The sequence below is a fragment of the Scomber japonicus genome, chromosome 18, assembly GCF_027409825.1.
Source record: "Scomber japonicus isolate fScoJap1 chromosome 18, fScoJap1.pri, whole genome shotgun sequence".
Taxonomy (NCBI): domain Eukaryota; kingdom Metazoa; phylum Chordata; class Actinopteri; order Scombriformes; family Scombridae; genus Scomber; species Scomber japonicus.
The window spans coordinates 23,502,020-23,646,198 of record NC_070595.1 but is presented as its reverse complement, the minus strand read 5'-3'; the positions used below and the strand labels follow the sequence as shown (position 1 = coordinate 23,646,198).

The 144,179-nt window shown below is 41.2% G+C and overlaps 4 protein-coding genes across 5 annotated transcripts; 1 reads left to right on the top strand and 3 right to left on the bottom strand.

Moving 5' to 3' along the window:
• The first annotated feature begins 1,839 nt into the window (after positions 1-1,839).
• Positions 1,840-4,615, top strand: socs3a (suppressor of cytokine signaling 3a). Its single transcript, XM_053338710.1, has 2 exons — positions 1,840-1,984; positions 2,575-4,615. The coding sequence occupies exon 2, from the start codon at positions 2,723-2,725 to the stop codon at positions 3,338-3,340; it is 618 nt and encodes a 205-aa protein (XP_053194685.1). The 5' UTR covers positions 1,840-1,984; positions 2,575-2,722; the 3' UTR covers positions 3,341-4,615.
• A 33,695-nt stretch (positions 4,616-38,310) lies between these two features.
• Positions 38,311-44,720, bottom strand: LOC128379090 (transmembrane protein 235). The gene is made up of 4 exons (XM_053338711.1): positions 44,549-44,720; positions 43,462-43,539; positions 42,747-42,884; positions 38,311-38,555 (listed from the first exon to the last, which is right to left on the bottom strand). Exons 1-4 carry the CDS (start codon positions 44,718-44,720, stop codon positions 38,311-38,313), a joined length of 633 nt encoding a protein of 210 aa, XP_053194686.1.
• Positions 44,721-56,661: 11,941 nt separating this feature from the next.
• Positions 56,662-61,425, bottom strand: fscn2a (fascin actin-bundling protein 2a, retinal). 2 transcript variants are annotated; one of them, XM_053338702.1, is made up of 5 exons: positions 60,603-61,425; positions 57,522-57,678; positions 57,296-57,417; positions 57,020-57,187; positions 56,662-56,867 (listed from the first exon to the last, which is right to left on the bottom strand). In XM_053338702.1, the coding sequence occupies exons 1-5, from the start codon at positions 61,423-61,425 to the stop codon at positions 56,662-56,664; spliced, it is 1,476 nt and encodes a 491-aa protein (XP_053194677.1). The 2 variants fall into 2 exon arrangements, with proteins under 2 accessions (XP_053194677.1, XP_053194676.1); XM_053338701.1 differs by having other exon boundaries at positions 57,020-57,417.
• A 20,000-nt stretch (positions 61,426-81,425) lies between these two features.
• Positions 81,426-142,240, bottom strand: LOC128379081 (BAH and coiled-coil domain-containing protein 1). The gene is made up of 28 exons (XM_053338695.1): positions 142,069-142,240; positions 115,399-115,581; positions 105,592-105,717; positions 103,106-105,409; positions 102,053-102,167; positions 101,737-101,936; positions 101,092-101,250; positions 99,367-99,656; positions 98,722-99,061; positions 96,928-97,878; positions 95,386-95,555; positions 95,077-95,213; positions 94,775-94,888; positions 91,815-91,929; positions 91,297-91,528; positions 90,947-91,141; positions 89,458-89,631; positions 89,040-89,323; positions 88,626-88,706; positions 87,981-88,107; positions 87,762-87,876; positions 87,071-87,146; positions 84,714-84,822; positions 84,462-84,578; positions 84,196-84,357; positions 82,414-83,657; positions 82,001-82,237; positions 81,426-81,864 (listed from the first exon to the last, which is right to left on the bottom strand). The coding sequence occupies exons 1-28, from the start codon at positions 142,238-142,240 to the stop codon at positions 81,655-81,657; spliced, it is 8,739 nt and encodes a 2,912-aa protein (XP_053194670.1). The 3' UTR covers positions 81,426-81,654.
• Positions 142,241-144,179: the final 1,939 nt, after the last annotated feature.

Genomic DNA, 144,179 nt, shown 5'->3' with positions numbered 1-144,179 from the left:
AAAAGCAAGTCAGCATGTTGTAATAATGTGCATAGTGGTTTCCATGGAGATGTGGATTAGAGGTTTGTGTCTTTGCCTGCTTGAGCCAGCATATTTCTCTTTTCCTCCCATTGACTACCATTATAGCCCCTAGGGGGGCCTTTGGATGTTAAGTACATGCCTCACAATGATGACACAATAGATTTGCTGGAAACAAGTGGACAATCATGAGGCTATCCTTGAGATTTTCCTTCCTCCTCTCCTATTGGTGGCTGAATCAGACAACACCTGACTCACCTCTGTGGACACAGCTGGCATTTACCATAACCCATCAGGCCCTGTGGCGTCAATCTGTTACCCACTAGCCCCTCCTTCCAGTCCCCCACCCAGCTAGAGTTACACCAAAACAGGTACTGTGTTTTTAAGAATTTTAACGAGAACTGTTTTGTTTCTGATTTTCAGTGAACAGCAATGTAAAAAAAACACAAAAAACCCTGCCTGGTACTGATGAGTAAAAGGGTGAGCTGGTTAACAGAGGGCAAAGCTTGACATGACACCATAGCCTGAAGTCAATCAACAGTACAATAACCACCTGAGGCTAGAGGTGGTCATAACTGAGTCAGCAGGGAGGGAGGATCGTGGATTGTATGAGTACTCTGTCAGTCACACACATGCTGACAAAGATGAGGCCCAATCATTCTTCCTTTTTCTAAGTCAAAAGCTGATATGATAATTATTAGAAAATGATGATAAAAGTTTTACAGTAAGAGGAAGGTCTAGGGTTACTACCATGGGTGGAGGACCTTAAAACATATACATTATAACAAAATGACAGTTGAATATGAACAATGGACTCTCCAAATGATGTGTTATCAGATCTTAGATAAGGCTAGTACCAAATAGGATAGTGCTATAAAACAGTGTGGGCAATAAATTAAAAGTACTTCCTTTTTACTTTACCAGGAAATTACTTTCCTTCCTGATAGGTTCTTCTGGTTAGATTATTATAAAACATTTGAACTACCATTATCATAAAACCATCACATGTTAAAGTGTATTTACAAAGAGCTCTTACCTATTTTTAACATAGATCTCAGGGTATTACTAAATGTTTGAAACTTTGAAGCAATCCTAAAATATGGTAATGAACCTGTTTAGGAAAAACAGGTATAAATTTTCACAACAATGACAGTGATGACCTGCCCTTAGTTACCAGATGTTGCTATTGGGAAATCTTGTACTGTGTAATAAAGTCCCTTCAAAATCTGGCGCCCTCTATGGGGAACTACTTCTCTGAGCTAGAATTACTCTGAATTTCTCAGAAACCGATTACACAAACTGTCTCAGTTTAGACTGAATCATTACCTCACACTTAGCAAAGCAGAACTGTTATATAAAAAAAGGCATAGTATATCTGATTGTTCTCAAAATGAAAGATAAAAAAATAAACATATATACAAATGGCCACATCTCCACACCTGCAGATTTATTGAGTAAAAAAGCATTTTTGGGTTGGGGATGTTGATAATAGCTTATATTTAATGTGATATATATATACACACACACTACACACTAAGTAACTGGTTACTATAGTAACATAGATCACTTTGAAGGAAGAGTTTGTGAGGAGGTGGGGAGAGGGGGTGGGGGATGGGGGTTGGGGGGACTTCTCATAGCAGGAATCCTAAAAAAAAAAAAAAAAAAAAAAAAAGCTTCCTGTCAATCTACCGAGAGAGAGAGAAGGGAGAATTTACTGGCAAGAGGCGGAGCATCCTCTCACTGAAGCAGGACTCCCCTCCCACCGCTTCATATAACTCAGAGCTCCCCAGAGCGACTCTCACTGCACTACGCACAGAGGAGTGCATACACCCCGAAGTTTATTACCAAAGAACTTTTAGAGTTTTTTTTTCTTTACCAACCTGACAGTCGCTGAACAACTGTGAATATTCATCTACCCAGCGACTTGGATTACATTTAAAAGAGCGACTTTGGAGAAACATTAAAGGTGAGGATTGGTCTGTTTTTCCACATAAAACGTATTACATATTATAGACAGAGTTTATAAATCCATAATTAAACTGTTGGGTTTATGTAATTTAGGTAGTTTGTTTAGTAAAACTGGTCAAGGCAATGTAATGGCAAATGTAATTTGCGCAATCGGGATTACGTTTGTCTTTACTGGAAGTGACCATGGTGCCTCAGTCCCGAGGGCAGATTACACACACACACACACACACACACACACAAAGATTTCCCCGAAAAGTCCAGATCTGAAACTGATCTTATATCGGAGCATTTTAGCTAAAAGTCACAAGTTATGTCCAATAGACGAGAGACATACAAGTATTTTGTTTTTAGATGACAAAAAAGTCATGGCGCTCGGGAGCAATTTCCCTCATCATCTGGGACTGATTAAAGCATGATGTACAGAACTTCCACATCTGGAAAAATAAGCAAAGTTTCCAATAGAGCCACAGGAGTATTACAGTACAGTTCAACCTGAATGAAACAGATCTGGAGTATCAATTAAACTCTGACAAACTGAATATGTCTTGTTTCACACATTAACTCACCTCTTCTATCTTTTCCCTTCAGGTGTTTAATTTCCAGACAGACTGAGAGCTGACCTTGTCGTGCCCTCCCAGTCAACCTCTGAACCTCCGTTTGACCTCACCTCTTCTTCGCTTCTTGTCTGTGTGGTGCCAAGTGCTCCCCAGGCTGCCTAGAGTGCGACCACAGCGCCATGGTAACTCACAGCAAGTTTGACTCCGCAATGAGCAGCAGCCTCTTGGACTCCAACATGCGGCTGCCTCACCGTTACAAGACTTTCACCTCCAAGACGCAGTACCAGATGGTCCTCACCACTCTCCACAAACTCCAGGAGAGTGGCTTCTACTGGGGCCCCATCACCGGAAAGGAAGCCAACGCCATGCTGGCATCTGAGACAACCGGCACTTTCCTCATCCGGGACAGCTCAGACAACCGTCACCTGTTCACCCTCAGTGTCAAGACTGCGTCGGGTACCAAAAATTTGCGTATCCAATGTGATACAGCCTCTTTTTACCTGCAAACAGACCCTAAGAACATTCAATCCGTACCCCACTTTGACTGCATCCTCAAGCTGGTTCATTACTACATGCCTCAGAGCAAAGGGAACACCCGCACTGGGAATATTTACTACATTTATTCTGGAGGAGAGAAAATCCCTCTGGAGCTTCTCAAACCTCTCCCCTGTAATTTGTCCACCTTGCAGCACATGTGCAGGAAGACAGTCAATGGACATTTGGACATTTCAACTAAAAGAGACCAACTTCCTCATCATCTTAAGGAATTCCTCCAGGAATATGACTCTCCTATTTAAGAGGCATTTGGCTGATGCTCTTGAGGGGGCAGAGACTTAAGAGTGCAACAAAGAAACTGGAACGTTTCAGCCACGTACCAGACGAGTGGGAAAGCTGCAATGACAAAGCAGAGTCAAGAGAGTCAAGCCTAAGACTGAGCTTGTCGAAAGGAGCAGTTTTTTTTACTGACAAGAAGTGTGTGGTTCTCACAGAAAAGTAGCCATGAGTCTCTTAAGGTGCACATTTCAGTAAGAGACACTGGATTGAGGACTAATCCACAAAAATGGCCAAAAGAAAGAAAGCACTGTGTAATCTGGTTTTAAAGATAGTTAACTCCACAGTCCTTCTCTGCCTCACTGATGACGTACAACTTACTGAAAACTGAAGTGAGGCTCACAGTCAGCTGTCTACAGTCTGATGACACACAGGTTCCTACTGCTGCTGCTGCTGCTAACCAGTGTACTGTGAGGCTGTTAAGCTCATGCACATCAGCCTCAGAAAATGCATCCATCTATTAAATCTGGACTGGCTTTTCTGAACAGACCAGCTTTTTTTTGCTGACCTTGGATGATAGTCTTGGACGTATTAGATGCATCCATCCAGTATCCTGGGATCTCTCACCAAGTGTACGCTGGAAATTCACAGACAAATGGAAACTTAAGTGGACACTGTTGGCCTTATGGGTGCATATTTGTACCAGCCACAATGAGAAGGGCTGAACTTAAAAAATATATATATATTGACATTTGGTATGGTTTCATCTGATACTTCATTTAGAGGAAGGTTTTTATGCCAAACTTGCCTGAGCTAGACAACAGTTTGTTAGAAAACCAACATGGCTGAATCCTACCGGATTTTACTTGAGAGTACAGTACCACTGCTGAGCTATTAACAAATCCCAAGAGTCAGACTTTTAAATGGCTTCAGTGGTGTAGGAAATATGTACACCAAAATATGTGGTAGTATTTGTGGCACCGACAGGATGGTCACTGCTTACAAATGAATGTATTAAATATGGTATCTATCTTTTCCTAGTAAGGAGAAGAATCATAATGTATCTTATTTTACTGTTTTGTCCTTAAAACGATGTTTACATAAGTGAAGATGAAATGGTAAATCTGTTTTTTGTGCTGTCTTTTATAAAGATGTACTTTTGCCAGACAAACCGCTGGCTGTGGATGCTTGAAGATATTTGAGAAGTTTGACGAAGCAAGCAGACTGATACAACTTTGCACTTATTTATATTCTCAAGAACATTTCAGTAATTTATAATAAAGAGCACTATTTTTCTATGACATGAGATCTCATTGTTTGATTTGTTTTCTGATGAGTGAAAATATTATTTACACATGCAGAGTGAACTAACAGAGTGGGTGGCGCACAGGGAGGTGGAAATTCTTAGTATTTTGACTTTTGGGGTTTTATCCTTACTAATAGTGAAACACAATGCACATCAAATGCACACATCTTTGAATCAAGTCAGGGTTACATCACATGTGGTTCACTCTTTTTTTTTTGTGGGCCATCTCCTGCAAAGCAACATATTTTCTGAGCTGATTACTTGCTCCTCTAACAAAGAAGTCAAGCAGCAACCTTTGACAAAATACCCCGGAACTACAAAATAACATTGTACTCAGCCAGGCTTCTACAGAAGTGCGAGTTGACTCCTTTTTTCTGGTGTGACTCACTGAATTCTCTGTAGGTGTTTAAGTGCCCTAACACGCTCTCACATGCACATACATAATGATGCAGCAGTCTGCTTAAGATGAATGGCTCTTAGAAAGCGTACACATTCTCAGAATTATCTTTGGTCCTGTGAATAAACACACACACACACACACACACACACACACATAAGTAAAATATGTCAACACGTGTAACTTCAGAACACAGGAATTCAAAGACGTGTTGTATTTTCATTTGCACATGGTACAGCTTATCCAGAAATCAAGCAGAATGCGGCCAGCTCTTTGGAACAGCGTGTTCTGAAGTTTAACCACAATGACATGCTATCTGTTCACCTGCTCACTAAGACAACAGCTTCCACAGAAAGCATACTGTATTACAGTTTACATGTGAGTGCAAGCAGACAAAGCCTCTAATCAGGAACCAGCTGTGCTATAAATTATAATAGCTTTCCTCCACAGCACAAATTATTGTTAAGATTATTTTTAGAACAACGCATCCTGTGCTCCATTGAATTCTTTCCTTTGTAAAAGCTGCCTGGTTGTCATCTGTATATGTGAGTGTGTGAGTGCTTTTTTATGTTCTTTTTTAAATTTGGCAAACAGTTCTTTTATCAAGCTTTTTCCAACAGACTATTATTTAATTAGGCTATTTTTCATCATTATGTTGTGTTTGGCATCCTGGAGACCTGAAGCCATCTTTAACAGCTCAAACAAACAAGTTTTGTTTTTGTTTTTTAGCTTGAGTCAAGACTTCTTGTAATGTTATGGGGATTGATACATACATGATTTTGCATTGATGACTAATGTCTGAAGTCTACAACAGAAAATATATTATTTTTGTAAACAGTTTGTTCATTAGAAGTGTAACAAGGAGTGAGTCCCCTCATATAAAGCATGAAGTCTTTCCATATTTGGTGTAATTATGATGCTTTATGGTCATTTCTGTATCTTCTTACTTCATTAAACATTCAGGTCCGGTTTGTGGCAACAGGATGGGTTACCACATCAATCATTTTCTTCATATTGGATTCTAATTAGGTCAAATTGGAAACATATTTACAATTGGTATTTTTTACATATGCACCAATGGGGTCATATTAACACAACACAACAAAACACAAGGCTCTACCAATTCTGTTCTCTACAGTGACTTATCACTGATTACTTTGCCAGGTGCAGTTTCTTTGTTATAACCCATGTGAAAGTACAGATTCTTCATATCTACACTGAACATACACATTCATACTGAGACAGACTACAGCCAGGAATGTTTGCACATTTACCGCAAACTGCTAAAATAATGGATGAACGGGAATCTGCAATAGTCTCCACATCCAACATAATTACGGGAAGGAGCTCCTGTTCTACCTGCCTCCACAGCACTTATCTGTCTTATCTCAGCCAATAGGGTTCAGTGCAGAGGTTTCGTGGAGATAAAGGGTCTCTGAGGTGATTTGTGCTTTGTGAGTGGTCTAGAACAATGTCTCAGTAATGTGTTGATATAGAATTTAAAAATATAATTAAATACACATAAAAAGTCCCTTTTGGCTCAGATAAGGATGCAATACTACTTTGGAAGACTCACCCTGCAGAGTAGGACATATTCCAAAAACAATAACATTTAATTACCCAGAAAAAAAACTATCAGAGGATATGGGAAGTGTATTATTCACTTTTGTGATATGCAGTATGGGGCTGGGAATACTTATGACTTATAATGTTCTGCAGAAATTTTTCAAAACTACTGAGCATGACAAATCAATAAAGTACACATAATGCCAGTTTCGCGGTAAGCCTAAGCTCAGTGTATACACAATACACAAGGGAAAGAAGTGCAAATATATGGGGAAGTACAAGAAAACACATGTATTATTCTACATAATATATTAAAATGATTAGTATTTAATGTGAATGTTCATACAGGTAGATGAGAGAAAGGAGGTTTGTGTGCAAATGTTTGCCTGACCAACAGCTGCCTTCCAGCGGAGGACTATTAAAAGCATACCGGCTTGATTTGTTGCTCGGGAGAAATTCTCTGGTAGTCGGTCACATGATTCTAGAGAACAAGCGCTGAAGAGTCAGAGAAGTGCTTACACAAGCCACAAATCTGTCATCATGATTACACCCCCAACCGCTCGCTGCTCACAGCTACCACCTCAGGTTAAACTGAGGAAGTACCTGTATGTCCTCCAGCTGCATTCAAACGTGTCACAGTTGACATAAAACACAGAACTGTCAGAGGTGGAAGAATAATATTTCACTGATGGTGACCTGGGTGACAAATACTGGTTCTAATTTTTTATTTGAGTTTTTTTTCCCCCCTTACTTTCTTTAAGGACACTTACTTATAAAGCTGTTTATGTTTATTGAACTTTTATACATTGGTGAGCAACACAACCTTTTTTCAGTATTACTTAAAAGTAGTTGATGTATTTTATGCCATTTCATGTGCTATATACAACCTGCAACAGTGTTTCTGTATATCATTACCATTTATTATCATTTTAATCAGCCACATTAAAAATATCCCCTCAATATGAATTCTACATTACTTTTAAATTAATTCTAATAGTACAATGACTGTATAAAAATGAAACCATTTACTTTTTTTTTTGTTTATTAAATTTTCCCTGACTATTTTAGCATGAAGAAGTGCCTATTGTCATGCCGAATTTATGATAAATGCAACTTGCTGATGGGAAAATCCATTAACGTCAGCCTAGGATGTGGGATTTTGTAAACTCAACGTCACAAATGTGTGTGTGTGTGTGTGTTTACGTCAACAAAAAGCAAACACAGCAGAAACTGTCACAAGCTAAAGTGGAACACAGCATAAACATCACATAGAGTACACTCATACCCTACTTTTATATCTTTTTGGTTAAAAATGACTTTGAATGTGGCTTTGTTAAATGTCAGACTTCATTTTTAAAACATATCTGCCAGTGAATTTTCTTGAAATTAGCACCACAAAGTACTGTGTGACCTTACAACTAATAAGAGCTAGTAGAAAATTGGATGTAAGTCTTTTTAGCCAGGGAAAATTTCAAAAATCAATTAATATAATTGAATTGAATAAAATAATTAATTAATAAATGAGTAATTTTTTTTCCCTTAGTCTTTCCAGTAACACTGCTGAGCTAGTCTACTTTTGCCACTATTACATTCATGGAAAATGAGAGAGATGACTGGATGGAACTTTGGTTACGTGTTCATGAGGAGAAAAAGAGAAGTGACATCAGGTAAGTTTGCATAGTAAGATAAGCAATTTATATTCAAAACATTTCCAGCAACATTTTTGTTCTAAATATAAGATCATGACATTTCATGTACGTAGTGTACTTTTTCTTTTTTTTTTCTTCAAAAAAGTACTTCTCCCATGACGTATTGACAAAGGGCATTACATAGCTTAGCTAGTTACAAGTTCCTCACATCACAACCAGTGAATGCAGCTCTCACCAAAAGTCTCACTTGAGTTGGGAAATGCTAGTCATAAACTGTATCAAAGCAACAATTCCAGTATGGTAATCCAAGCAGGACAATACACATGAACTACGACACTGTGGTAAACTGGCTAATGCTAATTGGTTTCTAGCATTAGCATTTGTAGTAAGCTAATGTCTTCCACTCAGTAGCAGAAATGAACTTGTAAATAAGTAGTTTACTGTCCACACTAAGTTAAAACTGCACAGTTTGTTTATTAGAGTGCCACTGAGACTGAAACAGTTTTATATGGTGCTGGTGGTTCTCAGAAGAGGGGGAAGTTTAGAAAGGTTGTTCCCCAGAGAACTGCTACTATAAGTTACACAGTAATTCCTCCAACTTTTTGTAGATGTTAATGATGCCAAAAATGAGGAAGGTTACAGAAGCAAAACCACTTTGAACAGGCCACACAGTGAAATCTAGTGAAATTCAACTACATAGGGCAGTTTGTTGTGATACTTCCAGTCCATATTTTGTAATTTTTTAAACATTTTTACTAAAGATTTTAGCAAAGTCATAAATATTTTGTGTATATCTCGCCCCAACCACAATGATTGTAAAAAATAATCTTATATGTATATGTATTTTTCCAAAACAGTGTTACATGGAGCTTAAAAAACCCCAATACAAAGTAGAAGTAAAAAATCACATGGCACATAAAGAGCAAAGAATACAAAAATACATGTTTATGAAAAATGTTTATTTAATTGAGATTTAAAGAAGGTCACTGAAGTAGCAAGACACATTTTAAAAGGAAAACTATTCCAGAGTTTGAGGGCCCAGACAGCAAATGCATGATCTCTATTAACTTTTAACATATATCAGAGCAACTGGTGTTAGAGTTATGTTGCTAGATCTCATGTTGAGTGCATATGTCTGGGCACAGAAGCTCACAAACCTATGCTAGATCCCGATCATGGAGTACTCAAATTTTGCTCATCTAACATTATGAAAGAAGAACATGAGAAGTTGTTACCATTAAATATTTGTTCAGCAATTTAAAAAGTCACTTTTTAAGGTGGAATAAGTAACTCCAACATATTTTTTTCTAAAAATTACAGCCTCACTGACTCTTGAATGCTTCAGAAAGTTGCAGATCATACTGTACACTACGCTTTGGATAGGGCTCAGGCCTTTACCACACAGTGTGGACTCTATGTGTCTGGTCATTTTGCCTTTTTTACTCCCTTTGAACTCAGCACGTGCGCATACAGTGAGCAGACAGGCCCGTTGGAGCTCTTGTGTGCACAGTGGAGAAACAGCGAAAGCCTGATTCCCGCTCGTCTTTCCAGTCGGTCAGTCTGTTTACAATTCCACAACTGCTGGTTGCTATGGAGTCGTAGTCAATGAGCTCCAGATGCCAGATATCATAGTCAACCAGGGAGAGGCAGTGAGTCACCTTGGCCCGCAAGTCCCACCCTCTCAGACTCTTCTCCAGTCACGCTCCTCCTGTTCCTCCTCCAGGCCTCCAGATTTACTGTTAGCACTCCACTCCCCTGTGTGCTACAACACTCTCTGCCTCTAATAGGCTAATATAAATCTACACTCCTATCTTCACTGTTGTCTTTAAACCTGAGTCCTCTCCTCTCTGCATAAGCTCTTATATTACTGCTCTGCTTTGCTTCAGGATGGGTATTTCCAAGAAATTAGAAAGAACAGATGAGGCAGGAATATGAGAGAATGCTACAAAATTAGACCTTGATTATAAGCCATTACCACTGACATGATTGTGCATGAGTACTTCTGGCTGTTAAACTGTTCTCAAAATGAACTTGGCTATTTTAGTCTTATCACATATTTGACAGATCCCAGATTTCTAGGAAGCAATTCTCACAGAAGACGAAAAACGGTCTTTTGTTTTGATTGAGCAAAGACATTTAAGTTAACAATTGCCATATGGAAACTTGTATTAAAGTTTCTTTCAGTAACAGTGATGAAACACCATGTCATGTTCATAATGAGTGTGGTTCATTTTTTACTTTTCCAAATGTAGAAATTCAGTACTTTTACATGTCACATTACAGTTGATGGAATCGCGTAGAGATACTGTGAGTCATCAAAGTGTTACTCCTACTCTGGGTCCTGTTGTAGTGTGACAATCTGCCTACAGTTTTACTGGAAACCAGCCATACAAGTACCAACAGGCCACCATGAAATATTTACATTTCCTTGGTAATTTGATGCAGGACACCATTTGTCATTGGTTGAGACCTGTCTTGTAGTAAAAATGCTACTTTGAGTCACCCTAGAGCCAGAATTAGGCAATGATGTGAGCTTACAGGTCAGCAGGTGATAGTCAGAACACATTGTAAATGGCGTAAAAACAAACTGGAAAAAGAGTGGTTGTGTGACTAGATAAGATAAAGCATTATGAATCTTTGAGACTTCCCCAGTTTTGCTTTCACTTAATAAAAGTCATGAAGTTACTGAGATATTGTTGGCTTGTCCGTTCAGGTAAATTCCTGATAGTTTTCCTTTCTATTCTTAATTTCCAGAAACCAAATTACAGTTGGAGTTATTGTAATTGTCAAACAGACGAATGTAAACAATGTCAGCTGAAGAGAAATCCCTAACAGTCCTCCTGCATTGCCGGGAAACACCCTCTGAGTCAGTGCAGCAAAAGGCAGGCTGGGGTAGAAGTAGGCTGGTTCAGAGTGAAATGACGTACTTCTGATGGCTGGTTATTTAAGATACTTCAACGCGCTGTGCAAACAGAGCCTTTATTAGTTACAAGATGGGAAAACACATTATTACAAGCTCTATGAAAAATGTAATCAGCAATCAAATAACAGTGAACAGATAGTGTGAGATGGAAAAAATGTGACGAGGTCTTGAAAAAGCTTGTTGCTGTGCAGCACTCTGGTGATACCCTGACTCACTTCCTGATCATCTTATCTGTGTGGGAAACACTTCAAAGAAACATCATTTGTTCGGCGTCTTTGGTTATCATACATTCAAACCAATAAGAAGCAATATACATACTATTTGCTGCAGAGATACTTTTATCTCTGTTGCTGCATGTGTTGGAAAAACCGTTGGGGAAAAATATACTGGCCACTGGAAGTATAAAACCATCATTTTCTTATGAATCATGGATATTTTATTTCAATACATAGTTTGTTCTATAAATAATCTACATATTGGTATGACTGGTTTTGTCTGGTCGTGGAGTATTATATAACCACTTAATTTGTGTTTGTGTGTATGCATGTGTGTGTGCATGCTTTACACCATTGAGTGTCTGATACTTGTTTTAAACAGGGTGTGTCTCTGTCAGATCACATGTATGCTTTGATGCAACTCCTAAATGCGGCACACTTACGCAAATACTCTCCCCATTCATTGTGCGGCACTGATTGTCCTCACCATGGCAACCAAATAATACAGTAATTGTATGTGAACTATGTATTCTATGTTTTATTGTGTGTTCATGCTTCTCACATTAACTATAAATGGGATTTGGCTTTAGTAATAGCACTTCTATGAAGTGACGAACAGCATTATGTGAGCCTGAGATATCATATTAGTAACACAAGTTCCATAAAACACAGCAGTTCTGCATATCAAATGGAGAAACACAGGAACTTTGTTCCTCTTGAGAAATATGGTGTTGCAAGAATAGAAGAAATTATTCCCCAGAAATAATTATTCACTTCCAGTTGTATTCTAGGGAATTAGTAGTATAAGCTAACAACAGATAAACACTTAAATCTTGTGCTGTTAAAAGATAAAGACTCTCCCTACCTACGACTACACCCACAAACCCTGAGGGTAAATGTAACACTCCTACAGCTGTCTGTCTGGCTGTGGTGTGTATCAAACAGAAAGTAACAGCTGGTAAATACACAATCATGCACCGGGTGTGACAACGTAGTTCCTCAGAAATTTCCTTTGAGTTTGACTTTTTATAGATGCTGTCATAGTACGTAAAAGATTAACAGATAAACTTACTGTGGCTCTGTCACCTTCAGTGGATGTTCAATGAAAATCATCAATGTGTGACATGTAGACACAAATGTATTTTTATCATTCCATCAAACAGTCATTTAAACACCATATGCAAGCCACAGTACATTACAGCAATGAGACCAAAATATAATATGTATACTGAAACATAACCAAGCCATAATCAGCAGTATTGTTTTATCATTGTTCTATTTTAAAGGTCAAAAACTCAATTTTCCAGCTGTAGCTATCCTGCTGTTCATCAGCTGACATAAAAAAAACCCTCTAATTTTCCAAGGAACAGGATGTGAGCTGCTCCTTCTGAGTCAAAGCTTCACATAAACTTTACATTTTAATAGATGCTGTGGCAACTCTTGGTCAGCTTCTTATCAGGTGAATTATATTTATTAATTTATCATTCTTCTTTGTAAGTGAAACGTGTGAGTGATTGTTTGATATCTGTTGAAATGATTTGACACTCAACATTATTAGTTTGTATGATGATAATCTAGGACAAAAGGGCTTCCATGATTCAACTTGGCTCTCAGCTGGCAATGTTTCTGACTGTCCAGTGTAGAGGCTGGAAGTTGATATGGGGACACAACGTGAAGGAACACTAGGATTCAGTAATTTAAATGAAAAAAGGTACAAAGCCACATTCTGGATCATGTGTTTATCATAAGCTGGCAGCACGAGCTTTACTGGAAACCCTCTGATCATTTGACACACAGTTGAGCCATTCAATAAATCAAGCCACATTCTTAGTATACAATGACAGCTGTGTGTGTGTGTGTGTGTGTCTGTGTGTGTGTGTGTGTGTCTGTGTCTGTGTGTGTGTCTGTTTCCTGGTGGAAGAGAGAGAGAGAGAGAGAGAGAGAGAGAGAGAGAGAGAGAGAGAGAGAGAGAGAGAGAGAGAGAGAGAGAGAGAGATGATAGAGAGAGAGAGAGAGAGAGAGGGCTTGTCAGTATGTTGGTGTGTGTGTGTGTGTACATGACTTTACATGACAAGTCACATGACTATTTACATTTAAGCGTGCATGACTGCGCATTAGGCTGACACTTTACAATGAGAGAACAAAAACTTGAAACCAGAGATCAGTCAGGTGGAATGAACAGGTCTTTCCTGTAAAGGAGGCCATCAAGTGACCAGAAGTGACCTTGTGTGGCCTCGAGTGCTGTAATGGTGTGTCAGCAGAGTGTAGTCACTTACTGGATCACTGGCAAAGAATAACACGAAAAATACAATGCAATACAATGTTGTAAAGATGTAAAGTTTATACAGTAGAATTTGTATGTGAATGTTCAAGATCAGTGTATTTTGTACTTGTTAGAAATTTCATACAACATATGCCAGTAAGTACTGCATATTAATATCATATTTATACTTCTATGTGACAGACATGTACAGTAAATCTTATGTCACAGCTGGATTCATATAGATTCAATAAGATACAATAAGTTATGAGTTAAGTGATTGTAATGAATTATGTGGTGGCCAACTTCCATCTGATGTGAAGTTGATTTGGACATCCTGAAACACATTTAGAATTCAATTTTCGTGGTTCTCACTGAACAGCTATTTATCTTATGTTATTGGTTACACTAATAACCCTTACTTACATCTCTTTGAGCCTCACTGTTGCTGTCTTTTTTCAGAATTTGAGCGTATTTTTCTGTTATTTTTACACAGTTATGATATATTTTTGTCTAGCTAAAGTCTAGCCAGCTAAAAAAGTATCTAGCTTACTGAAAATTACCCAAAAGTTGTACTTATAAATCAAATATATGTATATAAATGTAATAAATAATAACAAAATACACTACAGTATCTTATCTTAAACATGGTGAAAGTTCCCAAACTTGAGGTAAATATAAAAATTTTTTTTTTTTAAATTAAATCTTTATTGAACATACTTCTTTACAATGTTACCTCTGCTTCCTCATCATGATGACATCTGATTGTCAGGTTGTTTCATGAGCACGATATACTATATCTCAGATGTTTCCATTTCGAGTAAAGAACGAAGAAAAGAAGTGAATTCAACCAATACTTTTTATATATGTAAAGTCTGCCAGTCAGAACAGAATGGGCTAATCAGGCTGGAGGCCTTAACCACTTAACACACGCCCCTGTTTTTTATGCTGTTAGCCTAAACGACATGCCCAAGTTGTGAGCAGCACAGATCCCACATAGTTTGAGACTCAGAGATGTGTCTGGTATCATTGGAAAGGAAACACTCTCAGGATTCTTGTAAAAGTGTCTGTGTGATTCTGTGACTTACTGACAAAGAGTGGCAGAGGTTACAATGATGGGGTTGTTTACTCACCCATAGGGACCTCTCAGCAGGATAGACACAATGAGGCCACAGCCACAAGTCTTGGCTTCATGCAGTCCAAATTTGGAGTCAAAAGACCAAAAGATGAATTTTTCAGAGTTATTTTTCAACAGGTATGTCCATGCGTTTTCCTTAGGTCCTTTTTGGAGACTCCAAATGGACACTTGGTTACCAAAGCTGTATAACCACAATCAAACACCTATAACTTCACATCCCCTTTGCCTACAATCAAAATCTTGGTCTCTAATGAAAGCTGACGCCATATTATTATTATTATTATTAATATTATTATTATTATTATTATTACATATAAACATATTTTTTTGTTTGGCCATATCTATCTATCTATCTATCTATCTATCTATCTGTTTATTTTGGTATAAGTCATATGTTAAGTCGAAGAAGAACCAACCGTGTACCAAAATGCCGAGTGCGTAATGATATATGGTTCAACTCTTTTACACAACTCATTTCACCGAATATTTCCATAGGCTAGAACAGCAGTCAATCAAAGCCATGTTGTCATTGTTGTCGGTCACATGTCCTCATTGGCTTTGGAGACATGCCTAATCCTAAACACCGATTGGCTTGTGTGTGGTGTTGTCAGAAGCAGAAGAGGCTCACGGTCGTAAACATCTAGTCACGTGTACTCTGAGATGGACGCGCAGGTCAGGAAATGACGTAAACGGACCGTATATGGTTTGTTATTTGTGTTATTACATTACGTGTTGGACTAAATACATGGACATATTGAGGAAAGTATTTCGGTTTTATGGAAACGGATTTCATATTTCACAAGAATGGATACTTGGCGAGCTGTACAGAAAGTGCTGAGTCATAAGATGATCGTTGTGGATAAAGGGAAGACTTTGAAGGTATGTAGCATTATAGCTTTTCTTACTTAGCTGAGTGGCTAGCCGAGCTAATCGCTAATACTATTACGGCTGTGAGCAACCATATAAGTCGTGAGTGGTCTTGAATGAATCAGGACAATCTAAGCTTTCCAACGATGTACGGCATGAATATATATGTTTAAGGGTTGGTGTTTAAAACATCCAGAAGATCTTGTGGCTACCTCCTAACATCCGTCCCGTCCCGTAGACGGAACAGCGTGCGTTAAGTGGTTAAAGTGACAGGAGCTTAAATGTTTCAGAGGCTGAGTTGAGGACCTGCAAATTAACTTTTAACTTTAAATGATGCAAAGCTATACCAGTACAACCCCAGAGTATAAACATAAACCTTAACATGTTCATGGTACCCCATTCATTCTTATTTAATCATGGATGTCTGGTTAGACTGTACTGTACTGCAAACAGATGTGCTGACATTGTGATTACTATGTGTGCACTATGTGTCATTCCATGTAAGTGAGTATGTAAATGTAATACAAAATGATAAAGTTTTACTGTGTGATCTTGGATACAAGCTCACAAAAACATGTCTTGTTAGGACATTCAAATAAGACTGTATTTTTAAAGCCAGTGTATCCTGATAGAAGAAAGACTTTGAAGATGTGACATCATCTCCTATCCTGTATTGTGTGAACTTTGAGGTCATACTCCTGGCTGGATCTGATGTATTCTCTGTCGATTGTTTTTTTGCTTGTTTTTTATAAGGAGTGTGGGTGTTAAATTGTGTGTGTACTTCTCTTGACATGTCTTTGTAAAGGCATGTCCTCACTTGTACTTTTTGAACATTTTTATGCAACTCAGGACTTTTACCCAATAGTTAGACTTGTGACCTGCTTTTCTAGGTAATATGTGGGACTGATTATGAGAATGACTCCTGACCATTTTCCTCAGAAAGTCTTACAGAAGAGCACTAATCTTTTTATAACAGTATTACAAGTGATCCCCTGCTTTGGTTAAGTACAGTGCAGTATGTCCTGACAGCAGCAGATAAATCCCCCAGCTTTCAGATCAAAAGAGAAAGACAAACACAAATGTAAAAAGAAGAAGACAGACCCCTGTACTCCCTTTTATGAGAAAAGTCTTGTCAGGACTTGAGAGGTGTCCCAGATAAAAATTCAAGTGGCTACCATGGAGAAGCATGTCACACAAAACTGCACAGCACAGAGAATGCTGCCACTTCCATGGAAACGCAGCACAGCAAGCAGGGAACAATCCGATACTTTACACTGTGTGCTGTGTCCCAGCAGGCCTCATGCAGCCCACACACTGACTCCAAAACACACCACATGCTGACTCTCATAACGCAACAAACCTCAACCTCAAATGTCACTTCCATGAGAATAAAGGCCACTATTACGGGCTCACTGGCCTAAAGAAGACACATAACTTAGTAACATAACGGTTAACTCTCTCTCTGTCTCTCTCTCTCTCTGTCTCTTAGTCTCTCTGTCTCTCTCTCTCTCTCTCTCTGTCTCTCTCTCTCTCTCTCTCTCTCTCTGTCTCTCTCTCTCTGTCTCTCTCTCTCTGTCTCTCTGTCTCTCTCTCTGTCTCTCTGTCTCTCTCTCTCTGTCTCTCTCTCTGTCTCTCTCTCTCTGTCTCTCTGTCTCTCTCTCTCTCTCTCTCTCTCTCTCTCTCTCTCTCTCTCTCTCCCTCTCTCTCTCTCTCTCCCTCTCTCTCTTTCCCCCTCTCACTTCTCTAAATGGGTTTAGTTTCAGGTGTTTTCTGTTGCTATGACAAAGTTTGTTGAGCAATTATAAGCTTTCATCACTAAGTAATTCAAACACTTGATATGAAAAGTTCACACTTGTCTGAGCTGTGTGTAATTAAGTATCACTTAGGCTTCTGTTTGAATTTACTAATACAATGGAAATAGCTATTAACATGGCAATACTCTCTAATAACTTCACATTTTTTAAAGGCTTATTTGGACTTTTATGTAGTTTTTGTTCTAGATTTAAGAAAAGAAAAGTCACTAGCCTCTGTTCCAGCAGCTTTTGTAACTCAATGCAATCTTTCATTCCACATTTCTTCCAGACCCCTCTCCATTTCTTTCATCTGTCCTTCTGGAAAAGTGTGACGTGTGTTCCTGTGTTGTACTTTCCACATTCTATGATAAATTAGCATTGACTACAGCACTTGCCATTTAAAGTGGAAACCTAGGTGATTTGAACAAAGTTATAGTTTTAGGTCCATGAAAAATATATGCTATCATAAATTGGTGTCCATATAATGTCCATACAATCCACCAACACTCTTACATAAAGATCCTAACTTAAAAACTGCTTTAGCATGACTTCTGCATGACCATCTGCGGCCCCTTAGCCACTAGCCCGTGAACTCATCTCTAACAGCTTTTAGATTGGCTGACTTATTTTGAATATTGCAGATGCGAAAACAAGTCTCTTAAAACCTCTATTATTCATCTGTCACAATTTGCTTGTACAATGCCTATATTGTATGCAAGTAGCTTTAATCTAGTGTGAAGCCTGATAAAAGGGTGAAGAAGGGTCGTTTCCAATTATGCTTTACATAGATACTTAATCTAAGATGTTCTGAATGCTGATGCTTGATCTGCTGGTTCAAGTAATTAAGATTCTTGCACAATACAATGACCAGGGTTAATTAAGAATGGCGCTACCATCTACAAACAGCCAATCAGTGGTCCTTACTGTATGTTTCCCTTTTGTAAAGTAGTGCATGATGAGACAGTTAATTTAAATTGGGCAGGGATGCCTTTAAATAACAGCTCAGGAAAGAAAATAATATGCACAAGGTTGTCTCATAACTTCAAACTTTTAGTGGAAGCAAAAGGGCATTCATACAGTACATGATTCACACAATTCCAACATGATCATCAGACCTGGGTGATTGAAGAGTGAGAAAAAAATCATCCACCTTTTGAACTAATTGTAACATACTGAGGGGAATGGCACAGTTTGGCATAAATATGACATTAACTTTGGAATCAGTCCTGCAGGGTGCATGTTCAATATGGAGGTATAATGGTTCAGGGAGTGTTTTTATGCCACAGGCTATGTGATGACCTTTTCGAAATGTTTGAATGTGGTTGAATAATTAAACATTACTGTTGGCTTATCGTCGAATCAGCTCAAAAGCCTGCTCTGGCAGACACTAACATTTCTTGGCCAATGTTTTTCAACTTATCACAGTTTTTGTTTTTCTCCAATAGCCTGTGAGCTTGCCAGATAGCAATCCAAAACAGACCTTACAGCTGAGAGGAAGAGGGATATTTTTCAGCATGACTGTAATAGTGAAACATTAGCATGAATTGCAAGAGCAAGTTTGGACCTTTTGAACATTTCTGTGAAACAATTTTGGGCTCTTATTGAGGTTCCAGGAATTTGGTCTGTTCTGTCTGTTTGCAATAGAAAGTAGGCCTTTTACAGTAATCATAAGAGCAATGTATATTTCTTTTAATTATTAAAGGTCTAGCCCTCGCAGAAAGTGACAGTTTATGAAAGAAAGTAAAAGTTCAGAAGTAAACGCTTGACTCCTTTTGGAACACAGTAATAATCGAGCTGAACCTGACTGACTCACAGCATTGGAAGCTACGACGTCCTGCATGTGGAAAGTTTCAAAAATGTTGCTTGGTAACAAAGAGAGAAAATACAAAGTATGAGTAAAACTTCAGCAATATGGGTTGAATATTTCAAAACTTGCTGAATGCCATGTCAAAGCCTGCGATGGTAAGTAAACAAGCAGTTTAGAAAAATGAGCTCACAGGTCAGTAGAGGACACAATACACGCAGGCAGACCCATTTTCACTGGGCTGACTCATATGTTTAATATATGGAGTTTTGGAGAAGGAAACTTGGATTCAGCACATCTCTCCGTTTTATCACTCTTGGATACTTTTTCAGTGCAAGCATCATTTTCGGCATTCATTACGTGCCATTAGGTAATCATCATAATAGTATAATCATGTTCTTCATTATGCCTCTGATTTGTGTTGTGGAATTAGTGGTTGTTCCAGCTGGTTTACCAGCATGTCACAATAATAAAGCACACAGGCTTCCTTTTTCTTAGACAAACAAAACCACTAACCCTAAACCTAAAACTAAGCTACTTCTATAAAACATCGGCATGGATTGAGTGTGAGGAATACTTAGTTAATAGCTCCCTAAGGACACTATTATCAAAGGTTTCTAATGAGTATACGACTACAATTAACCAAGTGATGAGTTATTACTGTCTGAGGAAGAGAAGGCTTTAGATATTCCATGAACCCTTTGAATGAATAAAGGTAATTATTAGACTCAGTTCCTGCAGGTTGAGTCATAAAGTACACACAGTGACTGTAAACGGGAATGGATCATGTTCCCATCATCCACACACAAACAGACACACACACACACGCACACAGAGAGCGAGAGACATAGTGAGACAGCGAGAGAGATCCTGCCTGGATACATATTATCTCAAAATGTTTCATGTTAGTTCACCTTTTAGACCCAAATGTGAATTTACTGGCAACAATAACAAAATGGTATGGAGTGAAGGGAAGATAGCTCTCGGCTGTAATGAATATCCATGCAGGAAGTGCAACTACAGAACAATTGTAACTAATGTAACAATATTGCAACATTAGTCAAACACAGGAAAAAACATTGCTACATATTTTCAGTATATCCCGGCACAAAGATGCTAATGTACAGTACACTCTTACAAAATGCCTCTAACTAGAAACGCACTTGCCCAATTTACATACCAAAAGGAAGCGCTGAAATAGTTCTGCGTATTAATTATGAAATAGTGAGTGTGACAGATTGCAGACGTACAAACGTTAGAAAAACACTGATGTGATATTTTGCCGACAAGCACGCAACGCAGTGTGTGTGTGTGTGTGTGTGTGGGGAGGGGGGTGGTTAGGGTTAGGGTTAGGGGGGGGGCTAACTGCGCATTTTCTGAACTCTTTGACACCATCTTCACAGAGGGGAAGTGGATCATTTTTCCAGTTGATGTGATAAAAGACAACAAAAACTTTCCACAATGGTCACACAGTGTGTGTGTGGTGTGGCTGTAATTATCTGGAAATGGACAGCTGTGTTATAATGAACCTGCTGTGCATCATTTCCATTCTGATGAAATGAAGTAATTTTGTCAAAGTGGATGGAGTGGTGCTTTCATGAGTTCTTTCTTTGAATTAATATGCAGGTCTGAATGTTTTTCCAAGCAACTGTGGGTCTCTGAGATATTATCTGTCTCACTGTGATCTCACATCATTAAAACGTAGTTCATATATGAATTAATTTAAGGTTTTGTTCTTTCTTTCTGTAGAGCCCATAATCAACCGATTTAAACCAAACTGTAGATTGTTATATAAATGTACAGCAAAAGAAAGGAAAAATGTAATCTCAGTTCACATCATATTTGCTGTAAACTGATATACATGTAGTAGTAACAGATCTACAGATGAGGGCTTGAGTGAGTGGCTGATATATGGAACAGAAAAAGCATTGAAACCTTGCTTGAAGGGTTAGCCGCTATCAAAACAGCTTGTCTGACACACTTGGTATGAATGAGAAAATGACTACCATAGATAGAAGAATGGGAGGAGAAGAGGGAGGCGAGGGGAGTTGTTCTCTTAGTAACAATTCAAGGAATTGATTGTGGCCTCTGAGAAGTGTGACTCATCCTGTGGCTTATCAGGAAACCCTACAGATGTTGGTCACAACCTGTGTGCCTTGAGCAAACACAGCCACATTTTATGCAAAACGTCTCTCTCTCTCTCTCTCTCTCTCTCTCTGTCTCTCTCTCTCTCTCTCTCTCTGTCTCTCTCAAAAAAAATCATTCACATTCTCAAAACCTACATGGTATATATGTGGGCTTGTCAGGCCCTATTTTGTGCCCACACAATGTGTTCTGTGTCTCCCCACAATAGTTTTGCTTTACTCTAAATCTCGTGCAGGATATTGACACATTTGTGATTGGAAGTGGCAACACAAGAGGCACACTTCACATGCCATACAACTCACGTCAGACAAGTTACAATTGCTCAAAAACCTCATCATCCCTACTTCCCATAACAGAGACACATATTGTAGTCAGCCATTACTGGTTGTGCCTTACCGATGAGCAAAACTTAAAAATTTAAAGAATTGCTCAAAAAAAAAAAAAAAAAAAAAAAAAAAAAGTGTTTGGAAAGAACAAATGAATCAGGAGTCATCTCAGCCAATGTCTGAATCATCCATCAGGAATTTGTGTGTTTGTGTGTGTGTGTGTGTGTGTGTGTGTGTGTCTGTGTGTGAAGCTTTAACGTAGTTTCAGTGCTTTTTACATCCTTTTTTAGTCCTAAGTTTGTTGATTTGCTGAGATGAAGCAAACTTTTTTCTTTTAAACAACTGGCTGTTTCTAATAAAACATATTGAAAGGCAGCAACGCTTCCCCTGAGTTTCAATCTCTTTCATGGTGTCTGACATCAGGCAGAAAGAGCAGAAAACCCTCCCCCTCCTCTTACACATAGCACTGATAGGAAGTGACACTGCTGGGACCCCTATGTTTCAACCACAGTGATGATAACACCAGTAACTTACTCCTGCCAGATGATTCGTTTCCTCTAATCTTGGCATCTTTCACCTAAAATGAACCAGTGTCATGTTTAGTCAGATAAAGTTGGAGGGTAGTCCAGTCAGATTGTATGATTTCATTGTTTTGTTGTTGGAGGGGGTGAGACATGAGAATTCACAGTTCCTGTAAGATTTACAAAAAATCACTTTGGTGGTCTTTAGAGGTGTGACATATGTAGGAACTCAGCCCCCTGGAGAGACTTTGACTAATACAGTGGATTTTGTGATAAAACACAGATTATTTCCATGATAGACTAAATCGCTAAGTATAGAGGAACATACAGTGATGTAATGAGAATACAGTCATAATGTTTTACACGTTATTTTTAAGTTGCTTTATTCCTATCTTCACCTTCTTTTAATCTTCTTTTGTGTGATTTTTACTGATGACTTATTTATTCCTGAGGTAAATGACTTATCTGACATACTTCACAGATGATGTCATAATCAATGGAGTTATGTCTGTATGATGCATACAGGGATGATAAATTGTATTTTCTGTTAAATCACACACACTATAGGATGATCAGGGCAAATGAGGCAATGAATGTGATGCACTCACTTCACCGCCGCTGGTTTTTCTATGAAGTATGCTACTTCATCCGGTGTGTATGTGTGAGTGTTTGGAGGGGGAGGCAGAGAACAGACACACACACACACACACACACACACACACACACACACACACACACACACACACACACACAAAAAAAACACGCACAAAGGAGACGGCAAAAGAGAACAAGAGAGAGAGACACATACACACACAGAGATAAACTCACATTTGCACTGTGAATTGTGGGAAGTGAGAGTGAAACACTTGAGGCTTTGGACATCAAAGATGTAAACCTCATATCTTTATGCTAATCTGACTCAGGTGAGCTGCGTCAAAGAGGCCCTCTCCCTGCTTCCTGGAAAAGTCTGTTGCAAAGCTCAAAGTTTTTTTTTCTCAACCCATCAGCTAACCAGAAAGCATAAGCTTCCCATAAACTACAGGCTTGCAACATCACAAAACCACGGCTCTCACGAAGTTATGACATGTAAAAAAAATAAAAAGAGAGAAAAAAAAAGTCTAGTGTAATTCAACTTTTAGATTTATAGCTTAAAGGTATTTTAGGACACTACTTTCCCTGTTCTGGCTTTCCTGGAAATCAAACAGATAGACTTATTTGCTAACCAAATCAACAGGCATCATTTAAATGTCCATTTTTTCCAGTAATTCAGATATGACATAGGGAAATGCCTCATTACACTCCACTGCACATCACATGTAAGCTCCTGTATACAGCATTTCCTGTTATTCATTAGTTTTCATTTTTGAATCTCTCCAACCATATCTAACCTACACTTTTTATCAGTATTTTGTGAATACATAGATAGACATTATTGTCATTCATTTTTGTTATTAATGTCAGAATATACATGTTATTATTTCCTGTCACATTGACTTTTAATCTCTCTCCTAAAGTCCTCTGCTGGTCAGTTCTACCGTCTGGTGGCTGGAGGACAGAGTGGCTGCTTTCTAGCCAGAATGTGTAAAAGGGGAAAACGACATACAAATGTTTAACATATGGGACTCGAGAGTCAACAAGCTGTCATTTTGTCTCTGAAATAAACACGCTGAAATTATACACCTATAAACACCACATTTGGATAGCTGTTGCACATGTGCAGAAGCAACAGGCTATCTCTGTGTCTGTGCTTGTGGTAAAAACGTCTCTTGATTAATATTCAATTTTACAGAAGTAGCTAACTGTCAAGATGTTTCTGAGCAACTGAATTGCTTTTATTTCACCTCAAAGAAGATCCATTTGAATGTGGTGCCTGAATGTTAAGGAATATTGTGGCAGTCTCTGGTTGAAAAACAATACAGTGCTATTCAGATATTGTATATTTGCTCCAGCTCTATATAGCACTCAGATAATTAAACAGATTTGAGTTACCTAAGCAGGAGCAGTAAAGTTAATGTTTATCTTAGATGGCTGATAAGCTCTTTTCCCCAAAAATGATGAGAGTTGCCAACAGGCTTGCTAAATTAGGCAAACAGGGGAATCCAGGAGTGTCTTAAAAACAAACGTAACTGTGGCTCCTGTTTTTTATAATCTCAACAAAGAGATGGCCATTTGTGTGAATTAAATGTGCACCTCATAAGATTTTTCATTACTATGAGTATGAGGTCAGACAGAGGCTGGACAGAATATGCTAAAGCAGCTGCAGCACATTACAAGGTTATCATAAGGAATGAATGTGGTAATTGGTGGTGTACTGCTAATGTGTTGCTAATTTGTTACAGATCGACACCAATTTGTCATTCCATAACAATGCATTTGGCGTCAGATTAATACTTTGCACAATTTTTAATAATAAAATACAGCTGGCAGTAAGTGAACCTAACACAAGTCAGAATTTGCAGTCAGTCCACATCAGTAACTTCCTATTCATGCAACATGTGTGCAATGTGTGCACAGGGTGCAGCTTAAGATGGTTCATCTTCCGTAGAACTTACGGTGAAGTGGTCAGTGATGCTAACTAAATTTTTCTGTTATCTAGAAGCAGCCTCTTATTACTGAGAAGTCACAGCGGTTATCAGTTCCCTTGAAATTCATTTGCTTAAGTTGACAAAGCAATACCTCATAGTGCTTGTGAATTGTAAAGCAATAACACAGGATAAGGAATTGTGATAAGGAACTGCATTAACAGCTTCCTTAACAGGGCAAAATAATAAGGAAATTTAGCTTGCGGAGTGTCATGTGAAAGTTTTACAGCATGTCATAATGTGGCTTCTTTTAGGTACTTTTTCCCTTTCAATTTTTCTGAGGTGTGTGGAATACTTATTTGTTGGAGCAAAGCCCTAAAGGAGAAAACACAAATCATACCTGACAAGAGTCTCAATAACACTGTGTCACATTTACAGTCATCGCAGTCAGTTAGGACAGCAGGAATTGGGACATTCATGGAGATCAGCTTGCTGAAGAAATGGAGGACACAAAAAAAGAAAATGACAGATAAATTGACAGACAAATTGTGTGGTTGTAAGAAAAAGTGCACAAAGAAAAGAAAAGAAAAGAAACAGGTCTAACACATGCACATGAAAAGAGACATGATAATGCTCCCAGCCAACCCTCCAGAGCTCTTTGTGATGTGGAATATGGACCTGTTATTCCACTCTTTACAGGAAAGGCTGACCACACTGTTACCATGACAACCAGGTGACATGGCATGCAGTGCCCTTACTGGCTGAGCAAACAAGCCTAGTGGTAAGGCAGGGGTATGGAGACTGCACCTCCTGACCCTCATCAGAGCAGAGCGGCAGTGACGCCAGCCGAGTCGCCTCTAACGAGCCATTCAGGCATTTGTAGTGAAGAAAAACACAGATGCAATCATGCACATACATCCCAATCCCCCCCCCCCCCCCCCAAAAAAAAAACAAACAAAAAAATCCCAACCACAAAACAAAACAATGAAATGCATGCAAACAAACAGATACATTGGCAGGCAGGACTAGAAGCTTGACACAGCAGTAACAACCTCCAGCTTGAATAAATCAAGTAGAGTTTTCTTTTTCAAACACACTGAAGATCGGTGCCATAGCAAGCCTGCAGAAACAAACCATGAAGTCAGACATGTGGGTTAGTAGACAATAAATCAACTGTGCATTTATCATTCTGATTTCATGGGCTCAACAGTTCTCCCTTAACTGTGATGACTGTAGTACAAATTGTGTTATACCTCACATTATTTTTCCTACTTTCCAAAGCATACCAGATACAGTTTACCATTTTGAAGTTTGCGTTTTACATTTCACTAGCTGTAATCTCTGACTCTGACTTCATCACAGTATGAAAATTGACTTGGGACATAAGTAGAGACTTGCTTGACATAAGTAATCTATCACAGTGAACATCAGCTACTTATTATCATTACATTCCCAAAAGTACTTGAACACACCAGCATGGAATATGTTTCATATCAAAATGTTTTTTCTACAGCATTACACGCAACAGTAATACAAGAATAATACAACTCACTGTGCTAGGAGTGCCATGTCAACCAAGTTTTAAGTCTGGAAGTTGATTTTTAGACCTTGCTCTATTACATTTAGGCAAAAATGAAGTTTAACTGTGTTTTGGGGTGTTTTCACATGTTTTATTCAGTATTTGGGGCATTTTTTGAATTACTGGCTGTTGATACTGTGACCATTTGTCCGGTGCTTGCCTGGTGTCCATTGTGAGAAACTGAAGCTCCTCCGGTCTGAGGTAATGCTATAGTGTATGCAGACAGCCAGCCAGAGTGGATCAGATGACAGCAGGGAGACCAGGGAGAGATACTTCCATTTTTAATCAACTCACTCACACACGTCCTCTCTCTCTCTCTCTCTCTCTCTCTCTCTCTCTCTCTCTCTCTCTCTCTCTTTCGTGTTCACACACACAAACAGTATTTTTTTGCCCAGAGCTGAAAATAGCATTAAAATTTCATCAAACTATGTCAGAGGTCTATAGATCAAACTATTTCATTTTTTCAGGATGTCAGCTCAATCAGAAAGAAGAACTGTGCCTAAGAAACAGTTACTGTTTTCTCAGGTATCATACGTTTCAAAGAGAGTTTTTGCTGCAGAACAGATGAGTCTAGAAAGCTAAGGCTTTACTTAGACTAGATGGTCAAAAAAAAACAACCCAACTCCAAAATAGCAGCACTCAGACTTCTTCTGTAAGTGTTGATTTTTTTAGTAGAGGCTGGTGTAATACTTTGTGGATTACAAATACAGTAATGGTAGGTAGTACATAATTGCACTTTGGCTAATTTTAAAGTTTTAAGTGCTGCATAGAAAGCAACATTTATTGGCACATGTGAGGCCTGTAAAGAGTTATCGCTATCTGCAGCAAATATTAAGAGTAGGTTCGTCTGGATATTAGGCAACCTGTTACACAAAACCACTCAAAGCACTGACAGATTAGGTTGTCGATTCTTTCAGCACATACTCATCTGAGTGCTTCACATGACAAATACTATTTAGGCACGTCAAGGAAATGTTACTGTAAAGGTGATCGATGTCTGACTGCTGTACTCTGAATAGAGATCAAAGGGCAAACATTTTTCCACATTATGTGGGAGGAAGTAACAGAGAATAAAGTGGTGTGTGTGTGTGTATGGTCAGGTTTTGACCTATTTCCTTGAGAAATTGCTTTTTACAGTCTACTATGAGGATGTATGTAGGTGGCTAGCCTCTTGGTAATTTAAGACCCACAGTTCTCACAAACCATGAGTTGTCAGGTTGTGATGTGAAACTGAGCATGAGCATTCTCATTTTACAAACATACAGGACACTTCAAATGTCACACAGGAAAAGATACTCTAATACAATGAGTAGTTCTGCATTCTAAAAACATAGAAACATAGAAGTACAGAAGTATTATAGGCCTAAGCAAAATGTAACTTAAATATCAAAACTGAAAGCACTCATGTAGACCTTCTGTCAGTGTTTTTATATATTAGTAATTGATTATATTAAGTGAACATGTGAGTAGCAGTTAGTTGAATTGAAACTAATTTAATTGACTTTTTATACTGCTGAAAGATTATGCCATAGACAGATACCATATATTTTTGGTGTACACCTCCTATTTAACATTGCAATCCTACAACATCTTCAGGTGATGGACTGTTAAAAAAAAGATCAAACTCAATGGAGGTGAACCAGAGATATCTTTTTATTCCATGCATTCTTCCTTGTTAAAACCAGGTGCCTACATTACCCACAATACCACCAACAGTTTAGTTAGAGAAGCTGCCCCAAGTGACATCATTGAAACAGCCATCAAAGTTTTTTATTGCAACTTTTTTCACATATGCAGTAGTACTAAACAGATTTTGGTGTGTAAAACAGGTAAAGTTACTATAGCTATTAGATACATGTAGTGGAGTAAAACGTAGCTGACAACATTCCCACCTGAAAAGTAGTGGAGTAGAAGAATAAAGTAGCAAAGTGTAGACATCAAGTGAAGTTCCACAATAGGCTATTATTTTTGATGATGTTATCTGAGCTCTCAACACAGAGAGACTTCTTCAGAAAGAAAAGGGCATTTCTTGTGGAGCTTACCTTAAAAGGACATTTCCTCAGCCAGACTTCTGTTTAATTGTACATAGACAGTTTGTATTGTTGCCGCTGCAGTTTACATAACTACTTCATCATTCTGAATTTCAAATGAATCATGGCCACCTGCCTAATAACAACCTAACATGGAATTTTGTCAGTAACATGTGATTGTTCAACTGTTTCCTCTTTCCTAGTAAGTGGACGAGGACTATAGGTTTGGTGTTTGAACTGCAGTATCATAAGATGACCAGTTTCCATCTCATCAGCATGAATTTAAAATGAAGTCCAACAATAAATCATTAACTTTAACATAACACAGGACCTGTGAAAGCATGCATTTGTAACTGAGCTCATTGGGTAGATGGAAGTGCAAGTCACTGAGCAAATGATTGTTAGATATGTTTGTATGGTGTAGTAGAAAAATTACATTTTGAACTTGAACTGTATAACCTAGCCTTGTATAGCCTGAAATGCAAAATCTATCTGTTTGCTTCTCATCCAATGTTGTCTGATGGGGACGAATTAGTTACTTTACCTTGAACATTCAACTGCTCTTACTCAACAAGTGGACAGCTTCTGATAGCAGCCAGTACATGTACACATATCTTGACTCTGCCTCCTTTGTTTCTTTGCTGTGTACAATGCATGTGAATTTTTGAATCATTCATCAGTGTACAATTGCACTCTGTCGTGACCGTACACTGATCCTTTGCAAGTACTTCAGAATTTCACCACAATAGCCTCAGGTAACTTATTACTCCTTACTATAAAAGGTACAGTTGACAAACCACAATGCTGTGATGCACTTGGTTCTTCCTGACACAAAGAAGATTCTCTATTCTTCTGTCTATTTGTGACCCCAATCTCATTTTTGTAATATTTTATTGCTCAGACAAAAAAATCAAGTCAGGCCTGCTCTGTTGAAGAAGTAGTGGGACAAAATGGATGAGAGAATATGAAAGAATAATAAGAACGGAGAGAAAAAATTGGACAGATGTGTGGAAACAGGTCATAAAAAAAAATTAGTACTAATTTTTCTTTACTGTAACACCTAACTGCAGCATATTTGAATCAAGCCTGTAACCACTTCACCTAATCCATATCCAAGCTCCTTTCTATTTTCATTGGAAGATAGTGGAGACAGAGGGAAAGAGGGGGGAGGAGTGCACAGAGCTCGGGTGTGTGTGGAGGGCAGGAAGGTTGGCAGGAACAGCAACAATGAGCTCATGTTGGCCCTTCCCGTCTTGGCTTGACTTGTGCTTCATCTCCCTGGGGCAGTCAGTACAGGCCTTATTGTGAGGTGTTTGGGTGCCTTTGTTGAACCACAGTGGGAGGAACCTTGCCTCGCTAGTAGAGGGCACATGCAGAGTGGATTGAGATGGTAAAGGGGACAAAGTGATCATCCCCCCTGGCACTGTTTGTTTTGGCAGCAGAACCATGTCTATGGGAATGAACACACACATCTCAGCTCAACCACCTGATGGCGCTTGATGCAAACTGGGACCCAGCAGACATGGCAGTTAACAGATGTTAGCTGTGTAAATGGAAACAAGTTCTATCCCTGGAAACACTGCATGATTGTTTGTTTGTTTGCCGTGTAAGTATATGAGTCAGAGCAGCTTTGAAAGAGAGAGATGTTGTTCACCCCCGCAAACAGCAAAATACCATAATGTGGGCCTTTGTTCAGTATCCAGATGAAGAGATCAAAAATGGGTCAAAAAGGCATTCTAAACACTGAACAAAGGAATTTTCCACTTCCAAGACATGGGTGTCAACATCTCCCATATGAAAGCCCCCAGTCAACTTTAACCATCTTACAAACCCCCCCTCCCCTGCAGAAAAAGATCAGGACAAACATGTACCTTTTAAGACAGTATATCCGAGCTCAAAAATGACTATTTCATTGTAGTTGTCAAAAAAAGCAGAGAAAATGACTGCAGTGACATATGAGTGCAAGCCAATAAACACTTGAGTACAAAGAAACCTGAGAAAGTATGAAAGTGTACATGGAGGGATCAGATCACATGCCAGACTTTTTGTCAAAATGCCTGTATCTGTTAGGACAGTTGCCTGACATGACTGTTTCTGGGTGCACATGCAAAACTATTAATTAGTGCATAGAATTTTTATTCACAGATAAGAAGTGTTTGCATGGGTTTTGTAGGAGTAGATTCTCATCAAATTGCAGCCACCATGAGGGCACATGACTTTACGTAACAGAATAGAATAGCAGGGAAACAATGCCAAGGCACACACCCTGCTGGGCCTTACTGGAAACATGGTGCCCTTTGGATTTCCTTAACTCACATGTGTGACCTCATGTCAGCAAGGAGTAATTGTAGGAGTGTAAAGGAGTGACTTGGCACACTGAAAAAATACCTTGTAAATCCTTGTAATAGATCTGTTTACAACACTGTACAGAGTGTACTGGATAATTTGGCCTCATGTGAGCACCTTTCCTGTAAAATTCTCAGTAACTGTAACCACAAATGACATGACATACCTGTCCCTTCAACATGACTGTACTTACAATTAGGGACACAACTAATTTTTTTGTCAATTATTTTTTTGATTAGTTTATTTAGTTTAATTAGTTGCTTGGTCTACAAAATGTCCAAAAATTGTGAAAAATGTCCATCAATGTTTCTCAAAGCCCAAGATGCAACATAAGAAAATATTCAGATGTAAGCAGCTGGAAATAAAAGATTTTGGCATCATGTGATATAAATATTTGCAACCTAATGCAAATGACTGTAATTCTCCTGTTATTAACCAGGAGCAACACCCTGGACATTGAATAAAGCCAAAAATAAGTGTTGCACTCCAGTGTGTGACAGCTTGTTGAAGGGGTTTGGGGTGAAGAACAAACAAAAAAAGAGCTCATTTTGTAGTAAGTGAGGGAATAAGCGCATATGCAGGGTGTAGAGAATGGTAGAATGCTGACACCTGGTGGATTATGGGATTCGACCCAATCAGTCTGAGTGAAAATGAGGGTTGGATCAATTTGATGGTTATTTACATGTGATTCATCTTCATATCCAATCAGACATATACAGCCCCCCCCCCCCCCCCCCCCCAATTTTCAATTTTCAAAGAAGTCAGATCCAGGTAATAAGAATACAAAGCGCCATCTGACTAGAATAATCTTCTTTCTCTGGGACCTATTACCTCTTTCCCCTGCTTCAGAAAATCTTCATTTTCTCATCATAAAACAGCATGATTATGCTTTTCATTTGTGTGTACTTAGACAAACTGCTGATGTAATTGATTTATTTTCATTGTCACTGTATTTATTTTTCTTTTACAACAGCTAAGGGCTGAGTGTGTGGGTTGGAGAGGGTGAGCAGGTTATCTCTGTATTTGCATTTGTGTTTTGTAATGCTGTTTTTGTTTTTATTTCATAATTTTGTAATTGTGTCTATTGGACCCCCTGAAAAATGACATGCTACATCTCAAGGGGCTATCCTTTCAATATGTTCAAATGTGTGACACTCTGGATGATTAATTACTGGCCTACAGGCTCCCTGCATGAATAATGAACTTGTGATAAACCTTGGGTAAGCTCCTGTTTATTACAAAGAAACCGTTAGGGCACAATCTTTACCATTGTGTTAATTGTTAATGTGGTTATTTATGGGCTGTTGCTGCATTTTTAAATACATTTTATTATTAAATATGGTATAGTTATGATTGCTTACTTGCAAAAATGTATTCACTCAGCTTTTGCACTATGTTGAAGTGTTTTGGTGACCCATTTTCAAACAATACTGCAGTATTGGCAGTGTCTGATGGTCCACCACTTTGGTGTAATATGTCTCTCAAAAGAAACAACATCAGCTGTGACAGCAGATCCTCAGACGACTCTAACACAGGTGACCACACATTTTCTTGTTATTCTTGTTAGTACTTTTTTACCATGACAGTGGTCGTTCCCAAACCATAACCACGTAGTTATTGTGTACCATAACAACAGTCCTCTAACCCAAACGATCTTTCCATCAACCAAACTAAATTGACGTTGTCCCTGAACTGAAGCAAAGTATTGTCACATCATAAAACTCATTTGTTCTTTTAAAAAATGATTTGGAACCATAATGAATAAAATAATCTCGATATGGGTGTTTTATCATATAACATTTATATGTTTGTCACTTTTAGAGCAGGGATAAGCGGTGTATTTTGTTGTTGAGTTTGTAGAACTTGTTGGGTTTTACTGTCGGCGATTTCATTGTTTTGGTTCAGTCTCACTGCTCTCGCCTCCTAATGCAGCAGGCAGCACTTTTCAGCAACATAGTGGAGAACATAGTGGAGCATTTAACGGCTAAAGAGCAGATATTTCCCCCAAGAGTTGTTGGTGGTGAGCAAAACAAGTGAATATTGGACATACATATGTCATCGTTGCAGTATGTTTCCACTGCCACCAATGGCCTAAACATATTTTTCTCTATATCAAGTGCAGTTCTTATCTGTGTTATGAGTCTTGTCTTCAATATGGGGGCTACGTGAGTGTTCTTTTTAGATTGGCTTTGTGCTTCATTGTCTATTACAGTATATTGTAGATTGCAATAGGCTGAGGTTTCATTGCAGAGTGCAAGACTGCAGTCCACTCACTGCTGTTTATTTCAAGGGTTTTTAAGAATGTTTCACATTGTACATGGAGATGGTCCTGGCCTTCTAGATTTAGATAACAAAACACTCTAATACTCTATTTTCATCTTTGTGTATAAGCTTAAGCATGAAATGTTAGAAGGATTCAGGTGGTGTCTTGAATCAAATTATAGGCCATGTGTATCATGGTTTATTGGATTACTGTGTCTCTGGAAGGCATGATGCCATTACAAGTACTGCAGTCACCCAGCATGATGCAGTGCTTTAAGGTAGCAGACGATATGAAGGCTCCTTCTCAGTGACAATTTACCTCATGCCCTCTTTGCATTATTTGTCAGCTTCATTTAACCTCATTAGCCTCACGTGGATTATGGGTGCTGGCCATTTGGTAGTGTTGTGAAGGAAGCTGCAATGTGGAGATAAGAATGCATTTGGCTTCGGCAGGAACAATTTGTCTTTGTCCACTGGAAGCAGAAGAAGGATGACAAAGGTGGAGGAAAAATAAAGCCATTTGTGTGGCGCACTCTCTGCCTTCTCTACTTTCCATCCCATTGGGTCGTGGCCGATAGTATTGTGCAGCTGTCTTAACAGGAAGAGGCACTATTGTATTCAGAAAGGTTACTACAGTATGTGATCCATCATACCATTCATTATATCATTTCGTTCCACTTTTGTTTTGATAGTCCTGTCTTAAATCTGACTTTTCTAATATTTTGTCACATTGAATTATGTAGAGAGAATTGTGCTATTTCTTTTTGCAAACCACCAGAGCACCCAGGGAGGCTTTCCAGTTCTCTGCCTCCTCAGCTGAAAGGATTTTGGAAGTTATAAAAAATGTGGTGTTGTGCTGCTTTTGTCAGCTGTTTTCAAAGATTTTGGTTCCAAGTCACGTCTTCGTCTGTAAAGCACAAGTCAATATGCATGTCTCTCACGTATTTAAATGATGACCATTATAATGATGCTGCATTTAAATGTTTTCCTTTCAAATCTGTTACTCATTTTAATGAATTTAAATACAAATTAAAAACACGTATTCATGCAGTGGCACACTTGATACCTTCAGATACTCCAAACCTTTCTTGCAAAACATTATATGGTTAGTTTACAATACTATATAACTACAGTATATGACAGTTAAACACAAATTAGTTGGACGCCTGCCTGGTTTGTGGTCTGTTGTCTTGTGATTGTGAGTGTAAAAGTTTAAGTGTAATTATAAAACACAGTTTCTATTAACTTTTGGTATAATATACAGTTGGAAAATCAAGGTCTGCCTGATGTTACATACATCTCATATATGTTTATGATGTCAGGATTTAAAAGGGTAAAGCTGATCACGTTGAGTCAAGAATCAAGTCCAAGTCTCCAACCTCAAGTCCACAGCTCTGACTACCAGTCTATGCGTTTTACCTTTTGTGACCTTTTCTCTTGTGTTTGTGTATTTGTGTGACAGTGTCTTGCATGATTTATGAGTTCATCTTTGTTTGAACTATTTCTTCTGTTTCATCATTTACCTTAACAGACTATATGAAGATGTGATCCATTGCATCTTCAATTTTATTCAATGATCCCATTACTACTGGTGCTCACTGAGCAAGAGACAGTTCTAATTAACTTTTCAAGTGGTTTCTAGGTAAGGGAAAACATATCTTATTCACGTTCCTCTAGGGATTGAGTCCCTCCTTGGTTTATGAGACCACTCAATCCTGAAACCATCAGTTGCACAAGCCCCTGAATTGCGGCACTAGAATAAAGCAATGTGATTTGGTGAAGTGTAGGGAAACAGGTAAAGGATTTAAGTAGCTACCACAACAGGGACAAAAGATGGTCTAAATAGGAGTGCAAAGATGAATATGATGGAGAATTAGTCATCTGTATTTTAGTAACTCTGCTGAACCCTTGAAGGTAATCTGAGAAATACAATAGAATTGGCCACATTTATCACTCTGTCTTCATTTCCATATAATAATATATTATATAAAACACATTTGAGGGACATAGATTCCTAAATCAATGAGCTTTAAGATCTAAAGGCTGTATAATAGTTATCCTTTAGTTGCCGCTTCAGGACTGTTATTTTTCTATATTTTATTACTCTCAGTAATACATGCTCTATATCGAAGAGGAGTCTTATGTTAGGATTACACATTCAAAGACAGTATTTCCTTGCACTTCTTCGCTGAACTCTGAGTGCCACTAACAGTTGTAGCTGAATATGTTATTTTATTGGAAATGAAGACATACTCACGGCAGTATAATGAGCTGACATTAATGTGCAACCACAGGTGTGATATTCTCTATTGAAAGTGTTGATAGAATGTGTTAATATGAGTTCAAAATCCTCATAATAGTTGGTTAAGCCATGAAGTAAAATGTATTGATTCAATCCTTGTAGTTTCCCCATTGTGAATGCCAAGTAAATGATAAATAACTGAACCTCTTTCAATCTTCTGGTCTTGAAAAAACGCTTTCATTGGACTCCATACTCCATCAAATGGCTCTCCACAAGGGCAAAATCTTTCTCAGCAATGTGGAAATGTGTCTTACATTCATTGAGAACGATTGCCACCCTTAGTTGTGATACGTGCGCTTTTCTGTATAGTTTGAATGATTGACTTATTCAGTCATGAAAGAAAGCAATGACCTGATTGACACTTGGGGCACAACACACTTGTTTGATACAGTAAATCATTCAATAAAGCTGTTTAGTTCATGCTTTATGCCTAACATCCACATTTTCACCATGAAAACATGTAATAGGTTATATTATGTCAAACCCCCTGATGGCTGCAGATGTCTTCTGGAACAACAGTCATTGATTTTTGTAGAGCAGAACAAAAACAAGCTACACCTAAAATGTGTAAAATAAGCTATCACACTAGGAGCCTAAAATGTTTTAGTAAAGACAACTGAGAGGCCATCTCAGTAAAAAAAGAGGTCTGACTCATACGTGTATTGATCAATTACATGTTCATGGACAAATTTTGATCAGGAAAGTATTTCTGTTAAAAATAGGTAGTATTTCTTCAGTAAATTCTTGAAGGGCCTAGAGGTTGTCCGAATCAAAATTATTGCACTCTGTCAGAGACAAGGGCACAACCCAAAGAATAATGGCTTAGCATCAACTTTGGTGTTCATCTGCCAGACCGGATTGAATTATTATGTTCCATAAAAGTTTAATGGGATTTCAGCAGGCCTAATATATAAAGGAAGGCTGCAGGAGTGAGCCTCTGTGCTTTGGTTCTTTCTTTATAGCTTTTTCCTCTCTGTACCATCTAAGACAGGCACACTGGGAAGGAGGCTGCCAAACAAACAGCTGAGTGGACACAATGTTTCAGGGTTTTGATTTTGATTCACTAGCTGACGCACCTTAAATCATGTTACAAATCAAATTTAGGCAAACATAAGCACACCCTTTAATGCTTTAGCGTATATCTCTGCCATGAGACTGCCGTAGCAGACATTTTGCACTGCTTCTCCTGTTACAGTGTCGAGCAGTGTGATTTAGTAGTGGGTTTAGAGCAGGTCCACATTTTAAGGTCAATAATCCCACTAGGGCACTATTAGTCGATGGTTTATTTCACTTTTAGGCCTGGAACACACAACCTCTTTATCAATTAATTTCACAAAAAATACAAAATAGGAAATGTAGTCAGGTTAATTTGAGTCAGATGCAATTGGTAGTTTATCAATATAATTCTGATTCTAAGAAGCATGAGCTGAATTGAGATTTTTCACACTGCTCATGCATCACAATGAAAGACATCTGAAAAAGTGCATTCAGAGTCAGGATGTATCAGGTTAACCTTTCTTTCAAGATTAGCTTTAAAATTATGGCAAAAACATCACACAAATAAACAGTGCATGAGTGAGAATATTATCATTATGTTTTATGTGATATTGTCTCACAACAAAAAAGTTTAGCAGACATTTTGTGCGATGTGATTACAGTGCACCACTGACATCTGAAAGCATTTGATGAATGTGGCCTTTTTCTGTTCCCATTACAGAAGGCTTTGACACTACAACTGGATTGGATCTTGGCTTTTCTATCACAGTAAGCAATACAAACTTGAGCTGTTCAGTTAAAGCATATATAAGAAAGGTTTGTTACAATTGTGAAAAGAGAACCACACAGTAACTTTTACAGCATTGCAAAGTGCTAAATGTTGTATTCTCACAGTGCCTTATTTACTTTGAATATGCTGAGAAGTCTAATCCCTAGCAATGGACAGCACAGACACACAATATTTTACAATATCTAGTCATTAAAAATTACTATGCAGCAAACAACACACATGCTGTACTGCTGAAAACAGCTCGCAGGTCCCAAAGAGTGTGCTCATCTTCAGCCCTGTTTCCATGATTAATGCATTCACCAGCAGGAATGAAGCTTGCAAGCAGGAGGTACAGCACTAACTTTTTAAAAGTGTCTCTAAAAGTCACAACACCCAGCAGCCATCACTGTCTTAATGACACAACAAAGTGCTAACTGCTTTTTAAATGCTGTGAAATGCAAATGAAGCAACAATGCAGCAGTTGTTCTGGACTGGTGCTTTGCTGAATCAGCAATGTTTTTGCTTGAATGAAATCCCCTAAACCACTGTATTTAAATTCAGTATAATATATGGGTACAGAAGAGGGACAGATGCCCTCCTCAAGTCTGAAAGCCTGATAGACCATGCATCACAAAGTAAATGATGACATGCAACTAAACTGTTTTTTCACGTTCATACTATAGACAATGAATCTGCATTTGGGTCATGGGTTGAAGCTACTATCTGTAAATTACAAACATGTTTCAAGACACATCTCACAGCAAGCCTATCACTGAATAAAGTGAGAGTCTTGCATAATGTTGTACACACAAAGAATACACACACATTGAAAGGAAACACAGAAACTCTCTGCAGTAATAACACTGAATGGTTAGCCTTTTTTCTGTTTGCAATGGCCACATTTATCACATCATTGTGGATGAAAAGTAGTAAGCTTAACAACAATGAAGAAACAGATGTTCAAATTGCCACTTATTCAGCATCTGTGTCTAGATCATGCAGTTCTATCTGACGCCCTTTCCTGGGCTCCATAGGTAATACTCTCCTCCAATCACATGCATGCAGTAGTGCACTGAAATTTGAGGGCTTCGCCTATGCTTATTGAACTAGGGTTACAATATTGTAACCTTTGAGCTGCTCTATTGTGTCACAATAATCTTCTGAAGTATTTTTTTTTTTTTGGAGTAACAAAAATAAATTAATTAATAAATGGCAACAGAAATAAAATATCATCCAACCAATGGAATTTTAGTTTCACTTGAGCATCTGAATATGTCGAACTATAAGATGGCGATGGTTACGCCAGAGTCATAATGTCCCTTCATCTGAGTGATTCTGGCAGCTAGCATGAGCAGAAGGCCAGTGGCCACTTCCAGACTGTAGGAGATCCAGGCTGTGGCTAAGGACCAGCCGAATGACACGTCCACGTAGGCGAGGTTCTCTGGGTCCACAACCCGTCGGAACTCCTCCATGGCCTGATTTGAGTATCTTATGTAGATGCTGACCCCCGCCAGGGTGAAAACACCTGTTGATGCACAGAAACAGACAAAAGACACTGTTGGAAAACAAAACATTTCGGATTTTGACACATTGCACTGTACCTGTATCCAAAGAAATGCATCCATCTTGAGAAGTTGAAATCAATTATTTTCTGCATGAGGATGCTCAGCTTCCAAATCCTCCACCATAATCATCACGATATATTACACTTAATCTATTTCAACAATGAAGTCATTCAGATAATAAAGCATTAATTAGCAAATATTCTTTTTTCCAACACAATTATCTTCACATAATTCATGGATGCTATGATATAATATAAACTTAAGCCTGTTAGCCCATTAACATTAAGCAATTAGTATAATCCTTGAGCATTAAGGATTTATAGCACCTTTGGGAAAACATTTTTCTTATTCATATGCAAATTATTTTAACAATCTGCTTTTACATTCAGTCAGAACCTGTGGTATAAGTATGAAGTTACAAGATAATTGTTTTTGATCTCTTGTGTTCCCAAACAGACAGATAAAAGGTTTTCATAACAATTATCGTGGAAGTGGGCTGCTAAGAATAGCCCATCAATCCCAAAAGTCCTTAAAAACTGAGTAGTCCCCACTGAACGTACAATTCAGACTGACCTTTAGCATGGCACCGTGGAAGACAAAATCACCTCTGCCATACTGCTGCAATTAGCCTCTCTTGATTACTGATCACTTCAAATCACAACGGTGGGCTTGCCTCTCTGTGGGTTTGTCTCTCAAAATCTATTAAGTAGGGTACTTACTGTGAATACCAGAGTAAGTAGAAAGAAACACAAGAAAGAAAGAACGAAGTGGTTGGCAAGGGAAAATGTCAATAATGATAAAAGTGGCTCAGCAGTTCTGGAGACCTTTGGTAAGGAAGTTTCTTTGTATAGCAAGAGTTAAGAGAATGTGAATTGAAAATAAGCTAAGAGAGAATAAGATAGAATAAGGAGTTATGGTGCAATGCAAGAAATTAATCAAAAGTCTCACATTTGATTTAATAAAATGGGGAGTTGTTGCAGATATTTGGTGCTTAAAAACTGAATGCTGCCTCTTCATGTTTAGTTTTAGTGGACAGAGAGCAATCCTGTCCCATATGACTTGAGAGGCCTGGGTGGTTCATAATGTAGCAGCAGATCAGAAATGTATTTTGGCCCTAAACCATTCAGTGTTTTTTTTAAATCAATTCTTTGCCATGCAGAAAGTCAGTGTAAAGATCTGAGAACTAGAGTGATATGATATATGATTTGTTTTATCAAGAAAGATTCGAGAAACATTGTTCTAAAGCATTCTGAAAGACCAATGCATGGACAAGTTTTTCTAAATCCTGCCGTGATGCAAGTCCTTTAATTCTTGTAGGATTCTTTAATTCTAGGAAGATAGTAGGCTGACGGTGTTATTGTGTTAAATTGGCTGTTGAAATTTATATCTGAGTCCAGACTACACCAAGATTTTTAACTTTTGCTTGGCTCCAAAACCAATTACTCCTGTTTTGTCTTTGTTTAATTGGCACATCCAATTGTTGATGTGTTATATGCACTTATTCAGTGCTTGTATTGAACCACTGGCCCCTTGATGAAATGGTTATGTAAATGTGTGTGTTGTCTGCATAATTATGGTAAAATGTTTAATTGTTGAGACCCCTGAATGGAGCCTTGGGGAACTCTGCATGTCATTCTTATCTGTGTAATTACCTGTAGTCACATGATAGCCCCTGTCCTTTAAGTAGGATTCAGACCAGTTTAGTACTGTGCAAGAAAGTCTCACTGAGTTTTCCAATCAGTCTAATAATATGTTGTGGCTGAGCCTGTCAAATGCAGCACTGAGATCCACTGAATTCTACCACTGTCTTTGTTTATGTGTATGTCATTGCAGACCTTAACAAGATCAATCTCAGTACTGCGGTGTGGTTGAAATCCTGACAGGTTTGATATGGGCCTGTATTTGTTCTCATTAGTGAGGTGTCCAGATTGTTCTTTTCTAAGAGTGGCTTAATGACAGCAGTTTTCCACCTGTGTGCAGAAACCTGAGAGAAGAGATGTGTTGACAATTTGTAAAAGATCTAAGGCCATGCAATTTGAAACATTTTTGAAAAAAGCCTGGTAGAATCAAGGCAGCAGGAGGATGATTTCAGATGTTGTGTAATGTATAGTTAATTGGATAAAATGGTGTTTTTGATGATGATGTCAGAGAAGAAGGATTGCCTTACATTGCCTTTCTCAATTCCAAATTATAAATGCAGTCTCTTCATAGATGTAATAATGAACCTGGGGATTTGTTTGTTAGGGTAGGGAGCCAGTAAATCATTCACTTATAGACTTTAAATGGTAACTGTAATCTGATGATGGAAATACCTTCACTGATTTAAAAGCCCTCATGTACACACGATTGCTTTGCGCACAGGTGTCAATTGCTGATGATTAGTGCTTCCATATGGGCAACATTTCACTTTTAGCTCTAGTCGACATCCATTTTATATGTGTAGTCTCCCGTGGTGCATACAGTATGTATTGTATAGTTCCCTCTCACTTTACATTGGGTACTAGCTGTTTCTGCACTTATACTACACCAACAATTTGCTAAAAATCGATTATGCTCACTCATAAAAGCAATTACAATTTTAACATTTTAGTAGCTTATTAAAACAACTAGCTATGCAATCATGAGGAAGTAATATATTGTAGATGACACAGAAAGATGGAAATGGAGGTTTTTCCCCCCTTTAGAATCTATCCAAAGAGACAGATTCACCAATACTGTGAGATGTGATGTGAAGGTTCAGATTGGATTGCATTTTTAAGGCCAACAAAATCAACATAAGCTTCTATTTGGACATATTTATCATACTACAATATCAAACTCAGAAATAGGCTTTGCTGAAATCCATTACCCCTTTTCTGTTTGCCTTATATTAGAGGCTTTTTTGAAAGTAGAGGAGCTCAGTGCTTGCAGACCTTTTGATGATGTACAGATGTGGACAGGGCATTTGGTGCAAAGCATGAAATTAGCTGTCTCTTCTGCATGACATGGGAGGCTGTGCCTGTCAGCAGTGATTGCGAAGTATATAATAAGACCTTTTGCCTCTCTTACAAATTCACCTTCATCCATAGTCTAGATTAAAACAGTCATTCCCTTGCACTTCAGACCTAATCAAATAGCCAGCATATCAACTATTATCACTGCGTCCAGCAAACCCAGGATTTCTACTCAATGACTCTCCAGTACATAATCAATAAAAAAAGGAATTAAATTGTGTTGATACTTCCAGTGACACGATTGAAACATAAAATGACACAAAGAGCTGCTGATGACTCCTCGGGGAGGCTAAAACAAGTTCCAATCAAGGACAAGCTCCTCTGAAGTCACTGCATCATGATCAGTAATCACATGCTATGATCAATTCTGTTGATTATGTTCATACAGAGAATTTGTGGCCGCTTGGTGTTTATGTGCATGTCCAGGCTCATCAAAGACCAACCCAAATGCATTTCTTTTTTGAAATGGAAATTTAAAATAAAAAAACCTTCAGAAATCTCTAGTGCCGGTATAAACTATTTTTATTTACACTATTCAACAGTGTGGTACTATTTGGAAAACACTGCCAAAAGTAAGATTTACAATGTGGGCGTCCTTGTCAGACCATCATTTTATTTCAATATCGTAAGTCAATCATGTCGTGTCTATTCATAAAAACAGATAAAAGGAGTGAATAAAGAGACAGAAGTGCTGCTCAGTACCCTCACACTCAGTACCCTCACACTCAGTACCCTCACACTCACACCATTAAATTCCTCATCTTCACACACTGCTACAGATTTCAAATGAATTTTCTCTCACAGATATTGAATATGTATCTGTATAATAACTGACTTTTCCAGTCAACTGTAAGATATAATATTTACACTACAATAATCACAGTTTTAATTGGCGATCATTGTGCTCCACTGCTAATGTCTGAGAATGAGGCTCTAGCAGTTGCCTTAAGAAAGAATGTGAGTGTGAGGAGTTAAATGGGATTTTCAAGGTTAGCACACACACACACACAAATATGTATGTGTACCATGTGCTGCCCACACACTGCATCTTACACACCGACATAACCAAAACAAGGTATTTCCCCCAGACCGGCTCATCAAGTGCATGTTATTCTTACAATCTGATACAAAAACAATACAATTTATGTGTGGACCTACTGCAGAAGAGAAAGTAGGATGCCGTTCCAGCCAGTAAGTTGGGACTGCGGGCCAATGAGCTAACAAGTCCAAAGATCCAACCAAACACCAGCAGGATCAGGTTAAGAGGCAACACGATGACCACCACTTTGTGCAAGCCTGAAAACACACATAATCCAAAATGTATACACATATAAACACAAAATGAGCTTTGAGATTTTAACAGACTGTACTGCACATTTTAGAGCCTTAACTACTAAATCAGCTGGATTTTACATGACTGCTGTGCAACCAATTGCAAAGATAGCTGAGATTTTTAGATTGAATTCTACCATCCAGGGAACTGTTGGTTTTCATTTTCATGTCAGTAGGGTACGGAAATCAAGAGTGAGAGATCAGAGTCTTGAGACTTCTTACTTGAGATAGCATCTGTCACAGTGGACACTTTATTTCATTGTCTAACTTGCAAACAGGGACTGTTTTTGAAAACTCCAATGTCCAATCTTTGCAATGTCAGAACATCTCCTTTTTAATTCAAATGAACAAACACACACTATCTTTTGCAAAATTTCAATCTTTGGATCTGGATTCGATTTTCTGACAACACCCTAGAGCTTGTAAATGTGATGTTTTTTGGCAGCCAACTACACCTCACTTCAGTTATTATCATAAAGAAACCCTGACATGCCAATTTATTTATCAACTTCTGTGGCAGCTGATAAACAAACCCACTCACCAAGAAGGTGCCTCTCTGCCTCTGACAGGCTGGACATATTTGCTGTAAAAGAAGGGATGACTGAACTCCTGTTTGCTCCTGAAAATGTCAAAAGAAAAGGTCACACATGAAACAATGTGTGCATAGGGCAGTAAGACCAAACATTGTGACTTTTTTGTCCTAGAGCTGCACAAATAATTATTAGTAGAGTTAGAGATAGAAAAACATGCACATGTCATTTAATGAAATCAATAAAACAGATCTCTGTAGGACACCTGCTCATGACACATATTTTCTCAGTCCTGTATGTGTGACACTTCTGCACCATCAGCACCAAATTGGACACTTGGACCTGTACCTCAAACTGAGTAGCCAACAAGCAGATTATATTGGAGCTGTGTTGACAAATATCCTTTAGAATGAATGGGCAGCTCCCTGCAGCTCCCTGCTACAGGATGGTATCAGCTATAGAGCTATCACTCACAAAGAGAAAAGAAACAATAAGTTTGGGATTTATGTTTGCACATTTGTGCAGCCTGTTTATTCCCTGAAGAAAATGTGAATTTTAAATAATCTGATAATCTGAGTCTTTTTTTCTTAAATACTTTCTCCAAGCTAAAAGCAATAGCTTTTTGGTCTACATTAGTGTCACACAACTGAGATTCACTACAAGCTGTTTTTGCACATATAGTGGAGTGATGAGTAATAATTCAAGGCTCATATAGGCTTAGCTATGGACTGCTGACATCATGGTAACATAAGGGACTGCCATGATCCATCAACAATGTATTAGCAATGATAGATTTCATCATCATCACATGTAATCCGATGTGGATCGATTTTTTGTAATTTCTGTCAATAGTACCGATTTTATTTGCACAAGTAACTGACTCAGGAAATGCAAACATTAAAGTTAATTACAAATAATAGACTGAACAATTAATCTAAACATTGTTGATGCCACATGAAAATAGCTGCTCAAAATGATAAAAATTATTTCACATATTTGAAAAAAGGGTGCGCAGCCGATTTTATCATAGTTCAGCATTATTAAAAAGCCTTTAATATATTACAGCTTGTGCCATCTAGATAACCAAACGCGACATACCTTCAATAATTCTCCAAAGTCCAGAATGTGAACTCAGGTCGTCTGGACCTGTGTAGTTGGGCTTATTCACATCGATGATGTACCAATAATCAGTCCCAATTGCCACAGCGAGGAGGCTAAAACTGAGCAAACCTGTAAACCCCGCAGTGAGAACTACAAGTCCGTACCTCATTATGTGCAGTCAACACGCAAAGCGCAGTTACTATAGCCTACTATTTTCTACACTTAATTGTTTTCTGTTTCTACGATGTGATCTGCGACGCTCCAATGTGTGCTATGCGTAAAAGCTCTCCAGCTGGATCCTTTCCTGTAAAGTGCTGGTTCTCCATGGCTACCACATCCTTAAATGTAGTTTAAGATGGAAAATAGGGGGAAAACACACAAAAAACCCCAAAACACATTCTATGAATTATCTCCAGTTTAATCCAAAGAGAAAATAAATAAAAACAAGAGAAGAGAGATGCGTCCTCCTCTTTTCGAGGTCATTACACACTGACAGATGTCAGCAGTTGTCGCGCTCCTGGATTGATTGGTTGTCAAGCTGTGGAAATAAAACGGTGCACTTCCGGTTCTAGATTTCAAATTTAAACACATTTGGTTGTGAGATGCTGAACATTTATTATTATTTTACAAAAACGACCACACATCCGGAAATTGTCTAATATTATAATCTAACAATGGCTCGACTTTACATTTTTACCGTAACTCAATTATGTTTTGAACAGCAACACAGTGACCATAGATCGATTACTTACATAAATAACGCCACCCTTTTGTGTTGAGAAAAGGCTAAAGTGCAAAAGTAAACTAAATCAATAGGTCTATAGATTAAAAAAGCAGAGTGCCTGTGATTGATATATTATTTACATTCATGAGCCCTCTGGTCAAATCATACACAAAATAATTGCAGGTAGACTATAGGAAGACAAAGTATTGAGATACTTTACTTGAGTATAAGGAAAAGTACTGTCGTCTAAAAATACTCAATTACAAGTCAAAGTCATGAATTGAAAATGCTCCTTAAGTAAAAGTAAATAAGTAGCACTTTATCAAATATAAAGGTAGTGGCTTCGCAGGCTGTGTTATATTATGATTATGAAGATTACTTTGGAAATGTAGTAAATGTAGAAAAGTAATATAACTAATTACATTTGATTATTACATGTTGATTACTTTTCTTAATTTTGAATGAATGCTCTCGACTGTTAACCATTTTCACATTTTAAGACCTGATAGTGTTAACCTTTTAGCAGTTACTATTTCTGTACGAAGTGGTGTTTGCAGACATCCCAACCTGCAAAAACTAATTTAAGGGAGTTTCGTTCCGGGGGGGGGGGGGGGGGGGGGGTGAGTTACACTTGGTGTCGGTCCGGGGGAGGGGTGCGATCGGTGTCGGTTAAATAAGCAGCAACACAGAGCTAAAGGACGCTTTGCTCTCACGCTCTCACACACGCTGCATTTATAGTCACACAAATACACACACGCGCAGATACTCTTTAGTGTGCACTCTACTCAGTCTACTCCAGATTCCAAGAGATTTTGTGTCTCATTTTGCAGGCGTCAGGGAGCCACTATCAATATGCGGGAGATGGGATGTTTGTGTTTGTATTTCCAACACAGGAACTTATTCTTCCGCGCCTCCAACATGTTGCTGAGTCTGAATGAATGGCACATGACCAGAGACAGCGTCAGGATCTAACTTGCGGCTTTGAAAGGAGGAGGTTGATATGAAGAAACTATTAAATCCGAGCTTTTTCAAATGTAACTAAAATTGTAATCATGGAAATTTCCAAAAGCAACTATAATTTAATTACGCATTTTCTCCCAGTAATGTCTTACATAATGTATTAGGCTACAATTATGTAAATTTTGTAATTAAATTATACTGATTATGATTTCAGATTGTTTGTTTCTGTATTGTCAACAAATACATGTGAGAGCATTTTAATGTGTATTGACGTGGAGCCAATTTTAGATACTTTGGATAGATTAGTAATAGTGCAGCATCATATTACATTACATACATTATCTGCCGCGAAACTAGTTAATTTCACCAATATTTTACTAATCTTCTTATTATAGTTCACCATGGCTAAGACCTTCAATACTGACATCATCCAGATCAGAGGTTAGTAGGTCAACCTACAGACCCCGGATGTTGATAACATGCCACCACGGGCTCGGAGGGGAATAGCACTAACGTATCATAACTAAATATTGGTGAAATGAACTAGTTTCACGGCAGGTAATGCGTTATATAGAGGCTGCGCTTCGGTGCCCCGTGTACTCGCACTATACGGATATAAGCAGCGCTCCACTGGAGCTAATTTCTTCCGAATGACTCCAAATGACACCAAAGTTGTCTGGGTGAGTAAATGATCGTATTTTATGCTAGAAATAAGGCCCAGGTTGTAAAAAACGGTAATTATCCTTTAAGGCTCAAGATATTTTGAACTGTCCTCTTCATTTTCTGTATAAAGAGTTTGAGCTCTTACCCAAAGGTCAGGTGTAACAGGCCATCAAAATGTTAAATGCCAACATTCACCCAGCTGATGATGGTGGTTTTTAGCATAGTAGTTTTACTGTTGACACTTGAAGTGTTAATGTATCCATTGGTATTTTATCATGTCTGTGTTTATTTGTCTGGATCTTTTTCCGGGCTGCAGACACTTTTCTCCTTTGGGACAATAAAGTTTGAAGATGAAGTAGCCTAGTTGAAGTTGGGGAAGAGAGTACAGTATTTCCCTCTGAAATGTTGTATAGTGGAACTATAAATTAGCATAACATTGAAATAGTTAATTGAAATACAAGCAGGCTACCTCAAAGGTGTACTTAACTACAATACTTGGGTAAATATACTTAGTTACTGGGTGTGGGCCTGCTTTAAGAAGCATTTTATGTGGAGGAAACAGTTGCCTGTCATACCAGAATCGTCCTGTAGGCGGAGCAGCTTTCATTATGTTGAATAGTTAACATTGAGCTTGCGTTTTCAATGAAAACCACAACTGCTTATTACACATAGAAAATATAATCAACGTTGACTGTAAACCGATATGGATATTAGTTAGACATTTCAAATATAATATTTGAGCAGGTATAGTTATTTTACATGTGGTAACCTATCGAGGGAGAAAATCATGGACTCTGGCTGAACAAGCTAAAGTCAGCAGAAGTCTGTTGATCTTTGGTAAGTGTTGTACAGTTTAATCACAGCTTTCTTTACACTGGAAACTAGTCTTAATGTAAAAATGAAAACAATAAATAGGTATAAATGTAGCACAGTATAAGACAAAGTAGCATACAGCAAAATTGCATACGAGCTTTCATCCTTTTCAAGCCAATATGTAGCTAATTGAAGCACTTCTGGCAACAGTTACAGCCTGAGTCTTGAAGCTAGGTCTATCAGTTTTGCACATTTGAACATTACTGTACATTCCCCCATTCTTCCTCCCTAAAACTACCCAAGCTACATCAAGCTATATCAGGTTTCATGGGGACAGTTAAGTGAAAAGCAATTTTCACGTCCTGCCACAAATTCTCAATTGGACTGAGCTCTGGACTCTGACCACTATACTCCAGTATATTTTGAAGCCATTCATGTGTATCTTTATTCCTTTATGTTGGGTGTCTGGAGAGAAAATAAAAATTCAGCCAGGTACTCTTGCAGGCTGCAGCATGTCTTCCATCTCCTTTGCATTGAAAAGTTGTGATAATGTAGCTGTGGGTGTATTTTCAAGGTTTCATTTTGCAGAATTATCTGGATTGTCTTTTGGTGGGAATGAGTGGTGTAAAAGAGAAAAAAACAAAAGTGAAGAAGATAATGTCTAACCTTATAATTCAACATGTGTGGGTGTATTTTTTCTATCTTTTTATGTTGAAGAAGCCACAATCCTTGCATCAGTACAGTCACTGACACAGAAATGTATATAACCAAGTAAACATACTATTTTACAGCCCAGTTCAATCAGCTACCAATTTACTTAGATTAGTCAAATGTTCTGATTGTTCAGACACACTGCATTTCTTTGATCAATATTTTCTTAAACCACAGTGATCATTCTCAAACAATCTTTTTGCTTTCAGCCTAGCTTAAAAGCAGAACAGATGATGTCTGATCCTCAGCATCTGTCAGGACTTTTAAGGCAAGGTATATTGCAGAGAGTATTTGAGCAGGACTACACTGCACAGATAAAAGCTTACATTGAAGCGATGGCAGGAGGTATTCAACCAAACAACAAATCTATCTCTTTTTTTTATATTTCGAATCAAATAAACAGAACATTCACATTTCTGTCTTAACTCCAGTAAATCTGTGCTCATTTGCAAACCCTGTCATTTAAATAACTCAAATTACATTTTAGGTGTAAAACAGCAATGATGTGTCAGAGTTGGTAGGGCACTCTCAATTATGTAATTTTTTAAATGTCCTTGGGTATGTTCACTGAGAATTTTAGATTATGCAAACAGACATTGGCTTGCATCTTATTTTGACACTTCAGAAATGTCAGAAAAACTATTAAAGCTACTAAAAATATTGATGTACAACAACACCATTAAGTGTCTGATAAGTGTTAGCAAGATGAATAAGAATCATCATGTCCAACTGAAATTAAAGTTTTTCTGTGTACTGCAGTGTACGTGTCTGCTCTGTAAATCACTTGTCCTTTGTTCTCCTTTTAAGAAAAATAATCACAAACCAAAAGCAGAAATTCATATTTTTAATTCTGTTCTGTTCTGTTATCTGTCTACAGAGCTGGAGATTTTATTTTAATACAGCAAATCAAATCTTGCATGAAGTGATAACATGGTGTTCTATTATAGGCAGAGCAGATGGTCACACTGAGCGTAATAGCATCCCGCAACACGAGAGCCAAAGAGCCGCACAACAACCCACATTGGCTTTCCTGTTAAAGTGTTCCTATTATTTAACTTCGAAACATTAACACGTCTTGTCTTGCAACTTCAGCAACATCAGTTAGCAGGCTAGACAGTTAACTAGCTGCTCAGCTGCTTGCTATTGGAAACACAAAGGAGCATTTCTGATATTTCCCTTAAATAAAAACACTGACTGCAAGTCAGTAAATGTAGAAGATAGGTTTATCTAGTCACATTTAGAAAGAAGGTACTTGTGCTGTAAGGGTGTGCTTTTTTTCTTTTCTTCTTGAAGCTTTAACAAGGTGAGACTTACTATCTAATCTGCCTCTATAGATTTCTCAAAAAAGCTGAAAGTGAAACTGAGTCGTTGTATGGAAGACACCATGAAGATGTGTGGCCAACATGATACACCAACAGAGTGACAGAAGGTAGGGAATTAACTGTTGCTTGGTTCTTACTAAAGAACCATTTCTTCCACCTCTTTACTCTTACTCTCTTACATGTGTTGTTGTGCCAGAAATGACTCCTGACAGATTTGTCTGTTTCCTCCATCGCAATGGCCAGGTTGTGGTCAATTGGATAGTTTAATAGTTCAGATTGTGTGCAGTCTGCTGAGGCTGTGTGATGTTAGTGGATCAGAGCTTTTTGACCAGCAGCTATCAGAGAAGACTTTTCTCCATCATCCTCTCTTTGTGGATTTGCTCTGGTCGGAGCTGGGCTTGTTGGCTTCAAGTTGTTCACAGGATTTTAATGCTTCTTTTCAGATGCTGATTAAAAATGGGAATTGGTCTATTTAAACTCTTCATTGGTTGTTTCTTTTGTTTCTGTAGGCTCCTTGTTACTAATTTTAGTTTGTAGGGTTTCAGTCTGGAAAGTTTTATGACATAGAGTCATTCTTCCTTTCAAAATCTTTCGAAATTAAATGGCCTAAAAGTATAATTTGTGTTCTTCACTAACATCTGGGCTTGTTCCTTTCCAGATACACTGTCAAGACTAAGTTCTGGCAGAATATTTCTTGGTAAACCAGCTGTTTTTACAATCCCTCTTTTTTGGATTTGTTTCAGGCACAGATACCTTTATTTGATAGTTGACAGACAGGAAATAATGGGAGAGAGAGGGGGGTGTGACATGCAGTACAGATCCACCAACTGGGATTTGAACTGCGTACATTGCATGCACTCTAACCGCTCAACCACCTGCGCACCTTTGTAATTCTTCTTTAGACAGGACTAGTAACATTAGAGTAGATCTGCAAGCAGAAATCAGTTATGGTGAGTATCCAACAGATGGAGACCAAGGATTGAAGAGTGAACGTGAGGCCTGCTGTTCAAATTATTCAGTGTAAACCCAATCTGACATAGTTTGCCAATGACATGATATGGAATTATGGGGCATTTAGACTGACAACAGTCCTACGTTAAAACAATGGACGGGCCATGTTGCTGCACATGCCAGTATGATCCATGAATTTCAGTAAAAGATTTATGAGTTAGATGGTTGTCATGGCAGCAATTATTTTACCTATTGTTGTGGAAATTGCGAGGCTATAAATATAGCATTGACATTCTAAAGTAACATACCAGAAATGTGTGCTTGCACATGTTTGACTTGCTCACCTTGTCAGACAATTCATTGGCAAAAGCTGAGCCAGGTTCAAGTTTTTGCTAAATGACTTAGATTTTTTGGTTGGAGGCCTCTGCGTTACCCTTGGCATTGGCTTGAATTTTGGATTTCAAGGACATACAAATCCACAGTGCATTTACTCTGAAGCCTGTAGCCTACACCATGCTGTCATCTGTGCATTTCGCTGATTTTGTGTTTTACTGAAATGTCACAGCTGATCCAAAGAGCTGACATAAATTCATACAAACCTATTTTGCGTAAATGCTTTGTCCAGCCAATCCTTTAAAATCAAAAATTGATATAACTGTTTTGCCAGACCTAATAAAAAAGAAAAAAAGAAAAGCCATGGGTGGGAAAACCCAGTACAAATAAGTTGTGTTGCAGAGTGGCTGAAGGCAAATTTGGCCAGTTTCAGTATAGCACACAATGGAAAAAACACTGCCAGTAAGACATATTTACGTCGAATCATCCATTCTCATCATTGAAGTTTTTCACACACAGACTGACGAGTAGACATAAGGGGAAACTCAGGTCAGAAAAGGGGGTTTCTTGAATTGAAAACATTTTATTAGTTAATTTACAGTTACTTTGCAAGTAAAAGTTTCTTTGGGGTTGTCATTCCCATGCTAAATATTAGACAATTCAAACACCTTACCAGAAGCAGAGTCACGTTAAAGGAAATAAGAAAAGTTAATCTGTTAAAACAGCTTCAGCTCAATGATGTGTGTGTGTGTAATGATCAGATCCAGTAAGCAGGGCATTTATGGGCTGTGACTTTTAAAGAAAACCTGTGCCAGTGTAATCAGAATTAAAAAACAGTAGGTAATCCTGAAGTAAAATGTGTTTTTTAGAGAGACAGCTGAACCTTTTAGAGCAAATGTTATACTTTCTGGTCAACCATAATAAAGTAGACACCATGAGGACAAGGTAATGATTTGGAAGAAAAACAGACTGACTACACATTAATGTTATTGTTTCTTGAGGGCATATAGATACTGTGTTCTGCAAAGGACAGCTGATGCCAGTTAAAATCTTGGGTTGTGAAAAGTGTTGACAGATGTCAAGGGGTTGTGTCAGTGTGGTGGATTTCCAGGTGTTTGTACTTGTCCTGATTGTGTGATTGCATTTTCACAGCACTTGTCACTGATGAGTATCTGAGAATGAATTTAGAGAGGTACACAGTGCCACCCAGTGGACAAATCTTATTAGATACAGCTACTGAATTGATCAGAGAGCCTCCTCTGCCTTTAATTTATGGATGAATGTTGGCAAAGTTGGATTGTGCCCTGGTTGAGAAGTTAAAATTGTTCTTAATCAGTTGATTAATCAGTTATTGGGCTCATTGGCCCTCTTCAATAGACACTGGCTGACATCAGACCTTATTTACTATATAATGTATTATATAGTGCCCTCAACAAAAATAAGTCCTGTCCATGGCACAAATACTGTGTTCTTCTGATAATCCCACAATGCATTGTGTTGCATTGTATAGTGAAAATGACCACTGTGTGACTCAGCTCCTGTCAGTGATGATGCAATATGATGATTCTTAATATTTATTTGTATTTATATAACATGAACTAATGATTCGTGAGTGTCTCAATACTCAATTTACTGCTCACTAAAGATTGGACTCTTGAGTTTCTATTGTATAGGGATTAGTGAATGAGTGAACAAGGGAGTGAATTCGGACACAGGCATTGTGACTAATTATAGCAGGAAACACGCAGGTGTCACTAATCACATTAACGATACCTGAGTTCTATTTATGTCTTGTCATGCCAGTGAGCCAGTATGCTCAGGACACTGGCTAGCACGTAGATAGAACATAGACATTATTTCATTTTCAGTTACCAGTTTCCCTGCTTTATATGTCAAAGTATATATGTGCAAAAAAGGCTTATACAGTGGAATATAATATGACTTTTCCTGGCTCATAATATTGAGTCCCAATTACAATAATCCTTTTTCACAGAGGACATTTTGACATGTAACAGTAGCAAAAGTACAGGAAAATTAATGATGGCAGGATTCCATTTCACTGCTTTGGTTTCAGGTTCCTTGCACGGGAATAGGACAGAGATATTGTTAATATTTTAGTAACATTTGGGCTTTTCCTATGACAAGTTTAATGTCTGCTGTGAAAAAGGTCTGTTGGGGCATATCTGCTGCATGTCTTAGTTAATGATAGAAATTCATATGTTGAATTAATTGTTTGCGCCAAGGTTCTAACCACCACCACTACAATCACTGTCCAACCCTCTCTGCCATCTGTGCTATTCAATCCTTTATCTATGGGATTTGTTTACAGGTTCAGGTTGTCCTCTTTACAGAACGCCAACATCTGTGCCAATTAAGTCTGGGCAGTTTGCGCCCTTAGTAATTTGATGGGTGTCAGCAGTATGTAATCAATTCAATGAGTCAAAATGCAAAATGCCTTTAAAAGGGTCAAATAGAGGCTATTGGTCACATTCACCAAAAGCAGATTTATAAGGTTACTTACTGTACAGTGTACAGGAACACTCCAGCATTTTGTGAAATATAGCTATTCGCTGTCTTACCCACAGGTTGAGAAGATTGATATTAGTATCAGTGGGATGTTCCTGGCCTAGCTTTGCACAAAGACTGGGAGCAGAAGGAAAGCAGACAGTCCATCTCTGTTAAAAGTGAAAAAATATGTTTTATAGCAACTCCAAGGCTGTTAGAAGGAGCAGTCAGCTGATGCACTGAAACTGTAATCCACCAGTGACCACTGGGAAAAGTGAGTGCACATAGCACTCGATTCAGAAATGAAATTCACTGCAGGTAAACAGACTGCAAACAAGCATTATTTTGAAGTTTGTATATTGACACATTTGTATCTACATCATGTTTCGTATGACGTCACTGTTTTAATGGCCTAATGAACTTTCTTATACCATTAAAAATATTCCAGTAAGTAGTCTTTCTAATATTTCCAAAATGTCTGTGATCAAAATCCATTATAATTTCTAATCTTACCACCCAACTCTGAACATGAGAACCAGGTATAAAAGGATATAGAGTGCTGTATGGTTTAAGGCCCTGAGGCAGAACATCATAGAAACAGTACATTAGCAATGATATACTATATAATCCATAACATGCTTTAAATGTGCTCCACTTTTGGTTTCTTGCTCGTCCCTATAATTGATGTGACATTTCTACTGATATGTGTTTCTGAACAACCTCTGACCTCTATTTTCATATATTATGGTTCCAACCACAAACCTGCAAATACTGTCCAACCCTCTATGTCACCTGAACGATTAAATAACAAATTTCACGTTTTCATAATTTGAAATTAAAATTATAGTCTCAAAGAGCTTTCAAACATATTGTCAAGTTTTTATTGTCTTCAGCATTTTCAAAAATCATATCAGAAAACAAAATGAAAAACAAACATCTATATACTGTAGTATATTAAATACATCCTAAAATGTGGCCAGAGGCTCTCTATAGAGCTGATACAGCATGCATAGATGACCAAGCCTTTAAGACATTGCTTTCTAAAATGTTTCTCTATTAGTTGCAAATCGCACACATCACAAAACCATTGATTTAGACATTAAACTTGAACTATTGCAGATTCGATTTTTATGCTGGGAAATAACTGACAAAAATCTACAGTATTGTCTACAGGTTCAGGTTGTCCTCTTTAGTGCGCACCAACATCTGTGCCAATTAAGTCTGGACAGGTTTGCCCTTAGCAATTTCATGGGTGTCAAGAGTATGTAATCAATTCAGTGAGTGAAAATACAAAATGTCTTTAAAAGGGTCAAATAGAGGCTACTGATCACATTCAACAAAGCAGTGTTTGTAAGGTTACTTAAAGGAGCACTCCAGTATTTTGTAAAATATATCTATTCGCTGTCTTACCCAGAGGTGGATGCGAAGATTGATATTAGTATCAGTGGGATGTTCCTGGCCTAGTTTTGCACAAAGACTGGGAGCAGAAGGAAAGCAGACAGTCCAGCTCTGTTAAAAGTGAAAAAAAAAGTTTTCCAGCAACTCCAAGACTGTCAGAAGGAGCAGTCAGCTGATGCATTGAAACTGTAATCAACCAGCAACCACTGGGAAAAGTGAGTGCACATAGCACATAAACAGACTGCAAACAAGCATTATTTTGAGATTTGTATATTGCTACTGATTTGCATCTACATCATGTTTTATATGATGTCGCTATTTTAATGGTCAATGAGTTTTCTGATTTTATAGTGTTCCAGTAAGTAGTCTTTTTTATTTTTCAAAATATCTGTTGTCAAAATCCATTATGAATTTTAATCTTACCACCCAACTCTGAACATAAGAAATCAGGTATTACAGGATATACAGTGTAGCATGGTTTAAGGCCCCGAGGCAGAACACCAGAGAAGCACTTTCTGATGTCAGACCTGGTACATTAACAATTATATGTAATCCATAGCATGCTTTAAATGTGCTCCCATATTGGTTTCTTGCTTGTCCCTATTATTGATGTATGGCATTTCTACTGATATTATTTGTTTCTGAACATGTGTGACCTCTATTTCCATATGTGTTACACATCTATATCAAAAATGTGTTGCATACACATTGCTCAGCATCACTGAGGTGTTTTGGACAGTGCATTTTATATGTGCCAGTCCACTTCATTTGCTACATAATGTGTTTTTATAGAAGCAGTAATTGGTCCATTAAGATACATGAAAACACTATTGGCAACAGCCATTCTGTCTTTGAAGACAATGGTGCATTACCTTTTGCTAGGAGTGACATGCTGTTCTTGTAGAACACGTCAAAGTGTTAAATGGTTTAAAAACTGTAAACAAAGATGATGGTGGTGTTGACAGAAATGACAGAAGTAAGATCCTGATAAACATAGTAGACTAAGGTCAACTAAACCAAATCAAGTTTATTATGTGACTTTTAGTGAGTGTGTTTTCCTGAAATAAACCTCAAGATGCCACACTGATTCGTCATTGTCTAGTGAATATGTGAAATTACTAAAGAAATGATGTGTCAGTCTCTTTTTGATTCATATCAATTTTTTTATTCTGTTTTTGAAGATATTTAGTCTGTTTAGTGAGTGGAATTTAGCAGCATCGGGAGGACTGAAGGTTTATTTTGTTTCCATTCATTCCATTCCATTAATTTCATTCATCTGAACAGGCTGCACAGAAAGTAAGTCAAAGGCAAAACAAATCCAGTTAGGCAGCAACACTGAATTTTCTCTCTGTTCATTCACTGATTTTTGGCTGCACTCTAAGAAATTTAATTGTCGCTTTTCTGAACTGTCTGAAAAATGTGAGTTTGGGATAGCCAATGTCTGATTCCTAATTGGTGAAATTACGCATTTTGATATATTGTTTGATGTTGGCATTGTCAAAAATTTAAAGTCAAAATTGACATTTACAAGCAAAACCACACATATGTTCTATCTAGCTAGTGTTCACTTCTTCCCAATTGAAAAACAAAAAAAAGGGATTGGGCACCTGCCAGCTAGTATAAAAATAGCAGGAAATGTTACCCAGTTAGTCCATTTCATATGAGCTGATAGAAGCAGGTCCTCCACCCTGCCTTCTTGCGCCCTCTTTGAGGACACTGATTAAAAAGGATTAGTACTCCCAAAGACAAGATGCATCAACAGTTGGACCATCACCCATAAGCGTGCCTCCCTGGTCTCCACGAAGGTACTTGCCATTGGAGCCCTTGATAGCAACACGTCCGTGCTCCAGAAACTCAAGAAAAAAATCCTCCGGCTTGTCTCCATCTGAGCACACCAGACCACTGCTCGAGACATACCAGAACTTATCATTGGTACCTGCAGAAGGATCAGTGGATTGTATATTAGCCATTTGATTAGAAAAAAATAGCATCCATTGATGTAGTAGATGGTGACACATTAAAAAGGATACAGATATATGTTGATTATTTATGTAGAAATGTATGTTGTGCATATGTGAAAACACTGACTTTTGACATTGTAAGCGCCATCGTTGAAGATCAATGAAAAAATGTCATAGACAGATCGATTTGCATTCAGGGTGTTGGAGTTCTTGTGGTGACACACAAAGCCATTCTCTCCACGGAGGATCAGCATGGGGCGGTTGATGAGTTTCATAAGAAATAATTCATCATCACCTGAAGAGAAAGACAAATACTTTTCATCTATTGTGAATAGATCATCAAAGTTATACCTCTGGCAACATTTCCAATTGAATTTTAAGCGGCTGGCCTGTAAGCACTTACCCACGGTATCGCTGACCGCTGAGAGCTGCCCATTTTTCTTTGTACACACGTACTTCCCATTGCTTGCTTTGAGTGCCACCCTCTGTCCTAGCCACTCAATGTCAAACATAGTATTGACCTCCCTGGAAATGAAAATGACATGGATGGGCAGATCGAGGGGTTCAGGGAAGAGTTATTTGAAAACATAGAAGAAAGCTCTTACTCTACAGCCTCAAGAACTACTTACACTTCTGTTGCAGTGGACTGGATCTCTCCGTGAGTCACTAAGGTCCAGTAGGATCCACCATTGGTCCTGAACGTGGACTTTTTGCTCTCCTTGTCAATCTCCATCTGGAAGGTCTCCATGTCTGTCTCCACATCCTGATTGGCTGAAATACTCACTCCTGGCGAAAAGGGAAGAAAAGACACCCTTGATAATTGGGCCTTTGTTCAATAGAAAATATGTTTTATAATGTTGCATCCTCTTGAATGTCATTTACTTTCCCAGGCATTGCCAAAGAGGCATCTTTATTTTTACACCATACAATACAGTGTGCATATTCAATGAGTCATTTAAGGCTTCATTCTCCTCATATAGGTGTCTATATATAGGCAGTAGGTGTTGTTAGGTCACATAACAATTTATTTAGCAGAAAAAGTCTTGAATGAATACCATGTATTCTCAATAATTACAGCTACAGAAACAACATAAAGTTGCTGTCCATCATTCAACACCTTCTTAGTAAAGGGTCCTAGCACAAAAGTGTTAAAATTGTTCCCTTATCTAGGGGGCATCATTACCTAAAGGAGCGACAATGTACCACTCAAAAAAGTATAGTTCTTTAACATGGTGTTGCTTAATGGCTCCTGCTGGGCAGATGATCCTCTAATTTGTGATGTTATCTAAGAATCCAAGGGCACTTTCAAGTGAAATACCAAGGCTTACTTGACACAATGACCCACTTGTCATGGTTACCTTCATGGATTTATGGCATTTACTAATACTTGACATCATGGTGTAACTAACAAACTGGCATTTTGTGAAATTTGAATGCAGGTTTCTTTAGATGTTTATATTTTACTTATAACTTTCAAGTCAATGGGTGTTTTATAGAATTTGGACAGACCATCCCTTCAAATAACTAAACTGCCTTTTAAACATCAGTAAGCCCTGGATTTTCTCATGTCTTACTTTTAGATTCTTCTGTAGACGACCTGTGATCTGCTTTGCATATGCTATAAAAACCAACTTTGCAACTAAGGCTAAACCCAAACACAGCACAACATTCTGAATTTCCATCTTTTCTGACTGTCTGCCAGTTAGTATCCTGCTCTCTAAACCTGAGTGCCTCACTTGCAGCCATCATGGTGTTATATAGTTAATCCACATGTATTAACTCTGTCTGGTGGGGTGTGTCAGGTGGGAGAGAATACACAGACACATATAACTGAACTGTGTCTGCTGTAGTTCAAATTAGATGCCACAGAAATATCCTTCAACCTTTCTCTTAAGCCTGTTACAACCCTAATCCCCCACAGTCACCCCTCCACCCTTCCTGTTCATTCGCTTGCTGTAATTCCCTCAGTGGTGAAATGCAAATCTGTACTGCAGGGCCCACTAAGCAGCTTTCAGTGCCTTGTTCCTGAAAAACATGGATCTGCCACAAGGCCAAACGCTACAGTTAAAAGTTGTATTCTCTGCTTTACATTAAGAGGTTCCAGGTTGTTGAAATATTGCCCTGATTGTGACCTTTTCAGTGCTGAATATTATTCATGCATACACATAATGAGTACTACATTCTAAAATCAGTTTAAGAACCTCACCCCTTTGCTTTAATATTTAATGTGCGTTGTACAGCTAGTTTACAACTTCCTCAGAAAATATGTCTTTCAATAAAGCTCATAAGAACTGTCATTTGTTTTAATTAGCTCTTTAAAGTTTTTAAAAGCGGAAAGAGAATACTTTTTTTCTCATGTCCTTCCTTGTCTATATGGGACAGGTCAGATCACATTTAGTAAGCCGACAAGAGGCCTTGTAAATGCAGTGTAGCTTCTTTTTTTTTGCTGCAACCTCATTGCCACACTGGCCCACTATAGATTCACATAATTTAGCATACTTCACTCGATGGGTGACAGTAAAGAGAGTAAAGAGCGAGTGGATGCAAGGCTTAAAGTCCATTGATGGTAATTGACACCCATGGGTCACAGATCTGCCCCGGAGTCATTTGCACGCTGCTTAATCTTCAATGGACACACAGTGAAAATGACAAAGCCCATTACCACAATTACCTCCACAGTATGGCTGACAACCATTCTGGGTACAGCATGTGGACAAGACAGGCAGGGCTTTCTCTCACTAGCTTGTAAATGTTACTGTTTTGCCTTTTTAGTTAATGTAATGTAACTGTAAAGGTTAAATATATCAAAGATATTTCAAGTTTATTTTAATGCTTCCTTACTTTAAAGTGTGATATTTGCATTCACTTTCACAGTGCACTGCTGCACTCAATAGCATACACTGTATTCTTCTTTGTTAAAAGGCCCACCATGAACTCTGTGCTATGTTACTTAGCAGTTTTACAAATACTATGGTTAGTCTTGTAGCTAACCTCCAATACCTAAAACATGCCAAATACAACTATCTTTTTATCCGTCCCATTCTAACAGCCTCCTAGAATACTGAACTGAATCTTGGAGGACTACTGATCTGAAATTGTCAGTACTGAAAAATTAAAACATAGTGCACTGCTTTTTTGCCACTCTTAAGGTCTAATCTAGCCTCTCATGCTAACAGTGTAAGACTTAGGACAGCTCCATAATCACTGCAAAATCATAGTCGAGCAAATTGTTCCTCTTTTTGTAAAAGGAGATGCATTAACCATGGTGGTATATTCAAAATGTATTTTCCTAAGTGGGAACAGCAACTTATCATGAAGCCTCTTCTCTTCTAATAGTTCTAGCTACAGTATCAGTCAAAAGTTTGGACATACTTTCTCAGTCTTGCGACTGGGAAGGTATGTCTTAACCTTTGACTCGTATTTCGCTTACTTATTCGCAATATTGTTTTCATGTCACCATGAAGACAGCTTTTCATTGCCTCACTCTCAGATTATATATTGAAGTTTTCTTTTTAATGTATTGTATTTGCAAACAACCACATATCCTTCTATAATGACTTAAAACAGTAAAAGTCATGTCTGCTTTTAAACTCTTCTGTGCTTTTACTACTGAAAGAGCTCATAAGTATAGCACTCTAGTTAATTGTTTGTATGAAATTATTCGATTTAAGGAAATTACAGATCTCTTTTTTGTATCACAGACTGATTACCTTGCTTGACCGAGACAAATCTTTTATTGGCAGCTTGAAAAACTACTTGTGGATGACTCTCCTCAAGGTCAAACAGCTCATCCTTTCCAGGCTTGGAGCATCGGCCAGATCGCAGCGTTCCTGTAGGACCCACTGGGGACAGATATTTGCCATCACAGTCCTTAAAGGCTAGCTTGCCAGATTTCAGCTCCAATGTGAAACTGGTATTATTGGTGTTCTCCTTCACCAGTTTGCCATCATTTCTGAGGAAACGGCTATCACAGGTCTTCAGGCTGTACTTGCCGTCTTGGTACACCAAGGTGACCAGAGAGTCCACTCCCCAGGGAATGTTGCTGTCCACTGAGATCTCTCCTTCTGAAGAAGACAGATGGGCATAGCGCTTTCGTGCCACACTGAGCAGGCTGGCTTGTGGGTGCAAAGCCAAATGAACGGCCCACAGCTCTTGTTCCCCAATGGCCTGAGCAAAGCAGGACAGGTAATCAGCCGAACCTCCAAAGTAACGCAAGTAAGGCTCTGATTGGAGTGCCCAACGGCCATCTGACTGGGGTACAATAAGGAAACGGCAGTCAGGCTCAGGCTTCTCTGCTCCACATTGCATCTTCCCATCTTTGTCAGACGCCAAATAGCGTCCCAGGTGGCTTCTAAGGAACACTACTTGGCCATCTTGCTCGTCCTGCTCCAAGGTCCAAATCTGTTTCTTCTTCATACTGATGCCTGAAGCGTTCACCTTGAAGCCAAAGGCCTCTGCTGTCAGATAGCGGTTTTCATAGTTGATGAGGCCAAACTGCAGCTTCAGGGCCCTGTTAATTCCGTTTGTGGGCATGCTTGACCAGGCCACACGTTACGATTGCAAGTTAAGAGGTTTAGGACAAACAAGGGAAAGGGTAATGATGGAAAGCAGACATGGGACTAAAAGCAGAAATGAAATGCTTGATTTCTCGCCTTCTTCCGTCTCCCAAGTCGTAAATTAGCTCCAGTTATCTCCTTGATGGGTTGTTTTGTGTTCCTTCCTTCTCCTGTCACTTTCTCTCTCTCCCCAGAGGGTTTGCGCAGTCACTTGCTCTCAGTTCCTTAATGAGTTAGGATTAAAATCAGCAGGACACAGCACCTCAATCCAACAAGCCGCTGACGTCACATACCAGTGCACCAACCACAAATCTCCCCTCCTCCCTCGCCTTCTCTGGTACAAACTCAGTACAGCTACATTCGCTATCTCTTCCATATCTTCCATTTACTCTCATTTCTTCCTTTTCTTCTCTGTTCTTGTCATTCTTCCCTTTTACTCCCACGGACACACTCATTTGTCAACCTCACCCCCTGGTGGTTCTCACTCACATATTTAGGGACATATACTAACAGGCATATATAAAGCCATCCTACTCTTGGATTATCCTTTGCTTTGATCTTCTGGTGAGCCACAGCCTAATTGGAAAATGTCCAGGGAGAAAAGGTTGCTCACCACAGCTTCTCCCTTTTCAAACTGATTTTGTGTATGATTGAGTTTGTCGTGTCGGTTTGTGTAAATATAAGCACTACTTGAATAATATTTTCTACCCACGAATAAGCAAGCTCCTTGTTAAAGACTTGATGTAAAGATTAAAATTGTATTCACAAAGAGCTTCTTTCAGATTGCACTGGACCAGGGTTAATGTACATGGCTTACTGATTTGGAAGCATTTTCTTAATTTCCAAAGTACTACAAAGGCTTCTTTATGAAAGTATGCTACATGCAGTTTCTACATTGCAACATTATGTGTGCTCTGAGTCTTCAGATATATTTAAATTTGTGAAGTCAGTGAGCTTAGCTGAGAGGAATTTGAATAGCACACATTTGAATGAACTTGCATGGCCCATTTGCCTTACCTTCACTCCCACTTTGGTTGATTCTCAACCTTGTTCTTTCTAATCCTTCCAGACCCATTTCTGTTATTCTATGTGTCAATTGGTAAGAGGGGATGCAACTCCATGCCCCATGACCTTTGTCACAGTGCAAATTAAGATCAACCTTTGTAAGAGCATTACCACTCTCTTTCACTAAGGTTCCTGGGTTTGTTGAGGGTCATACCAAAGAGATCTGTATAATGTACATCCCAAACCCACAAAACTGTGTGATTTAAACTACAGCGTAGCACAAAATACGTAGGCTGTTATTTACTTAACACTTTGTAATGTCAAGTGCTCTGAACTATAAGCCTTGACAGTTCTGAGTGATTAGCAAAATGATCCCAGAACACCATGGGGTTAACACTTTAATGTTAATATTAGTACAAAGGTTAGTTTTAGTCCAATGCTAAATATAAGATGTTTGTGGAGAATAAATAAACATAGGCTACATAGGATATTGCTGTGTGTATAGTAGTTAAAGCACCATGTCCTTTTCATTGGGGTTAGACTTTCACTGTCATACAGGGTGAGGAGCTCAATATCCAGAAGGAGCCTTTCGCAGAACCACTGCAGTTACTTGTTGAGAGGAGCCAGTTTAGGTGGTTCAGGCATCTAATCAGGATACTTCTTAGACCCATTTCTATTAAGGTATTCCAGGCTAACTGGTGACCCAGAGCACATTAGGAGTGTAAAGGTTGAGTTACACTAAACAATGAATTAGTTTGTATGTGTTGTCAGGCCATGTCTGAAGTCAAAAGATGGCATAAGAAGACTGCCGGTCTGTTCTTATGTGTAAATGGTGTGATTAAAAAGTCAAACAATGAAGCCCTTCGAACCTTTCGATTAACCCCAACCGTTCCATCATCAGATTTATTTTGTGAACTTTATTTTTGATGTGTTTCCACCATATGGTCACTGGGTGGCAGCATTGTCATCTACCAGTCATTTACTATTACAGATTAAATCAATTGTCATTGAGATCTCGACAAATTCACTACAATGGCAGCCTACAATTGAAATACTTTTCAGGGTGCTATCGTAGAAAGGATCCTAAATTCATTAATCTGATGTTTGACATCTATTCATCCACCAAAATGTGTTCATTCCCATAGTTGAATTGTACGTATTAGGCTATTAATGACGTAATATAATATACATGGCCAATAGTAGGCCTATTGTGTAATTTAAAACCTACAATTGCTTACTCCACCTATTATACCTGGCAGTCCATGCTAATAGAATATTTTGCCAATACCAGATGTATCTGAGAAAAAAATGCAGTAGCAAAATTTCAGAAAGTGGTACTTACCAGTCATGGGGGCTACTCTACAGTACGAGATCACTTTAGTAATCTGGATGTAGAAAATTGTAGTGGGATGCCTGCATCACAAAAGTGATTGCTTGTAATTTGTGAAACAGGGGTGTTTACCTGGTGGGGCACTAACAAAAGACATTACTGAGCTGCATAATGAAACGTTTATTATTGGAATTGTTTGTTTTGCTCAAATTATTTTCTTTAAAAATAGGTTTTAAATACTTTATATTATCACATTTGCTGGACAATTTAGTGACTTTCACTAATTCTTTGTGGTAAAATCATTATTGCTGTAATTTAAATAGTGCAGCCACATAACTTTTCCTGCATGCCTGCAGCAGTAGTTCTATGGTTTGAAGAATTGATTCATGTCCAGTAGATGTCAGTGTTGACTATACATTTTTACTTAGTTTTTCAATCACTAATTTGAATTCTGAAAAGAATCATTCATTTCTCACACTTCCTCATAGAAAGTAATTGCTTGGCTGGTTGGACACAAAACAACACTTGATTTAATTCATGATCCAGTACAGCAAATAGGTATTGGTTAGAATCTTTGCTGGTTCTTGTTTTCTCTTCCTGAATTGGACAGAGCCTCATCCAATCCATATGCTTGTGTATCCAAATATTAATTTAATCAAAACAAGGTCTTCAGACCTATTTTGTCAACAAACAATAAACCCAGTCATTGTTTTTAGAACGTTGTATATTACAGTATCTTGGCCATTTATCTTAAATTACTATTATTATTTTTTAATATATATATAATTTTATTTTTTACATGGTAGCAAAATCATGGGATATATTATCACAAAAAAATTAATGAATAATGAACAAGCAACATATGGCACTGTAAACACATTTGATGTAAGACAGAATGACACAGTATGAGCAATATTGTGGTGAATCATGTGGAAAGGAAAATATGAAGGGATTTGCCATATGATTTGTACATTATAAAGTGATTTACTTGCTTTTTCTTGCAACCACAAAAGAAGAAAGCAAATTGTTGTGGCGATGTACAGTGCTGTCACTATGCACTATGCATATGCCATGTGTCTCTAATGATGAAGCTAATATTGAACTAATGAGGACACTCTCTCTTATGTCCTTCTGGTGCTCCCACCGCCTTGTAAGTCTGGGTTGCCTGGCACTCTGGGAACCTTATGAGCAATAACTTTACATCATTTTAACTGTAAAGGTCCAGTTGCCATGCCAAATTGCATATTGTGGCTTAAATGTCTTAAATGTTCCTCATTCACTCTCTTTCATTGTGCCATATTCCCTGCTGGAGTTACTACTTAAAAAGGAAGTCAGAAAGAATAATAAAAAACCTTAGCTGTTTGCTGTCAGAGAAATGGGTGCATTTGGGGGTGGGGGGTGGGGGGGGGGGGGGTGTCAGTGGAAGGCATTGGTTCCTTGCAAACACACAGGGATATGCATGTGGACACAAGTACACAAACTGCATATATGCACTCACACAGATCAAATGTTGAGCTGAGGTCTCCCCCTAGGGCATGAACATGGATTAATGTGCCCAGCCCGATTATTTCATTTACAACTGTCCTGGACCTTTTCAGATAAGACCATTTTTCAGGTTGCCATCCATTAGCACCTTTAGACTGCAGCTATTAGCCTGCCAAGCACTCAGAGCGGCATTTAAAGGGACAGCAACCTCCCTGTTTAGCTTGCATTGTAAAGTGTTTTAAGGAGAGGAGTCAAGGCTGTCTAGTTCCATATTTAGCCTAACTTGCTACAGAAAGACTAAGGTGCAAAAGTTTTAAATAATCCAAAAAATGACACCTTGGTTACCCCAGAAAAATCCATTATGAATATGAAGCAGAAAAATCCGTTATGAATATGAAGACAGTATAATCATCACAATAAAATAATCCACCAAATCAGGTGATTCAGGCTCAGTTTCTGACTAGTTCAATATTATCTTTTAAACAGTGATTGTGATCAGGCTAAACTCATTGCAGTTTCTCCTATAGGGGTTGTGTCCTTGAAGTGGCTGAGGGTTCATAAAATCATAACTGTATAACTAGCACCTTCTCCGCTCTTGTCCTATATACAGTACACTGGTCCAAAAATGTCCTTTCTTTGGTCTCTTCTGCCCCTGTGGGACTCTCCTGCTGCCCCCTCTAAAACCATCAGAGGAAAACGGTCCGTGAGATCTGCAGTAAAAGTAGAATGTAAAATGGCTGCATTGGCTGAGATTCTCCTTCCTCAGCAGCTTGGTGCTCACTGACCCCATTAATCCAGGTGTTCATTCATCTACAGGACGATCTTCCCACAGACTGCTAACGGCTCACCCCACTGTGTTTGCCCAGCCCCAACTCAGCCCCAACTCAGCCCGGCCCCAGCCCTCTCACTCCTGCTCTACCCAGTGTAATGGGGGCTACCAATGAGCTAAGTATGGGTTGCCATATAAATGAGCCTTGGTAAATGTCAAGCCTTTTAATTCTCAGTTGTAATGCCACATTTGTTTTGTAGGCTGTCATTTGTTTTTAGAGTGTGCCAAACTTGTTAAACCACCCCCCCTCCTCCTCTTTTTCCATGGAGTGAAGACAGAGAACTGGTCATGCAGAGAGAGAAGGTGGTATAACTTAATTGGAGGTTACGTTGCTGTCAGTGCAATACATTATTGACAAAGATGCCAAGAGTCTCAGGGAAAGCAGCCTGTAAATAGGTAAGCAATAAAAGCAGTTTCTCATTGATTAAACTGCAGTCTGGTGGACACCCTGTTTTGCTATGTGAACACTGCGCCCTTGTTTGGATGCAGACAGAGTGAGTTTTAAGGGACAGAAGCGCTAAAGTTAATGCCATCCCTTACAGACTGGCACTAGCTAAGGCCTTTTATATAAAGAGAGTGATCATGTGAATAACAATGACAGGTATTTATGTCTATCTATACAAATGTGCTTGGGTGTGAGCTAATGTCAGAGGATGTGAGCTTGCATGATCACTTTCCTTGTGTCTGTTTTTTGGTTACGCCTGTACATGCAGTGCAAGTAATTTATGTGCAAAAACATATGTTTCAGGGTCTCCACATGTTGGTCTGTTCACTCAAAGGTTTATAAGATCTGCTTCTTAAAGAGCCAGACATACATCGTACTGCATTTCTCCTCCCTCACTTTTTACTGCATTCCCACACGCAGAGATTGTAAAAGAGAGTGATTTACACACAAGTGAATAAATACTGTGGGTTGGCGATACAGTCTTTGCGCTATACCCCTCCCATGCTGATTCGAAAGCTTCAGTTGGTCCTGGGTTCTTTTAAGAGGGTCAGAGGGGCGTGTTTGTTTAGCGTCCCAGGGAAAATCTGTTAGCAGGGTTGTTAGTACAGTAGCCAGAGGGTAAGAAAGGAGGAATAATCTAAAACATACAAGATGTTTTTCATCTGGGTATAGACAGGGATTATAACTGAAATGTAATTAAAATAAAATCACCTGTTTTGTCATGTAAGACAGTTAGGTATGGGGATCAAAGCTTTGATGGCTGCTCATAGCAACAGGTGAGGTCAAATTTGGTGCTGATAGCTAATGAAACTGGCTAGAAGACAGCATTTTAGGCCAGCAGTTGGAACAGAGGGGACAATGTGTGGGTGGAAGAGAGTGATAAAGAAAGGAGAGGGAGCCCTTATTATGTAGTGTGAACTCAGCCAAGCTGTATATCCAACGTCTGTCTCCATAAGCCCTGAGCACTTGCTATGTGTTCATCTACACAGAGAGATGCCATTTGTCCTAACACACACACACACACACACACACACACACACACACACACACACACACACACACACACACACACACACACACACAGAAACACATACACAGAAACACACAGTAACATAACACACATGCATTCTCCTCAAACAGACTACCATAGCTTGTCTGACAAATTGAGCACATTTGTTCACTGGAGAAATTTTCATTGAGCAACTGGGTCTTCTCTGCGTCTCCTGTTGTTTCTCATTCAGAGGTTTCCTCCCCGCTTTCCCCGTCTGTGGGTAGATTGTTTACAGCAGGAAGTGCCTGGCATCCTCTCACTTGGCATTGGGAGATAGTGACTTGGCTGGTGCTGGTAGCCCAACATCATTCACAGTCCCAGTGCCTGCTTCAATGTAATTCATGTGCTATTGGGAGACATCCTTACCGGAATAGAGAGCATTTTTGTTGATTATTCCGTCTGTTTTTGATTACATCCTGGCTGGCCTCGGAGAGCTAGCGGACAATTTAGCTATCATTCCTAGATTGGTTAATGGGGCCCTGGCTGGAGGTTTACGTTGGGGTTCAAAACAGTGGGTTGGCAGAGATTTTCGGTTGTTACAGCAATGATTACTGCTTAGAAATGTTTGTGTTGTAGTTCTCTTCCATGTGTGTGTGCAGACATAAGAGTTTGTGTGAAAGAGCTATAAGTCATTAGATGTTTAATCCATAGCCTGACTGTTTTACCAGGCCAGTTCCTGTTGTTTAACCAGCTGCGCTGTCCTTGTGAAGGAACTGATGAAGAGCCAGTTAACTCAAAGTTAAGAAATTGTCAGGAGACTGGTAAGTCTTTCACAGGAACATGTATTAAAGTTTATTTGAGGAGAACAGAATTACAGTAGAAGTGAAAATACTGTGTAATGCTAAATTCTGCCATCTTCTTCCTGACAATAGAATTTACTTTACTCATCTATGCCTCTTTTGGGTATTGACCTATAAAAAAGACACTACACTATCTATACTACTGTCAAAGTCACATAGTCTGTACACAGGTCACATGCAATCCATTCTAAGAGGAGACCAGTCTGACCGTCTGCACAAAGCACAGCATATCTCCACCTGACCTTGGTTACCATAGGACACATCCAGCCTTATCAAGACAGCTGCTTATCCCAGCCAACCTCACCAGGCAGAGAGATCAACCGCCCTGAAAGAGACAGGTCATGACCTACTGCTCAAGATGGAAAATGACCATAGAATTACCATGGAAACACAAATAATCCCCCCAGAGATCCCCTCTTTTTGATTGTGAGATCAGACTTAATTACCTTTACCTTAAAAATAAGTAAGGAACACCATGGGAATTGAAGTTATAATTTATCATAAACATTTCACAAAACAAGTAAATATGTAAATCACCATCAGCAATAAAAAATAATCAATATTCAATAATGTTATGCATTAATTTCAAACAAATGCCAATTATAGCCAACATCATTTTTACCATCTATAATAACTAATGACAATCAAACAGACACATCAGGATCATCAATACTAATTTAAGATAATTAGAATGTGTGTCATTATGTAAACACATTAATCGTCACACATCAAGCAACACCTACTCTCTCCGCCAACATTGGTACGATCACACAATGCAATATAAATCATATAAAACATTTCAGAACTTCAATATAAGCCTGATGTAATATTGATAGAACATAGAAGATTTTCTCTAAATCTGAATGACTTCTTAACTGGTAATAATTTGCTAATAATAGTTCTTAGATATTAGCATGAAAACACTACCTCCTGATTTAAAAAGCTTAAACTGGCAATTTAAGGCCTATAATCATTGTTAAGAATGCAAGGTGAAGACAGTAAACTCCAGTAAAAACTTGAAAACAGTACAAATTAAACAAGAATCATTATATTGTTCTCATGTTCTGTTCTCCAAAGTAATCAATTAATTTACACACAGACGTCATCATAATTTACACATTGTAGAGTCTTCAACTCACACAGTACATGAGCACAGTAGAGGGTCACCACCATGGATAGCGTACTAGCAGCTAGCTGGTTGAATATCCTGTGGTTGGCAATAAAGTCTCTTATGTCCCATTATCAGAGCAGGACTGTCAAACACATTCATCTTCAGACAATTTATCATCAAACGGATAACCTGGTGGAATCCATTCTTTGTACCTTGGTAGTCATAATACATAATAATTATATCGTTACCTTCATTACTCACCATCTTCTGAGGTGCTTGAATTGCAGCTTTTGTAAATACACGAACAAGTCAGTTTGACTGTAGCTACCAGGCAAGAACACTGGAGAATTAGGAGGAAGAAAGACACTGAGAGAGTAATCAAGAACTTAACTAAGCCAGATGACCCACATGTACTTGAGAAACCTTCAAAGAAAAATCTATGATTATTATGTAGCTCCTTGATACTTCATACTGTGTCATGTACAATGTCCATATCTTATGTTGTTGCATCATCACGATCTACTGCTCTCAGGATAGAAGATGATGAGAAGAATTACCAAAGGAACACAAATAATTACCCCACAGCCACACACTGTAAAAGACAGGATATTGCCCTTTGACCCCTGAGATGGATGTTACATGGTCTGAATAGTGCTAGCTTCTGCATAAGTACTCCAATTGCTCTCTGTTGAAGTGCTAAGCCTGCTGGGACAATTTGTGCTGGGTAAGCTTGTATTTCCTTGAGCATGCACCACCTGTCAGCAAGCAAAACAACTGTATGTGGATGTGTATATGTGTGTGTGTCTGTTTATATGTTCATGCATGAACTTTACAAGCATGTCACAAGCCATGACTAGTGGTTCAAGTCATACCCATATGTTGTTTTAAGTCTACTCTAGAACAATAAGAGGCTGGCACTCTCTTATTAAGGAGCTTTTAGACAGTGTAATTGTATTCCGAAAGCATTTGTGCTAGTGCATGCTTATGTTAGTGCATGAGCGTACATGCAACTTTCCCAGGGGGCTACCTGATCCTATTACATTATCCAGCACACAACAAAGGGTTAAGAGCTGTCTGCCTCTATAGTCATTAAGCCCTCTCTTAGCCACAGTAAATCAACGCTGTGCGGGCAACAGCTGCTCTGATCACCTATTAAAACTTCCATAATGTGCCGTGTGTACAGAGTGGGTCCTGTAAGCTGACACTGACCAATAGACCCCAGATAAAGGCCATCTTGAGCCTCTGATCTGGTTCCTATGGTCAGGATAGGAAGGGAAGTGGAGAGATGACAGAAAAGCCTTGTCATTAAGGACAACTGCCTCAGGGCTCAAAACGAGTAGGCCCTGTACTGTAGATATATTTATATCTCAAGGCATCAGACTAGAAGATGTTATCAAGCCTTTAGCCCAGTTGGTTGAAGTCTTTTAAACCTTAATATTTTAAAAGCTGGAGATTTCCAGCTAAAGGCATGTTAGCAGCTGAGAAAATACTTAATCTGATGTGATTGGAGCTATATGTTGGAAGCGGGTAAAGGAATGCATCATGCACTATATAATATGTGAAATGTAATGCCTCTGGAAATAGTCATTGAACGTCAATGATAAACCAAAAAGCATGCAAAAACACAGCGGTTCTCTGCAGTCCACATCAGTTCGGTTTGCAGCAGAGGACTTGACCACAGGCTAGCTTTTTCCACTGATCTGGTCAGGGAAATTGTGTGGAAATCAATCGCTAGACTAGCTAGCTCGACTACTGTCAGCCTGTACAGAAAGCAAACACTCAGGAGGCCTGTCTCCATGGAGACACAAACAGGGCATGAGACTGCCCTCAGGTGAATTCTCTGTGTGGATCCACCAGCTGAATTGGTCCATTTAGGTTTCATTTTCTTTCTTGTCTACATCTTTCTCTTTCTCTTTTTCTTTCACTTTCTCCCCTGCTGTTCAGCAGTGGGCCCTGAGCCTGACTTTTCTATCTATGTCTTTCATTCACTCACTCTCTGTTTCTCTCCCACTGACAGGTAGCGGGGCTAAAATTCAAGAAAAGATATAAGGTGAAATTGGGTCTCTATACATAACAACTGTCACAGGTCATTCAGGGGATGGATACTGATTTACCTCCGCCAAGGTTGCAGAAATGTTTGTCAGCTGATCTCATAGCGTGGCCCATGCATGCTGTTCTCTTCCCTCTCCTCTCTGAGAGAATTTATTTTCTTTTTTGTCCTTACGTTTTTTAACATTTTCTCTTCATGTCCTCCTCACATGCAGATGATTTTAGCTTCTCACCTCTTTATTGAATAGACCATACATATATAGCTGCACTTCTGTTTCCTGCATCATAAGGTACTCTTAGTGCTTTGTTTCGAATTTAGTACACCAACCCCAATGGATTTGTTTGAAGAAAATGAAAGATGTCTCCAAAATGTCTGATCAAAGCTTGGCTTAGTTGCCCAGGGGCTTCAACTCATGTTGATAAGATGTCCAAGTGCCAGTCATGGAGCTTATGACTGCCTCGTATCTAAGCAGACTGTATATTTTAAAAGTGCTCGATATAAACGAGGAGGAAAGGAGAGCAGAGCCATCCAGTGAAGGACATGGATGTGTTTAAGGGCTCTGGCAACAGGCGCTGGGGGCCTGGCAGCTGGGCAGAATTCTTTTATATCCTGCTATGACTGGCACTTTTATACACACACATAGGCATGCATGCATGAGTTCATGCTCTGTCTCTCTTTCTCTGTATGTCTCTTTCTTTAATACGCTCACTCACCACTCGGGCCATTATGCACGCTGATATCCATTTTCATCGTGGGTGAGGCTACTACAGACAACAGAGCTGGGCTAGAAATGAAAAAGAGCTTCTCTGTGCATGTGTGTGTATGTGTGTGGTGGATTAAACTGCTGAACCCATGTGTCTTCATCACCCTGAGAGGTCTGTGATGAATGTGCAACAGTGTATCAATTGTTTCATCCACTAGATTTTCAGTTTGGTTTTGTTTTTGTAATTTCTCCTATGTTTTATTTCATAAGAGAGCACAATAGATCAGCCCTACCAGTTATCCAAATGAACCATGAGTACTTCACTGGCTGCATGGTGACTTTTAAGCGCAAATATCCATGACAGTATGAATTTGAAAGTATTTGCTGCACCACATAAATACAATGGGAGACAGATATAAGGAAGTGGCAGTAGGGTAGTTGAGGTGATTATTTTAACAATATATTGTGCACCCCATCTCATTGAAAACATACAAATAAAACCAAACAAGTGTTCATGTGAGAGTTATATCAATAGCTCTTTGATCAGTGGTATATTGGCCTGCGTAAATTCTCAATGTTGCTATAATAGCAGCATAAAATAGTCCTTCCCCCAGGTTAGAATACATCGAAATGATGAGATTGCATTGTACCATTTTTTTAAATCTGTAATTTACTGTATTGCTGACATTGTTCATAATTTGAGGAGGCACTGCCTGTCATGCTTTACGAAACACCTGTGCACGAGAGGAAAAAACAAGAGATATAGACACACACACACACACACACACACACACACACACACACACACACACACACATACACACACACATACACACACACACACACACACACACACACACACACACACACACACACACACAGAGTGATGCCAGTTAACATATTAGCACCTGTATACATGTGGTGGGACATATATAGACACAGACAAGCCCATATTGCACTGGCCGGGGAAGTAGCTATTGTATTGTGATAAATGGGGTGTCTCCTGGCCCTGTAGCCACAGGGCCCCACACCAGTCCACTGGGAGCCCGGGGATGCTTGGTGGCCTTTCTCCCAGGTTTCCTGTCTCCTGACTCAGCACCAGCTGCGACATCAGCAGGAAAAAGAACATGCGAAGGGTAAAAATAATTCATTGGAGATTCATGGTACAGTATGACCCTAAGATCGTCAGTTAGACAATAGTCTTCCTTTTACTTGACAGCAAGCCAGGCAGATTATGAGACATTTCAGAAGAAAGATTACCATGCTCTGTGGAATAATGGCATCTGTGGAAGATGTCACGTAGGAGTGTTATAGGGTACTTGAAATATTTTTTATGCCTCTGTGCTGGCAACAGCCATAGCTGGAGGCATTATGTTTTTGGGTTGTCCATCCGCCCATCCCACTCTTGTGAACACGATATCTCAGGAATGCCTTGAGCGAATTTCTTCAAATTTGGCATAGATGTCCATTTGGGCTCAAGGATGAACTGATTAGATTTTGGTGGTCTAAGGTCAAGGTCACTCTGACCTTACAGCCATCCCATTCTCATGAATGCAATATCTCAGGAAAGCCTGGAGGGAATTTCATTACATCTGGCACAAACGTCCGCTTGGACTCAAGGATGAACCGATTAGATTTGGTGGTCAAAGGGCACTGTGACCTCACAAAACACATTTTTGGCCATAACTCAAGAGTTCATGCACTAATTATGGCAAAGTTTCATAGAAATGTCCAATAGGATAAAATAATAAAGTGATGACATTTCAGAAGTCAAAAGTCAACTTCGCTGTGACATAATTATCTGAAAAAACTCTTTTCAGGTCTTTATTCAACGCCATAAATCAGGAACAGAAGGGGAGATTGTGACCATATTTCACATTTGGATACTGAATTACTGACACTAATCTTCTATTTTAAAAATGTGTGTTAATCCTCCATGTTTTAGAGTTTGTAGCTTCTTTGCAGCAACATCCATATCTGAAGCATTGTCTACAACTTCATCATCATTGTCATGGCTACAACTTTGTGTTCAGAATCAGAATCAGCTTTATTGGCCAAGCATATGAACACATACAAAGAAAATGTATTAAATATGTTTGATTAAATTACTTACAAATATATGAATCAGACATGGATGTAATCTGCAACTTGCCTGGTTGGTAGAGGCATACAATCACAAGGCAGTATTTCTAGTTTTTGTAATCACATACTATACTTTTGTTGTAATGATGTTTGTACCAGTTTAGCCTAAATAATTTGAACATGATTACTGCTTGTGAATCACAGAACAGCACAGATTACAGAGACACTTAATCAAAAGCTAAGCTTGGAAAATTTGTCTTGCAGTTTGAAGTCAATCTCTAACAGTTGCCCAGACTGACTCTTTACCCAGAAGCCACTCTGGAATTGAAGGAGACTAAGCTTTATGGCAACAATGGCAGGCATGCCAGCAAAGCCAGGCAGTCATCATGATAGCGACCATGGTGGGCTGTCAGAGAGAGCTGTGTGGCAGAGCTGTGTGGTTGAAGCGCTTGCTCTCTTCATAATGGAACAGCTGTTTGGAGCGCGGTGCACCAGGGCGCTAGAGCACAGAGTAAATAGAGGAGAAGAGCAATGCAAACAGAGATGGGATGGCGGGAGCAGCTTCTCTGCTACCGTGAAAGGGGGTAAACACCCCAGAGAACTAGACGAGGGTGGGAGGGTTGGTTGTCGACACAGGAATGCACAAACAACACTACACAAGAAGTTATGGAAGGAAAGGTGGACGTATTGTGAAAAAGCAAAACATTAATGCTCAATTACAGCCAGATTCCCCATACAATACCTGACCTGACTATCCTTATTGACTGATAGGATGGATAATTCCAATAGTTGAGACTAGAATCAAACCTGCTACCTCTGAGACCAATCCCATTTTCCCAGATATGAAATCTTAATATGAACCTATGGGTTAATATCAACCACAAGGCTTAATTTGCCTTAACTTTGGGTGCAACACAACTCACAGCTAATAGTACTGGTGAATACACCTCTCCCTTCTAAGAGAGCTAAAGACCGTTGTTCATTATTTATGAGATATAGAGCATTTCCAGTTGTCATGCACTTAATGAGAAGACGCCTGACCCCTTTTATGACAGGCTGTAACTTTTCCTGCCATCACTGGGCCAGTAGAGTGCTGTTGACACCAAGAGAACAACTGTGACTGTTGGCACAGTATCGTTTTTTATAACATGATGAGAGGGACATACACATGTTAGATCAAACCCAGATTCATGGAGGTGTTGAGGCCTATTTAGAAACCACTAGTGACAACTGGCCCCTGTGACAGGGCAGATGAGCTCTGCAGACTGCTGAACTCCCTGCTCTGATTTTTTTTTTTGTGTGCATGTGCATTAATGTAATGCTTGGAAATATTTGTTCTACTTTATTAAGAGACTCATTTGTGAACTACATATGCCCCCTGATTACGCAGCATTCAGAGATAGCTGTCAACCTGGGTAAATTAATTACGAATAAGAAATTCAGGCCAGATAAATGTCTGTGGTAATGGTGATCAAATCTTCTTTCTCTCTACACCTACATTGTCATCTTTTTTAAATGATATACTTGTATCAACATACTGATTTCTCTGTTTTGGACCTCTCTTCTCTTTTCATTTCCTCTGTCATTCATTCACTGAAAGTTAATGAGTTAAAGCTGTATCAGAGAACAGAAGGAAATAAATGAAGTGTTGGAGGGATGAATTTTGGATACAAGTGGTTGTGACACAAACCAACCCATCAACAGAAAGAGAGAGAGAGAGAGACAGAGCCAGGGAGAGAAAGAGAGACAGACAGAGAGAGAGAAGACCCTGATAATGAATCATGCCTTTGTCATGTTTTCAGCACAATGTAAACAGGGTGATGATATTACATCACAGTTTGTGAGCAACATATGTAGCGAGAAGCGACAGTAATCCCATGTAATACTGTGAAAAGCTCTTTTAGCAGAGCTGATACAGAATCTTTACAAGCCACTAATAATGAGCAACAGAGAAATGGATTAGGGGTGGCATGGCTGGATCTGGGCCATGGCAAGCAACACACAGCACGGTTAGTGAGTTGACTGTGTTGGCATACGTGTCTATGTGACACAGGAGTATGCGTTACTCCAGTATTTCCCTATGAGGAAGTTTAGGTATTAGCAAACAGCAGGTGGTTCAGCATCAAGTGTGTGCACCTCTGAAAACCCTCCACTGTGCATGCTTTCAGCTTTTGGAAGTCTGATGCACTTAAAGTTGTTATAAAGTTGTACTTAAAGACTCCTGAGTCTGTCCCTAAACAAAATGAGTGTTAACCATCAGATACAGTGAAAGACTTTCAAACTTGCTTGGAGTGTCCCTTCTGCCATTTACACTTCTAATGTAAACTGCGCTACCAAATGTCTCTCTGTGATAGTTATGCAAATCCAAATGTAGACATCTGATTTTTAAAGCTGAGGCGGCACTTTTTGTCACTCTATAAAGGAATCACTTAAAAATGTATGTCTTACCACTGCATACAGTATAGTTGGGTTTATTCCACAATGGCTGTCACTTTTCAATGATTGATATGCAAACAAAACCCAGAATGATCAGGGCTTCAGTGTCCTATAAGAAAAGGCAGTCAGCACCTGAATGATATGTTTATCCTGCTCTTCTCTCCCAGCACCTTGTTAAGATCCAAGACCTCACCTCAACCCTACTGCTACACACACACACACACACACACACACACACACACACACACACACACACACACACACACACACACACACACACACACACACACACACACACCAGGCTGTCTGTCCCCTGTTCAACCCCATTGCAGTCAAGAGGCCAGACAGGGTCAAGCAGAGGGTGAGACATTTATGAGGTGTAGATATTTGTGCATGAAAGCATTCCTCCTGTTGACACTGAGCAACACATTCTGCACAGTCTAGATGCTGAGCGAGCTGAACCAGACAGGCACTGAAAAGTAAGGCAGGTAGACTGGTCTGTTGAGAGTAAGTAACAGAATTCAGGTTATAGACTTTAAAATGTGGTCAGAATGAGGAAAACAATATGCAGCTTTGGTGCATTGGCTTGTTTTATCTTTCCAACAGATGCAGCTTGTTGGGATGGCTTGATTCAGAGTGTATGATTTGTCACAATATCTTCAGTACAACAAGATAATAACCTTAACACCCCAACACAGCCACTCTTAACCCCGTCCTCAGCTCCAGTGGTGAAGAGTGTCCCTCTTACCCTCATGCTGCTGATGCAGGAAAGGCCACGGCTTTGACAAGGGGCAGTGGCCATAGTCAACACAAAAGGTTATGGTAGTAAACAGCCCTGGTTTGTGTTCACTCTGCCACTGCTGGAGATGACTGATGTGCCCATTAGCCCCGGTCTGGGCATTAGGGGGAGGGGTGGCGGCACTGGAGCTCCATGCATTACAAAAAGACCCCTGGGCCTGCAGAGAAAGGTCACTGACCCATATTGTTCATCCTTCAGGCCTAGCCAGTGGTTATTTCACTGATTCAGGTTACAAAGATTGTCTTTGTCACAGCTGATGAGCATGTATGCAAATGGACAGATGCTGTAGGTTATGGATGGTGTGGTGGGATGGAAGAATATACCTGCTGCTTCAGGCACTTAATTTAAATTCCTGATTCTACAGTGTGTCTGGGTCAATATAGCAAAAAATGTGTTTTCAGTATTTTGTGTGATGCAGTTTGCGTTGTGTTCCACTAGAGAGCGTCCAACTTTACATCTGCCTTTCATTTAGGAGATGTGAAAAGTGTTTATGTAAATATCTTAGATTTGATCAAGAAGAAACCTTTAATTTGAATAAAATCTTATTTTTTTTGTAATTTCTTATTCATACATCATCTATAAAAATATTGATCATTTACTAAGCTTTGTATGTAAAAAAAAAAACAAACAAAAAAAACAGTACAAATAAGTGAATTACACATTTACAAACTTGGAAACATTAACACACAGAATGCTGACAGACTTTTTCAAAGGCTACGGACAAAGTGGTTGCTTTAGTTAGTGTTTGGGCCTATCTCTTGTTTTTCTATCACCCCACAGATACATCAGCAAAGAACACATTTATTTTAAAAGAAAATGTACTTATGTACTATGTGCTTTATCATGAATCATAAAAATTCATATCTTTCTCTAAATCAGTCAACATCATGTTTACAGAGCTTGGCAGCTAAACCCAGTAGGCTTTATTTGATGCTGTGACAGATCTCTCTCTATTTACTAAGGAACTCAAAGCTCATATAAACTTAGCTCAGCCAGAGACACTTACATCAAAGGATTTATCACAGCAAATAAAAGAATTTGGCAGGAAAAGGGGCTTTATGCTTGATGTTGCTTTCCAATGAATCCAAGTAGCCTAAAAATTCTAAGGGGAGAGCATTAAAACCCCCCTAAGAATAGAGCCCAACACATATATAAAATGAGATATGATATACATAATGCACAACAAGGCAAAAGCAGCCATCACCACATCTAGTAATAAGAAACTAGAACAGGTGGAGGCTATATGGTTAAATATGTTATGAGTTATGAGTATAGTAAGGAAGCCATGTGATAAAGGCACAGATATAATAAACAGTAGAATCAGTAGCAGTAAAGTCAGCACAAAATGATCAAAAGAAAGAAGATGACCTTGTCATAAAGACTCCTCATTGACTCACCCACCTGGTGATTGTTACTGTCAAATGATACTGATCAGCTGATGACATGCCTGACTTAAAGGTGCAGTGTGTAAAAATTAATTAAAAAGATTTCCTACACATTCAGACAGGGAGAGGGGAAGGGTACTCATTTGGTTGCAGTCTGCAGGCTCACTGGTTGATGCCACTAAATTCAGCACACTGCAACTTTATGTTATTCTGCCAACAGGTTGCTTTATTTGTGTAAATAGGCTACTGGTTATACCATTGACTAAACTTTTGCACCAGTGCAAATTCACTTGGACTAGCTTAGTCTGTTCTTAAAACAGTGTGACTTTGGTGTCAGTTCTGTCTCCATCTGTCCCATTTATGACAAAACTAATTGTATTCAGTCTTTCAAAGGCAACATTACAAAGATTTATTCAACCAATCTATTTCAGAATCCAAGAGGACTCTTTAAATGTCTCACCCTGTTTCCTTCTGTCTTACTTACAGTAAGAAATGGCTTTTGTAATGTTTACTCCACCACATTCATATCACACACACACACACACTATAATTGGTGACTGTGGTATCATTTTTACAGCTTTTAGGATTTTGTTATTTGTGTTTCCAGCATAGGAAAAAAAAGTGTGTTTATTATTTTATACAAACCGTAGGTGCAAAAATCTGAGATAAACACAAATGTGTTAATGACAAATGGTATGTGAAGTAAGTCAAAGCAGACACATCCAAAATAATACAATTAACTCAAAGAGATTTGTGGATGAGAAGAATCCAGTGTTGCTTTATTTCTTTTCACTAAATGGCCTCTACAAGACCAGATTTATTTAAGAAATGCAAATGCGACATCACACCAAGAAAAAAACAATGTCACATTCTCATAAAGCGCTCTTGGCATGAACAAACAGCAACACTGACAATAAATAAAATGTTGGCGAACAAAATATACCTTTGTGAACAAAGAATACTCAGGATTGCATATCAAACAAGACAAATATAGACAAAATGTACTTGGCACAAATTAAATAAACTGAAGCAATTTTCAGATTGAGTGACCCTACTCTATGTCCATTGCTTTGTGAATCTGATTGTCCTTCACAGTTAGCATTGAGTATGTGCGTGTACTGTACAAAATAGACAGAGATGGCTGATGAAACTAAAATAGACAAATACCAACATATTGTCAGTACTCAACCTCTTACTTTGTCAGTACCTTGAACTTCATAGTCACACTCCCAGGTGGCTTTTTGCTGCATATTTTTTGCACTAGCCAGAACTGTAGGTACATGTGCAAGAAATCATTGTCACAAAGTCAATATATATATGCACATAGTGGAGGACAAGTATTCTATAAGTTACCAGTGATTTCTGATTTTAGTTCAGTACAGGTGCTTGACATGTTAAAATTTAAATATAGGAAATAAAGACATTAAAGACACTTTGGTATTTTGTGGGTCATAATGTGCTATGCATTCATGAGTGCAATGCACATTTTACACATGTTCATTAAAAGACCCAGTTTTGTTCTAAATTGATTTGTGTGGATATGATTATTGTGATGCCAGGACACTCATCACACACAAATATTGTGTCAAAATGGTATACTTATATCATTAATCTTAAATCACTTTTGACCCGTGATTGCAGTCCAGTGGGATCTGCCTTGTGATGATGACCAACTGAGAGGTACATAAATAAAAAGGATAGGATAGCAAAAATGTGAAGTAACAGAACACTTATACAAAAAGCCACTTGACCTATTTTTAAACAGGATGACCCCATATCTCTCAGAAAGTGAGTCTTGTCCTGTTATAGACTAAATCCTTCTGTCTTTGTCTGTGCTCTGTCTGTCTCTGTCTCAGCAGGGCATATGCAGTGCAACACTAACATCTTCAATCTTGATTTCCCAAAGCAAAGGAAAAACAACAGAAAAAAAACATTCTACACCCATATAAAAATAAATCAATCGCAAACATGGATACATCTCATATATACAATAAACTCCTATATAAAATAGCTTTTATGTACATATAAACAACAGACAACAATACAATATTTCAACTGTACAATGTACACCTGAACAGTTAAGACAGGCGAGAGGTACTGAAGTGTATGGCTTGATTGGGAAAAATTCAAAATATTTACAGACATCAACTTTACATCCTTTACATGTTTTAAACTTCCCTGGAATGATGAGGTCTAAGGAGAGCCCCCAGCCTCACTTTCTTTTTCATTCCCTCAGGTAAGGCTACCTTTTAAATAATTGGTCCTCAGAGACCATTTAGCCTCATGGTACTTTGCACAGTCCAATGCACTCTCAGCTGTCCTTTGGTGACATATGATAGGAGCTGGGAGCTTGAGTCCAAAAACCAGTTATGAAGCTGTCAATCACATGGTATATATTAAAAAGAGATTAGTTAGACCAATAAAACACCAGCTATTAAATTTTCGTGATGCCCAGGAAGACCCAGACTTCGATCATTCTCCTTGAAACGATCAACTAGATACGGACATCCCCTTCACTTCCACGAAGGTTAGACACCCATAAACTCCAGTGTGTAACCCCAGACAGCCCTGTTTTGTTGCTGGTCCTTGACACCAAGGAACACGTCATCTCACATGGCTGGAGGGTGTTGTAGATAAAGTATTAGACTTTGATCCTTCCTCCAGAGGAATATTTCAGTAGTGTCCTTATGGAGGTTCAGCAAAGGATGGAAACCCCTTCAGCAGTAACCAGCTGACCAGTGGTGGGGTCATACGTCCCAGCCAGGTAGTAGAGGTCTGGGGAGGTACTGTTCGGCTTCTGATTGCGAGTCAGACACTCATACTCCTCCCTGCTCACCACCTGACACTTATGAGAGATTGTCTGGACGTCATTCTCATCCTCATGACAGGACTGGTACAGAGCATGCTGGATGAGTAAAAAGGCAAAGTTAGTTGCATCATTATATTTATGAATCAATTAAGAAAGAATAAACATAATTTGAAAGTTTAATATCTTGGGTGAATAACAATTTCCATAAATTGTAACCTACATCACAGCTCACCTTGCCATCTCGATGCCTTTTGCCTAGCTTGGTCTCTTCAGGGTGGTAGAACCACTTGACTTTGACCACCATATTGGAGGTCCAGGATTCCCAGAAATTCTCAATTCGACCTACATATGGGAGGTTAGGGCGTCCAGCTGATAGGAACACAGCACAGTCTCCTACTTTCACTGTGTCTCTGCCTCGCACAATGGACTTGTAGAAAAGCTTTCTGGCCTTGCCCTTTAGACCTCGCCTCTGTGGAAAACAAGACACTTTGACCAATCCTCTTTGATAATAATAATAATTATAATACATATTGACTTTATTGATTTAATTATTATAAGATACCTAAACTGATTATATTGAAAGAAAAGAGGATGAATCTTAGCAACATTTATGGCATGTAGTAGAAACATGGGAAGGATTTTCACCTGTGTAGGGTTTCCTGACCACCTCCAACTTTGTCGTCCTGCAAGGAAAGCAGACATCTTGGGCCTTGGAATAAATGGAGTGTCATCTGGAAGCATCCTAGGTTTCTTCACAAAATCCTTAGATGGTTTAGAGGTGGAACTGCTGCATTCTTTCCTCTTCAGGGACTTGCTGTTGGAGATATGTTCAGGGAGGACTCCTTTGCTACTGGAAACAGCCACAGCTTTAGCCACAAAGGAGTGCTGGTGCGACCTTGAAGAAGTGGAGGGTTCCGTGGGTTGCAGGAGCCCCCGGTGGGAAGACAGACAACTCTGCAGCATCAGAGTAGAACTTTCCTCATCCTCTGAGCTGTACGAGGAGTCATTGTCAGAGGAACATAGGCTGGAACTAGAGAGAGAGCCTGAAGAGGAGGAGCTGGAAGAACCAGAGGAGGAGGAGGAGACAGAGAGACGAGAGAGGAAACGGCCAGCTGTCCTTAGTCCTCCTGAGGCTGCAGCCAGTGCAGCCCTCCTCCTCTCTTCTTCTTCCTCCTCTTCATCATCCAGATCAGAGTAGGAACTGTGACACTCCCGGTGGGAGCTGAAGCCCAGGTCTCCATATTCCCCCAGACGCAGAGAAGCAGAGGGTTTTCTTTGGGGTGTGGTTCCCTTTAGGAGTAGTTCTACCCTGGAGGCACCACCCTTTTTGTTGTCTTTAACGAGCAGGACCGGATGTGAGTAAGCCTCTGTCCTGGGTATACCACTCACACTGGAAGATCCACCTCGCATTAGTAGAGCCTTGCTGTTCTTTGTCTTCGGGGAGGTCACACCTTCATGATCCAACTTGACCAGGAACTCTTGTCCAGACTTCCTGCTCCTCGGCATTACCAGCTCATCTTGCCTGCGCCTTTGGCCATAGAGCCCACTTCTAGGGCCCAGAGATAAACCAGGACCTGGTCCTGTGGACTGAGTACAGAAGGAGGAGTAGCCATTTGCAATGCTGCTGAAGGAGTCCACCTCGAAGGAGCTGCTGCTAAAAAGCCCTTTGGCTGGGGTGGAGGCCAGTGGCTGGATCTGAGGCAAGGGGAAAAGGTCATCTTCCTTCCCTCTCATGGCCTTCCTGGGTGTCCCATTGAGTTGAAATGGATTGTCGGATGTCCGCTTCCTGGTGTTGGCCAACAAAGGCCAACCCAAGAAAAGTGAATTATTTTTATTGGCATTCTCAGCTTGCTGTTGCTTTTGTTTTTTCCCAGAACCCTTTGGTCTCCCTAGAATGAAGAAAATGTGTCATTATTTTACCAATACATCACAAATGATAAAACATGACTGCGTCTCATTTGTATACACATTGGCTAGTTTAATCAATATACCTGTGCAATCTTATACAGTCCATTGAAATAGCCCCACAATAGATTCTGTTGTAAAATTGCTCAGTTTATGTTGGCACTGTGTTAATTCATTCATTCATTTAGTTTTGCTCCAACCCCCATTTACATGCATGATATAGGCACAATATTAGAAATACTTTTCAATATACTGTATATGTCTTAAACATCATCATACAGCCACAAAAAGATAAAAAAGAACCTATGGTTTTCAAAGACAGCTGAGATTTTATGGATATAAAAAAAAATGATATGACACATAAGGCAATTGGAATAGTTTATGTAATGGCACAGCTATAAAAACATGACATTTTTCATATAGCTTAAAGGATTTGTTGTAACAAGCAGATAAATAATATGGGTGCTACACAGGAAAAAAAAACCTTTTTGGTGAATACACGTTTCAGGGGTTCATTCTCACCTGGTCTTCTTTTATGAAGTGTAAGAGGTTGGTTGTTGGTTACAGTATTGATAGTGTTGTGTCTGTCAGAAGGTCTGTCACTGATTGGGGCCTGCTCCAAACTGCAACTTCTCTTGGCTGTTGTCCCACTAGGTACCAGCAGAGCAGGGGGTGACTCCCCACCTACAGGATAAGGGGTAGAGAATTGTTAGCATTTAGTTACAGGTATACAATACACCACAACATGAAAGGGGAAATTCAAAGTTACATAAAAAGGAGACACCTACAGCGAATCTGGTATCCTGGTGGCAGGAGGCGAATGTTTGGAAGAGATATCTTTCCTCTGTCTCCATCATCAAATTCTACCATCACTCCTCCTTGCTTCCCCTCATCAGACGAACCACCTGTAAGAGATAATAAAATAACTTTCTTAGATGTGCAGGAAAATTAGCAAATGCAAAAAAGGTCATACATTTAAATATTTAGTTGAAGATGCAAAGAATACATAGGAAAACAGAGGGAAAAAGTTGATGTCTCACCTCTGCGAACATAGCCAGGGTATAAGCAGCGTGAACGTTCGCTCCAGTAAGCACACACCCTGGTTCCTTCAGTGAGCATAGCCTCTGACTCCGGACATACATCCAGGACCTGAAATTCAGACCAAAACATGATTAAGATTCATTACAGGCTGCACACGAAGACATGCATGCATACACATACACATACACACACACACATATATACAAACAGCGTGAAAGCAATGGAGCATTGTGCATGGGCAGTCACTGTGCCACGTTTCCAAGCGGCACTTATCTCATGCCAATGTGCCAGTCAGGGCTGAAAAGAACGGAAGCCATGATGCAGTAAATCCTGACTTGCTGAGTAATACTAAAGAGGGCCTGAATAGAGAGCTTGTGATTGCAGGTTGCCAGATCCTCCCTCCAACAATGCAGGCAGCCCCAGCATCCGCCACTCACTGGGGGCTCTTTCAGGTTGCTTTCATTTACTGTTGCCATGGCGAGGGACCCTTTGACTGATGAGGTGTGGATGTGGGTGTGAGCGTGTGTGTGTGTGTGTGTGCAAAGGATAGTGAGAAGAAGCTTGGTGAAAATCGGGGTTTTGGTGTCAGAGTGGAGGAGCTGTTGGACGAATTTAAAGACACAAAAGTGGAAGAATGGCATAATTAGAACCAGCTGCTATCAGATTAATGTTTAGATAAGACTAAAGTTACCAGGAGTGCAGTGTGTAGAGCTGTCAGGAGAGTAAGGAAATGGCATTGTGAGGACACTTTGTGAGGAAACTAATATTGATGAGTATGGACAAGCTTACGTGGATGAGAGAAGAAGGGGACAAGACGTCAGGTAGTAAATGGAGTAATGTATTTGTGATGGTCAGAACAGGCATCTGATCAACACCGATCTTATGGTCAGTTGAATACTATGGTAATTCTTGGCCAATAGGGAGATATAAGCAGTATGTGGGACTTTATACCTTTATACATAGACAGACAAACAACAATAATAAAAATAGTACTTGAAATACTTGAAATTAATTCAATCCTATTCATGCATGATGTATGAATCAGTTAATCTTGACCACATTTCCTGAGATGGAAAATGTAGGTGTCATTTTTCAAATTTCATCAGACTATTCACGACAATTTTAACCTTAACTGAAAACACAATGGGTATAATAATTAATTCCTTATGACTTTAAGTGAAGTTGTTTGCCAGTAAAGAATTCAAAACATAGCACATAATTCATTTTAATATAGTTGGGATCATTTCTATATCACAATACATTTTTTTAAATCACTAATTTATTATTCATAATTATATGAAAACTATTTTGCATGAGGTTCCTGTACAGTTGTGATGTCTTGGAGTGACAGCAAAAGCAAACACTTTCAGGTTCATCATCTTTGGACACTTATTAATGTACAGATACAATGTCCTGTGCCCTGTTTGGCAATAGTGAAGACTGATTTCCACAGTTGGAGAATATGTGGATATGACTGCTTTACTTTGGATGACCTAGTTTTTATTAGTACATAGACCAACATCCTCTCAGAAAATGGGGCAAAGGTCACCTACTGCAGTAAACACTAACATACTATTCTGGATGCAAGGCACACCAGGAAGCACAGGTTACCTAAATGCAAATGAATACCAGCCAAGAATGTGCTGTGGTTTCTAAAGTGTATAATTATGTCTCATTACGTGAATGACTTAGGTAAACTGTAATCATATCTTAACATGAAACTGGGTGATAATGACACATCGTAACGATCTTGTGGTCTAGGTTGAAAAAATCTTAACCACCCTACCTAAAATTAAAGACGCTAACAATCTTATAGCCAAATAGACAGACAAGTTATAGTAACTGGTTAACCCTACATTTTTTTTACACTTCAAGTCATCATTACATAGATTCCCTTCATGTGCTGTTGTGTTTTTGTCTATCTGAGCCCTTAGACAGCTCCATTACCGTGGCAGCAGTGGAAATGTGAAGTTTACGTCGTCTCCCATTTAAACTCCAAAAATGAATGGATCCAGGTGTTAGTGGGATTATCCCACCCACACACAGAGCTGGATTTAACGGACATTCACAGACACTCACACACACACACACAAACCCAAAGATCTTGCCTCCCATCTGTTCATATTCACTAAAGAGGTTTAGATAGCCTCAGAGACCCCGAGAGACAGTCAGGGGAGGTTGAACAAGAGAAAGCAAAGGGACTGACAGAGCCACAGAAAGGCTGGAAGGCAAGGGAGAAATGCAAATAGGGTTTGAATGAGGTTTAAGAGGAATGGAAGTGTTGAGTGACCAAGACCAAACAAGTGATGGCTTTTTTTGTCGCAAATAGTGTTTTAGTGCAGTGGGGTGAACTTACAGCTTCCTGTAGCAGTTGATCCAATGAATAGATTTTTGGGCGGTTTCCTCTTTCACCATCAATAACAATGCTAAAGCTAGAAAAAGAGCACAGCAGAGAGAGAAAAAATCAGAAGCTATTTTCAGCTGGTTAGATTATGCTTGCCTGGCTCTCATGTCATGCTACTCCCACTCTGCTGTTGTAATAACATATCTTTGCTGCCTGAGCTAGCAGAGCTGTATTGATACTCTGAGCCAGGTATAAGGCAATGTGGGGCTTGTTATGTAAGGAAGAAAAAGCAAAAAAAGAGACAAAAAGAGGGTAAAATTCTAATCCTAACCCTGGTGATGACTTCTCTCCCTTTCATTCATATTTATTTTTTCTTGATCTGAAAGACGCCTTCCTGAATAAACATTGCATGATTTATTTCATGACAGGTTATTGTCCGGAAAGATATGTGGTAGCCGACATGATCATTCATTAATGAAATTTCCCACCACTGCTAGCCATGATGTAGCTTTTACATAGAAATGCCCTTTACTCCGTTCTACCACCTGCGCTCGATGACGTCACTGTAATTCATAAGATTAAAGTAATCAAAGTATGTTAATTGCAGTTACTTTGATTTCAATCTTAATGAGTAAAATAATCTGATTAAGTTAATTACTTGATGCACACTGACTGATAACTTGAACCCCATGTGTCTGCTTACATGTCTGGAAGCTCCAGAGTGTGGACCCTGGCAGCATATAGAAGCTCATCCTCCTTTGAGATCAGCACCTTCAGTCCATCAGTTAAGAGTTCTTTGGTCAGGACACAATTAGGAGCTATAGAAGGAAAAGCACAACATCACAATTAATATTCCAACATCTCTGGAACTATCTGCTGCTTGAAACACTGGTGCAAGATGTGTACAAGCGTTATCTCTTACCTTCAAGACTCTTGCTGGACGAACAGCTGTTGTCCTCCTCTTCTTCGGAGAAGCTGCTGCCATCCATCTGAAAGCCCTCATCAGCAGCAAAGCTCTCTAGCAGCCGACTCACTGCTCGTCCTTTTGGCTGTAGAACATAACAGAAAGGAGGGTCAGGAGAACAGGTGGATGCAGGGAATTAAAAATAAGCATGGAGATAGAAAGTGTGATTGAAGAAAGCACAAATTGTTTAGTATGCTACTTAAAGTAGCAATTAACCACAGGAGACTTCACAGTGCCTGTACCATCTCCTGTCAGCAGTCATTTTCCTCTAAAAAATGTATCACTTTGTCACAGCAGAAGGTGTGAGCCACCTCCTCTGCTACACCTTCTCTCCCAACTTCTCCTCCCCTAGGATTACACAGCAGGAGGTTGGGCTATGTGCAATGTGCTAAGTACTTTTAATAGTTCTACAGTAACGGCCCTTAGGGTGAGAAATCTAGGACAGTAAGACGTCAGAATTGGTAATAGAAAGCAAAGAAGACTGACATTTTCACTGAATTGGATCCTGTTTGGCAGTTTGCATGTGTCTGATTTCCTGAGTTTTTGGTTGTTGTTTTTTTGACGATTGAGTGCTTTTTGAATCCACTGGAACTGGTACTGTACCTGTTGGTCCCTGCCCCTTCGGCCTCTGCAGCCCTCCTCACTGTTTGGGGAAGGGGACTGGACAGACCAGCAATTTCTCCGCTGTTGAAGTGAGGATGGACAAGAGGAGGGGTGAGAGTGTGACCTATCCCCACAAGCACTAAGGTTGCAATTAATTCATGGGAACATTATGTCTAATTTGTGTATACAAATGAGAAAAAGTTTATTCCTGACATCTGCTGGGCCACTGCTAGAACTCTTTCCCATCATTTAATATTTCTATATCATCCATCTATTTACTACCATATGCATTTGTGCCATAAAGTGATAAGTTACAAGCAGAGTGCTTAGACTTTCTATCATTTTATTAGCATTAATGTATAGTTTTACTAATTATTTATAACAAAATGTATGTAAAAAAGACTTTCTGCTAACCTTATTGATTGCTCCTCTCAGCACAGTGCTCTTGCGTGTCGCCCTCTTTAGCCTCTCACTGGTGGTTGGAAAGGTGGCCAGTCCCATGCTCCTCCGGTAGCGGTTGCCTCTGGTCCCATGGCTGCCCCACCGAGGCTCCTTCGATCGTGGTCCACATGGCCTCCTAACCCCCTCAGGGCGGTGATCTTCATGGTGGGTTTTGACTGCAGTGGCCAGGCTCAGCCTACAGGGGGGCTTCTTCCTCACTTTAACCTCCCCCTCTGCTCCAGACAGACTCTGGGAGCCTGTGCAGTTCAATTAGAGAAACAGATTTAGACCAAGCTAACAAGCCAGGAGGAGAAACACAAAACAGATGCTTCCCATGAAGATGTGGGGCAGCTTTGTTGACTTATAAATCATTTTCAAAGGACAGTCTTACCATAAAGCTCCTGTCTCTGTTTTTTGTTCCTCGCTTTCTGATTGGCCTCTAGTTTTACAACAGATGAGGGACTCGGACCTGTCACAGAGGAGCTAGAAGTAACATCTCTGGGGGGTTGGACTCTGAAGTCTTGACCTTCATCAGTGTCATAACTGCCGTCCTCTTCTTCGTCTTCTAATGGAGATAGAAAGCAATACAGTATAGAGTTATAGGTAGGTTTTATGAACTTACTTGGCTTCTCAAATCCATCTCTTTAAGTCATTACTAACCAAAGTTCTTTAACTTCTATCCATCATTTCACAGGCACCTCATTAGCATTTGAGTAAATAGTTTAACTGTTCACAGAAATGATGTATGAAGTGCTTTGCCTCAATGGTATTTCCTGGTGTGAAGCCACATGCTACAGAGCTAGTGTGCTAGGGAGTGTGGGAGTGAGTTTGTGAGTGTGTGTGTGTGTTTGTTACTGCACTCTCTCTCAAGCCAGACCCAGTCTGCTAGTCTCCAGGGCTGTCAAAGCCTCTCACAGGCAAGTGTCCACAGCTGTAGATGCACATCTAGCCTAGACCAGCCAACAAGGCTGATCACTGAAGTGTCAAATGTCCATGCACACCTCTGTCCTTTATAAGACATTCATCAACACCTTTTCACTCACCTCTGATGGCTTTCAAAGTGATTTACAAATTAACAAAAGGCACACTAGAGATAAAGTGGAATTGCACGTCTAAAGAGAATACTTGATTCAATGTGTTAGCTATCCTTAGGTCAGACATAAATATGTCAGAGATTGTTTCTTTATTTTTAACTTGAAACAGGTCAGATGTGCTGAAATAAATGCAGTCCTTATGAGCATTAAATGGAGACTGTCCAGCAGCAGAGTGGAGGAGCCAATCCAGGGAAATACAACATTATATTCTTAGACATTGGCCATGCAAGCGCACATTCCTGGTGGATTATTTTGTAATGTGAACTAAGTATTTCTATTTACATTGTGGAAATAAAATAGTTGTTGAGATGATAACTTTATAGAGCTGTAAAATCCAAACATGAGTGTTATAAAACTGTGCAGTGTTTTGGCATCTGATAAGTATTCAAATTCACTAATCTGTTTACTTAGATTGTATGTCATGTTTCAGCAATACATGAAGCCACACACCTCACCGGTGTAGCCCCCTGCATAGTTTTAACAGAGGACTGTTGTCTGTCTGAATCACCGCTCATTTGTTTTCTGTAGAATTTTAGTTTTGTGTAGGGTATTACTTCATAGCTAGCTATTAGAATCCCCCAATTTACCTTCTTTGTGTCTTTGATAGTTAAGAACCCAGAAGTCAATAGTGTGAACACAGGAAAGCATGCAAACTTCATTGAGAAAGGGTCAAGGAATCAAACCCATGTCCTCCACACTGTTTACCACTGAGACATTTTGGTTGGGACTGAGTTTCACTACCTATATCTGTGTCTCATAACAAAATTTCAGTGTTCACCACCTCACCTTGATCAGAGGAGTCACTCTCTGGAGGGGAGCTTTCTCCCACCTCCATTGCCTCTTGTCTCTGGCCACGAAGAGCCCTCGCTCTAGGCTGGCTCAGACGAGAGGAACCCTGCGTCAAGATGGTGCTTCCCTTTTTACGTCCGCGTCGCAACAGTCCAGTCCAGCTCTCCTGGGGGCCACTGTCCACACTGGCTGCTGAGAGAGTTTGCCACATCCATTAAAGTTCAAATCTAGGTCAAGTGTTGGTGAAATTTTATGGATTCAACAGTATAAAGCTGACAACACAGCACTGTGCATATTAAAACAAAACAGCATGAGGCAGAATCAATTCTGTGATTGCCCGTATCTACCTGTGTCACTTTGTCCCCCTGACTCTCGCCTGAACTCAGCTTTACTGGTGCCCTGGCTTCTGTGTCCATGCTTGGGGTTGGAGTTGCAAGGCGAAACCTCCTTGTCCCTGGAACCCATCCCTGAGAAATTCTTTTTAGCCTGGGCCTTCTGTTTGAGCTGAGCCACATCAACGGCCAGCTTGGAGCTGAGCACACTGTGAAGACTGCTTTTTCTGCAGCCCTGCACTTTTATCTGCTGCAACAGAGAGAGATGAGAGAGAGCCAGTTACACTCCCGGTCACAGAAGCCGCAAAAGCATCAGAACGTCAGAGGAAGAGGGCTCTCAGTTGCTCTCACACAGAGAAAAAAAAGAATAGTAGAAGCCCCAGTGAAAAAGATATTAATATGAAGAGCAGAGAATTTGACTCCTGAGGGTTGTACCTAATTAGAAATAGTATGCAACAAAGGAATATATCAAACACAAAGAAACAAAGTGTAGCCTTTTTCATTTCTACTTCGCATAGAGGACAAGACCTGACCTGTGTGCTGCTGAGTCGCTCAAAACCTCGACTGGACAGCCTCTTCTTCCTTCTCTGACTGTCTCCACCCCCTCCTAGGTCCTCAGGTGTCAGGGAATGGCCTGCCCCCATAGACCTGCCGTCAAAACAAGGGAGAGGCATTCATTAGAGAAGAATGGCGGTGGTTTGAAAGAAAAAAGAGGGGGTAGGACATCACAGGGGGAAAACAGAGTTGAGTCACCTCTCTGTGGGATCTAATAACTCTCCTTTCTCTGTCTGATGAACAGAATAACAAAAAAGGACAAGGATAGTCCTGTGTCTGAACCACACACTTGAAAAATTGGGATCTAACAAGGAACCTGGGATTATTTGAGGGCAGTGTGGCATAAGCAGCCTTAACTCTTTATCTAGGGAGTGTCGTTGCAGCCTGTGAAGCACCGCTCAGCTTTGAAAGATACAGTGAATGGTTGGAAGGCATTGCATTTGTATGCAGCTCTATTGTTCATAGTGAATATCATAGCTCTCCAGTTGCATTTTCGTATCACTGTGGCACACTCTTTCCCCTACAGTGAGCAGCATCATAGGGCAACCACTCCAAATGCCCTTGAATTTCCCTCTGGAAGACTGCCCATAGACCACACCAACATGAGCCAGGCCTTGCTCAAACAAAAGATTAACTTCCCCTCTCCTAGTGTTTGTACAGCATCGGAAATCAGTCACATTACAGAGTAAGCAAGGTTTAAATGTGAAGTAGATAAATATGGTCTATTCAAAATGTCATGTTAGTTCTTTGTTTGCATATTGTACCACATACAATTCTGTGACTACACATTGTTCGTAATCTAATAGTGAGACTTCTCGAAGTGTATTCAGCATAGGAACACATAGCATCTGAGCACAGCGAATGTACTGTCTGCATGCCCCAGTTGTGTGTAAATCTCATAATCAGAGTGTGTCAGCATGCATCTGTAACAGAACATGAAAAGAATGAAGGCGACCGTCGGGCAGTGGAACTGTCTGCCCACTGACTGACAGGAGAGTGACAGAGGTGGCAGTGAAGTGTGAGCTGTCCCTGTGAGGCACATCCCACCATGGCTTGCCTTCTGCTGCTGATGAACACAATGTGACAGAGTCCCTCCCCTCTGCGGGGGGCTGGTGCGGCTGAGCGTACAGTGACTAATTAAACAGAATTGATTAGCAGGGTTTGCTGGCGAGCGTTAGTTCTCTTCTGCCATCCCCCCAATCAAAGCAGCACCACAAAAGACCTCAGTGCTCTACCCACAGGAATAACACATGCATGCACAAAAACAAACAATGCCTGCATAAATGCTCATAAGCACACAGCTGCATGCATACCAAGTTGCACAGATGCATTGAATGCGAAGCAAGGGGGGGGGGGGCTTTAATGCACCGCTTACTAACACACGCTCCCTGTAGCTCAAGCAGAATAAGGTAAGGAAAGAGATACTAAAAGGCAGGGCTGTTACCTACTGACCCACTGCCCTCCATCATAGCACCCAAGCATCAGTGTCTTGTATGGGATGAGTGGCAGGTACAGTACATGCTTTTACATAACCCTGCTGTGTAACGCAACATGAGGCTAATCAGTCCCCAGACTGGTTGCCTGCTTCTCGTTCAGAAGCACCGTGTCAGTCTCTGCTGCATTGTACACACTGATCTGCCAACACAAAAGGCAGTACACCCCAGCCGCCTTGGAGGAAAATAAAATGCAGGTGTGGATAGCTGTGGCTGAAATTTTGACAATAGAGACTGACTGCACTTTACTGTACTGTGGTCGGCAAAAACACTCCACAAGCCAATGGAGGCTTCCACCCGCCCTCCACTGCACCACGCTGCAGGGCCCTGGCCCCGTTACCCTTTCATTTGGGTGTCATTGTCACCCAGCATCAGCATCCCCACTCTCTGATCAGCACTGGCCTAGCAAGGGGGCAGGGGTACATGGGTGGAAGGAGAGTGGAGGTGACATCGCAGAGGGGCAGCTGGGAACACTGTGGACCATTGCCCAAAACCACAGTGATAAAAGAAGGAAGAAGAGAAGACAGAGAGAATGAACACTCCAAGGTGACATTTAGTGCACCAAGCCTTTTCAAACCCTGATGACAAGACTAATAGAAGCCTGGTAGAAAACCTTTATCCTCCAGACCCTTTAGGTTTATCACCACCACCACCAAACAGCAATGGTGCCCCTTATTGACAGAAGCTGACACTTGCACTTTTTAAATGTCATCATCACATTTTGAGATAAAATAGGGTCCTTGTTTCTTGAATATCCTCCAATCTCTTCATCGCTGTACCCCTCTTACTTTTTTATTACTCTGTACTTCTCAATGTATTCCACTAATTGTTTTTTCCATCACACATGCTCACAGACATTGTATGAAAGCTCTAAATATCAGCTTATCTCTGAGTGCCTGGACTGTCTGACCATCATGTTATCCTTTGGACCCATGGTGACCCTGTGGGGCTGTAATGGCAGTGGTGTGTCACATTCCTGCTGCTGGGACAGATTACAAGAGAATTCACAGTACTCTAATTACATCCTCTGCCTGTCAGCCCCAAGCCAGCCCCCCCCCCCCCCCCCCCCCCCCCCCCCCCCCCCAAACCCAGCCAACGTAAGCTCAACATGCACTACAGTAAAGCCTCCGAGGTTTAGCTGGTTGAAACCTAATGAGACCTTTGAGCGGTTTTGTAGGTATGTGTAGTCTATATCAAGCATACATAAATATTTTGTATGAGCAGACATACACGCAACTGACACCGATTATGCTGTTTCACAATTAACGCCAGTGTTGATTACATTAGAAAGGGTTAAGTGGACTTCCTTGAATGGTTCAGCTGTGTTCTCCCATTTCCTGTTTATGCCAATGAGAGGCAGTCCCTGTATGCCAGTGATACAGAGGGGCTTATCAGGCAACACTGGACTACAGCCAGCCTGCGGAGATGGGCTGTGTGATACTTACTTGACTTTTCTTTGGCTCTCAGATGAGGACACTGGACCCATAGTGAGGGTGGGTTTCCTCTTCCTTGGCCGCCCCGGTCCTCGTCGTGCTGGGCTGCGAGGTGTTTCCTCCTTTCTGTTTGCAAAATCATATGCAAACAGAGAGGAACTGAGATACTATATATATTGTCTATCCTCAAAAGGTTGTAGCAGCAAAGAATTAGAAATTACTTATCTTGAGTTAAATGTATATTTTTTTAACAAAATCCCTGAATTCAGTGGTGGTGATGAGCTTGAGGGAAAGGAGGATAAGGTCATACTCACTGATGATCATGTTTCCTCTGAAGCTTGGCCAGCTCCCTCTGCTTCTCTTTGTAGCAACGCTGTAGCTCAGCCAATTTCACACGCATTGCAAGCTCCGGACCGTCCATTGTTTCCATGCTACCTTTAGCTGGGCACACCTGAAGAGCACATCATTAGTGGTTATTTTTTTAACAGTCTTAAAGGATTCAAGTAAAACACTCTCTTCACTGAGTTATCTATTCATTTATTTCAATGAAAGACATGGAAATCCTATAGTATCAATGTGTGTTTTGAAACTTTAACAAGGGCACACTGTAGTTGTGGTCTTACTGGCTCATTGCGAGGTGTCCAGCTACATTTCCTACGTAAATTGAGGATTCTGCGGGCTGGGAAGTGCCGGCCTGAACCTGTACTGCTGGCTTCCTGGGAGCCCATCTCCAGTGCTCGGGCTGTGGCCAGGGTAGCAAGGCTCTGGAGGTCAAACATCAGCAACTCCTCTTCTGTTATGGAACAAAAGAAAACAATGTTTATTTGGTTGCTATGCATGCTTGATTTAGAAACACAACAAGTGACCTAATCGTGTTTCCTCAGTTTGTGCATGTGAAAGGCATGTGTGCACCTGAGCATGTGGATTTTTATTTCAGCAGTAATCTTGTAATATAGCAGAGAGAAATTGGGCACATTGAACTAGTATGAACAAGGAGCAGCATGTCATTTCAGACGTCATATCAATGTGGGCTCAACAGATGCTGCTATGTCAGTAGCCACCTGGGCCATGCTCTCTCTACATCGCCTTCTCTGCCTTTGGTACTGACTGAAATATCTGCCATTAATGGACTGAATAAGAGGCTTAATATTATGGGTTGCAGTCTAGTCACAGAGATGGAGAAACATGGCAAAGTACTGATGTCACATCTTTACATGAATATATAAAGAAGACTGATTCTTCTTGTTCCTCTTTCTTTAGTTACTTGTTTTGGTAAAGTCTATTGTTGTGACTCTAAAACGACATGTGCCACTTCCCTGAGCTGTCAACAGTTTTGCATCGCGAAGACAACATCACTGACTCTGGAATCAGTTGATGATACTCTTTTTATAGAACCCTCTTTTGGGAGCAGTTAAATGCATTAGGATGCTGTGGTAAATACAAAACATCCTTTTGCATGAATAAAAAAACACACATGGCGCTTTGAAAAACAAGGAAGCTTTTAAAGGCACTTTAAAACAATGGGGTCTAATTAGCCAGGCAATGCTCCAGGGTGCTGAAAACATTGACTGCTTTTGTGATTACACACTAACTTTCAGTAACGTGTTGTGTTTCCCCGTTTTTTTGTTAAAGTGTGTGTATTTGCAATTGAGTATGTGTTTTATGTGTGTTTGGGTGTGTGTGTGCATTTGTGCACACGTCTGGATCAAACAGCGGCAGGATGGAGAGACAGCTCCCTAAGGAAAGCTGCAAGGGAGAGAGAGGACTGAGGGAGGGAGGTGTACACCCCTCACTGGTAGTTCAGCCCTGTCCTCCTGCTTCTTCTTCCTCTCCTGAGGCCTCTGCATCATTAGAACAGCCTTTTAGGAAATAAAAGTGCCTTTAACACACCAAAGAAAAGGAACGGCAAGCAGGCATGCAGTCAGCTTCTCTGGGGACATGTTAGAATCCACCAGAGGCTCTTGAGACCAGCAGGAGGAGAGGAGTATCTTGGAGGGAACGCAGAGTGACGGAGGCTAGGCCTGAGGGGGGAGTGGGAGTTGGTCTCAGTGGACACCAAGGAAAAGGAGGGTAAACTATGAGAGAGAAGTGCACTCTGTTCATATGAGTGTGTTTCTGTGTGCATGTTAATGTGTATGAGTAATGTAGGACCCACTGTCCCTCACCCTTGCTTTTTCCACAGGTGTGCCTTTGCTGTTGCAGCTCCAAATCTGCCAGCTCACTCAGAAGCTCCATACCCTGGTGGGGGTTGGGCTGTGATGGGGCAACTGATGGCGTACTGAAAGGGAACAACGGAAACGGGGGTACATCTGTACAGAAGGCAGCAGCAATCAGAAGCTCAAGACTCCAGTAGCAGGGCACAAGAGGTTTGTGGGGCAAGGTGACAGTTGCCTGGTTAGGACTAGGGGTGGAAGCTGAGGCAGGGGAAAGACACACCAAATCCACTGAGGTGTCATCGGGGGATGTCTTGTTCCTGTGCTGCTCCTCATGGTCATTTGCTTCCTCAGGGACTGAGGACTGCTGCTCAGGGGCTGCAGGGGAAGCAGGGTCAAGCTCAATGATGGTGGCCAGCTCTGGCTGCTGGTCTCCAGGCATATTGACCTTTTGAGCATGTGCCACCTGGCTCTCCTCACCCGCAGCCTCATCATCCTCTTCCTCTTCCAAGGTGATGACAGCCTCTGGCCTTTCAGGGTCCTCTGTTGAGAGGGGAACTGGACAGGAAGCAGCCTCGCACACAGGGCTGTCGGCAGGGGGGCAAACCAGCACCTCTTCCTCAGCGGGCCCCTGCTCCTCCACCTCCTTCTCTCCAGGCACATAGTTGGCTGCTGTCACCACTGCAGCCTCCACATCCTCCCTCTGTTCCAGGACTCTCTCAACCACTGTTTCCTCCTCTTCCTGCTCCCCTTCCTTAGGTGGGAGTGTCTCTGGGAGGGGTCTGACTACTGCTTGGCAGTCTAGCTCCTCCCCTAGGCTGGAGAGAGACTGGGGAGCATGCTCAGCAGGCTCGACTTGGACTGCTTCCAGGTCAGCTGGCTCAGCCAGTTGAACATCCTGGGGGGAGGGCCCACTCCTGTAGCCAATTGCAATAGCAGGGTAGGTGTACCCAGGAGGCAAGTCTAGAGAGAAAGAAATATACATAATACAATCGTCAACAATTCTAATTAAAACTTGCACAAAAAGATGATATTTTAGCAGATATACAAGCACAGTTTCTCTTGAAGAAAACCTTACTTTTGAGGTGTTATGCAAATTGAAAATCCTTACACATCAAGGCCATCCTTAACTTAACTTTCTACCTTTGAGTTCATGAGGGGTAAAAACAGGAAAAGGAAATTAAGTGGCACTCTGCCTTGATCTCTCAGCAGTAAGAGTGGTAGAGGACCACATGCAGCCCTGTGTGAGTATATTATTTGAAGTGGGCCAGGCTTTAGGTTTATCAGAATGCCTGACAAAACTCCTCTGGCGTGTGGCAGCCGTTATCCAGACATTAATGATGATGAAGGGAGTGTGGAGCCTTTGGGGTTGGAGGAAAGGTGAGGGCTGCGAATGAGGTGCTTCTCAGTCATTACCAAGGTAACGATACTGGAAAGCCCCTGCTCAGCCAGCAGCCATTTTCTGAAGCTTTGAGCTGTTTAGTCAATCAGGGGCTTGCCAACAGAGTCACCCACACATTACCATAACACCAGGAAAAAAAGAATAGTGGGTATTTCAATTACCATTGACGATATACAAGGTGCTGCTATATCCTGGAATTCACTGTCCTTTCTGCTGTGTGTCAGACTTATCTAGCTTAACATCTGTAACTCACTGCATCTTACACTATTTACAACAGCATGTTTTTGACAGACTTTCACCTGATGTCATCAGTGTTGCCTGAACCTAAGCCATTGCATGCATTGCAACAAAGGCAGCAGAGAGACTTTAAGGCACAACTTTCTATTTTTGAAGTTCTTTCTTACCAGGCTCCAAAGACTCTGGGTAGTCCTGTGGGGGCTGCCCTTCTCCTCTCTTGTCCAGGGATTCTGCCCCCTTGGGCATCTGAGGTGGGGCTGGACTGATGGCAGGTGAGTGAGGGGCTGTAACAGCAGGGCTAGGAGCAGGGCAAGGTGTAGAAGGAGTGCTTTTTGGATGTGGTTGCAGTGACGGGGACTGACAGCAAGGGGACAGGTGAGCAGTGCAGGCCCCAGGGGGAGAGGTGTTCCTCTGAGTCGGGTTGTAAGAGTAGGGCTTGGCAGGTTTAGATGTCCTGGGTTCTGAAATAAGTTCCTCCAGTTCAACTGAGGTCTCATCTGGTCTCTTCTGCATCTATGGCAATTAAATACAAATTATTTTAATAACTATATTTACTGAAGGGCCCAACAATGCTTTCAAACCACAAGCATGTTGATTCTTATTTTAGTAATGTAATAACCAATTAATTACAATGTAGAATAAATATGATTAATAGCCATGTGATGTTTCAAGCTGACTCATGACTCACTCAGCCTGAGACTTGTTCTCTTTTGTATTTGTGAATAGATGTCAGTCTAGATAAGTCTGTGTTCATCAAACTCTCCTCACACTAAAAATGTCATGTTACTTGCATATCTAGACTTAATAATCACCTGTGCATTGTGAGTGGTTTGATGTTGCATGTCCATGCCATGTCCAGCTCTATGCTGCTGCTGCTGCTGCTGCTGCTGCTGGGATTGGGACTGTGGTTGTGTTTGCTGTGACTGGTGGCTCTGGTGCTGATGTTGATGCTGATGCTGGAGCTGTTGATGCTGCTGGAGAGCGTACAGCTCCTGTTGCCGTAGAAACTGGGATCGGGAGTACACAGCAGGATGTTGCATGTGGGAGGGTGGGCCCCGGGCACCATACACAGGGGGCCACAGCCCTGGCTGCTCCATCACATCTAATGAGAAAGAAGAGGAGGTGGAGGAATGTGATGGAGGGAGCTACCTTAGAACAAAAAGACATGCATGCACATACACACTTTAGCAACCTTCTCCTTTGGATTTAAACATATCTATACTATAGGCAACACTAGAATACAACATTGTCTTATCCATATATCTCATTATCTACCTCCCACACACCCACACACACACAGTGAAACCATTATGGATCATTTAAAAACCATTGTATTCCCATTTTATAGCATCGACATAGACAAATCTCTTCCAAACATTTTTTTGACTTTACACAACAACATTTCTCCAGGCAGAAGCAATCCCACACTCTCCCCCGCTCTAAACAGAAAGCTGTCTCTTAAGAACTGCCTTGAGAGTTTGCTGGAATGCTGGAAAAAAGTCATGACAATGATGAAATGCAAACAGATGATGGTGGTTGTAAGTTGATTAAAAGGTCAAAACACTGGACTGAAAATGCGTGCAGGTCTCACTGGAGCGTTCAGTGTGATCTTTCTGCCAAAAAGTCCCACCTGCCCAGCCAAACCACAGAAAGGGGGTCTGTGAAATGGCCCAGCAGGATGCTTAGTTTCAATGTCTGTGGGTGGACAATCTTTCTCATTATGCGGCTTTATGGACCAGTGCAACTTGATGTGGGTGATGTGCTATGACAGAGGTCCCACTTGGGAAGTAGTGGGCCCACACTACAGGAACTGAAAAACTGGTGTTTTCGCACTGTGTACAATACACTTCCATTAACAAATACATCTCAATTGACTTTCCCTTCCACCCCCTTTTTCCCAGACACACCAAAAATCCTTGTTGAGAGCCATAAACTGGGATACATAAATGTTTCCTGTGGGAAAGCTTTTGTGGATGCACTTCTTTTCTCAGCTTTAACTCCCGTGGAGCACAGAAGGAAAAGTACTATCAAAAAATGTGAACTAATTAAATTTCACAGCCAGTTCACTGAATAAGTGATCTTTCCCTCACTCTCACACGTCCTGTTCCTCTGGTGTGGTACACTATGTATGCATGTGAATGTGGAGGCACATATATATTAATATATATAGCTTTGGAAGAGTACCCTGACCCATTGAGAGCACTATTCTTGCCAGGCCAAACAGGTGCTGTGAAGGAAGCGTTTGAATTGTGGAGTGTGTGTGTGGCTTGGTGTGCATGGCTGTGCATGGCTGTGAATATGAATAAGGAAGTTCGTCAGCAGTCTTCACTGAATCACTATGATTACAAACAATTTTTTAAAATGTTTTCGCCAGATTACATAAACACTGACATAACATTTTGTTAATCATTAGTCAGTGGGAGGTGAAGCCCCAGAATATACAGTAGTCCACATTGTATACACTTACATAGACACATTCGTTTAAAGTGTCTCATAAATACACTCGGCTTAGAGGAGAAAGCAAGGTTATGACATACCCAGGTGATGGGTTGCAGGATGGGCAGGAGAGTCAGTGGGCAGGACCACCAGTTGAGCAGAGGGGTCCTGAGGCAGAGGCAGGACTGGCTGTAGAGGGCCTGACATGGCTGCAGAAAAACCCGGGGGCAGATTCTGGTGCAGAGCTGTATGGCCTATACCTGCTTTACAGAAAGGGTATCAGTTTAAATGATGTACCCATCATAGTCAATGTAAAACACAGCTACAAATATACTTCCAACTACTACTCACTATAAAGACTAAATCATGCAATCAATCCTAAACCTGAATGGGAACTAATAAAAAGATCGTAGGTTGAAATTATGTGTTCTCTTCAGCATAATGTAAAATCCTGGCTACTGACTTTTTTACACATTTGAGATGAGGCACTGAGTTTTGTGGCCATTAAAGAAAACTAAAGCATTTGCTGCTGAACAATATTTTATAAAACCATATCTGGCATTCAAATCAGAAGGGCATAAAAATATCCTAACTTTTTTATCTATTCCATAAATTGGAAAAGCAGGACTCTTTTACATGATCGCAGTGAAAAAACTCAATAATGTCAAACAGCTAGAAAGATTATAGTATTTGATCATAGTATAATTTTAGAATTTTAATTTCTTAAACTATCAATATATTCTTACCATAAGAGTGTCCTGTCATCCAGAGAGATGGGCTTCCAGTTCTTGGCATCCAATGATGGTGAGCGGAATGTGCAGTAGGATCTCCTAATTGGCCAGACTGGAGGGAAGTCCCACCTGGCACCATGAGATGAGAGGTGAGGTCCCCATGACAGCTGTTGGAGGGGTGGATCCTTGCAAACTCCACCCTTTCCTTGTTATCCCTGCATCAGCAAAAGACAAAGATAAGGAAATATAAGTCAGGACCAATATGCTAAAGGTTTCTAACGATGCAGATTTAAATTGTGAGTATTAAAACAATAACTTTACAGTTACTTACCTGATATATGCTTCTCTCTCTCTGTCCAAACAAGTCAGACTTATCTGTTCCCCACTCATCCTTTTCCTTTCCTCTTCGGTGGAAGGATCTGAGGGATACATGGAGCGTGGTGGTCCTGTAAGGCAAACATTAGCTTAACATTAGCTTAACCATTTGCTTTCACCATTGTTTCTCCTTGTAAGGACATATTACCAAGTCTCTTGTCATTTCTCAAAACACTACCATGACTCACAAGAGATTACTCACTGCTTATTAGTTTGTTCCAATAAAAACCATCTTTACTTTATTTTACTATGTGATGGCCTATTTCTTTCATAATATTTCAATTTTGTCCCCAAAAATGAAACCAAATGAGGCAATTTAATGATGCGTTATTTGTATTTTGATTAACCCAATAAAGGTGCATCTCATCTGTTCTTTCTAGTGTTTTCACAATGACACCATGGATTTGCGGGCAGTGAGTACAAACAAGTACAAGCAATGCCACACATGTTTCTGATTATGTACTGTTACCATGTTTTGAAATAGTAGTGCTACATAATTACTTTTGGTAAAGGCTGCTAAATTGAATGAAAAGCAAAATTGTGGTGTGTGTGTGTTGTGTTTGTTTAAAAAAACAAAACAAAAGAATAATATGGGTTTGGAGTTTGATGTAATGTAAATTGCTATTCTTACTGAAATTACTTCTTGGAATTCATGTGTTCATGTCTGTGAAATTTGCAGATTGTTGCTTATGGGTAACAAGAAAGCTAAATAAGACATAAAGACATCAAAGTGGATAGGAATGGTTTTGTACTACTGTGGAGCAAATTATATTTAAACCTATTTTAGTATTAAGTGCTAAAAATAGTTAAAGGCAGTGAGAATTACATGTCATACAAATCTCTTAATGCATCCACCAAAAATTAAGGTTCATATCAAAAAATGCTCAGTAACACTACTATTTTCATACTTTTTCAACCTAGACCTGTTTTTTTCTTCTTGTTTCTTTTTTTTCACAGCTAGGTCATCAATGGGTCACAAGTAAGAGAGGCAGTGACCTAGACTGCTTACCTTTCACAGAGGGATGTACCCTGCCCTGTCGGCTGTTGGGATGACTGTCTGCTGAACGACAAGTTGGCTCCCTTTGCCTGGCCACCGCCACTGCAATTCCCACTGGTGGCTGTCGTACCTCACTTTCCCCATGACCAGCTTCCCCAATATCCCGGCCTCGCCCATTATAATCAGGGCGCTCGTTGTCATTGGCTGGGCCCTTCCTGGAAGGTAGAGTCTGTTTGTTACCCTGTAGGGCACAGCTCCCCCCAGCAGGACCTGATTTGAGGCTCCCCAGCCCCCCAAAAGGACTTTTCTGGGAGAGGAGCAGTGGCTGTTGCTGGTTGCTGTACTTAAGTAAGCTTTTCATGGCACTGCTCTCCCCCTGAGTTGGGCCCTGGGGCTCAGGTTGCTGCTGAGGCTGCTGCTGCTGTTGCTGACTGAGGGGAGGTGCAGGGGGAGGCTGAGGAGGAGGCAGGTTAATTCCCTGTTGCTGCTGTTGCTGCTGCTGGGAATGTTGCCCACCACTGGCCCCTAACTCCATGTAGGACTTCCTCTGTTCCTCCTCTGGTTGTGACATGTGGTGAGGTGGCCTCATGGCCCAGGGTGGCACCGGGGGCTGCTGGTGGTGGTGCTGCTGTCCACTGTTGTTACTGTAACCATAAGTGGACATGTCCATCTTTCTTTTCATCTCCTGACTAGTCGCCTGGTTCAGCTCAGCTGGAGAAGCAGCATCTGGGCCAGGTCTGCCATGCTGCTGGTGGCGAATTCTGGCTACCTTTTGGCCATCTCTCTGTAAGGAGCAGCTACCTCCAGGACCAGGGCCATGAGTGGCTCCAGCCCCACTATGCTGACCCATGCTTTTACTTCCAAGTGGGGAGGAGTTAGGTGGGGGTCCTGGATGGGAACAGTCTCTGTAAGGAGAAGTGTTGACAGAATGAGGGACAGAGTGTCCAGTCTTGGGCCCCTGGGATAGTGAGGGTCTGAACACATCCATGTCCACACCACTGTTAATACACTCAGCACTGCGTGATCGTACAACCTGGTGCTGCTGTTGGGGATGTGGAGGCTGTTGTTGAGGAGGTTGAGGAAGCTGTGAGGGCTGAATGTGTTGGTGGTGGGACTGCAGCCATTCTGGAGCCTTTTCTGTCTTTCTGTATGGGTGCTGCTGTTGCTGTTGTTGCTGCTTTCTGTGCCAATTACTATGGTGTCCACCGCCTCCGTTCTTTTCTATTACTTTGTCCTTTGTATTGCTGCCTCCCCCTCCACCGCCCACACCCTGGCAATCAGGGTTACCAAGCTGGAATGGCCCACTGGATTTGTCCCCCAGGTCTGCCACAGATGGCACAAATGTAGGCCCTGTGACTTTAGGTTCTCGCCCCGCATTGGCTGGCCCCCTCTCATGTGAGGCAGGATTGGCTAGAGGTGCAGGAGGGGCCGGACAGAAAAAGTCTGGGTGGTGGTGTGTATGATGGGAATGATGCGGATGGTGTGGGTGGCTAGGGTGGAGCTGAAGGCAGTGAAAGCCCCCTGGGTGAGGATGTGTATGGGGATGAGCATGAGGATGTGGGTGGGGATGTGTCCCTCCAGCAGCAGAACCCATGTGTAAAGGTGGGGGTACAGAGTAGGACAGAGAGTGGTGGAGTGGTGCCTGACCCCTTTCCAGACAGTCTGAGGGTTGTTCACTTATCCTCATCTCCCCACTAACCCCCTCTTTGGTGCAGCGACTACTGCCACTGGACCCCATATGTCTGACCTGACTGCTCCCCCCACCACCCATAGACCCAAGGGCTGTGCCCTCCCCTCCACAACTGGACATGGAGGCCTTAGCCCCTGCTCCAGTTCCTGCATCTCCATTTTGCATCTTGCCATTGTGCAAGCAGGCACTGAGGGGCTTGCTCATACTCTGAGGGTGTTCCTTGCTGTACTCCATTGTGAGTGATGCCTTATGCCTCTCCAGTGCCCGACTGTTGACCTCCTCCAGGGGCAGTGGATGCTGTGGATAGTGTGGGTGCTGCTGATGGGAGTGGGAATGGTGGTGGTGTGTGGGCTGGGGTGGCTGGTGACTGTGGTGCTGTTGCTGCTGCTGTCTCTCCTTTGTCTCCTGTTTGCTACTGGACCTCTCTTTGTCCTTGACAGGTACTACTCCTCTTTCCACGGATCCCTCTTTAAGACCCTTATGTAGACCTGCCACTATCCCTGGATCTCTATCTCTGCTGCAGGACCCCTGAGAGTGTCCTGAACCTGCCCTGGACATTGGTGGCAGACTGTGATTGGCCGAGATGAGAGGTGGCTGGGACGGGAGGCCTCGAAGATAGAAGTTCTCTAAGAGAGGAAGGAAGGCAATGACAATGACAAAATGATTTTGATTATTCAGCTCTCATGATAGTGTCCCTAGGCATCCTTATATCAATATCCCAAATCAAATTACACCATACTATATTGTATAAATTGGATTTAAATGTCTTATTTCTGTCTGATTAAATTTTAATCATCTTGTGCCTCACCTTTTTGGGTGTCATAGAAACGGTGTTGCCCATAGAGAACTCCACTGTTGGCATGGTGATCCAAGTGGCTCATGGGTAGGAAAGTGTGGGCCAGACTCCCTGAGAATCGAGGATACCCTGGAGCAGCTGAGATGGAAAGCACAGAGAGGGATGGAGATAATTGACACAGGGCAATAACCACCAAGATGCACTTATCCAGACTAACCCAGCATAATCCTTCAGGTCCAATGCAGCTGGTGGTGTTCATACGCAAATAAGCACTGGCTGTGCCTGTCATGTTTGCCTTTTCTGCCTGAGTTTAGAATGCAAACAATGCAAGACACACTCAGTCTTGGGGATTGCTGTAATGTATGAAATGTGACTGTGAAACATATGGCTCTCTCTTTATCTCTCTCTCAAAACTGGCAGTGGCACCTTCCTCCATCTGAATGGATTGATAAGGACAGATTTGAAGCATCTGTTTACCATGATGAGAGAGCTGGGCGGCTGACCTTTATTGACCTACTTCGAGGGTAAAAGGTCATTTGGATGTTGGGCCTGTAAGCCAGTACACCTGTGCTTATTACATCAAACCCATCTGGAGGACATTATACCAAAACCAAACACAAAACTCATTTTGCAATGGGACATTCACAAACACAAAGGACTTTGAAGGTGGAGGAGACAGACATGGATAGAGATGAAAGCCCATGGCAATATTAGGACAAAGAAAGAGCATCACTATGACAACCCACTTCCACTGCAATTAGGTACATATAACATCTAAACAAATTCATGTGAAATAACTTGACCCATCTTGCTACTGCATAATTATTTAAATGTTTCACACCATTGCAAGAAAGATTTAATGATGTGATGTGGTGCTTATGATGTACAAGGTACGGAAATAAGTAAGGAAAAGAAAATGTAACACTCTGCACTATCACCATAAGTGAACCAATTTCAGGGAGGGAAGGAAAGAGAAGAAGGAACATAAAGACAAAGAGAAGAGTGTCATTTGGGGTTTATGCTTCTTTTTTAATCCATTTAAGTGTGATTAAGACAGGCAGTCTACTTTCCACCAGCGCCACATGCAAGTATCACAGTGACCTCTGAGTCATCTAGATAAGTCCAGGTGGTTCACGTCTCCTTTTCCCTGCTTTTGCACCTGTCTCACCCTCGAGCCTCACTTCCAAACACAACTCATAGGAGGAGTGAAGGAAGGAGGAGGGGGAGAAAGAGAGGAAAACATGGCTGTACAAGCTAAATGAAAGACAGACGTATTTGTGTTGGCAAGCATGCGACCTGATCCCGGAAAGCACAGATGCAATTCATTTGGCTGTGTGTGTGTATGTGTGTGTGTTTATGCAGCGCCATGGTTTTTACAGCAGCTCAGAGTGTTGAATGTCTCACTTTCTGCTGCTAGAACAATGGGACTGGTGCTGTGAGCCGGCTCTGGGGAAGGAGGAGTGTTGTGGTGGGCTTAATGACCTCGTCTCAGAACGGCCTCCGTATCCTCCCATCTTAATTAATGAAATGCACAGAGAGGGCAAACAGCCCTGCAATAACACAGGAGGTGCTGCTTTCTGAGGAGGGCAATGGGGTGATAATTACATACCCTCACTTTTTCTCTTTTCACCTATTTTTCTACCTCTCTTACTCATTTTCCTCTCTTCCCTTTTGTCTCTGCCTCTGTCTTTGCTGTCATGATTAATAAGCACACACATTTATGCCAATTCATCTACAGTGGGAGGAGGGGGGATCTTTTGTTTAAGCAAGACGTTTTTCTCAGATTTTGGGAGGGAGAAATGCAGAGAGCTGTTTGGCAGTCTTTATCCAAGCTGGGAGAGGGGCTTTTTTTCTGCGGCAGCATGTTGTTTGTGAGCGTGACGATTGACGGCGTAATCCCTTTTCACAGCGTGGTCTGGCTGTGCCCGATAATGCCAACCCGCTCAGTTTCAGCATGCCCTCCACTGGGGCGGCAAGAGGGGGACTGCTGGGCACGGCAGAGCCCATTCAGCCATTAATCTGGGCAGGACAAGGGGAGCTGCTGCCTCTGCTGCTGCTTCTGCTGCTGCTGCAGGCGACGTGAGCAGGGTCTTAGTGCAGTCTGCTGACTGCACAGCAGCCTCACTCTCTTTCTCTCCTTCCACACACTCACACACATAAACATGTCAGCATCGGCAAGTGAATGACAGAGGGGAGTTCACAGCGCATGCCCTGCTTTCCATGGGCAGAGCAGGGGCAAGAGGCAGAACAAACAGAGCTACATCCCAGGGAGGGATTTCCAGAAGTTCTGAAGATATTTCTCACAGCACGGTGGGTTGAGAGAAGCAAGCCGACAGGGAGGACAAAGAAGGGGGCTGGATATAGAACAGCACCTAGAGGCAGAGGAGAATTAAGCCTGCTGAATTAGAGGCAAACAACAGTGTTTTGATTCTCGCCAGCAAAGAGCCATCCTCTCTCCCTTCCTATCAGCTCCTCTTATACCTGCTATGAAGACTCCAGCCCATACAATTACTGATGAAGGACTAAGTTTCTTCACTTTGCTAGAAGGAAAAATGACATAAATCCCTAATTGTATATTGACTCCAGGAAAATTGCTGCAACATTTCAGTGATAGAGAGATGGAGGGACAGAGAGAGAGTGCATGGCAGAGGAAGACCAAGAGGAGAGGAGGAGCAGGCTGAGCTGCCTGTCAGGTCTGCTAATTGAGAAAAAGTGACAGAACCATCAAGACACAGAAAGGGAGGAGAAGAGAAGAAGAGATGAGAAATGTTTGGCGGAGGAGGGGCAGTACTGTGGTGGATCTCTTCAGGTTTGACTAATTGAAAGGAAGGGATGCAGGCTGGCACAAGAGAGGGGGGGGGGTGTGAATGAAAGAGGCAGTAGTATGGAAGAGAGGAGAGGTGGGGGTGCAGCTTAAATCCCACAAAAGGAAAAGCTAGCAACTGCTCACAGAAGGAAAGATGGACAACTGAAGATAGGCTTGGAAAGGCGTATCAAACAGAAGTGGATTAGACAGGTGTATGGAGGCAATTGTGTGTGTGCATGCATGTGTGTCTATATGTGTGGACAGAGATAGGAGGCTGCGATTGTTTTTGGCATAATGTAAGAAGTCATTTGGATCACAGCCAGTTGGCCTCAGGCCCCACAGTTTTTCCCCTTTTTTAAAATTTTTTCCACTGAGTTGATTCAGTGGGGTTTACTTAAACTGTTCCAAACATGAAAATAAATGTTTCAAAAGCTCAGTGGGCCTAATCCATTTCACCAGGTATTATAAAAACATTTTACATTACATTTATTTTAGTTGGTATTCTACTACATCTGTCCCTTACTGCATTTTACCTTTTTTTCCCTTCTTGCATCCACAGTCACATACAGCCACAGCACATTCTCCCTCTGTGTATGTATACACTTTTTCAATTTGTGCACTAAAGAAAACGTGACTTAAAATGAAAAAAAAAAATACATTTATATATATATTTAGAACAAAAACATTTTTACACTTGGCTGACATTAAAAAGTCAGTGTATTTTTTTTTGTTTTCAAGTGACAAAGTGCAAAGGAAATAATAGATAAATCATGATGTACATGAAGCATGTGACTTAAAAATCCCTCAAGCTTCTGCTCTACTGAAGAATAGAAAAATGGTGACAGACAAAAACGTCAGATCAGTGTGGACTGATGAGGAGGCTGTAACATTCCTCAAATTAATACATGAAGCAAACATAAATGCCATATTTCTCTTTCACGTCTTTCACATTGTTTTCAATCATTTCAGGTTGGACTGTTTCTCTTCTAATTAAAAAGGTCACATATTGTGGAAAATGCACTTTTTCTTGTCTTTTCAACATAATGTGTCCCCATGTGTCAGACCTCAAGCTATGGGAAAAGACCATACTCTCTCTTTTTCTCCTACTCTATTTTTCAGTAAATGTTTGTGCATAAACACTGTTTAAATGTGGCTCCCTTTATGATACCATAAAGGGCTCTGTTGAACATATACCTACCCCCTAGCAGAATGACAGTTCCCGTCCACTGAAACCAACTGAATGTACATTTGAAGTGAATCAAAGTTCTGTTATTTGCTGATAGAAACCAACACAACTGTTTTTTATGTCCTCCCATCATCTGAGAAGGTGAAGACATGTTGAATGCACTATATTTTTATTGGAAATACCCCCACATTGACTAACTGTTATATTTGTGTCATAGATAGATAACCTACCAGCTGTCCATAACTCAACCTCAAACTTGGAAGCTGTAAGTTTTCCCTTGTTTTATGCTGTTTTACTGTATATTTAGCCAGTTGAATGTGATGTTAGCATGTTGTGCACCTAATATGGCTAACAATGTTGAACTAATGTTGTAGAGGATCAGTCAAGAGAAACTGTGAGGCCTCATTTGAGGTCAACTAAATGATGACAGTAGTAGGTAGGATGATGGTAACCATTTTTCATGTTACTTTTTGTGGAGCATTGAACTGCAGCATTAGCTCAGCTAGCTTTGTTGTTACACGTCATGTTATTGTAATACTAGTGTTAATGATGCTACTGCAGCTCAATTACAGGTCCAGTATGAATATGAATACTGTCAACAACCCTCAGTCTCTCTTGAATATAATGTTGCATTGTATCACAGCCAGAAAACCACAACCAGTTCTATAGTGGGGTGTGGGCCTAGCAGCTCATTTGCATAGTCAATAGAATACTTTTTTGTACCACACCTACTGATTCTCTCTGCCAATGTTATCATAATCCAAAAGGACCATACCACTGTTGTTATGTGATGATTTTATTTATAGGTTTGCTTAACATGTCACTCAGCTAATGGCTCATGCTCCAATAGAAATGGAGTTTGTATGCATGACTGACTCTCTCTTAACAGTCTGCATAAGCATGGCTATTACTGTGAGCATTTAAGTTGAAAACATATTTTTCTCTCTCACTTGGCCTTCACACTCCAGAAACCGAGCTGTGGAAACTCTTTCCTAATTGGATACATTTGAAAATGACAGTTTATGTGTAGTGTGGTCTGGTGTGTGATTGTCAGTTTGTTTTCACAGACATAGTCAAAGTACTCCCTGTTACATCAAACTATGTGATGACTTATTTTGCATTTGTCAGTAGCCCATAATACATGTATACAGGTATTCCCACTTACACTAGTAGGGCTATAGAACTGATAAATGGGGTGAATGGAACCCAATGACAATTAAACTTAAACTTGTTATTGCTTTGAGTCTTTCTATTATGATGTGTTCAGATAATAGGTGATGCTGCTGGGATGCTGAAGTGGTGTATTTTTACAATTGAGTAGGATGCTTTTCTTGTTAAAGCGATCCAAGTTGAATGTTCATTGCAGAGTAGCAGTTCAGCTGAGGAGAGTTCTCCCAAGACATATACGGATGGGGAAACTGGGATGCTGCAACCCAGGATGGAGGATAATTTCTCACTAACAGTTGTCCAGAGTGTCTGAATGGGTGATCAGAGCCAGATGGCATGATAGTAGTCGTCTGTGTGGTGTTTAGAGTGCAGTGTGAGCAAATGTTAAAGTCTGTGAATCTGATTCTGAACCTTTTCTGTTGGGTGTAGTGTAGTCTGTGCAGGATTCTATACTAAATGAGCTGTATTTTGAGGGTTTTTTTTGTGAAAGGTTAGTTGTTTGAGTTAATCGGCTATTGGATGTGATTTAAGAGTGTTGTGTGATCAGCTGATGTTACCCTTAAGTCAGTATTTCAACTGTGATTATTGCAGGAAGCTGTTATCACTGATATCATACCTCTTTTTGAGCAATTGTGTGGTATCAGTGAGCCGTCATCAAATAAATCCTACATGTTTAATACCTAGTTGTTCCATGGGCTAAATATTATTGGTTTATATTTAATTTAAAAGTCTGGATTGTTCCATATTAGGGTGGATTTATTTGCGGTCGGGGGTGCCCGGTCATTTGGTTAAGTTTTTGCCAAGTAGTTATGGTCACTGCTATAAATAAGTTTTAAAGCAATTATATTTTTAACTTTGACTGCGTAAGAAATGGTGGTAGATCTGATATTGGCTGTTCCTGGCATTCAAATTGTTCAATATCCATCTGTGGGTGTTGTGATTGTTTGTTCATTTGAAGCCATTTTGTTATGTATTGGAGACAGTTTGTGAGGTGGTAGAATCTGAAATGTTGGGCAGCTTGACCTCCAGTGCCTTTGGGTTTCTGTAATGTTGATCATCTGATTCTTGGTTTTTATGTTCCCAGTAGAATGTATTAATGATAAGAGTCTTGGGTGTTAAACCAGTGTGATATCACATTGGACTGGGGTCAATGAAAAAACAGTTTATTTTTGGCAGTATGGTCTGCTGCTATTCTTCCTGTTAAAGAAAAGGGTACGTTTTTCCAGCTGATGAGGTCTTCCTCAGTGTGTAGTGGAGTGAAATTTAGGAGAACTAGGTCTGATAGCTTGGTGGAGATATTGAGATACTCATTTTACTTGTTATTGTGAAAGACAGTTGTGTTTCTTTTTATTTGTTGCAGCTTTCCAGTCCTCCCCCAACAGTGATATATGACTTATCTTTTAGGTTTAGTTGAAGAATAACTGCATGATCATGTAATTGTGTACAGCAGCCCAGAGATTGGTAACATTACGACTCAAGAATCAAGTCACAATGTTATAGTGTAGTAGCACTAGCAGTAGAAACACAATGATATATAAATGATCAAAACCCAATCAGAGTAAAGCCCAGTTCAGACCAAAGAATCAAGTGGTGTAAACTGGTCCAAACTGGTCCATCTCAGCTCAACTCAAGCTGGCTGATGGCCTTGCCTGCGACTCTGCTTGTCAAGTACAGAGAACATAAGTCAGCTGGTCAAGTCAGCAAATAAAGTCAGCTGATTGAAATGGCAGAGTTTTGGAAGGAGGTAGAGCTTCAACCCTCTCCTCTTTTTTTCTATTTTCACCATTTCATCAATACTAGAAATGCAATTGTTGCAAGTAACTCACTATTACTATCTATTTTAAGATCCTACAAATTATATCCAGCTCCAAAAAAAAAAAAAAAAAGCCTGAAAAGCTGGCTGTTAAAACGGAAGTACAGAGATTCGTTGCTATGGAGACAATACACTGTCTCGTCTAGTTGCATTGGTGTAAATTGGCAGCTTTTGCAGACCAGCGCATTGCAAATAGTTGCAAGTTTCAACTTGTCTCGTCATGTATCTTTGGTCTGAAGCAGTCTTACCAAAACTATTTATTCAATCACACTGATTACCAGATGTTGATGGTTATACACTATTTTATTGTTTTCCTAATTTTCTTATCATCATCTACATCAAGGAAGTTATGTTTTCAGGCTTGTTTGTTTTTCTGTTAGTAGAACATTTGGAAAATTTGTCAACACATTTCTATTAAATGTATTGCAATGTTCAGCCAAAGACCTTATGATTAAGTTTTGGTGTTAATCCAAATTCAAGTTCAGATCCAGGAAAAACATTGCATTTCTTAAAAACATTTTTACTTTTTTCCAATGCACTTCCCTAACATTTCTCATATCTCTGTCATGTGTATCCTTTGATTATGCATCACTGTGATTTTTGTCACAGACCCAAAAAAAAATAAAGATTAAACATTTCTAAATGTTTCTTTTACTAAAATAAGATGTTTGGACATGACTGCAGGCTTGGCGGTGGTACTCCCTAACTGCTTTTTAATTATAATCACATTTTATTTGGCTTCTGATTGTATCCTTAATGTCCACAATGCCATTCCAAATGCCTGTAACATTCCTTGTGTGGACAAGAAGAATTTGTTCCTAATTGAACTGCCCAAGGTAAACAATAAAATAAAAATTAATCTCTGTTAAATATGCCTACAATTCAGACCGCTGCATACACTTACAGTCCACTAGGAAAGTGTTTATCCACATCGAGTGGCTGGTTAACAAGTGACTAATGAGATCATTGTTATCTATTGTTCAATGCATTTTAGCCCTTTAATCTCTGTTAAATGTGTCAGAAGAATAGTAGAGACAAAGACATCCTGCACCATGACACGTATATGCTAGAGAAATAAGGGTCATACAGTAATCCTTGAATACAAATTTGAGCTGGTATGCTTGAATTTGCATGCAAGCAGCCACTTTAAAAACACACAGGCGAAAAAATATTGTAAAAATCCAGAGAATATCTCTAAGGTTACAAGCGACACACTAATGCACCGACACACACACACACAAGTCAGCGCCTGCTCTGCTGCTGGTGGGGTTCTGCTGACACCCAGAGAGAGGAGGCGAGAGTCTGGGTAATTGTGCCGCTCATTTTGATGACTTGCTTTTTATGCAAAACAGGAAAAAGACAATATGCAATTATCTTGAGGAGGGAACAGCTGAATGTGGTTGATGAACAGTCTGGATTCAATCATGCTCTTAGTGCGTTATATGCAATTAAACTGCAATAGAGATAATGGCCTCCATTGCCAACTGAGTAATAATCCCAGTCATAATCACCTCCATTACTTTTATTAGACTTGGCATTATCATCATCACTCTTATTAATATTATTCTACTTTTCCACAAGAAGAGAACCTTTGACAATAAAACCCTGAAACTATAAAAGGTAAAAGAAACACTGATGCTTACAAATTGAGCTTTGAGGGAAAATGTGTCTGATTGTGCTGATGTTAGAGCTAACATCTCATTCAAATCCCTTCCTCCTGTTTCCATGTTTATTTGAAGAAATCTAGTGTTTCACCTATTCTCACCAATGTAGCAGCTGTCCACTGACTCAACCCCTGGTGGCCAAGACATGAGAGTGAGGTAGGGGGAGGGGAGGTAGTGTGGTAGTGTCTGGGAGGCATCCAATGGCTTAACACACTCAGCAACAGAGAGCATCTCAGCTGCAGCGCACCCAATCAGCCTCAGCCGCACATCACGCAACTGGGGCGCCGCTGATCAGTGACCACAAATAACAAACACTCCCCACTGGCGTCCCCCCACGGACTAACAGCTGGGCTATTCTTAGAAACTAAATAAATAAATAAATAAAGGCAAGAGGGCTGAAATAACAAGAGTCCGTCAACTTCAAAGACCATGGTTCACTGGATGGCACTAGGTGGCCATCACATTGTGTAATTAGAGAAAGATTATGAAAATGTAAATCTAAAAGTGCGAGAAGTGAAGTCACAGGAAAGCAGACGTTGCAATAATATATCAGTGGGTGGCTCTGGATAGGTTTTACATTTATCTGTCATCCTTAGCTTTTGAATTCCCAAAATACCCTAACAGATTAATCTCTGTACTTTATCCTTGTCTGACATCCTGGCTGTATCTAAGCAGAAATGTGAGGAGTATGTGTGTGTGTGTTTAGTCAGGTTTTTTTTGTAATGCTGAGTGTTAGGTGGGAACCACCCTATTAGCTGTGATGGAGACACCAGCTGAAAGCTCTGCAATCACTGCAACTTTTTATTTGCACACACCACTTCAGAGCCTTGAGTGACATTCCTGCTGACGTGAATTGAATACCGCAAGATTCCTTGGCTGAACTTTTGACTCTGTGTCCCCATCCAGAAACTGTGGCACAGCTCTTCATCCCAAAACATGCTGGGCCTGGGCCTATTTTGGTTCGTAAATAAAAGGGTGGGAGCTTGACTCTTGCTAGACGATTACAAGCCATGCTTTAGTGGAAAGCTAACATGGACCAAAAATAAACAATATCAGTGTAACAATACACTCTGCAAAGCTCTGTCCCCAATGCTGCCAAGACATGAATATCTCCTCATCCAAACAGCGCGGTCAGATGAGGGGGTGAGGCTGTGTGTTTGTGTACATGTGAGATTTGAGGTACCTTCATGCGAATGGGGGAACCAGATTTGCGAGGCGCTGGAATGGGGTCCGCCCCGGAAGGAAGGTGAGGAGGGCGAGGAGGGCGGCCGGGAAGGGTGAGACGGGTGGGAAGGGGGGGAACCCAGACTACTGGCCAGAAAGGTCCCCATGAAGGAGGCGGAGGAATTGCCCATCAATCCACTGCCTGCATTCCCAAAGGAGCAAAGGTAAGGAGAGAAAATATGGTTAGAATTAGGAGAGTGTGTGTACACTGTGACAATGAGTGTGACCAGAAGAAAAAAAACTTCCATGAGATCTAGATGTAGATGCAAAAGGTTGAAGCCCACTGGCTCTCTAGGTGGAATCATTAAGCCAAGCAGATCTGATCGCTGCCCTGGGGCGAGGGTGAATGAGTGAAAATGTCTGTGTGTGTGTGTATGTGAGAGAGAGAAAGAGTGTGAGACTCTCCTCCCCCTCACTGACAGCAGAGTCCTCTCCCCTCGCCTCCTTTCCTCTCACACCGCCTCTCCCCATGGGCAGACAGAGGTCTCATCTCACAGCTGAGTACACACTTTCTCAGGCTCTCTCCCTCTCGCTCTCACACACTTTTGCTCCTGCTCCCCAGTGTCCCTTTCTCAATTTCTCTCCCTCCTTCCATTATCTTATGCTCTCCATCTCTCACTTTCATGCCCTCAATCTCTCTTATTGCTCTGCTCCATTTCACCTCCTCTATTTCTCTCATTCTTCCTTTCTCTCTGCATGACTCTGACAATCCTGTCATCTTTTTTTTTCTTTGGTTCAATTTTGGCATTTTACTCCTTTTCCTTTCCTGCCTCTGCTTTGTCACAGTGACCCTTTCCTCTCTTCTCTTCTGTCCCATCACGATATACACTGTATGCATGCCTCTTCCCAACCCTCATTGTCTCCTCTTTCCCTCTCTCTGTCTCTCTTTTTTTCTGACACATAACATTGCTTTGCTTTGTTCTTTACAATAATGATGGCACCAGCAGAGCAATCTGTCCCTGGCTGGCTGAACTGTGTGTTTAACAAGACTATGATGAGTAATTGACCATTCGTAGCAACGCCTGTGTGACTGGGGGCTGATTGTCTATTATGCATTGCTGGGCAAGCCAGAGAAAACACACTGATTAACCACTGCTTAAATTGCATTCCCATTACGTGCCCGCCAGTGCACTTGAGCAAGGGGCCCGGGTGCCCGGCTCTTTGCACATTCATTTCCCCCAAGTCACACTGCTGTGAAGTCTCATGCATATGTATGAAGATGCCTGGATGAGAGCACACATGCACATACTTGCACCAACACAAACGGTGTATCATACAATTGTGCACACAGAGCTAGCTGTGAAAACATAAGGGAGAGCGACATGGTAAAAATTAATTATCAGCCCCTTATGACAAGCTGATCTTACAAGGAGCACTGTTTGATTTGATTTTCTTTAAGCATGAATCAGTCCAAACATGAATCGATCCTTTTCTGGCAGTGTGAGAACAATTGCGCGGAAGTCTTAATCAGCCAGGCAGTGAGTGAGCACATCCTCTGGGCAGACAGCAGGGATAAACCCATCAGTCTGCTGCTCGCTCCTGCACTGAATAGCCTGTGGCTCATGGGCCAGAGCACAGGAGCATGCAGAGGCACACACACAAACACTCACACTTCACACATAGAAATAGGCGCACATTTTCACAAATGAGCGCACACACCTCTGCCACAGTTTGCACCAAAGCCCCAGACAGGTGGAAATCCCCCACAATCCCCAACCTTCCAGACCTCTTTTTTGTAAACCGCTATAACACCAATCCTGTGTGTGCACATGTCTAAGCCTATCACAAACTAATGGAAAAACATTAACTATCACTTTAGTTTTTTAACTAACAAAATAACCTTTTTTTTAATTTACCACATGAGAAAATAGCAAAATGAATGTGTGTTCTTTGTTTCAGTAATTATTGGGAATTACTGATGCTGTGTATGTTGTTTGTAATTGTTTCATCATTTATTTGGATAGTCTATTACAACAGAGAGCCTGATTTAAAAGGATTTCTTTTTAACTAAGTCAACTTTTTGAGTCATTTTTTCTGTTTAATAGAGATTAAAACAAACTAATGAAGCTTTGTTCTGATGCAGTGTTAGGAACAAAATACAAACCATATGCAATCAAACAATAAAAGTGGAGAATAATCACTATCTTCAAACATTTGCAGGATAAAGCACACAAAATGTCCTTAGGAGGCCTTTTAGCCCTGTAGGAATGGGTGATAGAGCAGTAATGTAATTGTCATGTGGGGTATTGTGAGGTAGCCTGATGCTACACTATCCATGTGTTTCTGCCTTTCACCCCTTCTTCCTTCTGTGCTGCCAACTTCTATCACCCATGTCCCTGTGGAGTGCTCCTGGCAGATCTTTGTGGAGGGCAAGGTGGGGGTCGGTGGCAATGGGGGATGGATTATGGCCAGCGTGCTTGCCAGGCACACATCCAGTCCCCATCATCCACACACCCAAGGCTCCTGTATGACACCGCCTTCCACATTGCACACTCCTCGGCCCCTCTTTCTGCCCGTCGCCCTCAGGAACCTTAGCTTTCCTCAGCGCCTCCGGCTCACATAAATCAGCTAATCCTCCTGCATTATTAACAGCCTCGCCCCAGAGAGAAAGAGACAGAGTGAGAGAGACATCGAGAGTGACGGAGAGAGGCCGCGAAGCCCCTCTTCACACACTAAGAGAGGAGAGAGCCTCTGCAAGGAAGACACGGAGAGAAGAGGGACAAAACATGAAAAAGGGGATGTCTGGATGTCAGGCAAGGAGATCTTTGAAGTTTAAGCTGATGTTAGGGGAGGAGGGGATTGAGGGAAACCCTTAGGAGGGTCTTGAATCAACTCATACATGAAACTCTTCTCACAACATGACCAGATCAGACCTCTAAGTGATCCAGTTTGACCATAAGGGGCTGGATTGGAAGAAAGTCTGACCACTGCTCCAATGTGAGCCACAGAATAATAATGCCTTCACCCTTGTCATGTTGGCTCTTGCTGACTCCACAACCTGTCACTCACAGTCAGTGACCCCTCCCTCTGTGTTCCTCCCATTGTTTGCCTCCTACTGAGAAATAAACATAATGCTGCTCAGATCACTTGGTCTCTCTTTCCTCTTATACCACTATTGAATCTATGCACACGAGCAACACTTACAACATTTCAATATAATGCATTGCCTGAACCCATTTAAAGCTTAATGAATCAGAGGTGTCAGTGAGAAAGTGCACAAGTTGTAAAAGTGGGCTGGGCTGCCTTGGTGTTGGGGCAGTTTCAGTTTGGAAGCCAACCAAAACAGCGCAGGACAAGTGGAGTGAAGGTCCGAGGCATGAGAGCATCCGTGCTGGACTAGCCACAACTGTTTATTTAGCAGCTTATTAAAGGATGACGGATCCACAGAGCCTGCTGCCACTAAGCCAGCTCCTTGTAAACTTGTGTGTTTTCTCTGCCCATGTTTTTTTTTTTTTTTTTGCAAATGCTGTTTATTTATTTCTCTGGTTCTTAAGTGGCGCCAGCGGTGCACTTGTATGGGCCTTTAAGAAAATCGGATCATGTGCATCCTAATCGGCGCCGATCCCTGACAGCGATGGAGATTAATCCTATTAGAGAATTAAAAGAGAGGGTAGCATTGGGATGGGGGGAACCCCATCTCCCTTCCTGACATCTAAACACCCCACCTTGACACACTCTCACACACAGTTGTGTTCAGATGGGTTCAAATGTACAAACACAGAAACAAACACACAAATATCCTCGAACCTCTGGAGGTGGAGCTGTTAAGTAGTGCCACTGTTTCGGTCCAGTGTGGGTGTTAAAGGTGAAGGAGTCCAGTTTGTGCACAACCACTAAAAGTACACATGCACACAGACACATATATGGGCCCTGGCTGAGGCCCCTGTGGACGGCTCAGAGTGAGCAGCAGGAGGGGAGGCGAAGCAGGGAGAATGAAGGCTCAGTTGTCATGGGAACGAAAGAGAAACAGAGCTTGAGGCAAGGAGACTGAATGTTGGCCATTACAACAGCAGTGGGCAGATGCAGTTGGACAGTGTGCTGCTCAGCAACAACCACTCTCCCAACCTATCTTAAAACCCCACCAAAGCCCCAGTGCGGCTCACAAACAAACACACCTCTCTCCTGAATCTAAAGCGGTTTTAATTTGTAGGCTGCTGGAAGGGACGCATCATAATCTTTGCCCTGTTTCGGTCACTAATCTGCGCAGAGCATCCCTACCCATTAATGTAATTCCAAGGTGAGTGGCTGTTTGGTGTCTTAACAAGGAATTATACAATAATAGGATGTAAAGGGATTCATTTAAGTGTGGGCCAAGCAGTGATGGGGGAAAAAAGCTGAGAAGACAACAAGCACCCACCCACACCACGTTGTTCTTTTGAATGCTGGGAATCAGATCAAGATTTCCTCCTGGAGAAACACACACCCATTCACACACAAGGGCTTCCGTTGCCTCACACACACACACACACACAAACACATACATGAGTACTTCTTCAAGTATGGCTATTGTCTAAGAGAAGATAAAGTACAATTATTTCACATAGTGCATCATATTTCCCTGTCTGCACTTGAAAAATGAGCCACGGTAGTCCACAGCTCTCTGTCTTATTTGCAGATGGCAGCCTGAAGGGAGGGATGGATGTGTTGTCTAGACAAGGACACCAGACAGACATGAGAGCAATGGTGACAAGAGAAGAAGGGAGACAGAGAGAAAATTGCAGGTGTGACTGCATCAACCTGTTCTCCACAGCTCAGTGAGTGCCAGAGAGGGGATCATAGAGGAAGTAGAAGAAGAAATACCAAGAAAGAGAAACACACACCACTAGTTTATAAGACCTCCTATCACAGTAGAACGAGTCTATGGACACAAGCCAGTTGAGGTTGCACAGTCAGCGGTCAGTGCCATGTGGCAGCCAGGCTCTGTAGTTCTTCACAACGCACCCTGATTACTGCTCCCATATTCAGCCTCTGTCATGTCCTGTGACAAAACACGCATTCACTGCCTTCTTGTCTTGGATAAATTAAATCAGTATCAGCAAGAGTTAGATGATCAAAGAGAAAACTTTCCTTTTCTCATCCCAAGAGCTGCTTAAATCCAGTGTCTGCTTTCAGTAGCTGTAGTAGGCACTGCTTTTACTCTCTGACACAGCAAGACAAGATGCCAGAACATGTATTCGTAAGATATTAGAATGGGATTACTGATTTCAAACAGGTTTTCTTGTTCAAGCCATTGGGAAGTTCTGTGTTGATGTGGCCAAAACTGTCAAGTCTCTGGTTTGGCTCTTTAACGCTTGAATTATATAAGAAAGAGACCTAAAAGCAGGGAGCAGTGAATGAAGACAGAAAAGAGGAAGAAAAATACATTTCTGAATGTTTACTTACCAAGTAAAAACATATTGAGGAGGACGTCTGTTAAGAGAGTTTCACTCCCACTCCAGTGTCTTTCTCATCAGACTTTCCTACCGATTCAGTCCCATGTTCTGCCCAGGAATTCAGACGCCCAAAAAGAAGCCAGCTAGACTTTCCACACACATATTCACTCATAAACGCAACTAAGTTTTTAGACCCTCTCTGGTAACACACGGAAACTGGATTGGGTCGGGCAACTGTACACACCAGCAGCCCCAGACAGACTGCACACGCTACCCTGGAGGGCCGCTGACTAACCCAGCGCCTACTTCCTCACAATAAAACGCAGAAGGAATTTCAAATGGCTACTAAAGTGGGGGGATTTCCTTCAAACAGTCAAAGTCATCTTGAAAACATTAACTCAACTGGTAGCCAAATTCCTCCTCACTTCGGAAACAACTGTAGCAGAAGGTTTTTTTTTCTTTTGGTGTTTTGGTTGCTTACTCCCTTGCTTTACAAACTCCCTCCCTGACATAGTCTTTTTGGGTTGGTGGGTGATTGGATGACGGGGGCTGACGGAGTGGGCTGACGGAGTGGGCTGCCTCTACATCTTCAGTAGAAGGCTAGTCTGCTCAGAGGCATACTGAACTGAGAGAGAGAGCGAGCAGGCGGTCCAGTCCTGGAGCTGGGCCCAGTGCAGGGGTGGGGGAAAGTGCCAGCAGCGCACGCCTCCGACACTCTCCACACTGCGTGCCTGTGGAGTGAGTTTAGTGGATGTGGTCAGTGTGGGGGTGGGAGAAGTGGAAAGGGAGCGGGAGACACAGTTAGAAGGAAGAGTGAGAGAGACTGTGCGCAACAGGGCAACAACCAGAGGAGGTGTAAGGGACGAGAGTTTAGACTAGACGTGTAGATACGGCTGTGAGGAACTGCGAGAGTCTTTGAGAGCGAGAGAGCAGCAGAGTGTGTGGGAGTCTGTGTCGCTGAGCATATGTGAGCTTCTCTGTATGTGCGAGTGTGTGTGCGTGTGGTTGTCGTCTTGCTGAAGTTGACAGCCTGTGTTTGCAGAGTGGCTTCGTGGTCAGCCACTCGCTCACGATTGATGGTGGGGTAAAAATGGATTCTGGGATGCAAGTGCTATGCAAATAAAATTGGCTCTGGGAGGTCAGCTGAAGCACCCCACTCACTTCACACAGCTGTTTATACAATATAGAAGTTGACATGATAAGGATAAGAGATTCTAATCCTAAACAAATTAGTCCAACTGGCTCATCCTGGCTTGGCACAGAGCCTGAAAACAACAATGGATCCACACAGGCTACAGAGAAAGCAGATAGGAGAAAATGTCTCTGAGGAATAGTTTGTCTAGGAAGGGTGCAGAGATGTCAAAGAACATGCTCACATCCCACCAATATATGTTTCTCCTCGTCTATCCTCTTTCTACCATTCTTTCTCAGGAACGTGCAAATCCATCAGCTCTTCTGACGTAGCATATGCGGCACTATGTAGCAAGCCCCCAACGGGCATTACCACCTCAGTTTTACCACAATTAATCATTCATAAACTCCTTTTGGGGATAAGGTTATCATTGTCAAAAAGCAGTTTCACCTTTTATCCCATCAGTACTCAGTATTGTTCCTGCTGAGGAGCTGTCATGGGGGCACAGTAAATAAAATCACTGGTGCAGATATTTACCAAGGAGCAGAATAGGATGTGTGTCATTTATCTGTGACTGTCACAGTGAGGATGCTAAGGGGTTGGGTGAAGGCTACAGGGGGGAGAAGAAGCTGATGTTTAATGCTACTGATAGACTAGAAGGAGACTAGACATAGTGCAATATCTGGGGCATGAATGGATGGAAAAAGGGTGATAGTAAAAGTAGGGTCTGTTAGCTTAGAGACATGCGTTTGGAACTCCTGGCTGTGATCCGTGTGAAAGTGCAATAGAGTGCTGAGTCACTGGCTTCATCTGTGGAGAACAAGCAGACATTCCAGGCTGGGACACAGGAGGTGGGAGGACGGATTCGAAACAGCAGCAGGACCAGGCCAGGACAAATGAGCTCAAGGCCCATTACCTTCCTTTTACACCCACCCACACATGCACACTCACATTCCCTACTCCCACAACACAGATTTAATAGCACACAAAAGAAAAGCAATGTCACAACACAAAAATCACTAAACTCTGCTTTCAATTCAATGTAACAGGAAGTGCATATTACACCAGACCCGAGTAGTTTTCCTTGGACTGGACTCTCATTACGGAGTGTTTTCTCTCCAAGCACCATTTTGTTATTTCCATCAGCATTTTTACTTTATTAAATCCCCCTCCATGCTACCTATTAAAGCAATTGCTTTTTTGTCTCTTGGTTCAGATAAAATGCAAGTGTTTCTTATGGAAGGGCCAATATAGGCCTGACATTTTGCTGAGAGCTTGCAGGGCCAGAAGCACTTTGTTCTTTGTATACAGGGCAGCTACACACTCCTCAAGGAGAACCATTTGTTATTTGTCCAAACTTTGGTGAGTGTGCTTGTTAACTGACCCATTGTTACATGAGAGGGTTTCAGGGCCGTTTGTTGCGTTCCGGCTCTTTATTCTTGAGGCATGAAATTGTGATTACCATAGTGGGGCTCATCCATCTCATTCTCTCATCCACACACACACATACTAAACATCACATTTTCATATTGCCTTCTTTCTTTATTTCTTTCTTTCTTGCCTGCTTGCTTTCTCTTTCCCTTTCTAGTTGTCTCTGTCTTCCTCTCTCATAATACACACACACACACACACACACACACACACACACACACACACACACACACACACAGCAACACACCCAAACACAAAAAGAGCCGCCCACAGCTGCGTCAGGCCATCTAACAATCCAATCTGTTTTCTTTCCCATGATGTTTCCCATTGGCACAGGGAGGAGAAAATCAGATTTACTCCCCCACAGGGCCCATGCAGTTGCACTGATATGGAAAATGATTTCAGTGCTGCTTGAGCCCATAAACATTATTTTGGTCTCCCCTGTTAATGACACATTTCTTCCCAGCATTGTGGATCTCACAGAGGAAGAGATGAGTGTAGGGGGGGGGGGGCTGAAGAAAGGAGGAGGAGAAAGAGAGGAAGAGAGGAGGAATCCTCTTGGGCCTCACATACAACAGGGGAGTCTTTCACCCCACAAACTGCATCCTGACATCCAAGACTTCTCTCACTCTTTTTCTCATCCATACACACAGAAACACATACACATATAGCTAATCAACCGTGCAGGAACCTAAATTATCATGGCCTTAAAAAAAAAGCCCCCCCCCCCCCCCCCCCCCCGGCCAAATAAAATCCTCCAGGGCCTCACATACAACAGGAGAGTCCTTAACCCCACATACTGCATCCTGACATCTAAGACTTGTATCACTCTCTTTCTCATCCACACACACACACACATACAGAGAGAGAGACACGTACACACACAGCTAATCAACCATGCAGGAACTTAAATTGTCACAGCCTTCAAATAAAGCCCCCCCCCCTCAAAAAACAAAAATCAGAGCGCAAAGATATCCCCGCTGGAAAAATGAGCAGAGTCAAAGAAGGATTTCTCACCTCTCTCTCTCTATCTAGCTGTCAACCTGATTCCAAACACACTGCATTTGGCTCCAGGGCTCGAATCAGCCCGACTACAATTGTGTCATACAGCCCACATATCTTTTATTGGTGGTAGCAGCCAATATAGCAACTCCCCCTCCTCCTCTTGAACACAGGGATAAAATTTGTACTTTTAGTGGTAAGTTACAAACACTCTCTGCCCGAGGCATGTTGTCAACAAGAGAAGCACGCTGTAGCCTCAAGTCCTAAACACAAGTCATTTAATACGATGGTGTTAAAAAGAGACTCCAGCAGGCCAATAGCGAGGCACTAAACCTCCTATTTGGCATCCATTAAAACCCATCTGCAGCACCAAATACGAGGGGGTGAACAGGAAATAGCCACATTAGATATGACTAAAAACTGTCCTCCACTTTTGAACATTCTCTCACAGGTCTCTCAATCTCCAGATCCAAAAATGGGATTTTCATGGTTCTCCTGTTCCACTGGAAACATCACATGGAATGCTCTGGATCTGGTTTGTTTTACAGCTGATGACTGATCTGTCTAAATCCACTGGTTTTATGTTCTGGCCATGAGGATGGATGGGTGACTAACTGCAGCTTGCGTGCCATGTTTCAGCCGACGCAGCCAAAGCTCAACCAGCCAGGTCACGGACCCAGACATGCCTGGTAGTGGATTAAAGGCAGATTTAAAACAAGTGCTCAGCATTATTCTCTCTAATTAGTCTTCTGTTAACTTTTGAACTTAATTGGTTAATTGAGATGTGGTTAGACTGGGCAGGTTTCCCCTCCCTCAGGGTGACCATACGGCTCCAGTATTTCAGCCTGGTATTGCCTGGCGCAGGAGGTGGCTGCCTCTCTCTCACACTCTCTGTTTTTGAGCATCCCACCGCTCCAGTGACGAGGAGTAATGATGCCGCACAGGAGGCAGTAAAACTGTGTTTTGCAAGTGTGTTTTAGCAGAGATTGTATCCATACACTGCACATATGCCTATGCCACATCAAAGCAGCTCTTTGACTACCCAGTCCTGGGTGGTCTAACCCTCTCTCCTCTCAACCAGCGGTGCTGGATAGATAGGCTTTGGAAAAGTGGAGAGTGGATGTGGGTGGATGTTACCTCACCACAGGCAAGTGTGTTCTGTCGAACTCAGAAGTCAGTTTGCTTTGGAGGAGACATGAGTAGCATGAGGAGGGAGAATAAAAGTGCGGTGCGATATATACACAGATAAACACACACAACCCCATAGGCATCACATGGCTTGAGTCTCCCCATCTCCTCTGGTTGATGTATAATGATACCCACAACACCACATAAATCTGCAAGCAGCTCGATTCATTGGGGCAGAATTTAACTGCTGTCTTCCTTTTTTCACTTTCATCCCCTCTTCTCCCTCTGCTCCTTGGAGCCCCATCACTCATCCCCCTTCTCAGTTTTCCCTTTCCGTCCTCACACCCTCTCCATCATCCCTCCATCACTCTCCCTCCTTCCCCCTGCTGCTCAACTCCATATTTCTGTCCTCCCTCAGTTGCCGTCACACACGTGATTCAAAATGGAAACACTTTCTCTTCATTTTTGGGGTTTTTAAAAAACGGTTTCCCTCCCACTCCCTCATCCTACTTGCGCTCTCTTTCTCTGCTGTTGTTCGTCCATCAGTTTTCCCGAGGCCTGGGAGGGTAATGAACGTCTTGTTTTATGGGGAGTCACAGGTTCACCCCTCCCTACGTCAGCACCGCCCATAAATCAGCATCCCAGCTTTCTACTGGCAACCAGGGCTCATTGGAATGTCCTGTTCTCCCTTGTCCTCCCATCCTCTCTCCCTCCCTCTTCCATCTGTGGCCCGGCGCCTCCTTTAGGTCATGGAGAGCAGTTCTGGACATCAGGGGTCTGGTTGAAGAGACTGCTATGCTGCTGTCCTCGGAGTTCTCTTGGATTGGCCTGTAATATGATAAAGTCCTGGAGTGATGTGTGTGAGAGAAACAGAAGGCAGTTCCCTGCTCTGGCTTCTCTCAGTCTGATGTAGCCTGTCAGAGGCACAGAGACACAGAGACAGAACATTGAAGATAACGGAGCCGAGAGCCACCGCACCAGCCAGCCCAAGGTCTTTCTTCAGCCCTGAATATAATTTGCCACTGGTTCACAAAGGGAACAAAGGAGAAATGTTTAATTATTGTAGCTTTGGTCAAGACAAATGCAAGCATTTTTTGTTCTGATAATCTACAGACAAGGGGAGGGAAGGCACCTGTGTAGCCAAGGCCAAATGATATACAGTATTACCTTGTAAAGAACATGCTGTATAATCACATGTGCTTCTATTGTTGCAAGGCGTCTAAGGACAATATTCCAGTCGGCCCATACAGATAACACCTTTTTTTCCCACTGTAGCAGCCGACACTTTCAAGTGTATACAAGGTCAGCCAAATCACACAGTAAATTCTTTTATAAAATACATCTGAAAAAGTTGAATTATGTCTCCTGACCGCTGACACTGGTCATCCATGGAATGCCGCTGCTGTGGCCTGCTCAACATCTGCAGCAACACACTTGAGCTGAGATGAGTAGAATTAAGAGCATTTCCTGCAATCTGCACAGAGGAGAGAAGGTCATCCTCACCCGAACATGAGCAGATGAGTGTAACATTGCGCAGGGCAGCCATAAAAAGCCTCTACTCTCGCTCCTGCAGCTGGTTAGACTGATGTAGGCCTTAACAGCTAGGAGTAGAAAAAGGCACATCCAAGGTCAAACCAGGGAGACGGCAGGGGGGATATCATCTTGATCAACTGCTCATGGCTTGTCTGTCTGGTTGGTTGGCTGCACAGCTACCATTGCAGTCGTCTATCTTTGTTGCAGTAATCACATCTAGTCTGCTGGACAGGTGGGAGGGCTGGACGGTGACGTGTTTACCCCCCCCCCCCCCCCCCCTTCACTGTATTTGTCTGAAGTCGTATTCAGAAATGGCATAGAGGAGGCGGGAGGCCTTGCAGGGTTACAAGAGGCTTGCAGCATCTGATCGGAGTTAACAGATGTGTTACAGCTGCTCCCTTTGTGTGCCATAGCACATTCACATACACACACTCACACATGCACACAGATACACATTCACTCAAAAGACACACAAAAATCCCACTATGCTAGCGAGATGAAAATTAAAATCATATATTTTCCCGTCTGGCCGTGCTCAATAGCACTACTGGCAGTGTTTTGGGTCTCAAATAAAAGCCTTACATCCCAAAGTAACCATTAAAATGACTTTGAACAGTGTGCCTATGAGCGCACATGTTGGCTTTTCCTATTTTTCTTTAATATACACTTAGCTATGCCGGCTATAAAACATGTCAGCGCCTACGTGTTAGGCCAGAAAGTCTGAAGCTATGTGACAGGCCTGACCAGTGAAATGATTTGGGGAATCTGTGTAAGGACGATAGCTAGTCATGGAGTTAAAAGGAGAGGTAAAAGGAGAAAAACCACAGCTGGGTGTCCTCTTATTCACAGGAGAGCAACATCTTTCAGCAGGTTATCACAATGTAAGCACGAGCCAAGCTCAGTCTGATCTGGCAGAGGCCATAATGAAGAGGAAGGGGGCGGCAGAGGGGGACAGGGAGAGACAGGGAAGGAGAATAAAGAAGAGTTATTAGGGTGATGCGAGGCAATGAGGGGAAGAAGGCGTAGTGAAATGTTTTGACACAGAAACATAGCAAATGTGACACAGGTACTTAAACATAGGCTTGGAAAGCAAACCACCGAAACCTTTCTTCCTTTGTCCTCTCCCTTGTTCTTTTTCCTTCTGTCTGCACACTGTGACACACACTCACCCAAGTGATAGCTACAGCTGCAACTTCCACAAATTGCTCATTCATGTTAACCCAATGGCAGAGCTCGTCTCATGGCTGTCAGGCTGGCCTTCATTCTTTGCCAGGTTGAACAGTGCGAACAGAGTTCTAGTCCATCACCCAGATTACTGAGATCCTAAACACCCCATTATTTTCATGAGCTCACATGAACACCAGGCAGTCTGGAGGCAAGAAAAGCCAGCGCTGTATGGGACCAAACTTGATTACATCCCTGCTGTATAACCCTGCATTATCAGTTATGCATTCTTTTGAGCTGTATTGACTTCAGCATCAGCAGCTGCAGCTTTAACTCGTGGTGCCTTGCAACACATTCCCTCACAGCCAACGTGTGTGTGTGTGTGTGGATATGTGCTGGAGAGTGTGGTTTCTATCTCCTTACTGTATTTGTTCTGGCACAGTATTCTATTGTGGGGCTGGGCTTTGCACTCCTCAGATAAGAGAGCAGTTATGTCAACACTGGGTGCTGTGAAGGAGCCGCCTGGTCGTGTTGACATTCTACAATACTGCTTATTTACTCTGACCACAGAGTTCAGCCATCATCTAGAGTCTAATGCACTAATGACCAAAGGCCTCCTGGGGTGGAGCCCCCTCCTGGATCTGCCCGGTACTGGCTCTCTGCTTGTCAGGTGAGAAGAAGGATGGGGGGATGGGATAACTAATGGCGTTGAAAACCCTGAGTTTAAAGCACACTGCCAATAGATTCTGGGAAAAAAAAGGTTGAGGAATGCTTCTCACAACACACACAACCCCTTGTAGACTCAGGCAGCATGAGTCTGCATATTGAGTTCAGCTGAGCAGCCCTATCAGTAAAGAGCCAGTGGAGCAATCCATGCATAATTAGAGAAGGGGGAGGGGGTTAATTGACTTCTTTGAGAAAGATCCTGATTTCTATCAGCCAGTCCCATAATCATGTGAGCTAGGGCTCTCATTAAGCCCCCTCCCTCATTTATCTCTCTTCCCCTCTAACCCTTTACCCTCTCCTCCTTTTTCCTCCCCCGCTTTGAACAAGGGTGAGACCCCAACCACTCTTGCTGTGCCCTCAGCGAGCCAGGAAAGGGTGAGACAGATTTATAGCCAGCACCTGAGTGAGTAAGGTGCACACTGGCACATAAACACATGATGAGCGCATATTCACGCGCACAAACACACGGGCAGCGTGCTAAGGCTCCAGACTGCAGTAGACCTGACTGTGACCTCAGTGCGGTAATGTACTGGCTAGAAGGTATTAGCAGTAAACCTGAGTGCATGGATCCGTGTGGCCAGAAATGTTCTCCGCACAGAGACACAGTGTTGCACAGGAGGTTCAGACCCAATGTTTTGTTTTTCTTCTATTTTCAACAATAATGCTAAAAACACAGTGCAGCAGGAACAGCACCGTAACAAGTGCTTTGAATTATTTACAGGCAGAAAGTATACACTGCCTAATGACACGCATCCTTACCACAAACAAAATACATTACGCTGGCGTGTCAACACCTATGAATATTTACTAAAACATATCCACTAAGACAAGCCTTTTGTTCAACATGGTTTCAACCAGATACGGAAAGAAACTGGCTCCCTCCTGGCTGGTTTCTCTTCCTTTCCTTCCTTATACGCTCTTCCTCTCCAGTCTTTAGAAGTAGTGGAAGATTTGGGGGAAAGCCGAATTCCATTGAGAGAGAGTGAGGGAGGGAGAAAAAAAAAGGATGACGTGGAGAAAAGAGATGAAAAGTGACAAATGAGAGATTTCCTTCACAAGCCCATAAATCAGTAGACGCGGGCAGGGGCAGTATGAGGCCTCCCTCCAAAAGCCAAACTTTTTTTTCCTTTCACAGCCAGCGCTAACCACCCCTCTCCCTTAACATGCACACAAACACACACCTACACATATGTGAATACTCACATACACAAGAACACACACTTCTCAGACCCTGTCCCAGATGGTGTGCACTGGAATGGCATCCCCATTGCTCTCCACCAATCTGGTTGTGGCGCTTGGCCTGGCTGACTGGCACAGAAGCACGTCTCGTAAAATCACTTACAGTTAAGAGTGGTGCAGGCTTCAAAGTGGCGTGCCTTCAAACCAGCCCTGTTAAAGGGTCCAAACACGTGTGCTGAAATAAATCTGGCTTATTCTGTCACATAAAAACACAGGGTGGAGTGCTGGGGGAGGTTGGTTGGTACAGCTGCTTCAACAGGTAAGCAGGGCAGACACAGGGAAGCGAGAGAGATGAGCTCTTAGGAGTATTTGCAATATGCACACAGTGGGGTGCCACACACTGGGCAAGGACGTAGAGAGAGGCACCCTGCTGGGATTGGAGGTGTCTGCTGAGTCGGTGGGGAGCAAAAGAAGTGAGCAATGGGAGCAACTGTCATCAGCCCTTTCTCAGCTTCAGAGTGTTTGTGTGAGTAAATGTAGACCGTTGTTGGATGTGAGATTAAAAAGCACTGCTGTTCGACTGGACATATGTGCGCTGTGGTTGGAAAGCTGGGAAGTCAGTGCTGAGAAACTTGAGCCCCATACAGGACGGTCCCAGAGACTGGTGGATTGATGGAGGTCCAAAAGGACTTAGGATCTGCTTTCATTCTGAATGTTCACCATCTGCTTGGCTGGAAAGAGAACCCATGGAGCTGGAGAAAACTCTGTCAACTGACAGATGAGACAGTGAGCGTAAAAATGTGTGTATGTGTGTTGTGTGTGTACGTGTGCAGACAGTGTGTCAGTATTGATCCTCAAAGCAGCTCCACTTTCTGAAAGAAGATCTGTCAAATGGGGATATACACATTTACACACACACACACACACACACACACACACACACACACACACACACACACACACACACACACACACACACACACACACACAAAGAAAAAATGGCTTTAATACAATGCGGATCTCACACCATAAATAAAATTCCATCTAAAAAAGAACAGACATCTGCTTCACCATCACATGATTCTCCATCTCATGACAAAATTCTTTAGGCAAGCAGTGTACCTAACTTCCCCCGCAGCTGTATGGTTTACTCCACCTCCATCATGCCAGTGGTATTGACCCATCCAGTTTCCATGTGTGCAGACGACTCCGGTCTGGTAAGGATGACCACTTTTCTCCTAATACTTCACTGCTCTGTCACACATTAGTCAGAAAGGTACAGACCTTCCACATCACCAAAATAATCCAAACACACGTCCTGTTTTGTTTCCTAACAACCGCACGTGTGTCCACATACACAGTACCAAGTCCGGTTATGATACCTTGGCAGCCACCACTGACCTCCAAAAGCCCTCCCCTCATGGAAATACCTCCTGTAGGTCTCTCATGGAATCCGTTTGGTAGTCCTTGAAACACCCCAGCCTATCTGTGACCCACAACTAACCCAATCTGCAGAGATGCACGCAACAAAATTCTTGTTCTGTGTTGAGAGTTATCTCTGACCTCCTGACCCCACAGAAACCACAATGATGTCTGTATTCCTTCTGTCTTGTAAAAAAAAGAAAGATAACACAGGCCTAAGGGCATGATGAAGAAACAGCAGATACACTCCCATAACTGTCATCCCATATGCTGGGAATGCGATGTGATTTACAGCACTTGCCAGCAAAACAGTAAACTGCAGCTTCTCACAAACAGGGGCTTCTGCACACCTGAGAACAAGCTGTTCCACAAGCAAAAAATTAGTAATTAAAATTATGAGGGGAAAAATAAACACAGCTTCTTAAAATCCTACCTGATTATTTATGCAGCAGACTTACAATATAATGCTGTATAAATCCATCTGTGTGTGTTATTATTCTGATTACTGTCACAGATATATCAGCTAATCACCGTTGTGATTGAACCAGGTGGGTTTACCACATCCCCCAACAGCCCTGTGCAGAAGTGGAAAAGAGAGAGCTGGATGGAATATAAAATGCCCAGGGCTGAGGTAGAATTAGGCACCTGCATCAGCCCCCCCGTCCACCCCCACATGCTGCCCTCTCAGCTGCCTGCCACTCTGTTTCCTCTCTCACTACTTTTACACGATCGCCCCACCACACAGTTCCTTTGATTGCTCTTTCCCGTGGGCATACACACACTCACACAAATACAACACATGCATACACAAAAACTCAACAACACACACACACTTCTTCCATACTGTTCAGAGACTGTTGTTCCAACTGAGTTTTGATTTGGTAAGAAAAGTTGCCTCCACTACAAATAATGACAGGCACTCAAGAAACAAGCAGAGCACAGTTATCACACAGAAAACACACACACAAACAAATCCCACACACAAATATGAGCAACAACATGTAAAAAGTAAAGAAAACCATTCTTAAAATCAAGTTTAATCACAGATACACACAGGCAGCCACCCACACTTAGAGCACACACACACGTGTGTCCACACCCCCTCCTATTATGCTGTATAACCAAAAGGCATTCAGCCATTTCAGCAGCGTTCTGAGAGCCAGCCAAGTGAGAGGTCTGTCAGTGCATTAGCCAGCATGTAATCATAGCCCAACCTCACTGCAATTAGAAGTGGTTCTAATTCTTCACTGGAAACACTGCCTTCTCCCACCACTAATAGTTTACTTTACTCCAACAGCTGACAGACCCAACCCTGCCTCCCTGCTTTGGCTTCCCAAACACACATGCACACACACATTCACACTTACACAGACACACCCACAGCTGTAGTTCATCTGTCAGTATGGGAGATCAAAATGGATCCCGTGAATAGTCCCCAACCATGTCCCACTTGTGCCACATCAATCCCACGAATCTTCAGCCTGTGCCACAGTTCACCTGTGCAGTAGAGCTCTTTCCGGTGCCTTCAAGAAAAAAAATCGCCCATTTTACCGAACATGACAGAGAGAAATGACAGCAAGATCATGAAACAATTGCAAAAATAAAAACCTGTGAGCTCCTAAAGACTCTCTGTAGATGAGGCAGGCGTGTGAGGGGAGGGTGGTGAGATACTGCTGGAGAAACGTTAGCTAATGAAGACTGAAGAAGAAGGAGCGTTCCCTGCACTGATGGTATTGCTATTACCCTGTGAGCCGCTGCACTTGGGTGTCACTTCAAAGCATTCCCCACTATTAATCAGAGGCTATCCAGCCCTCCAGCAAGGGCCCTGCTGGTTGTGCTGCTAACTACCCCCCTCAACATCAACACAATAGAACCATCATTATGGCCGTTATGCTATGCCTCGGCCAGACAGTGCACCTTTATCTCAGCTTATACGTTACATACTCACGGCCAATTAATTTACCTGCCATGTCTCTGAATAAAGGGGGTGGAGTGGGTGATAGCGGTGGGGTTTATGCAAGCACACATTTCCATTATGTAGTGCTTTATGTACTTTGGTGGGGGATGGGGCACACCTGGCTCAGGTTGCATCCAGTGGGCTGTACATTTTGCCTATGGGGCTCTTTATGAAAGCACCTGCAAGAGGCTGCAACCTGTCTGGCTGAGACCCACAGGCCCAACCCTGCCCTGATCTGACTCTCACCTGGAATCCCCAGGCGGCCAACAGGCAGCCCAGCGTCTCCCTGACAGCTTCCCCCATCCAGGCCCCCCTGGCTAACAACAGCCACTCAGCTGGATATCAGCCACCAAGCTGGAGGATTAACTACAGTGCTGCCCCTGTCTCTTTAATACTAGATACATTTTATACAACTCTAATCCCCAACATCAACTCCTTCTTCCTTTTGTTTTGACTGGTGTGATGGACAGCACTTTCTGCCATGTCAGAGTGAGAGCCCGCAGGGCAGAGGTGTAGAAATTATTCTCTTTTTAACAGGGTGATTGTCAACCGAATATATCTGCGAGGCTAATGGGAGAAAATACATCGCCTTGCTGCGCTTCTCGTAAATTTGCACATGTTACATGAGAGGGCTTACGATACAAGACACTCTCCCCCACCCTCTCTGTCTCCTGTTGTACTGTACTGAGAGCCTGAAGACTGTAGCAGCACTGAGGGGATGAGATAACCGCTCACCATTGTGAGAAAAGACTGTCAAGCTTTGTTTTTTTTCCCCTCTCTCTCTCTCTCTCCTCCTCTCTCTCTCTCTTTTTCTCTCTCTCTCGTAAGAATATAAAAAAGCTGAGACAGTGGTTGCAGAAATAGTCCTGTTTCTATAATTAGATGTAAACAGACGAACCAGACTCTCAAGCTTGCTCTGTCCCACTGGCCCCACAGCCTCACGGGAAGCAAGATGTGTGAGTGTGTATGACATGTGACAGTGTGTGTATGTGTGTGCAAGCGTGCGTGCGTGCATGTATGTGTGTGTGTTTGTGCCTGTGTGTGCATTTGCTTGCAATGCACCAGTAAGTGTATGACGGTATGTGACAGTGTGCATCTAGTCTTGCTGTCGCTCTCCTTTATTTCTCTATGTCTGTTTCTTTCGTCTAAACACACAAACTCACCCCTACCCCTCCCCCACATTCACCAGAGGGTAGGTCAATGGCCGTGCACGGCAAACAGAGAGAGCTAATGCATGCAGCACCGGCAGACAAACACACATCTGTTGCTGAGGAGCCAGTCATTTGCCCCAGATCCTCAGGACACATACTGTATCAGAGAGAGTATGCAGTGTAGCCTAGTGGTCACACCAGGCAGAGGGGACGTTAAAAAAAAACAAAAACAAAAGAAAACCTGCAGAACGAGGTGGAGGGCAGAGAGGGGCACAGCCAAATATAACATAGGGGACAATGAATGTAAAAGAGAAGGCGGGAGATGGGGTGACTGCAGGGAGGAGCAAACAAGGTATGGACATGGATCATCATAGACAGTACATGTAGACATGAAAGAATTTGTGGTGTAAAACAAGTGATTTGATAAAAAATAAGGAGAAAGGGAGGGAGAGAGTGGGATTTTTTTGTTCTAATCAATGTCAGAAGGAGCACAGGAAATCCATGAAAAGGAGAGAGAGAGAGAGAGAGAGCAAGAGAGAGGAAGAAAAATGGGAAAGAGGGAGAGAGAGCAACAAGTCCCCTTTGGATTGAGGACTAGGCAGCTGGTTGGATGCTCCCAAGAGACTTATTAAAATGGAATTCCTGATGCTAATCTTTGTTTTCTCACAAAAGGGCTGACACATCCTTGAGAGGCATACTGCATGTATATTTTATGGCAAATCTCTGCATATATTTAGCTGTGCACCTCATTGTTTGGTACCGTGTGTCACCACCGCCCGCTGTTCCACTGACAGTCGCCGAATCGTGGCCCATTATTGAGTTTATATCTGCTCTCAGTCCTGCCCTTCTCCACATACCATCTACATTTATGAATCATTGTTTGTCAATTGAAATAGAGAAGCTCATAACCCGGATTATAACAATAAACAGATTTTTGTTCCTGTTTGGAAACACTGTACAGGAACAAATACTGACTTTACATAATTGTTTCCCTTCTAAAAATGAATCTTGTACGTTAACAGCATGTTAGCAGAACTTCAGCCTGTTCTTTATAAAATATCACAGAACTGAGCAGACATCCTATAAACTAAACTATCCTCTTATGTCTAAAAAATTAGGATTTTCCATATTCCTTTCATGTGAACATCATTAGCGTATCACTGTTTACTGTGCATGCAGCAAAAAGTGGGACCACTACACAAGCAGCATCATGAGCATGAAGTCTTGCCGGAAGCACTAACAGTAGATCCAGCAGGGACAGACTCAGACGTTAGAGGGTTAACAATGCACCTGTCTAGGCCTCACAGCCAACCACAGGGTGCCTCGGCTCCAGTGGGGGGTGTCTGGAGAACACAGCCCAGCACACACACACGCATGCAAAACCCACCCAAACATAACCACACACACCCACTCATACACACTTACGTGCATTATTGCCACTGACCACAAATCTGCTAACAACAATAGGGCAACGGTCCTTTTTTGTTCTTTTCACTGAACGATTACAATAATAAAATTGAAATTAAAAAACAAGTAATCTGGATTTTCTGCTTGAGCCGTTAATAATGTCTAACAGCTGTCACATGCAATACGGCCATGCACTGAGGTGGGCCTGGGGCTTCCTGATGAGAAGCAGCCTGATACTGGGAGAGGGAAGGCGAGGGAGGGGGGGAAAGGGGGACAGAAAGAAAGGGAAAAAGAGCAAAACACAGAGAGATCCAAATCACAAACAAAACAGCAGCGGTTGACTTTGGGCAAATGTATCAGTCTATTCAATCTCGCAACAATATATTTTCAGTCCAGGTTCTTTTTTCCTCTCTTTTTTTTCTTTTTTTTTTAAGTTTTGGTGTGTGTTCGTCATGGGAAGTGAACAAAAGAGCCTCATTGGGTTCTTAATGCAACTTCTCACTTCCTTACGTAGAGTGTAAAAATAGATGGGAAGGTTTTGAAATCCAATGCCCTGAAATCTGATACAGGAAGGTATTACCCTGCCCGTCGCTCTCACCCGTGGGTCTCCTTTGTGTTTGTCCCATGTACACGCCCCATGCTCGAGGCGAGGGCTCTGTGGCATCATGCCACACGGTGTAGTGTGGGTGGCGGTCTGTTTGAAGAGCCTGTCTCTGAGGCGGCATGGCCACTCGCTAGCCAAAATCCTCTTGCAAAGCCAGACCCCTTCTTTTTTTTCCCTCACTCAGCCTAAGCCTTCACTTTCTGTGGACAGATTTGCTGATGAGTCAAACTTTAGTCAAAGAAAGGTGAAGAAAAGCAATTGACTAAATTATTTATCAGCCACTTCCATAACCTGAGTGTAATGAATTCCAGATGCTCTTACTTATTTTTGATGACTGGTTTTTGGACACCTGGTGTGACAGGGACATGCCAGAGTTTTAACGCTACGAATGCCTGAATTAATTCAAAACATGGTCACTGCATGTTACCCTGTAACCAAACGTCTTTTCAAATATGCAAGGGATTTACCCTTTTTAAAGACGACTGCCCTTGCAAGTCATTTGGGTCTCTAGTAGGAGGGTCAGGGTAAGGTGACAGATGGCGGCAGCACCAGGCAAGGTGCTATTTCAGCCAGGTGTAGGATGCCAAGCAACACCTCCACTATTCAGGGGGACTCCTGTGACATTGCGTCCGAACAGTGTCATCTCGCAACAATCCACAAACGAGTCCGACAACAGGCCAAGGTTCTCACTCTGTTTTGCAGAACTGGAGCGAACAAGGGAAGGAGTGCGCAAGGCCAGAGCCAAATGGAACTTGGCCTAGGACCCATGTTCTGTCACTGCACTTCCACCACAGCAGCTAGTGGATACAAATAGCTTTTTAATGTAATATTTAAGATAGGTTATTCAAGATGTCAGTTTTCTTTTTATTCAGGTAAGGCTCACCTATTAAATTTCTCTTACCAAATACTAAAAATTGTTTTCGTGACACAGAGGATTGGCAGAGGCTTTCAGTGGTGCTGTGCTACTAAATAATTATGCTGAGCATGCAACACACTCAAGTCACCACTCTTGTCTTGGGTCAACAAGGATAGGGGGGTAGGTAAAAGGCAATGGGAAGCACGGTACGAACTGTGAGTGCTCACAACATAAGAGCTACAAGGCCAAGAAGAAGAAGAAGCCTCCCTTCCCACAAACAACCCTCACCCACTTACGGAGTTTATTCTTTTAAAGGCCCTGGCTGTAACCAGTCCTTTGCTAACTCCACCAAACACCTGTGTTTGTCTTTGAAGCTTCTTCCCAACAACCACAGACCCATGGGATATTCCAGCAATGAGACGTTCAATAAAAGTCTCAGTAAAGTTATTTATTCCCCTTTGGAAAAAAAAATGGGAGAAGGCAGACAGCACAGCTAACCTTTGAAGGGGGAAGCTGCTCGGATATCCAGCTAGGACATAAAAACCAAGGGAATGACAGGGACATCCTACCAGAAAACAATAAAGGGGGTGGAAGGGACTGTTTTTTATCTTTAACAGCAGCCGTAAAATACACACAAAGCTGGGGTCTGCAACAATGGCCCGGGGCAGGGGAAGGTGGCTAAAACAGAAGTGGCAGGAAGACCACCGCTTCCCAGACACAAGGGTCTTCCTGCTGGAAAGAAAGGAGACTGAGAAATGGAGGGGAGGAGAGAGCATACAGTGTATGGAAAGGGAGACAGAGGAGATGTTAAAGGAAGGGGAGGTTGAGTGAGCGAGATGACACAAATATGACCTTTGATTACATGGGGTGTTTAGAGTAGATCTCAGCCATGGACAGCCTCTGAGCCCCCTGCTGCTTTCACACAGCCACACCTCAGCCAAAGCACACTGATCAGAACAATATGGCTGAAAGATGAGCCTCTAGCCATAAATGCCAGCAGTAAAGACAGCTCCACTGTGTCTCCTGCTTTGACACTATCCAACATCTGAATCCCGGGCCTCACAGCCAAGAGAAGACTGTCTTCAACTCTCAGTGCCGGAGCCCGCAGAAGATACAATTACTGTTTCAAAGACCTTGTAAATGAACTGTCTGAATTAAACCACATTAGATGAGTTTACAGGTCTGTGTCTCGTTGTATAAGCAAGCACACGCAGAGAGGAGTTGCTCCAATGTCACATTCCCAGAACACAGTGCAAGTGCAAACTATAAATTGACCACCTGACATGCATTACAAATGACTGGTTTGTAGTAGGTGAAGATGGACAGAGGCAAATGCACACTGACAGAATCTCTAGTAGCGCTAAGTAACATGGTTCAGTGGGCAAGAAGGTTGGAGTGTGCGTCTGTTGACACCTGATTGCAAGCAAACTCACCGGTCTGTGTAAAAGAAAGAAAGCAAATTTCCGCCAAAAATATGGTGAAGTTTTGTAACCCAGCATGGAACAATGCCAAGGGAGGGTGTTGCAACCACCCATCACTCATTTTAGCAGTAAGGGTGAAGGGGGGGGGGGTGCTCACAATAAATACCTCTGCAAAGTCAGAGGAGCCTTTTCAAGGAGCCACATCAGAAACCTGCCTCTGAATGCATTTTTACATCAACCCTGAAATATTCATGCTCTTTGTAAAGTATTCATGTGAACCAGTGTGCGAGTTAGTCCCCAGGGGGAAAGTGCAGAGACATTGAAGAGATCCAACCCACTCAGCAAACAACATGCTCAGTTGTGCTAATGTTGCTAGCATACGGGACACTAGACGGGACACTAATGACCTGCCCTGTCAAGACTAACAACAGTCATGGACCTGTTTGGTCAGACAACCAACTGAGCATTTGACTGTTCTTACATAGTATGACTGACCTGTATTTGTTTACAGGTTAAATCAATCTGATTGGAAAAAAAAGAAAAAGGAAAAAAAGGTTAACAATTACTTGTTGGTGTGATCAGAAAATACATTTTTAAAAAATTTAAATTTAAATGTGTGTTTAAGTTTTTCTTATTTTAAAATAGGAAATAATCAATTAAAATAGATTTCTTTCAAAGGGTAAAACAAATGTATGTTACATCACAGGGATAATACATTTGCATTTTGTGCCATGTTGATGAATTACCATTTTGAAAATATATGCCATGAATAACTGTGAATTATGCTTCATGTATTACGACATGCCTGACATTTTCAAATATTATTAAATAATAAATCAAAGATTGCACATCAGCTGAGCGCAAAAAACAAAACAAAAAATCCGACAGAAGCAGAGAGGATTTAGAAATGATGTGAACTTATGTGAAATTATCCTCCATGTTAATTCAATCAAGCACCTGAAATGTGGAGAATTAACTCATTTTCCAAATCTTGGGGAGATTAGGTTCTCCTTCTCGCCAGTCCACACCCATGTGTTACTGACGAGGCTGGGAAGAACAATAAACCACCTGTGCTGCTCATTGAACAGTGATGACATTTGGGTGAGGGGGTGGGGGAAGGGGGTCTTCATGTTGGTGTAGCACAATACTACAAAAGAAACACTGAATCAGGTTGGGGGAGCACCTGTACCCTCTAGCCAGCATTAGCCTTCATGCTCTCAACCAAACATCTATAATAAAATAAATAAATAAATACATACGGACACAGGCACTATGTGTGTGTGTGTGTGTGTGTGTATGTGTGTGTGTGTGTGTGTGTATGTGTGTGAGAGAGAGAGAAAGAGAGAGAGAGAGAGAGAGAGATAGCTAGAGCTAGAGAGAGAGAGAGAGAGAGAGTACTGCCAAAAGCAAACATGAATGGTGAGAGATGAATGGTGAACAGCGCCCATGAATTCTCCTGAATGACTAATTATACCTCATGTTTTGCATCATTTTGCAAATGAATTTAGAATCTTTATAAAATAATATAATTTGAAAACTACATTTGACTGCCACAAAATACAGCCTAAAGTAGATTGTTTAAATAAGCTATCAAAACATATACATACATTCATAAATAAATCAAATGCAACTCAGAAGACAAAAAAAAAAAAAACACATTGTCAGAGGTTACTGCAAGACTGTATTCAACCACAATGAACCCACACAATTCAGATATCATGAGTTATATAGAATAACTTGAACCAAAATTTCCCCAGCTGCTGCATCATAAACATGTGGTTTTTGGAAGCCACATTTACATATTTTCAAAAGGAAATCATCCCAGAAGTGTAATTGTTTGCAATCAATGTGCCACTGTTATTTAAATATCTTTTGTTTTACAGATGTGGACAAAAATGAAAGCAGCAACACAACAGCAATGCAATCTATAATATGTTTGTATTATCCAGAGCACGAAATTAGGAACACCTGAATATATATATATATATATATATATATATATATATATATATATATATATATATATATATATATGTGTCCAATGATATCCTACATAAACCAGCCAGTTTAGTCTAAAAAATGATCATTGAATTAAATTAGTTATTACAGTCTCAACAAAAACTTATCTTACTACTTTGCTACTTTTAGATGGTTAAATGCTTTAGGATGCATTTTACTGTACAGGTGTTTCTTTTATTGTGTCCACATCCTATATTTAAAAAAAGAATACATTTATACTGTAAGCTGATCCAGTTCTTTCTATTCTGTCTTCAAGTTGTAAATGGGAAGTGTTTGTAAACGTGCACATTTGGGTACACATGATACCCAAGTCACTTGTTAAACTCGATGCATGCACCGTGAACACATTTGCACCCCGACACTTTGAAGCTCAATATAGAAGGATTTTCTAGTATCGCTCTTCCTCCTATACACCCACCATCCATGCACTCCTAACTGCACCCATTGCAAACCTGTGCTCGCCCTGCTTTGCGCTTTGCTTATGGCTCTGGGTTCTGGCTCACGGTTATGGTTAAGTGATGGCATCAGTGTGACACTTATCAATTTGACGTGAAGTGACAAAATCTCATTTCAGATTCAGCTCCAGAGCCAGCGGGGAACCAGTGCCAGTGAGCTCTGTCCAACTTCATACGTGCAAACTAAAACAGACATTTATGGCATTTTAAAAAATACCATGACATTTACCTAACTTACCAAATGGCTATTTGTTTAACTGAGATGTATTTATTACCTTCGAGATATTTAAGCTGTAAATGTTGATTCAGCTTAATCAAAATTCCTAATTGTTGGCCCAGTGTAAATCACATTTCACCTGATTTATTTGCTGATATTTGAAGAGAGAAAGTCTGTCAACAGCACACCTGAGCTATCATTTATTTAAAACAGAAAGCCCCGTCTGTTCTTCTCTTTTGTGCACAAAAATAATCAGCTTTGTACTACACCACGCATGCCGCCCATAGACCATTATTCACGCTGATAAATGCACAGACTTTATATCGTAGCGGTGTGAGAGGAGCATTTGAAACAACAGCCAGTATAGAGACAGATAAGTGTTGATGATATGGGAATACATTTCAGCAGATACATGCTTGTGTGACAGAAAACCCAGCAAATGGTCTCACTAACCTGAGTGGGGAGCCATTGGTATGTGCGAGGGGTAGTATTTCCCCGGCGGGAAGTGACCGGCGTGCTGCACAGAGCTGTGGCCCGAGGGAGCGATCCGAGAGGCGGCTCGGTGCACCAGGGCGCCCCGCTCTGATATGAGGTGCGCCGGAGCAGCGAAATCCCGTCCTTCCATTCCGAAGAATGTTGAGTAATCCGAAATCCGGATTGGGCAGGTCAGGAAAATCAAATGCAACCCATATAATAGTCCTTTCCTTTAGATCTATGTGTTGCATTCAGTCGATCGCAGGCTTCTCCAGCCAAAAACGTAGCCCCCGATCATCTTTTCTGTCAAAGGAGAAACATCGAGGCATTTTTTTTATTATCAAGAAAAATATAGAGCCCGGTTAAGAATTACATGAAGCAAAAAAGGTTACTGACATTGCACTCTAATCCAACAAAAATATAAGAGAAAACAAATCCATAGATTGCTCCATTGATTTTTGCTGTAATGCCATATCTGCCATGTCAAGATTGCCTTTGCATAGCTGAAAGAACCCTTTTCGGGGGTAAACTGATGGTACAAAATAAGTCACCGCGGATACAAACGGCCAGCGAGGCGTTCAAATGCCCACTGAGCCGGGCTCAGACTCAGCTCTATTGATCAGCCTGGGATATAGGCCTAATATGCATCATATGGAGGAGAGCAGGAGAGCAGTTCCTATTCCACAGACACGCACATAACGAGCACTGAAACACATTTTAGCCTCTAATATAGCCTAGTGTTTTATATTTAATAAGTTTCATATCATATCTTATTAAAAAAAACCAACAACAATTAATTCGACTACCATGTCAGCAGTTGCACACAGTCACTCTTTCTCAAAAGCATGGTAAGCATATTCTCTCTCTTTAAAAAAAAAAAAAAAAAAAAAAGAAATCAAAAAATGAAATCATGATTGCAGCAACAATCTAAAAATCATACCCCGAGGAGGAAGTGTTGTTCTGTTTGGGTGGGTTAAAATGATGGAAGCCTACTCAGTACATCTCAAGGTGAACACTGCCTGCCTTCTCCTCCTGCTCGTCCTATTGTCTCGCTTTTTTTCTGCCTCTGTCACCTCCATCCAGCTCTCATTACACCTCACACTATTTTCACATTTTGCTCTACAGTGATTTTCAGCTATGCCTTATGTATTTGATGCATTACATTTTTTGGATCATACACAAACCACATAATAACCCAGTTTATAATCAAACTAAATAATTGGGGGGGGGGGAAAGGCATCATTGCATCGACCAATTTGAGCACCATCAGGCCTATAAGATGTGATGTCACGTCATAAAGTTCCGACACATAAAACAGGAAGCTTAATATTTAAAATAAGATTATTATATCGCTCCATAACAGAGATGCATCAGCTCCTGAAAAAAGATGGACTCTCTCTCTCTCTCTCTCCCTCTCTCTCTCTCTCTCTCTCTCTCTCTCTCACTGTGTGTGCGTGAGGGCGTGTGCGCGCATCCTTGTATGTGTGTGTGTGTATGTGCATGTGAATAACTGCACTCTCACTGTCTTCATCTGCCTTGACCTATTTCAGGTCAGGTAATCAAATGAAGCAGTAAATACATTATAGGCCATATCCTCTGCCATGCCACAAAAATAGCATTATTTAGCTGAAATGGGGGAGGGAGAAAAAAAAACTATTTACATCAATTAAAATAAAATGTAATTTCACTGTGAAAATATTTTGTCTTTAGAACAATCAGCTAAACGTGACAGCCCACTCTGTTGCCTCAGTGAAGGCTAACAGAAAACAGCTTAATTCCAGAGCTCCAAATGAGGAAATTATTGAATACATCTTACATTTTTTCAGCAGTAGGTTGATTTGTTTTATGTTACGTTCTCAATTTGGGGTCCCTACAGGGTTTCTTAAAGGGACTGCTAGAGGGGGAGGGTGTGGGGGGTCCCAGCTAGTCAAAAAAGCATAGTTTCACCATAAATGAAATCACAAATAAATATCAAAATTCTACAATGTACAAGGATAAGCAGGCGCAATACTTATCGTACAGGCTATTTCAATTTCAGAACCATTATCTCCCCATGTAGCCAGTTACAGCCGAGCTTCCAATCCAGTGCT

What these genes read in the sequence shown, in the direction of transcription:
- fscn2a (XM_053338701.1), bottom strand. Translation starts at nt 61,425, where the DNA reads ATGCCCACAAACGGAATTAACAGGGCCCTGAAGCTGCAGTTTGGCCTC. An exon ending in ATTTGTCTCGGTCAAGCAAG is followed by an intron (nt 57,679 to 60,602) that starts GTAATCAGTCTG and finishes CCTTTTCGCCAG; the next exon opens with GAGTGAGTATTTCAGCCAAT. An exon ending in CAGTCCACTGCAACAGAAGT is followed by an intron (nt 57,418 to 57,521) that starts GTAAGTAGTTCT and finishes TTTCATTTCCAG; the next exon opens with GGAGGTCAATACTATGTTTG.
- socs3a (XM_053338710.1), top strand. Translation starts at nt 2,723, where the DNA reads ATGGTAACTCACAGCAAGTTTGACTCCGCAATGAGCAGCAGCCTCTTG.
- LOC128379090 (XM_053338711.1), bottom strand. Translation starts at nt 44,720, where the DNA reads ATGAGGTACGGACTTGTAGTTCTCACTGCGGGGTTTACAGGTTTGCTC. An exon ending in ACTTTGGAGAATTATTGAAG is followed by an intron (nt 43,540 to 44,548) that starts GTATGTCGCGTT and finishes TGACATTTTCAG; the next exon opens with GAGCAAACAGGAGTTCAGTC. An exon ending in ATCCTACTTTCTCTTCTGCA is followed by an intron (nt 38,556 to 42,746) that starts GTAGGTCCACAC and finishes GTGCATCAACAG; the next exon opens with GTGTTTTCACCCTGGCGGGG.
- LOC128379081 (XM_053338695.1), bottom strand. Translation starts at nt 142,240, where the DNA reads ATGGAAGGACGGGATTTCGCTGCTCCGGCGCACCTCATATCAGAGCGG. An exon ending in GGACACCTCGCAATGAGCCA is followed by an intron (nt 95,214 to 95,385) that starts GTAAGACCACAA and finishes TGTGCTCTTCAG; the next exon opens with GTGTGCCCAGCTAAAGGTAG. An exon ending in CAGAGGAAACATGATCATCA is followed by an intron (nt 94,889 to 95,076) that starts GTGAGTATGACC and finishes TTTTGCAAACAG; the next exon opens with AAAGGAGGAAACACCTCGCA.